The following is a 144,179-nucleotide window of genomic DNA, read 5'->3' as shown; positions in this document are numbered from 1 at the left end:
ATGCTCATGATTGACAAATGACTCATTCTTTCTTAAGTCATACGATTTCTTAGTTCATTTTTGATTAATTTTAGTCTGAAGAATGAAGATGCACCACTACATTTAGTTATCATGAGTGACAATTGTCAAATGTCATACATGAAAAAAATTGACAAATGTTAATGTATGGAAACGTGTCTTCAAGATTGTTGTTTTTTACTATTTTATGCATATTATCTATTCTAAATTTATCTAACATAATCTCCTATGCCAAATCATGCTTGAAATGTTCTAATTATAGAGCTAGTTCTTTTTCATTTATATCATTGGCATAAAATATTTAGAAATTATGACAGTGAAGCGTTAATCCCTTGAAATTTAAAGAATTCAAAATTGACAAAAGAAAATTCAAACAAATCAGTTAATGCGCCATTGAAAGAGATTTTAATTGACTAATTAATGAAAGATAAACTTAAACTTTAAATATTTCGCAATGCCGAACAAAAAATTCTTGGTGAAGTACTCTTCGTATATTCATATTTAAAATTGGAAATATATTCATGAGTAGAGAACTTTTTTCTCTGTCCACTCACAAAAGCAATCAAGGCTTCAATCAATTTTAGACCATTATCGAAAGGAAGACCTTTTATCTGTATGCTGATTGAAGTCTGATTTATTCTTGATAACATATCACCGCAAAATTCTGTCAACACAATATTTTCCAATTTCTTTAGAAGACCACAAGCATCGAGTCCAGTTTATAGAAGCTCTTCTTTATTCGTTTCTAAAATTTGAAGTACGGCCTTAATTGTTCTGTAACTTTTTAGCAGTGCCGTTACTGCGTCGAAATGGGTGGACCACCTAGTATCCGATGGACGCTTTACGACTAGTCCAGATTCTAAGCATTTTGTCAAGATATTCCACCGATGGGTAGAACTGGAGAAAAAATATTGCTAAGTTTCTGTAAAAATTGGAAATAATCCTCTAAGACGCATCTCGCTACTTGTGCACGAATTAAGTTTAAGCTATGTGCTATACATGGAGAGAAAAATTGAGGCGGGACATTTCTCTTTTAACCTTGCTTGTAAACCTGAGTACTTACCTGCCATACTTTGAACGTTATCTCATGTTTGTCCTCGACAATCACTTATATTAATGCCATGGTCATTAGGAAAAGATACAATAGTATCATTAAAATATCAATGATTTAAATTTATGAAGACATTAATTTTTTGAAATGCGTCATTAATGATTTTGCTCAAGAAATTTTCTGGATTTTTAAGTTGGGCTCACAATCACCCGGGTATCTCGTATCTGTAAATGATTAAAACTCGCTGAAATCACCTTTAAATAGTTTTAAGATGTAATTAAAAATAATTTATTGTTATTACAGGGTGTTTCCTAATCACCAGAATCCATGTGAAAAAAGAAATAAGAACATATACTACTAATTAAGGAACAACTTAATATTTAAACAAAAGGAAAACATCTATCAAGAATTAACGAATCACTAATAAGGGGAGTAACGGAAAATAAGTTAAGTAACCTGTAAATTACAGGTAGAAATTTGGTATTTTTAATTATCTTCTTTCAGCTCATACTTGCTTTCCCAGATAATCTTACAGGTTTCGGTGCTTTCATTTCCCTCTTTCTCAGTAGTGATTCTTTGGATTTCATTATCAATTTCTTTTTTTTCCTCATCTTATTTGGTATCCCAAATGTGTACAGTTTTCATGATTTTATTTTTGGCAAGGATCTTAAAAATATTTTAAAGGTGATCGTTATAAAATGCCCTGCATAGTATCGTGTAATTAAATTGACAACGGAATGATTTGCTCGGCAATCAATACTACTCACATAATGAATACTTAAAAATATTTTCGATTTATAACAGTATCGTGTAATTAAGTTTAATGAGGATTAATTTGTACTGTAATTAATTTAGTTTAATCTGTCGCTGATGTTAATGTTATTGTAGAACTTTCTTCAGTATATTTTAACCGTATATAAATTTAGCTAAATTTTTCAATCTAGTTAAAATTAAATAAAAAGAATCAAAACAATCTATGGAATTAATTTATTATTAATATTCATGAATTAAAATAATGGATGCTTGTTTAATCACTTTTTTGCAAAAAAGAAATTAATCTGATATGGATAATGCAACACAGTGTTATGCAGGAAGTACGCCGTCATGTTGAAGTTGCTTCTAGGATCAATCCACTTATGACTTGGGTAATAGCAAGTTTGCTCGTACAGCAGAATTATGTATCTGTGACGATCTATTAAAAAGTAGTATCATTTAGTTTGAAAATATAATTAGACAAATAAAAAATAATTTAACACAAGTTTAATTTATTTTTCTTACTTATTTGGAAGGAAAAAAGTTGGTGGTAAAACTCATGCCCTCCAAGATTAAATGAAACCATGCTAGTTGTAAATGGTTTTAAAAAAAACGTATTGTTTTGTATTCATGGCTTTTTAACCATACTAGTTATAAACGGTTTCAAAACCGTAAAGGTAAAAATTATCTTTACAGTAAATTTCCCGGTTAATCGAATGGATAGACTGCTACTGGTTATTTTATCATAATTTTGGAATGAAAATTCTAACAGTGCAGATCACAGAAATCATGTAGTCCAAAATTTAGAATTCCAAATTATAAATACAAATGAAGATTTCTAAATAAATTTATATAAGATATATTATTTAGTCTGAAAATTGATTCTAAGAAAAATATAAATACAAAGGAAGATTTTTAAGTTTGTGTTTGGAACACACAGTGTAAATATATGCGACCCAAAACTTCACTATGACAAGCAAATGATGGCACGAAATTTAACAATTAAGCTCAAATGATCGTCTGAAATTCGTCCCGGAAAGCGATACTATACTAATCAATGGATAAAGAATGTTCTGAAGTGGCAAGGTGATTCGTCAAAGCTTGGAAAGTAGCGGTACCTAAATGATGACTTTTATGTATAGATTCCCACACATAAAAATTACAAAGGTCTGGAGATCTTTGAAACCACTTAAGATGAAAAAGATCATTTTGCACATCTCTTCCAATCAATCGTTGAATGCATGAAATAGCTTTAAGCAATAAAACTTAGAACTTTCTTCAATCTTTTGTTGTGCTATATGTAATGCCATCTATTATCATTCACTGAAAATAAATATTTAAAATCTGACCATGTCTATCAATATTTAATACAGCCGATAACATTTTGATTGCTGATATGTGTGCTTAAATGGGGAGGAATATTTTCGAAAAGCTTCCATATTGGTGAAGCTCTAACGAGTTTGGGTTACAACAGTAATTCAAACAATTTGCAGTTGTGATTTGATAACAAGCAATTTGAAAAGTACATCAAAACTGAAAAATAGCACAGTCAAACGTGGCAATTCAGGGCTGATTGTGCTCCGGAAAAAATCCGGAATTTTCGCTAATAGTGATCCGGAAGTTTCCGGCGATCGAAGGTCCAGATGTTTCAAAAAATCATTGATCACAAAAGTTTCCGGAAATCAAATTTTTAAAGATGGAACTTAAAAACACAGTTTATTTTATTTGTTTGTAAAGGAGAGCCAGAGAGATACTTTATAAGCTTATATTCATGATTAATATTCACTTTTTATCAGTAAATAGTTCTTATAATTATAAACTCAAGAAAGAAAGACATATTTGTAAATTTTAATTACTTCTCTAGGTCNATAACTTTCTTCAATCCTTTGTTGTGCTATATGTAATGCCATCTATTATCACTCACTGAAAATAAATATTTAAAATCTGACCATGTCTATCAATATTTAATACAGCCGATAACATTTTGATTGCTAATATGTGTGTTTAAATGTGGAGGAATATTTTCGAAAAGTTTCCATATCGAACGAGTTTGGGTTACAACAGTAATTCAAACAATTTGCAGTCGTTTCAGTAGTGATTTGATAACAAGCAATTTGAAAAGTACATCAAAACTTGAAGAATAGCACAGTCAAGCACGGCCTAGGTGGCAATTTAAAAGATTCGTAAGTAATTTCGATCATAACGTCAGAAGTAATTTGTTGCAAATGCAGTATTGTCTATCCAACTAAAGAACTCTAATGAGCAATAGAGCAACACTGAAGAATAGCACAGTCAAGCATGGCCTTGGTGGCAATTTAAAAAATCCGTAAGTAATTTCGATCGTAACGTCAGAAGTAATTTGTTGCAAATGCAGTATTGTCTATCCAACTAAAGAACTCTAGCCAGTTGACTGAAGAACTGTAGTGAGTATGTTTAAGAGGTTAAACTACTTCTAGTAGGAATGTGGATAAATATTTAGTTCAATTATGATTCGAGTTGGCGAGAGAAGTCTCCAAAGTTAGTCTTTTAAAAATTCGCTTTACTTTCATTCCGTAACAGCAGAGAGCACCAAACTTTGTCACGGAAGGAGTTCTTTGGTTAGACAGACAGTAAACTTGATTGACATTATGAGTCAAGGGGTAGTATATTTTTTTTTTCAAAAGAAAAGAAAAAAAAACTTCAACGTTCCACCGTGGAAGCTCTGAAGAATCAAGTTAGGTCTCCTACTCATATGTTTAGAATTTTTACCTTACACATACCTGAATCAGCAGGAGGATCTGGAGCCTCATATTCTAAGAGCTCTCTCCCTCTGTAAATGTCTTTTCCGGGTATGTTGTTAATTAGCCAGTGGAGATAAATAGCGTTTGTAGGTTTGTTGGGATATGGCGCATCAGGATCTAAAAAACAAAGTGACCGTGAATTTAGATATGTGCAAGATTTGTGTTATTAATTAGCCAGTAGAAATAGTATTGACTGCCCAATTAAAGAATTATTCTCGCCAGTTTCCTAAAGAACTGTAGTGAGTATGTTTAAGAGGTTAAACTATTTCTAGTAGAGATGTGGGATAAACATTTTCACTAGAAAACTATCTCTCATCTTCAAATTCAATAGAAATTTTTGATCTATACTGCTATGTCATTAACAGGAATTATATTTTCTACATTTTTAATATCATTTAAATTTAATCCTTTTTTCAATACAAATATTCATATTAAGATATTTTTCTCAGCAGACGCATTGAAATAAAAATTAATTAAATCGTGTACTGAAAATATCGGTGACTATTATCAAAAAACCTGCAAAAATTTAAGGTTAGGCTTTCGAACCATCAAGATTGAACAATAGTACGCGAAAATTCGATCATTAAATTAAAATTTATTCGCGTTGTCTTTAATTTTGCTTACAGTACATATTTATCTATACTCTAAAATATAAAACTTCAACTTTATCAGATAAAGCCAAAGGTCAATGAAAATGCAAAATTTCTTGGTGCCAGGATCAATTTTTAGGATCGAGCATGTTGTGAAAAAATAGCGTAACAGATTTTTGCTTTTATTTTAAACTATATTAACCTGGCTCACGGCATTTATAGATTACTGGCTAAAAGTATTATTTTTTTTTAAATTCTGTTTTTACATTTTTTTTCCTTTTTAATAACAATTTTAAAAAAAAGTACTCATTAAAAATTGTTCTCATTACATTTGTTTCACACGAGCGTCAGTAGATAGAGCGTGTCCCGTAATCGTGTATTTTAAACTCTTAATATGCATTCTCAGAATTTTAATCAAAAATGAAATAAAAAGTATGCACTTTGGGGGTCTGAAATTTATATTAAAGCGAGAGAAAAAGGCATTGAAATTTGACAAATCGCAGAACAGGAAGGCAATAAGGGATCAAAACAAGTTTGATTGCGAGGGGGAAAAAAACATATTACCTACAATTATTAGGAACAGTTTCTTATTTCAACCTTCAATTAACTCTGTGAAGCAGTTTATTACACACGCCATCCAGCACTGCGATTTGTTTGATTTCATTAGCGCCTTTGTTTATCAAATATTAATTTGCAACTCCCAATATATGTAAAAATATTTTTGTTTTTACTTTTGATATGGATTCTAAAAATACATATTAACACGTTGAATGCCCGTCTGGCCAAAATGATTTTCTCAGTATGTATTGCATTAATTTCTTCAAATCATTTTAGAAACGATAATAATATAAGAAAATTAAAAGCATTCAAAATTTACTCGAATTATGTGTTTCTAATAATCTTGGCTTCACCGGTGACCCCCGTGGCTCAACGAACAAACTCAGTGCCGGTCACCGGTGACCCCCATGGCATTCAACGTGTTAAGGGCGGTTTTTGCGGGACAACCTCTATCAGAATGTAACAAACATGTTTAAATTTTTAACTGATTTCGAAGTGCTATTTTTTTAAGCATAATACAGGGTGTTAATAAATTCCCGGACCCATTTTGATGTTTAATAACTCATAAAATAATGAAGATATAAACAAACTTATGGCATTTATTGATGGAATAACTCATATATTTTCCTTTCCAGGTTTGAATATCTTTACTTTCGTAAATATCGTCTGCTCGTGTGGTTAATTTCAGAAAATTTCATTTTCCAGTCTAAATATCTGTACTTTTCTAAATATCGTCTACTTATTAATTGCATTTTTCTCTCTTTTGTTTTTGGCAACTATTGCAATGTTATGTTTACTTTTGATGTGTTTGTTCTATGTAGTACTTTTCTATGTGATGTTTTATTCGAGCGGATATTAAGGAGAATGCATACACCACAAGAGAAAGCACAGATTTTATGGTGGTTCATAGAAATGAAATCGATAGTGCAAGCACAGAGAAATTGCAGAAGAATTTACCAAAAAGATCCTCCATCTAAAAGCAGCATCTTGCGGTGAAAAAAGAATTTTCTAGAAACTGGAAGTATCGCAGATAAGAAACGTTCCGGATGTCCCTGCACAAGTGATTTTGACGTTGAGCGTGTCAGACAGACATTTTTAGACAATCCTAGAAGATCTGTGAGATCAGCGGCAAGAGAATTGGATATGCCAATTTCGACGGTGTACAAGGTTATTAAGAAACAATTAAGACTGCATGCATACAAAGTTCAAATTGTTCAAGGTTTGGAACCGGACGATAGGCCTAGGAGGATGGCGTTTGCAACAGATATGGTAGGAAGGATAGAAGATGCTGCTGATTTTCTGAAGCGCATAATGTTCTCCGACGAAGCATCCTTTCATGTTTCTGGCATTGTTAATCGCCATAATGTGCGCATATGGGGATCTGAAAACCCCCATGAATACCGTGAGACACAAAGGGATTCCCCAAAGGTTAATGTGTGGTGTGGACTAATGCACGACCGAGTCATTGGGCCTTTCTTTTTTACAGAAAAGACGGTCTCATCAGTCGTATACTTAGACATGTTGGAAAACTTCGTATTTCCACAACTAGAAGAGCTTCAGCCACATGTCTTTTTGCAACAAGATGGTGCACCACCTCATTGGGGTATCATCGTTCGTAGTTCTTTGAATGACCATTTTCCAGGAAGATGGATTGGGCGAGGAGGTCCAATTCCTTGGCCACCCAGATCACCTGATATAACGCCGCTGGACTTTTTTCTTTGGGGATTTATAAAGGACAATGTTTACAGGAGGATCGTGTCGAACATTGATGACCTAAAAGCCAGAATTACAACCGCAATAGCCTCTGTGGATGCCGACATGCTTGCCGCTACCTGGCGTGAAATTGACTATCGACTTGATATTCTCCGTGCGACGAAGGGGGCACACGTGGAAGTTCATTGACAAGGGTCATGAAAGTTTTTGAGTCTATCTAACCATTTATGTTATTAATTTTAATCTATCTTTATTATTTTATGAGTTATTAAACATCAAAATGGGTCCAGGACTTTATAAACACCCTGTATATTAAACGCGAGCTTTCGGCAACAGCATTATATATTTCAAAATGTATGCTAAAAGTGTAATTTGACCCATGGTGGCTCAGGGGATTGAGAGTTCTCCTTCCAATGAGATGAACCGGGTTCGAATCCCAGCGACGGCTGATCGAAACGAATTCCGCATCTGGCTTGCACCGATCACAGTGCTGGCGTAATATGTCCTCAGAGGTAGACGTATCATGGGGTAGAGGCCGCTTGGCGTCAGGCTAACCGTTTCATGTAACACAGATGCGGGATAGTTCCGTCAAAAAGTCGTCCAAGAAGGCAAATTTCTCCCAATACTTGATTCAGTAGTTCCCTTGTCTTCTGGATTGTGTTAAAAATTACGTATTTATGTACATGTTTGTAACAAAAAAAGCTTTGAGTGTATGCAAGAATTTAAAAAATATTCACCTATGATAATTAGAGTGTTTAAGATATCATATACACGGGAATAACTGATTGAAGGTGGTGTTCTCGTTGCGGTAAAATCAATTTCATCGCCACAATTTTTTTACAGATCGTTTTTCCAAATTTTTTTGACGTATTGCACAGTCCAAACTACTTTTCTGCCTATATATTATTTACGTATACATTCGTATAAAGGAAAGAAAATGAATATACGCAAGTATTTAAAAAAATATTCACCTATCATAATTAGAGTGTAAAATACATCATCATTTACACGTGTATAACTGATTGAAGGTGGTGCTCTCGTAACATTTAAATCAATTTCATCGCCACAATTTACTTCTGTTTTTCCATATTTCACCTAAGAATAAAAAGAAGGAGTTAATGATACAAGCATATAGTACAAAATGATATTTTTAAAAACTAATAAACAAAAAATTAGAACATTTTCGAACATTCGAAAATAATTACAATTATAAGGATTAATAATAAAATAAAATAACAATTTTAAAAACTGCATTGCTCAAGTAGTCTAAAAAAGACAGAAAACAGGCATAAACATATTGTAAAATAATTTGCTCACCAAACCACCTGATTGCCTCTCATTCACCATTTCCATCAAAAGTCGATATTTTTTTTTTTAATAAAAATAATTTTGTTTATAAAAAAATTTAATCATAACGATAAGCCCTTACGATTTTTTCATTTTCTTCTAATGCGTATTAAATTAAACCTCAAAAAATGAAAATATTCATTTCTTTTTTTTTTAATTAAACTACTCAATAATGGATAAATTCAGATGCAGTTTTACATAAAGAATTGGTTAGTGAAAATGCACAGTAAACAAAATAAAAAACGGACCACCCTAAAAAACTATTTTAAGTTACAAAATCAGTCACAAAAACCTACTTTCTCTGAATAAAGACTTTTTTTTCCGACGGATTCAGATTTCTAAACTCAAAAATATAGGGGGTAGCCGCAATCTGTGAACTTGATCCCAATAGTTTAGTCATGAGAGCGCTCCACAGTTTGGACCCCTTAATGTTAATTTTACTTTTCATGTATTTCGCTATATCTCGAGAACTTGTTAAACGAATTGAAAAAATTTTGCACGCAATTATAAAATTCGTTTATGTACAGATTAATGCAAAAATTACTTTTAGTAAATTTTTTTTTATTTTTTTAATAATGGTTGAAGAATTTTTAAATTGTAAGTTATACGATTTTTTGCATCATTTTGAAGAATATAATTTTACACGGAAAAAAAATTGAGCGAAATCAGTTAAATAGTTCCTGAGAAATCGAATTTTAAATATCTAACTTTTGTGACATTTGATTCCTCAGAAACTATTCAACCGATCTCTCTCAAATTTTGTATTTTGCCATGTAAAATTACATAATTTAAAATGACGTAAAAATTTATACCTTAGATTTGAGATCAACAAATCGAGTCATTGAGGTAAAGAGCTAGAACGTGAAGATCCGATCATTAGATCAAAAGTTATTCAGAGTATTCCGTTTTTTTTTTCGGAGCACAGTACATAAACTATAACATATTGTTACACACATGTTAAAAGTTTCATTAAAACATCCATTTTGGCAAATCAGATGATAGAATAATGATCAGTCTGACTCCGCTATACTGAATCGTCTGCTAACATAGCAATGAATCTAAGATCTTTAAAAAGTATTTTTTGACCCAATGCAGTAGTATTGTTGGAAATAATGATTGAAACAGTACATAATTTGCTTCATGCATTGTTAACTAATTACTTATATAGGGGTTGGACCAATTTATGGAAACACATCTATACTAACTCATTATATCATATTTCTCGAGGAACAGAATTATTTTATAACTTTGGAACTGTTAAGGTCAACCGATTTCTCAAAAATGATTTAGAAGCCTTAGAGGTTTGAGAGACCAGAAATAAATTACTAAAAAGCTTATAACTTGTTAGAATTACTCTGGTTTTCATATGCAATAACGGCACAAAATTTCGTAAGCCTAACTTAAATATTCATGGAAATAAGAACTTTTTAATGAAAAACTAATTTTATTGCCTTACGAGTTTTTACTATAATTGAAAAAAATATTTAAGAAAATTTTTAAAGCTAATTTCAATTAATAGCAGAAATATCATTTTGAAAGAAAAAAGAAAATCAATTGAAATTGCGCAAGATACGAGTTCTTTCAAACTGCGCATGCGCGGAAAAGATATTAAAAATATAATAAAAATAATTTTTTTTCTAAATCGTATTTGGTAACTTATGAAGAAAGTCCGATTTAAATATCGTAAAAACTTGAAAAGTTTCTTGTAATTTTCTAAACAGTTTTTATAAATTTGCGAAGAAAGCTGCGTATAGTAAGGGACTTTTCACAAAAAAATAACACTGTCATTATGTAGGACCACCCCTTATTAAAGTACGTTAATACCATCACATTTTGTTGACCGGACCCTCACTGTAGTATATTATCATATGTTATTAAATTTTATGATAAAATACAAAATGAATTTTGTGAAAAAACCCTTATCACATTCAGAGGTTGTTTTTTTTAATGTACTAAAGCTGATTTGAAAAATACTAGAGGCATTTTAAATTTTCAAGAAATTCAAATATGACTTTTTTCATAGGTTACCACATATGATTCAGAACAAAATTATGGAAAAAAGATTTTAATTCCGTTTTCCGCGCATACACAGTATGAAAGGATTACTTTAAATGCTCATATCTTGCGCAGTTTTCAATGATTTTTTTTTTAAATCTTAAAATAATGTTTTTGTTATTAATTAAAGATTGCCCTAAAAATTATGTTTCGTTTTATTATATATTTCTGCAGTAATAGTAATTTTTAAAAATGTCCACACTTCTAGGAATATGTAAGCTAGGTTTACAGGATTTTGTGCAGTTATTGCATATGTGAACCAAAATAATTTATACAAGTTTATTGCTATATTTTTTGGTGCAGCGTATTCAGAAACACTATTTTTTATTCATAATTTATTACCGATCGCTAAAAGCTATAAACTTAAATTGATATCTATAGAAATCGCATGACCCAAACACCTCTAAAGTAATTCTCTAAGTCTTTTTTGAGAAACATTAAAAAATGAGTTAGTACAAAAGTGTACCCATAATTTTGTTCCAACCCCTGTATCAAGACAGCGGAAGTTCCTTACAGCGAATTTCTTTCTATGACGAAAATTTTAATCCGAACATTAAATGAGGTTTAAAATATTTTCCATATAATGAAGTAGCTCTCCTCTATAAAAATCTGTCCAAGTAATTTCTTTGACGTTTATTTTTTTTTTTCAAACTTCGCCATTTTTAGATATTTAATTTTTTTATTTATTTTTTTAAAAAAAAGAAGTTGTAATTAAAAATTGTAATTTCTGAGCAATTATTCGCTCTTCAATGTGCCCGTTTTTAAAACCATTCAATCCAACGGTCCCGCTGTGGACTGATCATTAAGACTCGGTTCCCAGTACATCACCGAAGTCAAGTTTCACTGACTGCTGTCAGTGAGTGGTTAGATACCCCACTTTGATTAGGCTGCAAAGGGACCGAGCGTGTGCGGTATCTGTCCTCGTAAAACTGTTCTAGAGTTAAGTTCTTGACTTCGCGTGCTGAGGATCAAAAGTGTGATGGCATGTCTTCGGATCATCCTCAGTGATGTTTCTCAGACCTTCGCCAATAGTCCAGTGTGAGCCGCGATGCATCAGGGGATAGAGCGTTTCCCTTCCATTGAGGTGAACCGGGTTCGAATCCCAGCGATGGCTGATCGATACGAATTCCACATCCGGGTTGCACAGACCACAGTACTGACGTAAAAAATCATCAGCGATATACGGATCATGGGTTAGAGTCCCCTTGCAATCAGGCTAACCGTGGGAGGTTTTCGTGGTTTTCCTCTCCATGTAACGGATTAGTTCTATTGAAAGTCTTTCACAGAAGGAAATTTCTCCCAATCCTTGATTCAGAAATTCCCTTGTTTTCAGGAGTGGGTTCAAAATTACAAGGCTTCGGAGTTGAACATTAGTTGTCGAAAACCCAAAAATTGGGTCTGCTGTTCAAAGACACGGTTATAAAATGAAATAAAATAGTCCATTGTGCAGCTCTATTGCGACTTAAATGAACTATTACTAGAATTTTTAATTAAATATCCTAATTATATACTTTTAAACTTATCACATAGATTTGAAACACAATTTTAAAAAAAAAAAAAAAATTATTATCAGCTAAAAGGATATTTGAGTCACTGTGAATAAAAAACTACCCATTTCTCAGCTGTTCGCTATAAGCGTAGCGAATAACAATAGTTAATCAACATTTCGGACAGGACCACTAAAAACGTTCACTATAGCGCGAGTTCATTATAGCGGGGTTAGACTGTAGTAGATAAAAAAAGCAATTAAAATTTCATACCTTCATCACATAGGGTGGGATACCGGGAAGTACACCCGGATAGTTGTTAGCTTTTTGATTTTCCTTACGACAAAGCCAAGCAATTTTTCTTTGGTCTTCTTCGTCTGAAACGACAATTGGTACGCTAAGACAAAACAAAATACAGCAAACTTTAAGGAACGCCATGCTTACTTGATTTTCAACAACACTAGAAAATATTTCAGATTTTTGAGTTTCCCTCAGATCCTAATATATCATTAATATCCTACTAGTATTTTAATCATATTCAAATTGTAGGGATTCATTTATTTTTATATATTATTATGTAAATATTAATAAACATTACTTATTCATAAATACAGCTGGCTTCATTAGTTATAAATCATACCAATCGTTGTAAGAACCATCATTTGACACATATATATTTTTTTTTTCGATTCCATGAAAAAAATAATTTTAATAATTTATGTTCATGGCTTTGTTGGTAGAAGGATAAATAAAAAAATAATATATGCTACATTTGTAAAAAAAAAAATTTAAGAACCTTCTGTCACGCAAAAAGAGACATAACCCTTTCTTTATGTTCGCACATTTATTAAGTTTAAAGAGTATTCTCCATAGAATAACGAAGAAAAATGCTGCATCGCATTTGAAACGTTTTTTTTTTAATTTTTTTTTTTTATAAACAAAATTATTCTCAAATGTGGAAAAAATCCCACGCATAATTAGTTGGCAATTACGTTACCTCATCCTTTGAAGCATGGGTGAGTGATTGTAAAGAAGATAGAAATTTAAAATCGACACTGGATATAATAGTTCTTATAGCTTTTGTACGCAAAAGTTTGGCATTTATAGATTTTTTATTATCAGTCTTCATTTTTTGGAGTTTTTTTTTTTTTTTTTTTTTTTTTTTTTTTTTTTTTTTTTTTTTTTTTTTTTTTTNTTTTTTTTTTTTTTTTTTTTTTTTTTTTTTTTTTTTTTAGTTTGAAAAACAAAATTTAGAGAAAATGCACTGTATACTTTTAATTTAAGCCTAAAATTCTATAGAGATATAAACATTAGTTTTTTTCTAGCTTTGTGCAATAAATATGAAGTTTTTTTTTTCTCTCCTTTAAACCCACAATTTATTACTCTTTCTAGACTTTAAGAGAAAGTGGATTTTTTTCCTTTAGCTGAATTTTACTGTAGGTTTTTTGATTAATAATAAATCAATTTTCATTTTTTTTTCTCTCTCTTGAACACGATTTTAAAAGAAATTTTCAGTCATTGATTTTAGTTAGTCATTAAGTCACATTTTATGGTCAAATGTGATGCATTTTATCTGATGAATCGATGCACGCTTTGATATTGTCGGTTTTGGGAATTATAAGTTGTTGATTTTTAATTTAAATATTATCTTCTTAGACAAGAACCTTCGCTTACTTTAAATTTCAAAAATAATTTTTCTTAATAATTTAAGAAATGTAATAAAATAATTTTAGAAGAGTAGAAAGAAAAAAGACAAATATTTTTTTTTGAGAACAAAGCGAAACCATTTGTTTTAAGTGACTGTCTCTTAGGGAGCCCGTATCCCAACTCGCTCGAATTACTTCATAGATTCTTTAGATAAGTGTGTATTTTAGTCTAGCTTTGTATGCATGGTGATTATGGTATTAAGCTCGATATACTCATTAAATACCATGGTAAAAAAATCCAATGTAATGCATCTGAATGTAATTTTATTTAAGAGCCAATTTTTTAAGAGTCCATGATGCAAAGGTCCACAGTTAAAACAGTTTACAGTTTGTAAAAGTATTGTGTATAAAAAAAAAACAGTTATGAATTTTTTGCCTTACCAACTGGAAACTTTTATGATTTTTAAACTTTTAGTGGATTGTAGTATTCCTATCGATTTCTTTAAGAATACATTAGAATCAAAACGTAATCTAGCATTAGAATCAAAACGTGTCAAACGTATAAATATGTAAGAATCGTAACTCTCTCAATTGCAATATAAAACTCAAATAACTTCTTAACTACTAGATAAATCGACTTGGGTGTGATTTAATCTGATTCAGAGTAAAATTTTATATCGGAATCATTATGTTACTTGCCTCTAGATAGTAACGAGTATGTTTTGATCCCTCTTAATTCTAGATAGATCCCTTAGTAACTTCTAGATCAGGGTTTTCCAACTTACATGAGGTCGGGGGCCACAATTTAAAACACCAGTCAATTGGCGGGCCGCAACTTTATCAAAATTTCATATGGGACTCTTTTATGTTAGAAGGAACATTAAATATTACTGTCTTACATTCGAATGGAAACTTAATAAAATAAGGATTATATTTTAGTTTTAAATATAGTTTTTTTTTTTAATATTAAAAAGCAAAATAACAAGTATTACAAATAATTTTGTTACGTATCATTTTGAATCTTCTCTTAATCAGAAACTTTGTGACAAGATTTTTTTCTTCTTTTAAATTTAATTCTGTGATAAATTAAAAATTTTTCTTGACCTATTAGGATTTAAAGCAGAAAGGAAAAAAACTTCTCGAGCATCTGAAATTAATTTTGTTTTCTTTTCCGCTCAAAGAATTTTCGATTCAAAGAATTTAAATAAATATGATATTCATTACCTCCTTTATGCGTTTTAAAATATACAAATGTAAATAACTTCGTTCAAAATTAGTTGTTTCAAAAAGATAAATCGGAAAATTTCTTCGAGAAAATTTCTGATAAGCACATTCTAAATTATATTCACAAAATACAAAAAAAACGAAATAAAGAAGAGCAACATACACGATTATTNTATATATATATATATCAGGGATGGCACAACCGCTCTTTGGCCCAACTACCTGCACGCGAAGTCGAGCGCTTTACGGTAGAACAGTTAAACGAGGACCATACCTCATACCCTCGGTCTCTGCGCAGACTGATCCAAGTGGTCACCCACCCACACAGTTAACAGCAACTGGCTTTTCCCGTTTTATTTTTGAACGGTGGCAAGATAGCGAGAGTATACATATTTAATTATTATTTATTTCATAAAATTTAACTAATTACACGATCATGTCGATAAATTTGAAATAATAAATAAAATTCCAACAAAAGCTATTGTGGCAGATATAGTGCTACGTACATGAAGAACTACTGCTATATACCATCAAAAATATTATTAAAATTTATATTTTTAATGAAATTTTCGCTTTTTTATAATTTTTTAATCTGTTATATTTTTATAATTAATAATAAGTATTACGACACCGTCATCAATGGAACGTAAGGAGGGGAAAAAAGCTGTTTTTCTTTAAATTTTTGTTATTATTTTCCACTAGATAGAGAGTGCAATATTTATTAATACTATCCTTTTCACATAACTTCAATTACTCAAGTTATTTTAGTTATATTTAAACAATCCACTTTTGTCTTTCTATTTTTCTCCTTCATCTCTTTATTCAAATTTTATTTTAGTGATTTTTTATAGTGTCTTTATATGCTGTTCGATGGCAACACAAGTAAATATCACCAACAAAAAAAAAGAAAACAAATTAGTATATATTCGAAGAAAAGAGATTTAATAACTATATAAAATCAATTTCAGAATTAAAATGTATTTTTTAATTTCAAACGAAAACTTTAGAAACAACATAGTTAAAAAAAAAAAAAAAGAGAAAATAAAAACGATCAAGTTAAAATCCAACGTTTCTTCTAGTGTTATAAAATTCTGTTAGATAGCAGCACTAGTTACTGTGCCAGATAAAACTTCAGAAAAATGAATTAAATTAATGAAATAACAATTTAAAAATAAGGAAGAACAACTGTAGTAAAATAAATTATAAAAAAAAAATTTATAAAAAATTAAAATTTGAATTTTAAAAAGAAAAAATCGAAATTTCATTAAATAAATTAAAGACTAATTAATGACAATAAATAAATATAACCTTCTTCTGATATGCAGTTAATAAAGCTTGAGAACTTTCTTTAAAAGTTCTTTTAAATATTCGATTCTTGCATATTTATTTATTTTCATACATTTAAAGAAATTAAATCACGGCATAAAATTGATTTTATACATGTTTAAAAATATTTTTTTAAGTACTGAACTTATATAAATAATAAAATAATTATTTCTCTAAAAAAAGATCAAATGAAAGATAGAAAAAGATCAATCAAATTAAAATAAAAAATACTACCATTATAAATAAAGTATTGTAAATTTTATTATACTTCATGAGTAGTATATTTCATTTTATTTTAACAATTTTAATTCATGTTTTTTACTTAAATAAATTTTTTATTCTAATTTTGAACTTTATTGCTCTAACCAAAATAAAACAATTCATATTTTAAGAATTCTTATTATTTAATCTATAAATTATCATAGTGCATCTTTACAAAGAACTATATTTTGAGAGGTATAAGCTAAAGCAAAAATTTTTTATTTTAAAAGGTCAAAAAGGAAAAAGTTTTAAAAAAAAAGTAAAAATCGCTATGAATTACCAAAATTCAACAATAAAGGCAAAGACACGTTTCGTTTATAATCTTTTACAACGCTTATAAAATGTCGCATTACAACATTTGTTTTTAGTCGCATTTAGTGATTATGTTGAGGTAACGTGTCTCGTTACAGCAGGGAAGGAGGGAGGGGGTTACCAAACGCCGTTATCTCTAATTACATCACCGTTTTTGATTAAATGATTCAAGAATTACGATTTTGTGACACTTGTGTCGATAACTCTAGAACAAAAGTAGAAGAGTAAAGAAGAAAAAAAACAGTGCAATCACCTTCTTTCACAAAAAAACTCTTAACTGTTTAGTGCGCAAAATAAAAAACGGAATACCCTGAATAACTTTTGATCTAATGATCGGATTTTCATGTACCGGCTCTCAATCTGAATGGTTCGAGAGCCTGACCTCAAATATGCTAAATAATTAGTGCAGCTGATTTTTTTAAATTACAAAATTTGATACAAAAATGTTCCCCCCCCCCTTTTTTTTTTTTCTTTTTGATTGTTACTGATTTTTGACCTTCAAACTTGCCGTAATACGGAAAATGTGGTTCCATTAGTTTGGTCAGGAGAGGTATTAAAAACTATTTTTTTCATGGAATGGAATTATCTTTGGATTAACGAATTTTATAATTGCATGCAAGAAAATTTCATTTCCCTTAAAAAATTTTCGAGATATAGTGGCACAGTAAAATTTATCTTTAAGGGGTCTAAGCTGTCATCCACGTTATCTTTGAGGGGCCTAAACTACACCACGTGTTTTGAGGATCAAGAGAAAAAAAAGGTACATTTATTCAGAACAGGGACTAATAAAGGGCCCTTATATCTATGATTCAGAACGAGAACATGTTTGTGTCTCATTTCGTAACTTAAAATATCATCTGCACTCTGCACTAATTAAGCACATTTGAGGTCAGGCTCCTGTATGATTAAGATTGAGTTCTGGTACTTTAAAACAAGATCATTAGATCAAAAGTTATTCAGGGTGTTTCGTTTTTTATTTTGCGTAAGGCACGTTGTTCTGTTTTGAACGCATCACACTTTAGCATAACTTTATATTCATTCTAAATGCTCTCATAAGAACTTACAAAAAATCAGTGATCTGCAATCAGTTGTTAAATCAGTTATATGCAATCTACATCAGAACACTTCTGCAATCGATTCATTTAAAAAACCTGAATGAAATCAGTATGTCTACACGGGATTTTTCTTATAAAACTTTTGACCTCCATTTTATCATCTTAAATATTTTAGTAAGTCAATTTCGAAGTTCAGGCGCTCTGTTCTAGGTCCGAGAGTTAACATCACTAATTATGACAAATTCATTTTAAAAGCTGTTCAAAATTTTATTTTCATTTTAAACAAATAATTATGACAAATATTTTGCTCCTTACAGCGAATTACTCAGTATAAAAATATTTGTATTATCTCTGTAGATTAAAAAATCGAAATTCGAAAGTTATTGCCATTTTAAGTACTTTTTGCAAAGTTTTCATCCCTCTTTTTTTTTTCCTTTGCTTTTTTTTTTACAATTTTCTTCTTAGATTACAAAACCTATAAGACTTAGAAACTGGAAATTACGAAAGTATGTAGAAAAACGTGCAGGGAGAACGGTGAAATAATAAAATGTGGTGGCATGCGACTCAAAGAATTCTAATCAACGGTGTGATTTAAGAATTTTAATGGGACAAGGGACATAAAATGGTAAGTAACAAGTCACAAAAAAAGCATTAATACAATCAGGGAGAAAACAAAACTTAAGTGGGGGATTTCGAAACATACTTGTTTTCGGTTCGAGAGATGGAGTTAAACTAACTTAGATTCAACAGTAAGTTTGAGAATTATTAACTGTTAAACTAGTTGGGAAAATACACCATGTTTGGTCGATCTGTTGCCATCTGGTGGACAGAACGTTCGCCTTCCAATTAGGTGAACCGGGTTCGAATCCAGGCAATGGCTGGTTGATTCAAATTCCGCACTTGGCTCGCAACGACTACAGTAATGACGTAAAATATCCTCAGTGGTAGACGGATCATGGGTTAGAGTCCCCTTGCTGTCTGGCTAACCGTAGGATGTTTTCCTCTCTATGAAACACAAATGCAGTCCGCCAGGAAGGAAAATTTCTCACAATACTTGATCCAGGAGTTTCCTTATCTTCTGGATTAGGCTCAAAATTACAAGCCTAGGGAGTTGAGCATTAGTAGTTGTAAGCCCAAAATTTGGTCGGCTGTTCAACAACGGTTATAAATTCTGTTGGCCTAGTAACTCGAATCTTGATTTATTCATATGAATGCTGATTTTCTTGTTAACGGCATTAGTTCCTCTCCACTTTTCCATAGGACATGGAAATGCATTTTACCCTGATTTGCGCATCTCGGCCACTAAGATGTTTCTTCTTCTTTTTTTTCTCTTACGTCACCTTTATTTTCTACTTTTTCATTGACAATTTTCTTTTTCTTCTTTTTCAAATCACTTTCGCTTCTTCCCAATCACGCTGGGCCTAACCGGCTGAGAGACATCGCGCAGCCAAAGGTGTGTGAAGCGGGGAGGTGGTGGGTTCGAATCCCACCGTAGACCTGGATGTATCGTCATGATATGTCCTTCTGTAAATTGTTATACCTGTCCTTCTAATTGACAAAGGTTTATAACCTTGAATTGAGCACACAAGCCTGCAAAAGTATGTAATTACAATAAAGCTCATTCACGTCTAACAAATCTTGAAATTGGGTGCCTATTTTTTGAGCGCTTGAAACATGTCGACTGTTGTTTCCAGTTTATAATTTTTTGAGACGAACGCAATCTTTGATCAAGTAATATCTTACCATTTCAGTTTCTTTGGATTTTTTTTATTTAATTAATAACACCCGTATATTTATTATCATTTTGCAGATAATTCGCGAATTTTTTAAGAGGTTTTTGCCCAGTAGATTGTAGAATTTGTTTGAAACTGTTTTCACGTTAAAGAATGCTTGTCATATTTTTCGAAAATGTCAATATGCCTCTGAAATTAATCATAAAATGCGGTATTTTTTTCTTCTTCTTTAATTTGTTCAATAATAGCATCTGATTATTTGATGATATTTGGACGATACTATTTTCTTTATTTTATTGCTCGCGCTGCACAGTCAACCAAATTTTGACCCAAATTATGTCAGCACTGTTTTCGGTGCGTGCCGGGAGCGGAATTCGTATAGACCAGCCAATGGTGGCTCTTATATCGCCAACTATAAATAAGAGGATGGTGGAAAATGTTATATAGAGTAGCAGTACATTAAAAGCAGTCATTACCAAACACCTTACATGACTGAAAACAATGAACATAGCAAATTTTCAAAGACAACTATCAACAAAATGTTGTTTCTCATAAAAAAAAATAAAGAGATTAATTGAATAAAAGAAATAATAACTTGAATTGGATAATAAACTAATTAATTTGTGTTTAGGAACATTCTATTTTAATTAATAAGGTTTTCTCCTCTGTCATAAACTGTTCGAAAAGCAGTAACAGCAAACAATGCATGTAATTTAGGTTGGTATCATTTTCAGTTTTTATCATATCATAATAATGCATGTAGAGATAGCAGAAGAATGATATTGCGATTTCACTTTTGTGACCTTGGCGGCCAGTGGTCCATTGTAAACTACCACTGATGCAGAAAACTAACAGGTGTGACGCTGGCGTAAAAAAAAAGTGTGAACTTGTCCTGACTTGGGTCATATTTTAGATTGCTGAAAGAAAAACAAAGATAAACAAATGCCATTTTCTTAAATATTAGAAAAAATTGCAATTTAACATCCGGGAGTTCTTTTCATTTCGAATAAGGGAGACCACTCTCTATTTTCATCTTTAGAGAGTTTATGCAGGTATTAGTCTTTTCATAGAAAGCCCAGCTGGTAATTGCAACCATTAGGTTTTTCTTTATCAAGGCCGTTGATTGTTAGTTTAAATACCGCACACCGCAAGACAACTCATAACTTCCATTAGACAGAAGTAACACAATAAAGGTAATGATTTTTTTTTTCGGATGATGAACAACGATTGGTAGATATGAGCCTAAACTTAACATTAAAGAGTCTTTGTTTAAATATAACAAGCACGTTTTCCGTAAACATGTATATTTAGAATAAAAAGTTGAAGGTATGATAGAAGAATTTTGTATGGTTAATTGTTTATGAATTATAAAAGAGGGACAGTAACATTTTGAGCTCCACTTAGTTTGCTTTTACTGTCGTATCTACCATTACTGTACTAAGAGCATGTACAGTGCGCCAAAAAAAAAGGACCACCCTGCATAACTTTTGATCTAATGATCGAATTTTCACGCTCTAGAACTTAATCTCAATAGTATAAGGGAATCTCAGGTATGCTAATTAATTAGTGTAGTTGACATTTTAATTTACGAAATCAGAAGCAAAAACGTACTTTCTTTGAATAAACATATTTTTTAATTTTTCATCGGATTCGAATTTTTGACCTTCAGGGCATAGCCGCAATTTGGGAAATACGGTCCCAATAGTTTGGCCAGAAGAGCAGTCCAAAATTTGGACCCCCTATATAATGTTAATTTTACTTGTAACGTACTTCTCTATTTTCTCAATAACTTTCTATGGGAACTGAGAAATTTTTGCACGAAATTATAGAATTCGTTTATCCGAAGATAAATGGTAAAAAATAAGCAAATATTTATTATTTTTTATCATTTTAGTTAATAATGGTAGAAGCATTTTTGAATTGCAAGGTATGCAATTTGTTACATTGTTTTGAAGAATGTAATTCTAAATGGCAAAAAACAAAACTTGAGCGAAATCGGTCGAATAGTTCCTGAGAAATCAGGTTTAGAAAAAATCATATTTTTAAAATTCGATTTCTCAAGATCGATTCGATCGATTTTGACCCTTAAATTCTGGGGATCAAAAATTTTAATCCGCGAGAAAAAATATGTTTATTTAGAGAAAGTACATTTTCGTGCCTAATTTTGTAACTTAAAATACCGTCAGAACTAATGAATTAGACTATTTGAGGCCACTCCCTCGAACCTATAGCAATAATCAAAACGTAAAGATCCGATCTTTAGATAAAAAGTTTTTCAGGGTGGTCCATTTTTTTTTCACGTTGTAGACCTACCCCAAATAAACTGCTGTTTGTAGAAAATGCAACACCATGAAAGAATCATCAGAATCAAATGAAATTTAATGCAGAAACGACTTGTACTGATACAAATAAATGATGAAATTTTCAANTACCCCAAATATGTTTAATTTCTAATACAGAAGCATGCAGAGAAGTTAGGATGCTATTTTGAAACCTAATATACAACTGAAATAAGTTTTTAACCTACAATCAAACCCGAAACCCGCAAAGTAACCCTCATTGTACCAATATTCACGAATCTTGGCTCAATAATTCTAAGAGTCGTTATTTTCCCTATATCGACTCCTATATAGAATTATTCGATTCACCCGATATTTCACAGCCACTTTATACTCAATATCTGCCCTTTATAGAATTATCAGACTCAGTGGCGTAGCGAGGGGGGAGCAAGGGGGGGGGCATAATGCCCCGGGCGCTGCTCACAAAGGGGCGCCAAATGGTCAGCAAAACAAAAAAAATTGTTGGATAATTTTTATTTTTATTATAATTTATTTCTGGAAAATATATTTTAAATTTAGTGCCGGTTAAATATAATAAATGTTAATTCGTATATAAAAAGGAACACTGATCAAACTGTAATAATATATTCATAATAGAAATGACACGTCTTTTCTAATGACAGGGCTGACTCGACCTGTGTCTGTCAGCACTTCCTTATGGCACCTACGCTGTGTGGTTACATATATTATCTCCAAATATTTGCAGTGTACAAAGTACAACCATCAGTGTACAAAGTGTTTGTACAGTGTACAAACATTCTTTCTTTCAGAACACTGTTTATTTTTGTTTCTATAAACGCAATGTAGCTTACGCTTGTTATTTTAAAACGATAACAATAGCACTCTAATGTACTTATATGTACAGTCACGGAAAAAAGTATCCCGAAAATAACAACTANAGGCCGATTATCCTCCCTCGTTCAAACTCCGTAAGTTGCTTGAATTTCTTATTCTTCCGTCGTGGAGGCATACTCAGGTCTCACTAAACGTTTGCCACTAACAAATAATCATAGACTATTTTCAACGTCCCGCTACAGCACTTTATTTATACGCTTTCAGCATCAATTCAGAGGGCGCTGCGCGCGCCACGCACGCGCGATGGCTCTGAAACTTTATTAATTTGCATAATATCCTATAATTGACATTTGCTGCGAATTTCATTTGATTCTGATGATTCCTTCATGGTGTTGCATTTTCTACAAACAGCAGTTTATGTTTAATTTCTAATACAGAAGCATGCAGAGAAGTTAGGATGCTGTTTTGTTACCTAATATACAACTGAAATAAGTTTTTAACCTACAATCAAACCCGAAACCCGTTTTTAACTTCAATCAAAATTCAAAATTGTTCTTACCGTTTCAAAATTGATAAACCATTTAATACCAATTCAATGATTTTTCTTTTTTTCATATTACTAATAAATAAAATGCAGGATGCGTAGATAATGACGTAAGTCATTTAAGAGTTTATTAACACCTTCCTAGCAGCAAAGTAACCCTCATTGAACCACTATTCACGAATCTTGGCTCAATAATTCTAAGAGTCGTTATTTTCCCTACATCGACTCCTATATAGAATTATTCGATTCATCCGATATTTTACAGCCACTTTATACTCAATATCTGCCCTTTATAGAATTATCAGACTCACCCGATATTTTATATTCATTATTCGGCCAATATAGGCCATTCTGGGACCAATTTAAAAAAATCTCAATATGGGTTCTTCGGTGCATTTTCCTATAGGACCCATATTGAGTCGATTTAAGCCTAACTGAGACCAAGGTAAAATTGTTGCTAGGAACCTGAGGTAAAATAAAGAAGAAGAAAAATTCTGTATTCGTTTAGTAATAATGTATATTCGATTGCAAAAATACAAAACGTTACTAGTTAGACGAAAAGTGTATGTGTATAGAGCAGCATTTATTATTTTTTGCTAATGTCGCTAAATTTGACAATCATTCTGATGTTCCATAAATTGCATTTTGCTGAAGTTCGAAAGTTTGTTATACCCTTGGTTACGTTGACTATTTTTTGACGTTATTTTATATGCTGCACTGAAGAGACAGTTCTTATAAAACAACATTTATTTGAAACATCAACCATACAACAACAAAGATAAAATAATTTGAGATTCCCGTAATAGATTGGTATGTGCATTAAAATAAAAAATCGATCCCAACTGTACAATACTGATGTACTTTGTTTTTGTATTAATGGTATTAGCTGGATATACTTAAGACTCTATAATACAAACAAGTGACTCATATTTAACTCATTATACTAATGCGTAGAGGGGAGGAGAGTACAAGGCAGCTTTGCTCTAAACTTCCCACAACATCTTAAGAAATCTTCAGCGGCATTGGTCATGACATTCACGGATTTTGTTTCAGGGAAATCAGTGAGTGTAACATGAAACTGCAAGTCATGTAAGTTAATTAAAGAATACACATCATTTAAGAAAAAAAGAAAGTCGACAATTAGATCCAGCGGATAGCTATAAAGGATTTTTAGAGGTCACGTGACGAATCAAAGGAAGCTCATTCATCAGAGCAACTCATCCACTCCAGATCCTTCCCATCAAAGCACTTCAAATTCAATATCACTTCCTCTCTCTCATCTTCAGAACTCCCATTGAAGCGAGGTTGCATAAATACGCAGAACAATTCTCTCCTCTACTTGAGAGGAGAGGAAAACAAATAGTTTGTATAACAAAAATGATAATAATCCGTCCGTTTAGAAAGAAAGTTACCAAAAGATATTAAGTAGCTTGAAATCTTTAACCATTTTAGAAAGAAAAGTAGAAGTATTTTATTTTATAATCAGCGTTGAACAATCTACCCAATTCTGAGTTTTAAGACTATCAATGCTCAACTCCGTAACCTTGTATTTTTGAACCTTACCCAAAAGACAAGGGAATTCCTCAATGAAGCTGGGGACAAACTGAAGAATATACATAGGGGAAGAGGGCTAGCTTCCGTAGGCATAATGTAAGTCAGTTCCCAAAGGTTTGGTGCTGTCCCTGTGTATAAAGAAAACAACAACATTTAAGAGCACAGCAACAGAGGTTCTTGAAACAGATTTGCCCCCTCCTCTCCCCCTATCCACTACTGGGGTTGAGGAGGAGAAAAAAAGTTATCTTTTTATTTATTGTTGGTTTGTTCTGCATTTTTACTCTATTGATAAACAGTACTGTACTACTAATTAAGATATTTCTTTTAGAATAAATTTATATCAGCTATGTTAATTAAATACGCTAACACATTTTGACATAGAAGGAATAAAATGGCGGGAAGTAGCGTACTCAACCATACAAGTAGAGTTGTCCAACAACTGGTTCACAGGTGACGTACCTCCTCTACTATCACTTTGCTTCTGATGCGCATGCGCTGGATCTTAGTACATATCTTTGCCATCAGAATAAGTATCTATCTGTCTAATCTTTGTATGCCAAGGTACATATAATGTTCAACTAAATCTGAGTGTGTCTCTCACCCTATATGCGGTTGTTTTTTTGGTATGGCACACCGCATCGAACAGCTCCCAGCGTTAGTTATGTATTCGAAAAGCTGGACTTCTCCTTTCTGTATTCTTTGGAACAAACTAGCCTCGTAGAGGATTTTTTGATGGAACTAACCCGCATTTGCATTAAGTGGAGAGGAAAACCTTCCATGGAGATGAAAACCTCCATCTTAGCCGGTTGGTAAGGGTATTTTAACCCATGATCCGTCTACCACTGAGAATATTTTACGTCATGGGATCGGTGAGAGCCGAGCAGAATTCGTATCAAAAAGCCACAGCTGGGATTCTAACATGGGTCAGCTCTTTGGTAGCGAACGCTCTATCCTCTGAGCCACTGCCCATTGTAGCAAACCTGCTACCTGCAATAGAAAAATATATTGTTAAATAGTATATAACAAAGGCGAACAACCATCAGTTACTTTGCAACTTAAACGGAAATAATATTTATTGCAAACCAAAGTATAACACAGCAAATAGAGAAAAAAAAATGCATTTCGCATGGAATAAATAGTAACTAAACATTTCATTCAGTAATAATAAGAAAAAAACTATTATCCTTTATTCGATTTTTTTTTTAAATTTCTTTTGATTATTTTACGATTTTATTGTGCTGGATCACAATTTATGCAGGAGTAATGAAAATGTATGGCCGGATTTTAAATATTTATATTTTTTTTACCTATTATATACGTTATAATTAGTGATACACGGCATTAAAGAAAAATAGGCTAATATTTTTTTTTTTCAGTCATAAATGTTGTAAATATGACCTTTTTGTTACACAGAAAATCGTGTAATCTGTAATCAATTCACTCCACACCATTTTGTAGCTTCACACTAATCAATGAAATGAATCCTAATACTGAAGAAACGAGTCAAGTTTGTGTTTTCGGTACCAGTAATACATAAACAATGTCTAGGGAACCAGAATGCCCAGATGTCACTTGTCATCCACATGACCTAGACTCTAGGGCGTGCATGTGACGAGATAATTACCCTTAATCACTTTAAACAATTAACAAGCTTTGTAACGAACCATGCACCGATGTCAAATATATTGCAAGAACTTAAATAACGCATTTGTTCAGCATTAGGAACCATGGGAAATGCAACCAAAATGTGAGCAGTGAATTTTTACTTGCTTATAAATTAAAATAGGCTTATCTTAACTAGCCGGTCTAAGGTAGCTGTAAGTAAGCAGAATAACAAAATAGCTGGTTTGCACGAAGTTCCACACTTTCTCAAATGATTAATGCAAGAAAAAAATTAAAAAAAAATACAAATGCAACAATACGGAGTCGAGGGGGTAACCTCAAAAAAGTCGTATTTTTAAAATTCGATTTCTCAGGCACTATTCAACCAATTTCGCTCAAATTTTGTATCTTGCCACGTAACGTTAGATTATTTAAAATGATGTAAAAAATTGTCGACCTTACAATTAACAAAAATTTTCGACCATTGTTAAATGAAAAATAATAAATATTTACTAAAAGTTATTTTTTGCATGAAATTATCTTTGGATAAACAAACTTCATTATCCTGTGCAATTTGCCTAAAACGTTTTGGAGCTATGGTGGGTGAAACACGCAAAAAGTGGAATTAACATTACATTAAGGGGGCCAAACTTAGAACCGCTCTTCTGACCAAGCTCTTGGGATCATAATTTCCAGATTGTGGCCATCCTCTATATTTTGGATGTGCATTCATCGAACTTCAGCAACTGACAAAGATTTAAAAAAATAAAAATAAAAATTGGTATAGTTTTCTTTAATTTCATGTATATTTCATTATATGCAATAGTTTTGAAAATATAAATTTCTTAAAACTACTTGTGCTAACCCAGAACTTTATAAAATTATGCGTTTTCGCTAAACGAAACATTGTCGGAAAAAGAAGCTTTGTTCGACACCCGATCGATTCCATTCTCGTGAGAGTTCATTGTATTGTATCATTTTATATATTTTATAGCAAGCTTGGTTAATATCTGTACGTATGACATATGACGTCATTTCATTTATTTTGTGGCTTTCTCATTACCCCCAACAGGGTAATAAACTCCACCTTTAATCAACTTTACCGAGGGCGTTTCCCTATAAGCTTATAAGTAATTCTTACCTTTTTTTTATTTACATGAATTCGAGTGAAAATTGTAAGAACTTCAGTAATATATGGTAGTAGAGGAAAGGTATTATTTTGATTGGGTTGAAAATTATAGTTTTCTACCAGCATATCTCTTGATCTTACCGAAGATCATTTAATTCGAGTAGATTTTTTTTTTAAAAAAAAGGAAGAAAAAATCAACTGTAAAGACCACCCCGAAAGCCTATTATGAAACGCGAGGTAGGATATTTGTTCCTTAGGTAAGTATGCAGAACTGTGAGAAAATATTTTGAAACTGACTCGAATTGAGGTGCCATTCAATAACGATATATATATATTTTTTTTAAATATTTCTGACCCCTTTATCCCACGTGTTACACTTCACCATATCCCCCTACCCCCACTTCTGAAAGGTCACACTATGTGACATAAAAATATACTTACCGTTCTAATACACAGCGCATGTTCCCATAATGCAGTGTTTCCCAAAGTGTGGTGCGCATACCCCCAGGGGTAAGGGAACAGTTAAGCGGGGGTACGCGTTCTTATGCGAATATCTTACAACAAAAGAACATTTCAAAAAATTTTNATGTTATGAAGAATTTCTTAAGGTGATTCATCATGTTTGACAGTCCTATCAAGAGTTCTTTCTATTTGGAGCTTTCAACAAGATTTCTCAAGAATTTCTGTTGAGAAGGGAACGGTGAGGGGAAAATGGAAGATGTCTGGCTTTTAAAGCAAAGCCCAGCGATATAACAGCCGGTTGGTAAGGGTATTTTAACCCATGATCCGTCTACCACTGAGAATATTTTACGTCATGGGATTGGTGCGAGCCGAGCAGAATTCGTATCAAAAAGCCACAGCTGGGATTCTAACATGGGTCACCTCTTTGGTAGCGAACGCTCTATCCTCTGAGCCACCTCCCATTGTAGAACACCTGCAACGTGCAATAGAAAAATATATAGTTAAATAGTATATAACAAAGGCGAACATCCATCAGTTACTTTGCAACTTAAACGGAAAGAATATTTATTGCAAACCAAAGTATAACACAGCAAATAGAGAAAAAAAATGCATTTCGCATGGAATAACTAAACATTTCATTCAGTAATAATAAGAAAAAAATTAATATCCTTTATTCGATTTTTTTTTAAATTTCATGTGATTATTTTACTATTTTATTGCGCTGGATCACAATTTCTACAGGGGTAACGAAAATGTGAGGCCGGATTTTAAATATTTAAATTTTTTTAATCTATTATATGCGTTATAATTATACACGGCATTAAAGAAAAATGGGCTAATTTTTTTTTTCAGTCACAAATGTTGGAAACCTTTTTGTTGCACGACAAATCGTGTTATCTGCAATCAATTCACTCCACACCATTTTGTAGCTTCACACTATCAGCGAAATGAATCCTAATACTGAACAAACGAGTTAAGTTTGAGGTGTTTTCGGCACCAGTAATACATAAACAGTGTCTAGGGACCTAGAATGCCCTAGATATAACACTTGTCACCTACATGTCCTAGACTCTAGGGAGTGTATGCAACGAGTTAATTACCCTTAATCACTTTAGACAATTAAGAAGCTTTTTACGAACCATGCACTGATGCCAAAAACACTGCAAAAACTTAGGCTCATTTTGACGAGCTGGTCTATGATGGTAGTTAAGCAGAATAACAAAATAACCGGTTTGCACGAAGTTCCACACTTTCACGAATGGTTAATGAAGAAAAAAAAATGACTAATGAAAAAATAAGCAAAGTTTGTTAATACGTGGCAGAATGTATTAGTGCTTAAAAAAATCGATTACCTGAATAATTTTTGATCTTATGATCAGATCTTCACTTTCTAGGACTTAATGGGTCGGAGGGGTGCCCTAAAAAAAGTCGTATTTATAAAATTCGATTTCTCAGGCACTATTCAACCAATTTCGATCAAATAAATTTTGTATCTTGCCACGCAACATTAGATTTTTTAAAAAGATGTAAACAATTGTCTACCTGACAATTCAAAATTTTTTCGACTATTGTTAAATGAAAAATAATAAATATTTACTGAAAGTTATTTTTTGTATGGAATTATCTTTGGATAAACGAACTTTATTATCCTGTGCAAAAATGCTTCAATTCGCTTAAAAAGTTCTTGAGATATGGTGAATCACGCAAAAAATAACATTAAGGGGACCAAACTTAGAACCGCTCTTCTGATCAAGCTCTTGGAATCATAATTTCCAGATTGTGGCTATCCTCTATATGTCGGGGGGAATTCATCGAACCGAACTTCAGCAACTGACAAAGATTTAAAAAAAAACTCGGTACAGTTTTCTTTAATTTCATGTACATTGCATTACATGCAATAGTTTTGAAAATATAATTATTTAAAATTACTTGTGCTAACCCAGAACTTTATAAAATTATGCGTTTTTGTTAAACGAAACATTGTCGGAAAAAGAAGCTTTGTTCGACGCCCGATCGATTCCATTCTCGTGAGAGTTCATTGTATTGTATCATTTTATATATTTTATAGCATTAATATCTGTACGTATGACATATGACGTCATTTCGTTTATTTTGTGGCTTTCTCATTACCCCCAACAGGGTAATAAACTCCACCTTTAATCAACTTTACCGAGGGCGTTTCCCCCTAAGCTTATAAGTAATTCTTACCTTTTTTTTTAGTTACATGAATTCGAGTGAAACTTGTTGGAACTTCAGGTAATATATGTTAGTAGAGGAAAGGTATTATTTTGATTGGGCTGAAAATTATAGTTTTCTACCAGCATATTCTCTTGATCTTACCGAAGATCATTTAATTCAAGAAGATTTTTTTTTAAAAAAAGGAAGAAAAAAAATCAACTGTAAAGACCACCCCGAAAGACTATTTGGAAATACGAGGTTGGATTTTTGTTTCTTAGATAAGAGTGCAGAACTGTGAGAAAATATTTTGAAACTGACTCGAATTGAGGTGACGATTCAATGACGATTTTTTTTTTTTTTAATAATATTTCTGACCCCTTTATCCCACGTGTTACACTTCACAATATCCCCCTACTCCCACTTGTGAAATGTCTCACCATGCTATATAAAAATATACTTGCCGTTCTAATACAAAGCACATGTTTCCATAATGTGTTCAGCGTAACCCTAGGGTTCCCTGGAAGGATCACAGGGGTCCCGAGATTTAAGAGACTTCTTTTGAATCAGTAACAATTTTCAAAGCTGGAAATAATATTTATACCCATATTAATTTAATATTTCGGCTATTTGTATTAAATTAGTCAAGCAAAATGTCAGTGAAAAAGCTCTTAATTTTTCAAAAATAACAAATGCGCCAACATTTTCCCTCCAACTTTTTAATACAAAAGAAATAATTAAATTCAAATATAAAAAAAAGTGTTTCTCTAATAGCCATTTTCTATGTTTGCAACAGTTCTTTTTCATTCCAACGAGAACCCTAATTCAGCTTATTTTAATCATTTCATTTCATGCATACGCTAAATACAATTTTAGTGCGACCCATTGAGACCTAGACACATGGAGAACGAAACTAATGTTTCATGTGTAACGCGTAACTAGAGCCGGATTATACCTTTCAAGGCCCTAGGCATAGCCGTTTTTGGGCCCTCCCCTCCCTCCCCCACTCCTCCCCTCTTTTCAAAATATATGCTAAAATTTTCTTGCATATTTTTTTTTAACATTTTTATTAATATGGATTTTAATTTACGAATTTGTTTATCGAACTTTATCTGCAATACCGACATACTGCCGATATTGCAGTTGATATCGATAATACCATTATGATTAGTTCGATCGATAACTATGTAAACACTTCACGTCAACAATACAACAACAAACCAGCAAAGAAAACAGTGAAATTGATAGTGAGATTAATTACAAGAAATATTTATACAGTAGAGAACCAATTATCTGGGATGCTCGGGACCATCGCTATCCCGGATGTCTGAATTTCCCAGTTTTCTGGATCGACCAAAAAGTGTCATTAATCGATGTTTTATCGAACCCGAATTACAAGGAAATTACACAAAAATTTGTCAGAATCTGAGATTAAACTAAAAGCGCAAAATTTGGTGAAAATTTACTCATCCGATTTAGAGAAAAACTTTGTAGATGAATTTTTACTATTTTCAAATTTATATGAACATAAATCTGCACAAGAAATGTTGAAGGCTCAAATTAAAGATAAACTTGTGAATACTTTTCCTAACGTTCACATTGCATTAAGAATATATTTGTCGATTCTTGGATCAAATGCAGAAGGAGAAAGATCTTTCTCCAGATTAAAATTGATAAAAAATTATTTGCGTTCAACAATGAATCAAGATCGTTTGGCATCGCTCGCACTTATGTCTATTGAATACGACATTTTGCGTAGTTTGGAATTCGACAGCATAATACAAGATTTCGTTGAATCCAAAAATCGCAAAAAAGTAATATATTAGATCATAAGATTCTGCAAAATAATTTATTACCGAAAAATATTATATTTTTATTTGTATCTTCATAATTTTGTGCAAAATACACTTGTTTTTTTTTAAGCTAAATTATTTTTGTCAACAAATTTTTTTCTCCCAAGTTTTTTGTAGGCCCCTGAATTTCGTAGGACCTAGGCCTTAGAGCCTCCTCTAAGCCCTAGGCACGTGCCTAGTGTGCCTATGGGTTAATCCGGCCCTGCGCGTTAACACATGAACATAGATATAAATCCCCTATTAATTAGTCCCTGCTGCATGAAGCATAAAATCAAACATTTACAAATTACTTGACTTTATGCTGCCATCTATATTTCATTTTGAGAACTATATATTTCAAACAGAAACACATGTAACGTCAACACTGAACATAATATGTTCAGAGTTGAAGGAAGGTGTAATTAGGTGATATTATCACCTAATTTCATAACTATTATTGTTAAAACGATCAAAAAATTTAATCCCCGCCTTAAGTAATTTCAAAATTATTGGTGATTTATTTACAATTGCTAAAGAACTTTGTTTATTAAATCAGTGTTCCGCAAAAGAATGTAAATTATTTAGGGTATCGAAGACGGAAAAAAATGGAAACCGCTGAAATAGATTACATTTCAAATTTTACCTTTAAACTTTAACTGTGTATTTTTATGTCATTTGTAATAATAATCATTATATGTGCACTGTTTTGATGAAAAAAATATAAAAACCATTTGTATAAAAATGCTTAATGAGTTGATTTTAAATATTTTAATTTCAATCAAAATACATGAAGTCATACTTCTTGTTGCATCATTTCTTCCTTGTCACAAACTATCAAAATAACCCTACGAGCATAATCTCTCCGTGCCCTACGAGCGTGACATCATTAGTAGACGTCTCCAAATTCTGTAATCAGAATTTGTATTATTGATTGAAATAGTTTATTGCAATATCAAATTTATAATTTAAGGATAATTTATGATAAGTTTTTACTTTTAGATCAACGTTTGTAATTTTTTTAAAGGAAACAAATCTATTATATTTTATATAAATCAGATTTATTTACTTATTTATTATTATTTTTTGTCGATAAATCAGGTTTATTAACACATATCTAATGCACGGATTCCGCGATTCAAATTTAAATAAGAATGAAATTAAACTTAAAAAATGTATACTTATTGCCTACATTAAATTTTCATTTTGTTATTAATTAACATTCTAAAAATTCCAATTAATTATAAGATATGCATTCAAAATATTATTTCAAGAGTACTATTAATTTAATACGATAGTATATTCTATGATTCAAATCATTTCATCCGTGGTTTTTTATTAAGTTAAGTGATTATATTTAGTTAATAAACTGACAATTGAGTGTGTGAGTGTGTTTTTAAAAAAGCAAAAACTTAAATTTTTTTTCTTCTTAAAACGGAATTTATCTACCACTTATTAACTATTGATCGATCGCTGTGGCCACTAAATTTACCTAATTTAGAAATGATAAGAAAATTATGTCTTTCACTCTCTTTTTGTGAAACGCGATATTTTGTCTGCTAAGACAAGTCAAAAATTACATTTATTATGTTCAGTTTTACGACTTGCAAATTCTATTACTTTTAAAATAGAGTTAAAACTAAAATTTTAACATTTTCCTATCCTAAAGCATAAGTTTGAAACCCCTTTTTAATTTTTGAGATGATTATTCTTGAAAATTAATTAAGTCTCAGATCATGAAAAAATTTAAAAAATTGCTTTTGTTAAATAAAAAAATATCCAAAACATTTGTTTACATAAATTTTTTGAATCATTTAAAGTAATTGAAGTAATTTTTTTTAATTTTCTTTTTTACATTTGTGCATCCTTTTTTCATTTATTTCTAATTAGTTTCGTAAAAAAATTTTAAAAAAAGGTACCTGAACATTTTATAACTGCAATGGTAAAACAATCCTCTTTAAAAGTTGATGCACGATTAGTTTTAACTCATTAGTGCTTATAATCCTTTTTTGGTGGACGGTTAGAATAATGCATCAAATATTATAATTTTGATTAAAAAAAACTATTTTTTACCATTCTATTCTTTTAAATTAGTTTCAAATGTGTGGATATCAGCTTGGATTTTATACGTTAACAATAGATAACGAAAACGATAACCTTATGTCATTATAACTATTCAAAAATATATGTCATTATAAGAACTCAATTCAATATAACAATTCAATCTCTCTTGAATTCTTGATGGAACTAAGAAGTGTTTTCATATTTTTAAAAATTAATGTTAAGTTAATAAATAAAAATTGTTCTTTTACCATGTCAGAGTTCAAATGTTAAATTGCATTCCTGCAGCGACCAACGGAGTATTTTTTAATTCAAGTTTAACAGTTAATAATTCTAGAATCAATTATTGAATATTTAAATTTTGCTTTCCATCGTATTCACTGTATATTTTTCTACACAACTTCACAAATTCAAATTTTTAAATCTCATACTTTTGGCTCAGCAAAACAAAATGCAAATCCATAACAGCGGCGGCATTAAATAAAGCGAGAAAATTTCAGTAAAAATCTGTAAACGTCGACTACTATGCTTATGCAAATTCGGTGTGTACGTTTTCAAAAGCGAAGGCGTTCGTCTCTTTAAAACGATCTCAGACAACGTGTTTGGGGAAAGCGTGCAGGAAAGATCTTTTTCGTTGAATTAACATTGAAATCGTTGTTGGAATTAGAACGCAGAAGATTCGTTATTAATTGTTGAAAAATAGCAAAAGCAAGATTGAGGATAATAACAAATGATTTTCAATACCTTAGAGCTCAAATGAAATTATACCTTGAGAGCCTTGCTACTTTCTGGATAATAATTTATTTCTTGATTTATTTTGTTAGGTTTGAACACTTACATAAAGTTTTATTTTTAACATTGACTCTCATATAAAATACAATAATACTAAATATGATACTAGTATCACTACCAGTTTATTAAATAGCCTGTTTATAAAATAAGTATACTAGCATCAATTTATTTTATTTTATAACCGTCGTTGAACAGCCGATCCAATTTCGGGATTACGACTACTAATGTTCAACTCCATAACACTGTAATTAATTTTGAACCCAGTTCAGAAGACAAGGAAACTCCTGGATAAAGCGTTGGGAGAATTTCGCCTTCGTGGAGGACTTTTTGATGGAGCTAACCCGCATTTGCGTTACATGGAGAGAAAGACCCCGAAAACGTTCTTCTGTTAGCCTGACGGCAAGGGGACTCTAACCCATGATCTGTGAATATTTTACGTCAGCACTGTGGTTGGTGCGATCCGGGTGTTTAATTCGTATTAACCAGCCATAGTTGGAATTCGAACCCAGTCACAGCATTGGAAGGCGAAAGCTCTATTCCCTGAATCACCACGGCTCATACAAGCATCATTGCGAGTTTATCATACCAATGTTAATGTGAAAAAAATAATATTAAATAAATATGTGCTACAAATACCATCACGAATTTATCACCTATATAAATGCCTACTAGTATTATCTTAATTTAACACTATTAAAAAATAAATAAATACGCTACTGATGGCATCATTTCGGATTTGTCACTACTGATTGAAATTAGTTGAGAACGAGACACTTTTCCACCTTTTCTTTAATTTTTCAAGGACTAAATGAACTCTGTGTACAACAACTAATCCAGTTTCCCAAAATAAAATAAAAAGTGTACATATAAGAATATTAATAATAAAAAAAAAATTGTATAAAGACTTAAAATTAAGAAGGAAAAAGGCAGACGAAGTTCGAAAAGCTTTTGAAAGGTATTTTTTACAACCTTGCTCAACCTTGAGGGAAAAAAACTTGTCGTCTGACTTTAGTTAATAAAGAACAATTTAAGAAAAATAAACGGTGAGGGTGTAGACTGCAGATTGAATGTTCCGTGTGCGTCTTTCATTTAGGAAAGTAGAAATACTCCTTAAATGATAGCTAGAAGAGTAAAAAAAAAAAGCAGAAAGTGTTCTTCGCTATACTGCTGCCAAATTATATTGAATTCGCGGATAAAAGACCTTGAGTCATTCTGGCGCAATAAAAAGAAGAAACAAAAAAAAAACTTTTATGAGTCACACAACTTGACTACGGCAATTAAATCTATTGACTGACCTGTGAGCAAAATATTTTTAATGTTTTGCGATAAAAATCAGGCTATGTTTTTCGAGAGAGAGAGAAATTTCCGCTAAATGAACAAAAACTTTATGAATAGAAATAAAACTATAAATATTTCCAAATCAATAACTGTCTCCCATTATATATCGCGTTTATGTTTATTTTTGAAAGAAAGTTGCCTTATTTAGCTGAAATGCTTATCACACGCATTTAATGCTTTGCTTTATTGATCAGATGTCACTGCACCGGCACTTAATAAACTATAATTTGATCTGATCAATATAGTTAATGCGTTTATAACTCAAATCACATTTCCCAAGGAATGAAACACAACCTAATTGAAATCGATAAAATCGTAGAAATATTTATGTTTTGATGCATAAAAACTGGTTATTTTAAGTTCCATTATATTAAAAAATCGTAGCTGTTTCCTGTGTGCATTAACTTAACGTTATATTTCATTTTGCTACATGAAAATTATAAGACTAGAAACTAGAAATTGCACTAAAGTGTGTTGAGTAGTGCCCCAAAAGGAAAAACGGACCACCCTGAATAGCTTTTAATCTAATGAGCGGATCTTCACGTTCTAAGACTCCTAATGATTCCAGGAGGTGACCTCAAATATGCTAAAAAATTAAAGCAGACGATTTTTAAGTAACGAAATAAGACGCAAAAACGTTCCTTCTCTGAATAAGCATACCTTTTTATCAACGGATTCGGATTTCTGACCCCTCCCCCAAATATAGAGGGTAGCCGCAATCAAACGCGGAAAACGTTTCAAAGTTTGGACCCTTTAACATTACATTTTACTTTTTACGTATTTCGCAAATAAATATTAGCTAAAAGTTATTTTTTTGCGTAGAATTATCTTTGGATAAACGAATTTTATAATTGTGTGCAAAGAATTTTCGATTCGCTTAAAAAGTTCTCGAGATATAGCGAAATACGAAAAAAGTAAAATGAACATTAACAGGTCCAAACTTTGGAGCTCTCTCCTGACCTAACTATTGGGACCATATCTCTCAGTTTGCGACTACAGCTATATTTTGGGAGTCAGAAATCCGATCTACCGCAAAAAGGTATGTTTATTAAGATAAAGTGCGTTTTTGTGTCTGATTTCATAACTTAAAATATAGTTAGCACTAATTAATTAGCTTATTTTACAGCATACCCTGGAGCTGATAAGATTAGTCCCTGAAAGTGAAAATCCGATCATTAGATCAAAAGTTATTCAGGGTGGTCCGTTTTCTTTCTTTCTTTTTGCGAAATATACAAAATGGGTGGTAGAATAAAAAAAAATTATGATTCGATATTTAATTCGAGAATTGTTAAACATATAGTAAAAAAAAACATGTAGGAAGATCTACAGCCCTCTGAATTGCAACATTATATTAGAAACTTGATGTGCGGAAAAGGGCAATTTTCATTTATGAACTTAATGCGAGTTTTCCATTAATGAAAATGGTACAAGTAAAATTTATCTCCTATCGAAATTTCGATGGCTTCCTGACAAAATTTTGCTAACTGCCATAAAACTAGAAATAAAATTTAAGAACAGTTTTAAAGTACACTAAAAAGGGAGAAGATAGTCTCATTTTTGTTATACCTAAATCGAAAAACATTGTGCAGACCACTTTCGAAATGCTTCTAAATGTATTATCACCGAAATTTCCCTCCGCGTGTTGCGTATGTGATGTGCCCTTCGATTTTCGTTACATGTTATTATGAAATTATTTTAAATTTTATATAGTCTACTGTAAAAATATCATTTTAAATTATTTCCTTTTATTTACAGTTTTTACACTTTGTTTCAACAAATTGAAGAAGAATTTTCCGGCTTGGTGTTACTCTATTACCTCACGTTTTTTAGAACAATTGTTCAAAATGATCTAATACCATTTTAAAATGGAAAAGAAATCCTTATTTGGTTTTCCTGTTCACAAAACATTTAATAGCTCATTGAATACTATCCTCTATCTTTTATAGTGACATTACATAGTGTATTTAGTCTTTGAAATAAAATAAACAGAACTATTGTTCCTTTAAGAATGTCCTGCAGAACTTAAAACAGAATCCAACTCTAACCTTTTCTTTTCAAGTGATCATCATTCGGTGATTGACTATTGTAAAATCAGTTATGTCAATCTAAAAATAATAAAATAAAAAGGATGCTTGTCTTTTGTCAGAAAAGGCGTGTAATAGTTCATCGAACTACAATTTTTTTAAAGAAAGAATAAGTCGCCAAATTATGGCGTTATTGGCTAAGACGATATACACGATTTTAAATCCCGATAAAACTCGACTAGGAGAACAAAGGATTTTTTTTTTCTTTCAATTTCCTTGCTCTATTTTATACTCTTATCGTGTTGATTTTGAGTAAATAAGAAATGTTCATTAAATGGGAATGGTGTTTTGTTTGTTATGAAAGACACACCGCTCTAAATTATTTGTCAAGATTATTGATTAATTTGTAGATAAAATTTATAATTGAAAAATATTTCTTTACTTACATTTTATTTTAGGTTCATTAATAACAGTGAATTCATTGTAACCTTGCAAAACCGTTCAGTTTATTTATAGCCATTATAGTCTTAAGAATATCTAAAAAAATATGTAGCTGACCCAAGCATGAATTAAATAAACATATAACGAGATCAAGAAAAAGTAAAAGAACAAGACTATTTTTGGAATTGGGTATAATATGAAAAAAGCACAACTACTTCCACTTACTAGGAATAACATTTACCTTTTAGTTTAATTAATAAACTGAGTTTTAAATATGTTTACTAAATTCATAAACTTCGGTAAAACAACAATATAAATTATTTCCAAAGGAACTAGACTAATACAATTTCAATCTGGCGAGTAGCGACTTATAAACAAGACACTTCGTTTGATGCTTTTACTTGTTGCTAGAAATCAGGTTCGCAGAAAATGCTGTTTACTAGTTAAATTTAGTAGGAATAACACGATCTGTGACGTAGGCTATAGTATACCCAATTAATTTATTAGTTAGGAGAATTAGATTTTTGTTGAGAATAGTTCTTGTTTGTGTTGATTGATTCGTTACAACATACAAAATTAATTTAATTAAACAATTAAGTTTTGGTTACAACAAATTTTTTTATTTATTTATTTTTAATTTTAAAAATTAATGTTCTCTTTTTAATAGTGTAATCAGAATAAAGTTTTTATTCTGATTACAGCAACAAATTTGTGCGATTTTAATTTTGATGCAAAATGACAATGATGAAATTTTATAATATTTAATATCTTCTTTGTCAACTTCTCTCTTTCTCTCTCACTCTCTATTTATTTTTACTTGTTTTGTTTTTAAATTTTTTGAGTATTAAAATGGTATAAAATTTTATACTTTACCATTTTGTTTTTGAATCAATCATCCTAGATTAAATTTAATACATTATAATAAATTTGATTGGTAATGATTTTGAATATCACTGCTCATTAACAATTAAAACAAGCAAATAAGTCCTTGATAATCATTCGACGAAAGTTTTAACGCACTTTGGTTAACTTAACATGCTTACCAGTCCTCACATCTGTGCTCTAAGAATGTGAATAAGTTAATTAAATAATAGCTGGTAAATCAAAAATTATAAAGTGGATGTAATAGCTGGTTAAATTGAAAAACTTAAAAAAAAAAAAAAAAAAAAAATTCGATACGGAAAAGTAGGTATTTTCTTTCTGCTTCACTCCAGTTCCACAGTTCTTGACGAGCCTTGGCCTTATCTACCACTAAGTTCCACTGCGCACTTTCCCCGGCTCTTTTCTTCCAGTTCTTGATTTTGGTTGAACTATCGCAATAGTGATCTAAATAGATTATAAGTAATTGAAAGAAAAGCTAAAGACTAAAGCTATCAAAATTTGAAAAAAGCCAAGGCCCATTCTAGGCTGTCGCATCATTGAGGAAGGAACTAATCAGCTTTTCTCACCCCTCCGGGGGGTTTAACCCTCTCTGTTTTGGTTTACCATTTTTTCTGTCGCTGTTACGTTTTTCTTTCACAATTATATTAGCATAACTGTTTCTTATTTTTTTCTCCGGCAAGTGTTATCGACAAAGTCAACCTTCAACTATAAGGAGATACTCCAACATAAAATCGAGTTAATATATCTTATATACTAGAGAACTGGAATTGAATAATTCTAGCAGTACGCATGCTTCAGTACTCCCCCACCAGAATTTTGTCCGAGATAGAATTTGACGACTGAATATCACTAGTTGATTCATTACTGTTTTATAGGAAGCCGGGCGAGCTGTATTAAGTTCACGATCGTGGTTGCTCCTGTATTGCCATTAGCAGTTGAGTCTACACAGGCCGAAGTTGTGTGTGATTGAGATTGAATGGCAGCAGCGTGATGATGATGATGAGGACAGTGTCGCAAGGAGTGTCCAGATCACATCCGGGTCACCAATGTAAGACGTGTGTTACGCCAACCTTCATCTATGACAAGGGACCCCAACATAGAATCGAGTTAACATGTCTCATATGCAAGTGAATAGGAACTGAATAATTGTAGTGGTAGATGAACTATATTTCTTTCTACATGTCATAAGCATTGAATTCTTTTTTTTGCTTTTATTAATTTTACGACATCTTTTCTCTAAATTAAATTTTCAATGTCATGAATGTAAATTTTCCTCTACTTGCCATTTATCTCTATAGGCCCACAGTTTTTTCTCTGAGTTCAAAATGTCTTAATATATTTCGATAACTATTGGATAAAACTCTTATTTCAGATTCGTTTGATTATTAGTCTTATTAAGGTATTGAAACTTACAAGTCTTGAAGTTAGATTACTTATTTTACATTTTATGCTTGTCATAAAGTTCTTTATTCCTATTTGTCATATATATTCCGCTGTTCTGGTCTCGCCGATTTGGTCCCGTCGTATTGATCTCGTCGTTTAGGTCCCTTTATCATTTCGGTCCCGTAAATGTTCCTTTCCTTGCTATTTCAATTTTTCTCTTTTAGATATTTAATTTTTTTTAAAGAAAAGAAAAAAATTACCAAATATGCAAAACATTCCTTTTAATAATCCTTACTTCTTATTTTATTCTGTTAACATTTAGCCTTTTTTCAAACGTTTTCTTTTCTTTTTTTCAAGGTTGGAATTATTTAAAAAGAATTTCCAGATTACATCGCTAACACAGAAATCGTTATCTATAAATTTAATTATTTTTCCAAACTTTACAATCATAATACATTATTTTATAATAATTAAAACAATTACAAAAATAATGGAATACAACAAAGGACAGTTTTCAATTGAATTCATTCATTATTTTAGGCCATTAGAAAATTGTGAGCAATCCCTCGTAAATATTCGTAATAATTTTAGCATTTTATTTCACTCTTAATAATTTTTGAAAACTTAATAACTATTTAAAATTCCTGATTTTCTGTGACAGAAAATAATAAATAAATGATTTAATAAACTAAACAAAATTACATTTAAGGATATTGAATAATAATTAAAATATTAAAAAATATAATACTTTAATAATTAAAAAAATAATTAATAAATAATAATTAAAAAAAATATTACTGCATAATTTTAATAATTAAAAAAAGGTAAAAATGGGATGGAATGTATATTTTACAATAGACGAGTAGAATTAGTAACGGTACTGAATCGCGAAGGTCCGAAATGGCAAGGGTACCGAAACGGCAATGGTACCGAAATGGTAATGGTACCGAAACGGTAATGGTACCGAAACGGTAATGGTACCGAAACGGTAATGGGATCGGAATGATGGGACTCAAATGGCGGACCGAAATGTCATAAACCGGATAAAAAGTATCTATTTTAGTCTTTGGTATCAAAATTTCATGCATCTTTGCATCTTGTCATGATAATAACCATAAATGCGAAGCATTACCGTTTTTAAGCTTCTTTCAAATTGATACCAATTATTTTTTTAATTAAAGAAAAAATTTCATTTTTAATTTAACCATTTCTTAATATGCTTGATTGCAGTATTTAAAGACATTTTACAACTTTCAGTTATTAAAAGAAATGCTTAGTTCAAGTTCATATGTTTTCTTATTGAATCGTGAAATTGCTTATTTGCACTTGAAATCTTTTGTTGAATTTATCACTTTTGATGGAAAGATTTTCCCAGATTGTTTGGCGAAATCTTTCCTTTTCAAAAACTTTTGGCATTATTCGAATTCTTTTCTTTAAAAATCGCTCTTCTGTCATTGATAAATTGAAATCAGACGTTGACATTGACTTAAAATTCTTATTTATTCATTGCTTATCGAAGTGTTGGATGAATTTTAATGTTTTCTTACGGTATTACTGTAATGCATGAATGGATATTGAACAATCGCAATACGCAGTATATTTCAACGCACGTGAAGTAAGATGAGTAGAAAAAAAATTTATGCATATTGTAGCCTTAAAAGTTATTTTGTTTCTAATACTGAGATAAATTGAGAAGATTGATACTTTTCTATAGATACTGAGAAGATGTAATTTACTACATAAGAACCCGAAACTCTTTCCAACCTTTTCATTGCATATCTTTGTGGAACAAACGGTGATAAAATAAATAGGAAAAATACATAATTATTTTGAAATGTAAATTTTGCAAAAAGCCCTTTTGGTCATGCATAGACAAACTTTATAAAAAATGATTATTTATTTTATTGAAAAAATTACTTAAAATTGTATACTTAATCTTGCTTTTTATTTCTAGACGTTTAAATATTGCGTAAGAGTTTTTTTTTTCTTTTTTTTTGTGGCAATTTTGCGTACCCATTTCCTCGTACTGAGCAAAAATAATCAAATCACTTACCTTTCTTCCATATTTAAGTAAAAAAATCGCAACATCCCTTTTTTATTTATTTTTTTATTTTAATTTACTTTTTTATTCCAATAAATTTTTTTATTTTAATTTATTTTTTATTTTAATTTTTTTTTAATTTTTTTTTATTTTAATTAATTTTTTTATTTTAATTTATTTATTTACTATTATTTTTCTTTTATCAATTTTTTTAAAATTTGGTTTTACCTTAAACACTAGAATAAACTGTTTTTAAGAAATTTATAATTAAATTTAAATGAAAAATAAATCTTTGTATAAATCAAAAAGTACTTTTTAATTCGCTCGATAAAATTTTCAGATTAGCATAGTTTTTATACAAATCGATACGTAAAATTATTTAAATTTAACACACAAACACCTAATTAGATAGTGTTCAAAGTTCTTGCAGTGATTTCGCCTGCCTTTGATAAATTTCTTATTTTCTTCTAATCGGTAAGAAGCTTGTGTCTTTTCTTTTTCGCCTAGCCCCTGAGTATAAACTTTATACCCAGAGGCTTTATATTATAAAGTATAGATAAAGGATTCTGAATGAACCTTGAAACTCATTCAGAAACCTCGATCAATGGATGGCGTTTTCAATATAAATGTAAACAACAACAATCTCGAGCTCTTGACTTGCTCTTCTTCCGGTTGGAAAGGATACAGCTGCTTACTACAGTTTATTCCTCGAGGTGATAGTCTCAAACAGATAATTTTGTTTTTATTGAAATAAATAAATTATATAATTTCTGAGCTCAAATCTGCTGTGTTTCATAAGATATCAATGATATTAAGTAATTCTGGTGAGTTTGAAGTGTAAGTTTGTTTTAGTTATTTATAGATGTACTGTTAAAGGCGACATGGTTGCTGGTTTTAGAATGAAATCGCTTTTTTGGCAGTCCCGATTTGGCCTCTTTTTAATTGTTTATTATTGTTTTTTCATGTTGCAAATCGTGCACCATCATACGTTGGTGTTAACATATCCCAGAAAGCATGCAACCTTACGGCAATCTTGTCTCGGAATTTTTTTTTTTTATTGTCACGAAAATGTTTGTGCTAAAAACCTTTTTTCAATAAAGTAAAATTATTGCAGTTTCAAACCTTTAATCCTAAAAGGATTAAAAATTATTATTTAAATTTTTTTTGAAAGTATTGCCACTTAAGCTTAAAAAGTATTGTCACTTAATTCCATAATGACGTTTTATCTGACGTCACACCAGCGATAGGATCAAATAAGGCTCCGTATACTATCAATTCTAATTCAGGGGCTCTAGGATCAAATTGCATTGTCCATTAAAATTTCGCGCCAAGGCGGATTATACCTGAGCACACAAGTCTTCGCGAAATGAAACCTTATAATTGTCTAGATTTAAGATTATTTTCACCTTGAGACTAGCTTTATGAAAGAATTTTTTCACTCTTGAAAACCCTAAATAAACCTCGAATTAAGGTTTTTCTATAGAAGGTTGTCTTACAAGGTTTTGCAATATGGTAATGTGCGTAGAATAGAGCAGATTGTCACAGATCTCGTTTTAAGGTTAGAAGATTTACACGTAAACCGCATAACAAACCTTTTTTAGGTTTGCATTAAAAGGTTTTGCTGAGTGAAAATAAACCTTATTTTGCTATGTGGGTATTGTTAGCGATGCGAGATTAGTTCATTTTACAAATTATCATTAAGGTTTAAATTTCGAACTTGATACATACATTGTTGACAAAATAAAAAGTGTATCATAACGATTTTTTTTTAATTGACGGATCTTACGTCTTGAAATGACAGGTCTTATAACGATTCTTTTGATTCCTATAACGATTCGATGATGATTCTTATAACGATTCGATGATGATTCTTATAACGATTCGATGATGATTCTTATAACTCTTCTTTTTTTTGATTGACTGTTCTTACGTCTTGAAATGACAGATCTTATAACGATTCGATGATGATTCTTATAACGATTCTTTTTTTTTTAATTGACTGTTCTGACGTCTTGAAATGACAGATCTTATAACGATTCTCTTGATTCTCATAACGATTCGATGATGATTCTTATAACGATTCTTTTTTTTAATTGACTGTTCTTACGTCTTGAAATGACATATCTTATAACGATTCTTTTGATTCTCATAACGATTCGATGATGATTCTTATAACGACTCTTTTTTTTTAAATACAAATAATAAATCAGGTAAGAAATACACGTATACAAGAAATACTACTCAACAGAGTCTCAAAACACAATGATTACGTTGTCAGCAAAATGACTTCAAAATACACCGGAAACAGTAACCCGGAAGTACCCCTTAGGTGCTTACGTAATATTTGAACTATTTTAATTTATTTCGAAACGGGAGAGGAGCTAGTCTGGACAAGAGGCTAGAGTGAAAAATTAGAATATTTTTTTTATTCATCATTCAAAATTTGTCTATAGATTTTAGCAGATAGGCAAAACTGTGTTATTCTTTCATCTGCAGTTGCATGCATAGCTTGAAAGTGTAACGTAAATTATGTATAGCACAAACGAGTCTAGTCACTCGAGAAAAAAAACGACAAAAAAAGATTTCGACTTCATATGTGAGCTTTCTTTCATTGACCTACAAGTAATAACTTACTAAAGTTATGTTTGCCGCATACGGTTTTTTCGCGTGATCTAAATAGCAGCAAGCTCGTGAGATGTAATAATAAATATTAAATGGAATAGAACCGTGTAATTGACAGCACAAAAATAGAGATGTTCAAAACGTTATTTTGACTGAAGGCAAATGTCCCCATAAGTTGCAGCATAGATAAATTTTGCAGTCTTATATTTTCTATTTATACAAGTAGGTAGTATGTTAAAGTTTAACCATCATACATATGTCCTAACATACAAATAACTATTTTAAATTCTTTTCTCTCTCAAACAATGCTTCGACGCATTGTTTGATTTTTATAAAAAACGCATCTGCGCAATGATTTGGGAAGAATTATTTGTTTATTTAGTTATTTATTTTGTTTAGAAAGCACCTTAATACCATAACATGATTTACCTAAAGGTTTATGAGCTGGGAAAATATCTAATACATACAGGATAATTATATTTGAACTTAATGGATGCGTCTTTTGTATTAACTGCCACTCTAGTTAAAAAAAAAAAAAAAAAAAAAAATATTAAAAAAAAATTCTAATTTTAAAGTATTTCAGGCGTTTAGATCATTCCGTCAATTTCCAAAAATTCGAATTCGAGATTTTTGCACGTTGCCAGCTTTAGTACAGTAGATGTAAATAAATGTCTTGTTTTAATAAAATAGTTGCTAAAAATGCGGTCTTCACTTTTTCCGAAAAAATGGACTTGTTCAAGAACTGACCGCTATTTGCTTAATAATAACAGTACTATATTTCAAATAAATGTAAGAGATATTCCTACAATTAAAATTTGAAATTAAATTTATTTGTAATTTTATAACGTGCTTGGAAAGAAAAGAAAACTAATTAAACTGTCTTAGAATCTGAAGGCCCTTATAAATATGTCACGGAGCCTCGTTTGGTCCGTGTGCCCTTTGTTTGACGTGTTTACTTTCAATATATATTGAAAGTTTTTTAAAATCGCTTAGAGGGGATTTGCTTCCAAATCGTACCACCTTTAAAGCGTTGTATACAGAGTGCTCTGGCGAATAAAGTAGGAAACGCTTTTTGACGTCGATAACCATTCAGAAGACACAAGTAGCTGTGTACTTGCGTTAAGTTTTTATGTAAATTAATCGATTTTACAAGCTTTGTGTGTAATTTCTTAGCATCCTGTGTAAGGATATAGCAAAAGTACAGTGATTAATAAATACATTATATAATCGTTAAGCAACTTATTCTGTTATGTACTACTCTTTGCTGGCTATCGATTATTTGAAGTGTGGAATAACACTTTGTTTAAAACGCTACATAGCTGCCTAAATCGTACTTCTGATGCAGTTCTAAATCTTTTCGGTACGATTGATACGTTGCGGATAATCGTACCGGCTTGATACGTTTCTCCTAAATCGTACCTGTACGATTCAGAAGAAACGTATCAAGGTCAACATATGAACCTATAAACTATTAAGCCATTTATTTTACTACACCCAAACTGTCGAAAGTTGCTGGAAACTATTACTTGATTCAAAACTTTTTCGCTTCAAAAATAAAATTGGAAATAACAGTAGATATTTTTCAAGCTCTCAAAAACAGGCGCCCATTTTCAAGATTTGCTAGACGTGAATGAGAAGAAACAAAAGTGATTCTAAACGAGAATATTTTATTTACATGTTTTTGAAGAGAATGAAGTTTATAATCAAGTAATACATTATCGCTTCAGTTTCTTATTTATCAATTATTAATATTTCTGGAGTCCAGCCAATACTTTCCGCCAAATTTTTCGTCTTGTGAGTGAGGTTGCAACTATTGAGAACGTGATATAAAAGGATTTAACTAATCTGGTGCGTCAATTTTTAAATAAACAACTTCTTTATTTTTTTCTAGCAGAAAACTTAAATCTATACGTGAATCTATCAAAAAGAAAGGAATCTATTTCAGTAAATTCAATGAGATTTAATATCTTTATGATGAGATTTATTTTCCTTATTTAATTAAAAGTGAGCAAAAACATCGAATAATGAGTTTTCTGGTTAGTCAAGTAACGATCTACTAGTCAAGTAATGATCACATTACTTATCTTATTGATAAGTAATGTGAGACGATAGACCGTTCTGCGCCCATACTTTCTATATTGAAAGTTTTTTTGCCGTTTCTGAACATAATAAGAAGAACGTTGGCAATGGATCCCAAAAAGATGCAGTCTTAACATGAAATTTTACAACACGTAACATCATGTTACATTAACATTTTATAGGTTTGCAATACTCTTACTATATTTGTAACAATTCAAAAATTTAATTGTTTTGGTTTGCACATGGTCTACTTATTCATTTAATCACATATGCTCAATATTTTTAAAGTTGATATGATTAAAGGAGAGGTGGTACGAATTTAGCAATCGGTTTCCTACTTGTACCACTAGCAAACCTTACAAAAACAATTAATTTTCTATACTTACTGCACAAATATTATAACGAAAAAATAATATAAGTAGTTGAATAACTTTATTTTATTATTTAAATATTTAAAGCGTAATTATCAACGATTTGTGACTGATAAAAATTTAAATGCGAACAACCTTCCTATATACATTAAATCGCTGATAAACTGTTCATTTAGAGAAGGTAAACTAAGGCATCATAACATCCTCATGCTTAAAAGGATTTTCAGGTATAATATTTTAATAAGAACCAAGGAGTTGTTTCACTCTCAAAATGTAAACACGCCTGAGAAAAACCGCAATTCGAACAAGACCGCATTATTACATCAGTGGATGAAGTCATTCTTAATGGTGATTTTGAGAGATTTTTTTCCTTTTAAACCAAACAAAGAGGCATTCAAAAGGGTCAATGTCGACTTTTGAATCTCGCCTTGATTAGGGTTCATTTTTATTCGATAGTAATCCTCGACCTTCCAGAGATAGCGTATAGAAGGATGCAATTTGCATTTCAGACCGACTGACTGACAGTCGACTCGTATTTTTGATAGAGGTCACTTGGAGAAAAAATTTATGCATGTCAACAGAAAACAGAATAATCTTTTAAGCCTGCCTAGAAATTTTAAAAGATACTCCAAAGAAAGCTCCGAGTTTTATCAAATTAAGTCAGGCCCGGAGGAAATTACGGATAATTATTTTATTTATTTAGAAAATACTTTATTAGCGGGCGCCACAACTTCAACCCTGCTTGCTGCGCTCACCAACCACCGAAACTGCTTTTGAGCTTTCTTTAGAATTGCTTCGCTCGCTCATATATAGCGTTTATTAATTGCTCATATATTATATTCTAGCTTTGTATGTATGCCAATACTCTTCTTAAAATGAATTTCTGTTATATTAGGCATAAATATCCCTGGATAGTTTGGATTTATAAAATTTCATTCAACTTATGCACTTTACGATTTAATTTGTAGACATTTTTATGCTACTTGAGAATTGTATTTGAAACAAATAATTTAAAGATACACAATTATAAATTTCGGTGTTTGGAGACAAGACAGTTTAAGTCCTTTATTCTAACACAAACTTGTAAATTGTATAGAAAAAAAAAAGAAAAAGAGAAGAAAATGAAAAATAAAAACAATGTGAGTAAGTATGTAAAAACGTAGGTAATATACCAGAGTTTGGCGGGAAAAAATGATTTATGTGAATCGATGCTCAATGTAATTCTCCATAGTCGATTTCTATTGATAAAATCTCTCTCTCTCTTCTGTGTTAATTATTAAGCATCATTAAAACTAAAATATCGATCTGCATTATTATGTTATCTGTGTAAATAACAGTTTGTTGGCTTATCATCGCACAATTTGTTTCAGCTCTTCGTTGCCAAAGCGAGAGAAAAAATGTAAGTTAAAGATTTTCAACTTTTAATTTGTTTTAGTGATCACAAAAGTTTTGTTTGCCATACAGAAATGTAAATAATGAAATATTTTTCTTTCATTTATTACCTTTTGATACCTAACCTAACGTACCTAACATTTTTCGCATGCGATAAATGCAAACGGGGTAAAGAATATTATTTAAGCAACGTGATTAACTAAACGTGCAAAGTCTATATATTAGTGATGATTAGCGGTTTGTTTTCAAATTGTAGCTTTTTTTAAATTTTTAATCTCGAACTGAATAATCAATATAAATTGAAATAAAAATATGATTAGTAATGAAATGGTCGTAGGTCCTAACCATATCTATAAAGGAAAACTCACTTTATAGATATGGTTAGATTGTATAGATTAGATAAGATTTCAGAAGTATCTTTAATTAAAAAAGATAAATAAATTACGCAACACTATAAACTGAGCTAAAATATTCTTGTAAAAATATAAGGATATGATACATATTCTAAAACAATGCCTGAAACAAAATAAGAACACTTGAAAATAAAGAATATAGGTACGCAAACTTCTTCTAATAACTACTTGTGAGAAACGTTATTATTTTTTAAAAAAAAATCTTCTTTTAATTAATTAATACTTCTGATTCGGTAATTTTTTAATTGTACTGCTAATATTAATTGAAAACACCTACTGACCGATAAATTCATGTTTGAGACTTTTTTTTAGAAATTTTTATGAAAATAGAAGAGTGCGTAAAATTTGTAAGTTAAGTATGACCCAACTTGCAATGTGCAAATCTAAAAAAGACAAATGAAGTCCTATAAGAGATCGTAAGTCTGAGAGCTATTTAAATATAAATAGACTGAACATATGCGTTAACAGGGTGTTCAAAAAGTGTGAATAATCATTGAATAGAAAAGTCATATTTGATATAATGAAACACATAACTAATAACAGCAGATTCGTCCCCACATTCCCTTGGAGATGATCCAAGTGGAGCGGAAGTGGGCTGGGATTTAATATTAAGTTTTTCATGCTATTAACGCAACTCAGGATTTCGCCATTTTTAAAAATTATATCCCATTGCGATTACAGCGCCACCTATAAGCCGAAATGTCACGGCCTGAAGTTGAATTGGAATATTTTTCTTTAGAAATCCAATTTTGCAGCAAAAAATAGAGGCTCCCTTTTAATAATTTGAAACTGTCAAGGGGTGAGGTCGGGGTTAAGTCTGCTACAGTTATCGCATCTTTTGAAAAAATTTTATTTGTTGGTTTTTAGATTTTTGATTCGATACGTATTTCTTGATGTATTTGACCGTTTGACTTCTTTTGGGGCAATTCATTTCGTTTTGTTATAGCAACATTTAATTTCTTGAACGTTGTGGAATTTTTTCAAATTGATGATTTCATCATTTTTCTTAAAATTGAGATGATTATTCGTAATTTTAGTGGTGAAATACTATAGAAAGAGCACTATAAGATATTTATCCATTGATAAACGGATTCGGAATTTCGTTATAGCGTTGATAACAGCAACACTGGAATTCATAATTCAGTGATTCATAGTAACATGTATTTCGATTCCTATACTGGAAGTTTAAAAAGTTGCTTAAAAAATATATTTCACATTGCATCGATCTTATATGTTGTCCATTGACTCTGCGTGTGAGCATTGTTTGTTTTCTAATAAACAGTTAAAATGCATGAAGAAAACGGAAGTTTACCAACAGTGCGTAGCAGTCCCATGCATAAAATAGTTCCAGACCACGATTAAACTTCCTGTCATTCTCTTGTTTGCTTACTAAAGTTCTTCCGATTCGATGACTCATTCTTTACATTAGAACGAATAAGCGTGAATGTGATCACAATGAAACACCGACGTTTTTTAATATTTTTTCGCTTGCTGTAAATCTGTATCAAATAGTAGAGTATTAGGTAATATTGAAAATAAGTGAGTTTGTTTGTTTAAATTCAAAACAGGTCTGAGTTAGTTTACGTGGCCTTTTAACCGGGAGCACTTCAATTTTTGTACCTCAATTATTTAAATATAAATGACGTGATAAGCAAAGGTTTCTTATTTTACTTAGGAATTATTTGATAAAATACTTTTCCAGAGATCCCATCTCTTCTTAGTCTAATCTAAAATTATAATTTGCTTCAAAAATTTATGAAGGTAATAAAAGTTTCAACCGTTCACAAATAGGCTCCCATATTCAAAACTCAGTCGTGAAAATTTGGAACAAAAAACGCTAAATTGCAAACAAAAAAATGGATAATAAATAAAGATGAAAAACAAAACTTGGCAGCCGAGAGTGAAAGAAATATCTTCTGTTTCACTCTCGGCTACTGCGGTTTTACGCTTTGTAACTTTGCGCTTTCTGCTTCAAATCTCTTTTGTTTTCCTCAATCATACCTAGCGAGTTTTGGGAATGGGAGCTTATTTTTGAGTGGTTGAAACTTTTATTGCCTTCATAAGTTTATGAAGCAAATGGAGTTTCAATTTGTCAAGTATATGTTTTCGCTTCAATTTCTTGTGTTATTCATTGAATCATTTGTTCTGTTAGCACAAAATGTCAACATAAAATGCTATGGTCGAGCGTCTTCTTAACGCATAGAAACGTTTAATCAATTTCATAGTAATTTTAACAGATAGAACTATATTTGTGTTTATTTTACCGTAATATATAATTAATATGAACATTTTTATTTAGATATGAGGTTGAAGCGGGGTTCCCATAGACATTTTTTAAAAAGTAATGTTGAAAAATATTTAAATATTCATATTTTTACATTTACAACCACTATTACAAATTGTTCGTTAAATTAAATGCTACTTAATGAAGATTCTGCCCAACGATAACTATAAAACTTAAAATGGTATCTTAAAAAAGGAAATATCTCTTTGTATAAAGCTTGTAGGAACCTTGGGAAGTGTAAGAATTATCCCTTTACTTTAAACCTATACTATACTTAACTAATCTTTTTTTTTTTTTTATCGTGAACGCACTTTTTACATCAGTGCAATGTTTGCAGTTGGGCATTCATAGTTTAACCTATCCATGCTCAAAGTTATGTAAAAATCTTACTTCGAAAATACTTAAAAGATAAATTAGTGGCAATTCATGCATGGCCTACTAATGTCATAAATTGCATTTATCTAGGGCAGTAGTTACAACTTAATTTCGGTTACCTACCCTAAACGGTCATGCTTTTTTTGGCGGAATCCCGACTTTAAAAAAAGCTCATCATCAAGTTAGAAAAAATAAAGAAAAATAGCTAATTTGAAAACATTTATAGTGTGTAATGAAATTTATTAATTGTTTCATCGATAACAGTATTAAAATTTGATTTTATATTCGGCACTTCAATTCATAGTTTTCTAGCAGCTCTTGGCTTACATGTAAATCAAAGTGAATTAAACAAGCTGAATTACCAGGGCTCGAAAAAACTCAGAAATTTTACCCGTCCCCGAGGACGGCTTGTCCAACAATCTACCCGCCCTCCTTTGAAACTAACCCGTAGCTTCTAAATGAATAAAAATATAATTTTGCCTTATTTATTACAAACATTTACATAAATTGCACAATGAATTGTTAGTAGGATTACAAATACTAGGATTACAAATACTAGGATTACATTTAACAGTAATAAAAGAAATACAAGGTTACTAATAGTAACCTAGTATTTCTTTTATGAAATAATTTATTTCTTTTATGAAATAATTTGAATGACAAAGGTCAAGTTATCTAAAATGTCAATTTATCCGAGGGTACTGCCTTTTTTAAATGAATCAAATATGACGTTAGCCAGTTCCTCAATCAAGCCAATGATTTACAGAGGTTTCTGCACAGAAATCTGAAAGGGGTTTTTCGTTTAGGTAGATGTTCATAATTGCGTTTAACGCTTCTTGTTTAAGACCAGTACGTAATGTGTTTTTTTTTGTAAAACTGCAGTACTCCCAGACTGAGAAAACATAAATTCTAATAACAAAAATTGAAAATGTATCACGAACATTAACGGGAAAATGGCCGTCCGCGCGGACGTCGGATTCGAGAAATTCGTTGTCCGCGGGGAATTTTATACCGCTGAGGACGGGCGGATGGGTGGTTTTTATCACTCTTTTAAGTGCAATTTTCATAATTTTAGTTCTATTTTTTATAAAATAACATCTTTTTACAACACTACACACATCACGATTCCAAGCATTAATGACTAAAACTATTTTTAACATAATTTATACATCTTCTCATTATAAATATTTTGTGTTAAATACAATTGTGCTATTAAGTGGATTGCGGATTGAAACTAACTAAATACCAAAAACAAGTGTTGGCACCATTTTTTTTAAAGATTATAAAATTAAAAAAAATAAAATAATTCTCTTAAAAAAAATATTTTAAGAATAAGTCTTCCAGTGCGGAAGCCATGAGAATATTTTAATTTTAAGCCTAAGACGAATTTAAATAAACTGAAGGGAAGAAAATCTGTGCTTTCTTGAGAACAAATACATTGAAGAAAACGAAAGTCCTTAAAGCTTCCTTCTTTTTTTTCAAATGGCTAAACATATGAAGAAGCATGGCATTCATTTATTCACGCGACCACACACAACACAGTTCGCTGAACACGTTGTACTTCACGTGCCACTTCATTCTCGACGCATTCAATGAGCGAGATTATTATCTGTATTAATAATTAGCTTTTTTTCTCCTTTGTTTGCTTTTGCGCAGTACCTTAAAGCGAAGCGAGTGCCATCAGCATCCTTAGTTAACCCATTCGCATCAACGAGCTGATTTTTCACAAATGCATGCATTTTATTCATCTTTAACTTAAAAATCTGAGGCTGTCAGAATGTAGATAAATATTAATTTTTTTTCTTCTCCAATTTGTGACTTATTAGTAACCGTGTAAGTCCATGAAATTAAAAGTAAAGTTAAATTTCATAAATGTAAATAGATCCTTTTTCAATTTCTACTAATTGTTCACACTCTTCCAATATCTTGCTCTAAGTTTCAATTGTTCATAAAATACTTTTTATTTATCCACTCAAGTTCAAATACACTTTTTTCAAACTTGTATAGTGGAAGACACTTGATGCCAATATAGTTTTTTTAAAATATTAATTCATTAATTAAACTTAATTAATTAATTTTGGTTTTATACGGGAGAAGAAATGGTAATTATTGAAGTTATACTTCTTATGCGACTTCCAACAAGGTTGCGTTAAACGTTTAACGCTACATTTTTATTGGCCAGGAAATCACGTGGTAGGATCCAGTTTTCCCTCATTCATTTCCATATTGTTTTGGTTCTGACTAGCATAAAAGTATTGTTTTTCTATAAATATTTTTCTAGTTTGTTTTGATACACATATAATATAATAGGGTAGTATTTTTTATTTTCAAACTTAGTAGATAACAATTGTAAAAAATGAGTTAAAACAATCCCACGGACAATGCGACGGATTTAAGGTCATGTCAAGGTACGTCTCTTGTGAATATCAATTGATTGTTTCTCTTCTGAAATTACATTATGACGCATTCACATACATTATTAATAGATACAAATACATTTTCCAGGACGAGACGATGAGGCAACCACAAGCACTTCCACTTTCTTATATTGATAGTTATGTTTTTAAAGTGTGTTTCTACAAACTTACGGGTCCCGCAGAGGACTGATCGTTAAGACACGGTTCCCAGCAGATCACCGAAGTCAAGCATCACTGGCTGCGGTCAGTGGGCGAGTGGGTGACCACTTGGATTAGTCTGCGTAGGGACCGAAGGTGTGCGGTATTGATCCTCGTTAAACTGTTCTAATGTAAAGTGCTCGACTTCGCGTGCAGGTCGTCGGGCTACCGAAGGGGGGTGCCATCCCCTCTGCAGAGGATCAAAATTGTGATGGCATGTCTTCGGATCAACCTAAGGGATATTTCCCTGACCGTCGCCAATAGCCCATTGTGCAGCTCTAGTGCGACGTAAATGAACTACAACAACAACAAGCTTACGGAAATTCAACTCGAACTAATGAAATATAATTGAGGCTATCTTTTAAGCCATGGAAAAATTCTGAATATCATATATGCATAGTTATGTTTCAGTTAATGTAAGTTAAGTTAGAATTGTCACATATATGTATAGTGAATCTTTCTTTTGATGAGTTGAACTTTCAACTCCTAACATAATAAATTTAGTAGCATGAAGCCAAATCGAAACATACAACAAATAATAATAAATAAATAAAAATTAAAAAATAGAGACAGATTGTGTTTAAGGTGCCATGAGTGTGTAGCATGGTGATATTATTAACTTATCCATTTCGGAAGGTGAATCAAAACCTATTACCACGAGCTATTAAAAAACATATTTCCACTATACCAATATTAGGCACCTTCAAAGGCTTAAAAGGTTCTCTTTATCACTGCACTTATAACGGCAATACCATTATTATTTAACACATTTAATTAAAGATGACCATGGGCGTCTCCGTTCAATTTTCGAGGGGCGAAATTAAAACATGCTGTCACAATAACTCTCAAAATTTCACGTTTTGAGGAAAAGCAATTGAAAAAATTTCAAGGATGAAAATTGAATTTGCCTTAAATATTTAGAGGGGGATAGACACAGGGAATTCCGCTTTCCGCAGACCCCCTAACTGGAGCCTCTGCTCCTGCACCCAGAAAACTGAGATGGACACAGTAAGCCTTGACCCTCTATGGGCTGTCGCGCCACTGAGTTTAGTTTAGAAGGGGAAATATAACCACCATTCCACCATCTTCGAAACAAGCATCGATATTAGTTCTTCCTCAAAAATGATTCTAAATATATTAGTGTCATTACTAATTATTTTTGAGAATTTCTATAAATAAGAGTTAAGTTACATTTCTTTGAAAGATTGCTCTAATTTTGTGAAAATGAAACCCGAGTTATTCTTTTTTAAGAGTGCGAATGCTGAACAATTTTCTTATATTAATTTTAAATGTTTAACTATTATCAAATGTTTAACTAGGTCTGATTTTAAGGTCTAATCGGCATAATAAAATCATCGAGAATACAAAACAAAAACATCAGAAGAATACTTCATTTTTAATCTTTAAAATAAACCTAGTATGAAAATATATTTATATAGATCTGAAAATTTGAATTTTCAGTTAGTAGCCAATGGCCGGTAAATTTTAAGAACTTAGTAGCCACTGTTTCCTCGAACCTAAAGAGTAAGTGACCGATATCGGTAGCACCTTTTCATTTTATAGCTACTTTTTGCAATTTTCTTTACTTAAATGAAATTATATTTTAAAATATATATATATATGTTAGAAATAATCTATGGCTATAAAAAGTTAATTCAATAATGAAAATGATATGTGAAAAAATTTGGTTAAACATACTGATATTTTTTTAAAATATTTGGGGAGCTAAAATACATTTGAAGTTACAACTTTTAAATATAGGAATTGTTCAAGAATTCTTTCTTCATCCACGTGAATCTTTTCCCCACAAATAGATGGATTCTGAAGGAACAAAATTTTCAATGGAGACAATGGATATTTTAATGAAATTTTTATTATCCAGAGTCTCTTTCTGCTTTAATGTACTTTTATCATCAAACAATTAAAAATAAAAAAAACGATGAGAGAAAGTGACCGGTTGTTTATTTAATTTAGGTCACCACTTTCTTTTGCTGACTCGCCATCGTTATTTTCTGGTCTATATTTACATATGAAAATATTTAGTCTTATGATTTTAATATTTTTATTTCATTAAAATGTGTGTTGTCACGTTTCTTGTTACTTCTCTCCTCGTTATAAAACAGATTTTTTTTTACTTTAAAAGTAGGAAAATAAAAATAGATAGTTTTTTTAATCTTCTTTTTATTTTAATTTTAGAACTCGTTGCTATGTATGTTTTTATTTTTAATTGTTTATCTTAGTAGTTTTTTAAAAGTAAACAAATAAAAAATGTTTCTATAGCTTAAAATTTGTGCTTCTCATTACTTATTTCAATAAATTTAGTCGTTAGAATTACATAAAATGAGGCATAGATTACCGAAATACGACATTATGACAAACGTTTTACATTTCTTAGATATTTTTTTAACTACAGAATTCCTGCCATTAAAAACAATGTATATTATGATGGGTCGCCAAATAAATAACAGTAGTCACCAACGAAGACTCTGAAATAACTTAACAACGTGTCATACATTGAAATGAGAAACGAGTAAGAAAAAATTTATATTTAGATTTTATTCGATGATTTATTTTTAATCTTCAATGAAAAGAAAACACTTCCTTAAATGTCACATAGGCTTTAATCCCAATGTTTTGAAGGGATGTAAAATACACTACATGCATATGCGATGTTTTGTACAAATAAACAATTGTAATTAGATCGTTTTTGTTAGAACTTCTAAAAAAAACCAATCTTCTGTTACTAATTACTCTCTCGTTGAAGAACAAAATGGCAGCAGGTGCACAACGGAAGCATTCTATGCACCCGCAGGTAAAAAATTCCTGACCTAAAAAAAGACAGATTGGAATAAATAAGGAATTGTAATCGCTCTTTATATAGCTGTTTTCGACATCTTAAAAGTAACATATTTAGATATCTGGGTTTAAAACAACTTTTAAAATTTTTTTTCTCTTTTGATAAGCATGATATGAAGATCGTCCGTATGTAGAAAAAAAATCTTGAGCTAAACTAGTTTCTTTGCAGTTTATTTTAGTCAATTGCTATCAAACATTGTCGTGTATAACAGAATAAAAATTGTTTGAAAAGCTTGTAGAATTTTATAGAGTTAGACACACATTCTTTTTCTCTTAAAATAAGTGGGTGGATAATTAGTTTTGGATAATTAGTGGGTGGATATTTGAGTTTTGTAGAAGAATAACAAATGGCGCATCATCTACAATCGAGCTATATAAAAATATAAACAACCAGACATAGTTCATGTTATTAAGGCCAATCGCATTCGATGGCTGGGACACCTTTATAGATCTGAAGACCAGAAACGCGCAAAAAAGTAACTTTTTCTAAATCAAGAAAAGGGGGGGGGCAAGAAAAAGGGGACGTCCACCGACTAGGTGGCTGGACGCAGTTAAGAGGGACCTAAAGATAATAGGAATAACTAACTGTAAAGCCATGGCACAGAATAGATCAAGATGGCAAAAACTTATTGGGACGGCATTGGCCTGTCATAGGCTATAGTTCCCAAGAAGAAGAAGAAGTAACATTTTTAAAACACCCAAATTTCAAGTTTTTATTTTTTTCCCCAGAACTTATCATAAAAGAAACAAATATAAACAAATACTTAAATAAATAACGGTATCAGTGGTGATGTTTAACGACGCATCGTCAAAACGCAGGGCATGTCTTAAGGATTAGCTTCGAAGATCTAAGGTAATTGAAATTAAAACAAAGATCACAGAATACAGACATAGTACGCGCATTTCTTTTATGGAGCACTGAGACCTAGAAACATAAAAAAAGCAGAAAAACAAATGCTGAAGAACTTTTAAAATAGGTACACGAATTACATATTTTAAAAAAAAAAATTCTATAAAATAGTGAATAAAAATCTTATAAAAAGAGCCAAAGTTGACAAATTTAATGTCAAATTTTAAAGCGCAAATAGGTCTAGCTTAAGCTCGCATTACGAATACCTACTATCAGTCTGACTTATGGGCTCTCGAAGGAAAAAGATCAAGAAGGAGACCCAAATTGACGGACAGAAGAATAAGTTGCAGCTCTGGTATATGTGGATGGCAGGGAGAAAGATATGTTGCCAAATATACGAGTGTCTAGTGAAATAAGCTCGAAACCTTATATTTCTAAGATCATGAAGAAATTAAGTAAGTACATGCATCTAAGTTGGCAAGTTGGTAATCATTACATGTCCTGAAACCAACGATTTCTCTTCAAGTAATAATTTTGAAAGAATTTTTGGAGAAATTAATTCATCAAAATGTACCATTTGCACACAGCGAACTTTCTTTCCCGCTTTTTTTTTTCTAAACTTATTTAAAGAATAGTTTTTAAAATCGATTTAACATTTTCTGAGAAAGCATACTTTCAAGTGTCTCATAATTACTGCTCAAAATTCCGCTTTTCTCTTCCAGTAATAGTGATATGAATTAAAGTTGGCAGAATATTTAAAATTTTATTAGCTTTTAAAATCATAATCGCTTGATAAGATCACGGGTGTTTTATGTTTATTTTGAATGGGAGTTAAAATTGCTTTAAAACTCAAAAATTTAATATACTTATAAAGAAAGTTTGCTATTGTTAGAAAAACTTTCGTAATAAATAGAAAAGCTATATCAGAAGACTGATTGTATTCTCTAAAAATATGAATTAAAGTAAAAAATTTACAGATTTTTATTAATTTTTATTAATTACAGATTTACAGATTTTTATTAATTACAGATTTTTATTAATTTAGAGATATTTTATTAAATAAATTTATTTACTCAACATTTGCTGCTATTTCAATGGTATCAATTTAATAAATTTTTACATTCGTTATACGTTTCTCGTAATTTATTCCGTTTAAAAAGAAGTTGCAACTTAGAGTTTAAGAACAAATTTTATTCTCTATTAGAGATTAAATTTCACTAAAACATGTAAATAACTTAGAAGATAAAAAATAGAATAAAAGGAAACAGAAAATAAAATAAAAAAAGAAGAAAAAAAAGAAAAGAAATAAAAACAAAATGCAAATTTACAAAATTTTGCATTTCTTGCTTAACCGCAATAAAGCCCAATTTTTTTTTATTACAATGATGTGGAAAGTGTTATTATAAAAAGAGTGGTAGTACCATCAATATTTAAATACAGTGTACATTTTCACATTTTAGCTACTACCTAATTTTTAAACAAATCACAATTCCATGATTACAGAACGAAATATTACAGTCTGTGTCACTACTATATCAAGGTACGTAATGAAGTTTTGTTTCCTCAAGATAAAAACTAATAATGAAATGCTAATTCGAAGAATGATAACTTTGACATTTTATAATATTAGGAATTAAATTTAAAGGCAACTTAGTAAAAAGTGGGATGAAACTCCTAAATTTCCTCGATACTTTAATGAGAATAAATGTTGGGACATTTTTCTTTTACATAATTTTTCAAGGTATGCACTTATGACCTTTTCCAAAAATTATAAGTAACACTTCATTTAAATGAAGAATAAGCAGTGTCATATTGCAATTATGAAATAGGCTTTGAAAATTTAGAGCTGTTTTTAAACTTTTCCCAAATTCTGTCAACATGAATCATACTAATATAGTTTTCTTTGCACATACGAGGTATGTTTATTTGTTTTAGTGATTGTGTAATACATATTCTGCATCATTTTGAATCATATTCATATAAAACCGTGGAAAAAAAACCCGTTTGAAGTCCGCGATAGTTTATTTCATAAATCCCAGAATCGATCCAAAAAGTGCTGTATTTTTCATATTTATATGAATTTTGAAATACATTTTTAGAAATTTTTTTTAAAAGGTAGTGATAACAATTACGTATAAAAATTAATGTGAATGGTATTAGGGTAAATACAAGAAAAACTATATTTTAAACTTGCAATGGAATCGCCCCTTAATACTTTCTATTAAAACGTACAAGGGGAATCAATCACCAGCTACGCTGTTAAAAACTCGGATGAAATTACGTAAAAAGTACCAGCATTTTTTCCCCATAAAGTCCATTCTTACAGAAACATGTTACGGAACAAAAAATCTGGTATACTGTAATTTTTACAGCAATAGTTACCGTAAAATCGCTGAATCACTCTAATTAAATAAATCTTACTGTAAAAAGTGCGGTACATTATTTTAAGGTAAAATGGAATTTACGGATGATGCAACCAAAGTGTCGGCTCTTTACATCGGAATTTGATCCGGAATTTTTTACAGTGTATACATTAAAATCATTAAATCATGCATTAAATCATTCGTTAAATCATTTGTAAATCAGTCATTTTAGCATTCATATGTCATTCATTAAATCGTTAATTTTTTTTTATTAACTTTTATTTCAATGAGGCGAACCTGTTTGTACTGTTTGTTTTTCCGAAGACGCTGTTCTTATAACAGTGTGCCTCCTTGAAGACTCAGGTGATCGTGATTCAAGTGACTCGAGTCATTTTGGGAAAATAAGGAGATTACGTTCTCCCCGTTAGGCCCAGAGGCCCACCCTATGCTTTGATGCCCTTTATAATCATAGAAGCTCGTATAGCTTATTGACAGAAGCTTATTGAAGCTATAGCTTATTGATAGAAGCTCCTAAAGATACCTTTATTTAAAAGCAGGAGATTCAAAAGTTTCCATTTATAGATTTAATCATAATTTAACGTAATAAAACTTGTTTAAGATTTGTTTGTCGCAAAATAAAACTTTTGACACTGTATTGAGGAAGAGTTCACGGAGCTTGAGATAATCAAATACCACACGCAATTCATAAGGTATTTTTTCAAACGAATATATCCTAAAAACAACCGTTATTATTTCAAAGTAAAATTTTTAAAAAAATTTGAAAATTTTAAACTTTTATCGGTTTGAGGAGAAAAGGTTTGAAGTGCTACCACTTTTGATCATATGTAAGAAGGTATAAATGAAGTCGTGAGGTGTCAATTGGTTAAGTGATTAATTCAAATAATAAAATTATTTGAAATAAATAAAAAAATTTAACAAAAATCTGTATTCTATCCATTTTATTTCTAAATAAATATGATCGTATTTAATCGATAATAACTTTGTAAAAACACTTTTTTTTCTCTTATTGCTATCACTTTTTAACAAGTTATATTTTACGAGAAACAACAATCAGTCCAAGAAAGACGAAACCACTAAACGCAGTTGCAATAATAAAATGGTTACTGTAATAACGCTAATAAATTTCGAAAAATATAGCAACTTTTTTACTTTGAAGAATTGCCTTTTTGCGAAAATTGCTGTTCGTAATCAAGAAATAATTTCCTAGAAAAAGTAGATAATTCTGTAAAATGATAATAAAGAGAATACTACTAATGTTAGTTGGGAAGATAGGTAGCTAAAATGAGCTGCCAAAAATTGTAACTCACAATTTCAGACTATTGCGAAATTTATAATTCGAACAGCGTTTTAACAACTATTATCTTTTCACATTTTAGTCATACTACTTTTATCGGATATTGTCATATGAAATATTAACAACCATTTTTGATAATACATTATCGTTCATTCCACCCCCTTCACATCTTATCGCATAGAAGCAATACGATGTAACCAGTTAATGAATTATCAGTTAATAATGAATATGATTTAATACTTTTACTCTAGATAATTTTTTTCGCAGCGTTACGATTTGTTTGTTTTTTTAGTAATTAATGTAAATAATAAACACAACGATAACAGATTATCTTATTGTAAAAAGTAAAGTGTGCATTCATGGGAACCATGTTTAATTGAAATTTTCAAATCAGTTAGGTCTTAAGATTTTTTTAAAAAAAATATATTAATTAAATCATCCTAAAATTTAAAAAAAAATGAATAGAGGGTAAGAGAGAAAAAAAGATAAAATTAAATTTAAAACATGAGGTCGTCTACTGCTATACAACTAGTTACAGTTTTAATTAAATAAAGGTTAAATTTTTTATAAAAGGCTTAATTTTTTTAAAAATTTTTATTTGCAAACTGTTTGTCATATTCAATAATATGTTCATTCTCTGATTCGCTTACTCAGTCATTAGCTTATTTCCTTTACTCCTTTCTTCCTATAATAATATGATTTTGAAATTAAAATTAAACAGTTCTGACAATAGTCACGTTTAAGTTGCAATAACTTATGGAAAAATTATTGACTAGTATAATATAATTTGCAAGAACCTGATTAAATTATGTGAGAACTGGTCCATGGTTAGTTAGTTGTTAGTAGGAAGATTTGAAAAATGCGTTTTCGATATAGTGTTTTTATGAAATTATACTCTTTTGAACTAATATAAAATATAAATATTGTTTTTTTTAAGGTGTTTCTCTAAATGCGTATGAACAGTAACAGCAATGCATTTGTCTTGAATATTTTTTCCTGGAATTTTGTATAGTTCAGTATTCAAAAACTGAACAATTCGAAAAAAAAAAGAAAACTACCCTAATTGAAGAGAGCCTTTCATTTTTTGACATTTTCTTTCTTTTTAATTTCTCTAGGAATCTTTAAAAGATTATTTTATAACTTTGGATGTGTTTAAGATGCGTTTTCTCATTCTTATCATAAAAGTTTAAGGCACTCAGAGGTTTGAAGGATCGACAATAAGTTACGAACAAAAAAGAGTGTTTTTGAACAACAACTACGCAAAACATGAGCATTCGAAGTTGCCTTTACATTCTGCGCATGCGCGGATAACAAACAAGTGGAATTATTATTATTTTTTTTTCAATAATTTTGTGAATCGTATTTTTTAACTTAGGAAAAAAGTCCAATTATAAATATTTTGAAAATTTAGAAAAAAAAATCAGCATTTTTCAAAGTAGTTTTTTTGAAAATAAGCGCGGAATGATGCGGAGTATTCTACAAATTTCATTTTGTACCATGAAACAAGATTTATTAAAAATGATTCCAGCTGTATGGTATAATATTCCGTAAAAAATATGTTTTATTTCCCGCAGTTACTCAAATGTACGTTTTGAAATTCGCTTGTTAATATAATATTAAAAATATCGGGATTTTAAAAACCATCCAAAGTATGCATTTCTTACAAGAAATAAAGTTACAAACCAAAAATCATTATTTATGCACCAAGTATGGTTAATACAAATAATTACAAATTATTACCTATCAATTTTGAAATTTTCTTTGCATAAATTTTTTTAATAGTTAAAAAATAGTTAAAAAATCTGCTCCACTAACTTAAATTACGTTATTCATATTCTTGCCACAGTTTTCGATTAAGTGATTTTAAAATTTATATTGATTGTAATAGTTTCACGATAAGGCTTCTACATTTATCTCCATTTTATTAATTTTTTTACATACAAGTCTGTAAAAATAAATACACAATAATCACTCTTAACAACTTCTACTAACGTAGTCATAAAATGGTTTGAGCAGCATACATTAAAAATGTGAATAGTTGCAGGCAATTGAGAAAGAAATCAAATAAAACTCAAAACATATTTTTTTAACAAAACATTTTTTCTCATTTGTTAAAATTTAAAAAAATAATTACTAACAATTATCACTGTTTTATTATGCAATTTAAAAAGAGTAAAATAAATAAATAATAATTAAACTTTTTGTATCTCGTACAGTTTCCGACTAGAGATTTGAGGAAATTAAAGAACTAATAGAATAAAGTAACCGTGTAAAATAATTCAAAAAAAAATAATTAATAAAACAAAGGGACTTTTTTTTCAGAACTTTTTTTCTAAAAGAGCACAGCGATAATCCCGGAAACGGAAAATAACACGTTGCTTTTAATGGAGGATGTCAAATTACCAGAGTTGTTTTTGAAGTCCGCTGATCAGGATGTTGTAAAAGAAGGAGGGTTATTAGATAAATATTTCCTTCCAATGCTATTAATTACGTCAATTATTACTTACTTTGTTTTGAAGTTTCTAGTTTCAGTGATTGAAAAGTGCTTTACAGGTTTCCTAAAAAAAATATGTATATTTTGTTTTTCTCGTCTAAAATTATCCTTGTTATTATGTAATTGGATAGTTTTACTTCCAAAAATATTCTATCACTACATATCGTAACAACCATTTACCATTTATTAGGAAGTTTAAAATTAATTTTGAATTTAATTAATATAATATCGGTGTTTCCCGATATATCGCGATATTTTGAAAACTTAACAGATTAATATTTTTTTACACTGTGCAATATTTCCATTGCCCAATTAAAGAAAAAAAATTGTTAACATTTTTAACAATCATAATTTTAAAAAATCAATGTTTAATTATAAAAATGTAACAATAGATTTACAAGTTAGTTTAACTCGACTCAATAATCGTAACCAAAAATAAATGCTATATTAACTTTGTCAATAACAATTGCTGTAGATGGATACTAAGATTATCAATTGTGTTCAATAAATATCATTGGCGATAATAACTAGAATATTAATGCACTCCAATAATCATCACTGTCGATAATAGTCAGGAATTTATCGTTGTTGTTAATTATCTTATCCTAGATAATTATAGCGAGACATAGAATTTGCGAAGATAATATATATTTAAAATTTTCACTATCATGACATTTAAAAACTATCGATTAAACACGATGTATCGCTCAGCATTAGTGATTAATTAGAGCAATAAATCAAACTCAGTTCTCCACGAGATCCTAAATAATAACTTTGTTGTTACTAGAAATACAGGTGAAGCAAAAAATAAAAAGTAATTAGCATCAGTGTTAGTTAAAGTAATAATTTTAAAGCAGCATTTAGTTCGATAGCTTGTATTTACTTTTTGTGAAATAGACTATAAAGATTGATAGTTGAAAATATTGATCTTTTGTCTGATTTATTACAATGAAAACTATCGTCGTTGAGTTAAAAAAAAAAAAAAANAAAAAAAAAAAAAATGCTTCTCTTCACTTCGATTTAGTCATTCAAATTTCCATTAAATTTTATATATAATAGAAATATTTTTTTTTATCGTCGTTTTCTTTTCATGCTTTATTTAGATAAGTATCCGTTTATTGTTAACTTTTTTTTAAGTAACTATTACTGCAACATAAAAGAGTTTTTCAAAAGCTCATTATTTACAGAATTCACATAACTTTTTTGTTTATGACTAAATCTTCCAGTTTAATGATTTCTCTCTTGAAAATGATTTATATCAGATTAAGTTTTTGCAGTGAAATATAGAAGGGAACTGATTCCATTGTCTGTTGTTAAAGATAAATAAATAAAAAAAAAGAAAAACGTCAAAGTTAATACTGTGATTCATCTTGCTAGGTCATTGATATTATTTATTAGGTGACCCCATAGATGTTGTGTATATGATCCTGATCTTTTGAAGTGGAGCAAGCAGAATAAAATTGCATGATCTGAAGTGGCCGTATCATAAATAATACTAAAGTCTAGTTTCTGTCATTTTTTCATATATATATATTAAGATTAATGTCTAGACGGAAGTATAGTTTGCTAAAACTACGTAATTGAAAAAAAAAGGTTATGAAATTTTAATTTCAATTGGTTGGAAAATAAATACATAATGTTGAATATGAAAGAGATTCGTTAATATACGAATCCTTCATTTTCTATTACCAAATCGTGTTGATAACAAATTTCGGCTCTAATCAGGATGGCGATAATTTTGTTCAGTTTTGCTGCAATTCCAATTCTGGTAACCATACTATACTTTGCGGTCTTTGCTTTCAATAACCTTTCACCTTCGGGTTACCGCAACTTTTGTTGATAGGTTCTTGGTTTATTTACATATGTGTTCGTTTATTTGCAAAATCGCCAATAATGAGAGGGACTCTCGTTCGCAAATACGAAGAAAATGAGATTTTCACCTGATTTTTTTAAGTACCTGGCTATACTATAAAATATTATTTTTTCCATTTGCCTCAATTAGGCTTTTTTTTGGATATAACTGAAACATTTTATGCTTTTTCGGAAAATTATCCTAGCTGTAGAAATATGATAATTTATTTAATTTAATTTCTTTTCATTTGATAGATACTTGAAAGCCTTATCGCATATTTGACAGAGACAGTGAAAGTGCGCCGAGAAATGTGAAAAGTGGTAACCAATCAATAGAGTTTAAAACTAGCAAACTTTTCCGACTTTTTTTAGTTTATTGTTTATAATGAATGATAATTTTTTTTTTTATCTTGACGCATATCCTAAGGAATTTTAATTTGTAATAAAATATTTATCTTAACGGTTGTGTCTCCAATGACTTGTCTTATTTTGAAAAATGGATATTAAGGAAATGAAATTTTAAAACATTTTAGTTCCTCGGTGAATTTTTGTCCTTGTTATCATGTCTTTTATGCATTTTTTCATTTGATTAAAGTTTTATACACTAGTGTTTAAAATTAGAAGAATTCTCAAATCTGATCACTTAGCACTCTGATGAACGCATGAAAGTGCAAAAAAGTGGCCGAAAAATATTTTCTCTTTACTGTAAAGCTTTAAAAAAAAAAAAAAAAAAAAAAAAAAAAAAATTTCCTNTGGGCGACAGAGCGAGACTCCGTCTCAAAAAAAAAAAAAAAAAAAAAAAACTTTCCTATGTAATAATTTAAAAACTAAAGTCTCTATTAAATCAATTTTAAGTTATTTAATTCCCTTAATACGCTTTTTTTACGTTTTTTGAAAAATTTGCAAAAATTCACGTTTTTTTAAAACTTTTATTGAAAACTTTCTGAGACGGATGTGGCAGTAACTTTTTTATTTGTTGAATATAGAGAGATTCTTCGATGTTACTAACATTACTATTTTTATTATATGGAATTATATAAACTGAGTAAATTTGCTTTCGTAATTGCATAAATTTGTTACAGTTAACTATATTTTATTAAATAAATTAATTTACTCAACATTTGCTGCTATTTCAATGGTATCAATTTAATATATTTTTACATTCGTTATACGTTTCTCGTAATTTATTCCGTTTAAAAAGCAGTTGCAACTTAGAGTTTAAGAACAAATTTTATTCTCTATTAGAGTTTAAATTTCACTAAAACATGTAAATAACTTAGAAGATAAAAAGTAGAATAAAATGAAATACAAAATAAAATAAAGAAGAAAACAAAAGAAAAGAAATAAAAACAGATGAAAAAAAGGATGAGAAATGTGTCTTTAATTTTTTTATTCGTTAACATTATTTATTTTGCTCGTAATATTTAAATGAAGAATTTAACGTAGAAATATTTGTTATATCTATTAGCCAAATATGTAATCGCACTCGAGAAACAATGAGCTCAAATAAAGTTTACGTACAAAAAAAAAAAAAAAAAAAAAAAAAAAAAAAAAAAAAAAAACTAAATGAAAAAATAAAAGATAGTGAAAATATAACATAGAAAAAATATATAAAAGAATGAATAAATAAAGGAGAAAAAGAAATTAAAAAAATTAAACAAGCAATTTGAGAAAAATAATATTAATTTTATTGTAATTATTACTTTTTGAGGTAGTTTTTACATGAAGAATTTAATTCTGAAATTAGTAAAATTTGTTACTTCAGTTAATTTTGCTAAATCAAGTGAAAAAAGAATGATAAATGAGCGCTCATGGTAGGCATTCTTTATATTGGCGAGATCAAGATTATAGTAACCCTATAACCCAAACATAACATTGTTGAGAATGTTTTTCTGCCGGGTTTCGTTTCACTTGACTAAAATCAAGAGCAACGTGAGTCTCTCTCTCCGTGTGGGTTTCTGTTGCTTTATTCTCTCGCTTTTTTAATCAAAAAACCGAGAGAACAATGCTTTGAGAACTTGTGTATCATTGGATTACTTATTGTTCTCCTCATTTTCACTTCATATTTGAATAAAAGTGGAACTTTCTTCTTTTTTAATATCACCTCATTTGGTTTAGAAGCGTTTGGAGAAAGTAAGTGTAATGAAATATTTGTTTGCTTAAAATCTGTTTTTTTCTTCACAATTGCTATAATATTTATAAGATAAGATATTTCGATATATTTTTTTTTCTAATGCTTAAACGTTTTATTATTAGTATTTTCATTCGTGAGCAATTTATTTCACTACGAATTTTTTTTTTTCGTAGAGCATCCACATTTTATATTTTGTTATATAATTAATTTTACAGTGATTTCGCTCGTATCTTAGAAAAAGTAAATTAGTTTATTTTATTTTACTCTCAAACCAATGCTGTTAATGTTGCCAATTTACTACAAGTTTTAATCTTTGCTTTTATTATATTGATAAAAATCTTTTTTCTTTTTTCATTGTCAATGATTAAAGAATCAACTTAAAGTATCTGAGATGCTGTTAATGTTGCTAATTTATAACAAGTTTTAATCTTCGCTTTTATTATATCGATAAAGATCTTTTTTTCATTGTCAATGATTTAAATAATCAACTTAAAGTATCTGAAACTATAGATGTTCATATTTGTAAAGTTTTCAATTCAACTAATTACAATAGAGTTACATATTGAATGAATTGAAAAACACGTGATTTTAAACGTATATTAAACCAATTTGTATTTGGATTCTAATGAGAGGAAAACACGAAATATTTTCTATAACACAAAACGTGAGATCCGTGCATCATTCTTTATGTCTATATTGTGGTTAATAAGCCGGGGAGCAATTTACGAAATCACCAGCAATGGTTTGGATGCGAACCTGTGACGTTTGTGTTCATCTAAGCCCAAGATAAAAAAAATAGAAACGATATTAAATGTGTTATTGTAATCATCTTTCATGTAATTAATATTCTTGCCTACCTCTATGTCCGAATGGATTATTGTTATAAGGAGTATTAATATCCCTAACATTAATTGCTTTTAAAAGTATTCTACTCTTCTCTCGAAAATAATTATTATCTCTTTCATTTGTAGGAAAAGCGCTATGAGATGTAATTTTAAGATAGATATAGTGTAATTCTACATTGGTAATCAATCAATTTAAATCAGATGTAATAGAAATATTACTTACCACTATAAAGTTATGCCTTGTATGTTTCTTTGGAATGATTAAAGATTTAAATTTTGATAGTGTAGTTAAATTTCGTCTTGATAAAGCACTCACCCGAAATTTAGGCTGTAAGGGAGTGATAAAAACAAAATTCTTCAATTTTGATTTAATTTATTTTCATATTATAATTTCGAAGCAAAGGAAGAGTTAAATTTGTAACAATGATACAAATATGCCATATTTTGTTGTATAATCATTATTATATAAGCTGTTAAAAATCGCTTTCATCTTCTTGACGATATGAGAAGCTTTATCGTTTTCTTAATTAAATTAAATCTGACGGTTACGGAAGCAGTTACGGTCTTCTCAAGAATTATTGAAGCAATTTTCCTAACGATCGGAATAGACATAGCTTTTATTGTTATTTTAATTGTCGTCACGTTGCAGTAACTAATAGGATGACTCTTGTTTATTTTGAAAATAAGTTTCGTTGTCGAATGCGTTGCAGAGTTATTGAAGAACTTATGACACAATGAATTACATGTTATATTTTATTAATTTAGAGAATTATAATTAGAAGTCGTGTTTTAACTTCTGTATTACTTGAACGAACTATTGAAAAAGTAAAATAGACAAACCTCATGAAATAAAACCACATAAAATAAACCTTATAAGATAAAACATAAGTCACGTTTTTTCACGTGTCTCTTATCTGAGGAAGAGGAAAAGAAACACTATTTTGATTTCTACAGAATATTTATACCAATAAAAAAATTTCATTGTTATTATTTTTTGAGCTTGTTATTGTTTATCAGTAAATCCTTAAATTCAATTGTTTCTTTTTTTAAAATGATTATTATTGAAGACTTCTGAAAATAACATTGGTATAGACGCTAAAATTCGTCTATAGTATTTTGTCGATGTAATGAATGTTAAAATGTTTCACCTGTTAAAACTTAACAGCCTTGGAAAAAAAAATAAAAAAGAGTGAGAGAGAAATAACAAGTGTAAAACGTGGCTATAAATTGTATTTATTTTTTTATGACTTTCTGGAAGTAAATAATTGCAACTTTTTCTTGTTATCATTATTGAGTTGATAGAAACTTTTGAAATAGGAACTTCTAAACTTGTTAAAGGAAATTCCTTGCTATTTATAGTATATTAACCGGATTACGAATTAAATCTTGAATATTTGATTAAATCTAAACAGGACATTGTTAGAGAAGGAATATAGTTTAGCAGATTGTTTTTAACTATCAATCTATTAATCAAAATCTAAGCTGCTTACTTCATTAGTTTTGTTTAAATGTCCTTTTTGAGGTTGTCATTCTAGGTAGACCATTGTCAAAACTTTATTTTAAATTTGATGTGTTTTCTTACGTCAATGATAAAGTTAAAAGGAGTTTTTTTTAAAAATAAAAATCAATCTCAATATCGTTTTCAGTAATTATAAATTTACTCAAACGTTGTGCGCTCAAAACAATAACGCTTTCTTTTTAAATATAGGTAAATGCTTAAGAAATAGTGCCACAGCATACCTATTGTTATTATAATTGGCAGTTATTGAACTTCACTTACATAAATATTTCAAAACATAGCTAGTGTTTATAATGAAAATAAATTTCAAATTACTATTCTCTTAATGAAAGGTGCCAACTTTGCCAAGTGCAGCTAAGGGGAAACATGATCTAGTTTTAAAATCGATTATTAACTGTCCTCCAAATAACAAAGTGTTCTTTTTGTATTAGATTAATTAGTACGTTAAATTTATCGAGATATTCTATATAGCTTTTGTCTCTCATTAACCTGATGCAAACCTTGTTGTTTACCTCTAAGCTACACGTAAGGCTTTACACACATGTTTTGACGATACAAAATACGTCTTGACGTAAGTTTACAATCACTATTATAAATTTCTAAGACCCGATTGACGATACAAAATACGTCTTGACGTAAGTTTACAATCACTATTATAAATTTCTAAGACCCGATTAACGCCTAGTACAATTAGTGTTCTTCAGATTATATGCAATCAGTATTAGGAATTAAATGCCACTAGATTTTCAAAAGACGTGCATTTCTTTTAATCATTTTACTACATTTTCCACTATTCCACAATTATTTTCCATTACTTATTTGACTTTTGCTGTTCTCAGTAAAATGCAGCCATTTCTTTAATCATAACTTATGTAAAGCCTATTCATATAACACACCTGTCTGTATACAATAACTATTGTACTCATTTCGTCTTATCTGTCAAGTGCAGGCAATTTTTCTGATATTCATATTTCATTTGATGTATTTTGAAGTTAATACAGAGGAGGTTGTGTCAGCAATTCGGGGTGGTCGTAGCAACAAGACAACTTGGGAGGTCATGGATACAAATAGATTTGCAAGCAAGAGAAGTTAATGAATACAAATTCGATGCAGTGAAAGATATCTAAATTCTTCTAATTTTATCTGCTTCATTAAGTACATCTTTTTTTAGCTGTTAACCTATACACTTCCTTAAAAAAAAATTTTCCTAGTGGTAATGAAGAGATTGAACGTGCACCTTAAAATATATAAAAAAGCTACGAATAAAAGGCAAAGAAGGTTTTAGCAAAATTTTCTTACTTATTTTCGGTTTATCATAAAATTTTTGATCTAAATATATATTTCTTTCGATGGTCGTTGCTTATGAATTTGTTCTAAGCTAGGGATTGAAAATTGATGAGATGAATTCTATTATCATTTTATTTTTTTAGTGCATGGTTTATCCCTGGTAATAATATAAAGCATCAGCTTTAACAAATTACGCCAGAGATTAAAAGTGTGACTCAGTGCTTTACTATCAGTATACACATGATGTGTGAGTTCTTACAATGTGATGGGCAGGGTTAAGCAAATTTATAAAAGTCCATCAGTGCCCGATACAAATTTTGCAATGATTTAAAAATTCCTTTTATGAAATATGTGATAGTACATAAAACAAGTGAGTATTTTCTTATCTACCACTTTGACTTTGAAAAACATCAGTGGCAATTCCTCTGGCTTTAAACTGGAGAGCTTTATAATACTGGAAATTTTATTATTAAGAGGTTTCTATTATATTTCTAGAAGTTTTATTATAAATAATTAGCATGAATATTTGTTTATCTGACCATTTGTTATATCAGTTTAAATTATTTACATATAGTGCTGGCTAAAATTCTTTTAATTAATTTACCAGAATACGAATACATTATTCTTACAACTCGGAACAAAAATAATTTTTGAATCTATAGGACTATAAAAGTAATAAGAGTATATGACATAAACTTCTTCAAAGATGGAAGAAGTTAGAATTTTATCATTTATCTATTTGGGTAATTTCTAAGTTCTTAAAGTTTCTACGAAGGATTTTTTAAGATTTACTGATTTAAATTTAGTTATCTAGAGTTAAATAAAATAATAAAATTGGCAAAGCTAATAGTTTTAATGAAACGTAAATTTTTGAGGATAGCACAGAAACGAAATATTATTAATTCGTGTCTTATACGAAAAACTAAATATTTTTTGTTGGAATTGTTATCGTTTAGAAATATATTTAACCGAATTCTTTCAGATTTTGATATATACTTCCAAGGTATGTAGAAAAAAAAGTAATTAAAAAAATTAAATCATTTACTTTTTTCATAATTTCCTTAATAAGAATTCCATGTTTCATTTCTTCTTTTGATTAACGAATTATGCTTCTCTAAGTTCTGGAAAAAAGTAATAGTTAAAGAAAAATTTCCTTTTTTGAACTGTTTTCGTTTGGAAATATATTCTACCAAATTCTTTCAGATTTTGATATACACTAACTAGTATGTAAGGGAAAAAAAGTAATTAAAAAAAAACCGAAATCATTTTGCTTTTGCATCTTTTACTTACCTTAGTAAGAGTTTTAGGTAGAAGTAATTATTTGTCTCTATTTTTTTGATGAGGATTAAATTTTTTATTTTATCTATTTATTATTATTTTTGTTTTAAAGAAACCTAGTTGTTTTTATTTTTTTGTTGATATTTATCGTGGCATGCTTTCATTTAAGTGTTACTATTAAATCATTTATGTTTTTGCAAACTTTCATAGTTTGTTTCACTTAGGCTTTCTAATATTTTTTGTGCCATTTATAACAGAACAAATATACAAATCTACTATATTTTCTTTAAAATTTAAAAATTCTCCCAAAAAGGTAATCTTTGCTCTGAAAAATTCTGTTCAGAGAAAAAAATTCATTTGAGAAAAGCAGTCTATTTGTTAGAGCGTTTCTTATAATCATTTATAATCTATTTAATGTAATTAATTTTAAAAATAAAGTAGGTTTAAATAAAAGCCTTTATTTAATTAATGCATTTCTATTACAAATTTAAAGCTCAGAGAAAATACGGGAACTTTAACACCAGAAAAGTGTTATTTGGAGAGAAAACTGTTCATCCTAGGATGATCAATTATAAGATGTTTTTATTATCTAGTGTTGCTATCTTAATATTAAGGATACATGTTCCAATAAGTTTCAATCACACAAATTTTGTTCATTTTATTTCTTTTTCCTTCTGTAACTTAAACTTTTTGACACAGAACATAGTTTTCATTGTTATGTACTTATTTAGATCAAAATAAGTGAAAAATATTGTATTTACAGGGGTCTGTCCAGACATTTTGTGAAAGGTCCGTTTTTCGTGAAATTGTGAAAAAATTACTCACATTCTTTCAACCAGGGTCCGCTTTTAAGAATTTGTGCAAATAGGGTCCGTTATTGCAAAAAAAAAAACTTTTTCAAGGAGTTTTTAAATTGTAAAGACATACAAGATTATGTTCAACACTGTAAAATTATAATTAAAAAAATTAAATTTTAAAAAATAAACAACAATTGCTGGTTCTAAATTAGAGATGCAACATACAAATATTTGGTATTTAGCCTATACTGCTGAACGCAGAATATTCATTTCGGACGAATAATGGAAGAATCGTCTGCCGAAGACAAAACTTAATTCGTTTACATCCATCTTTCTTGTTTTCTGCCCTGGAAAGGGTTTATTCGATTAACAAAATAATAATGAAGATAAACAAATTTGTGAAGGGTCCTATTAAAAGAAAAATCATTTTGTGAAGGGTCCGTTTTTAAGTTAAAATATTTTGTGAAGGGTCCGTTTTTATGAAAAGATATTTTGTGATTTAACGGACCCAAATTTCTTCTAAACAGACCCCTGATTTAGCATTTTAATAATTTATGATTATTGAACACAGCATGAGACACCGGTGTTTTTTTTTTTCGGTGTTAAAGCTAAAATCTTCCAAAACACGGCTTCTTCTAAACAATAATTTAAGTATACACTTGTTTCTAGTTGTTTTGATTTAAGAGAATCATTCATCAGTGAAAATTCTTTAATTTACAAAATCAAGCCATGATGGTTCAGGGGATAGAGCGTTTTTCTTCCAATTAGGTGAGCTAGGTTCGAATCCCAGTGATGGGTGGTCGATTCGAATACCGTATCCGGCTTGCACCGAACACACTGCTGACGTAAAATATCATCAGTGGTAAACGGGTCATGAGTTAGAGTCCCATTGCCGTCAGGCTAACCGTGGGTGGTTTTCCTCCCCGTGTAACGCAAATGCGGATTAGTTAGTTCTTTCTTCCACTACTGGATCTATGAGTTCCCTTGTCTTCTGGATTGAATTCAAAATTAGAAGGCTACGGAGTTGAACATTAACGCAAAATTAAACACAAGAGTCGTAAACACAAAAAATTGTGTCGGCTGTTCAACGACGGTTATAATATAAAATAAAATTTACAAAATCAATTATTGATAAATTTTTGAATACGAAGGAAATTTTTTTTTTCCAAACTACTTTTTTCTTTCAAACTAAAACTTTTTAGCAACAACAAATAAGGTAACAAATATAATTCCTATAATCAAACAGATTTTTTTAGTAACTATTAGACTGTTATTAATAATTATAAAATACCAAATTGTAAATAAATTTTTAAAATAGTTGTTAGTTAAAAAATATCGAATGTGATAAATATCTTACAATCGAATTCTTAGAAGTGGAAAAATAAGCTCTCATGGTAGGCATTTTTTACATTATCGAGATCAAGATTATAGTAACCCTATAACCCAAGCATAACATTGTTGAGAATGTTTTTCTACCGGGTATTTAATAATATATATCTTTAATAGTAATTAGAGCATCAGAAAAATATATATATATAAGGTCACTGATGCCCAATCTGTGTCAACGTTTTCCCAATTTAAAATAAATATTACCTTTATTTTAATTTGGGAAAACGTTGGCAGCCAAGCTATTGTATCGTGGTACGCAAAATAAAAAACGGACCACCCTGAATAACTTTTGATCTAACGATCGGATCTTCATGTTCTAGGACTCTATCTTAATGGTTTGAGGGGATGACATCAAATATGTTAATTAATTAGTGCAGACAATATTTTAAATTACGAAATCAGCAGCAAAAAACGAATTTTTTTTTAATAAACATCCTTTTTTTTCGACAGATTCGGATTTCTGATAAGATTCGGAATTTATTTTTGGCATGGAAATAAATGTTTCTTTGGCAAGGGAAAAATTTTTTCTTAGGATAAACGAATTTTATAATTGGGTGCAAAATTGTTTTCAATTCGCTCAAAAAGTTCTCGAGATATAGCGAAATAACCCAAACCTGACCAAACTATGAAAATCGTGTTTCCCAGATTGCGGCTACCCCTATATTTTGGGTGTCAGAAATCTGAATCCGTTGAAAAAAAGGTATATTTATTAAAAGGTGTAAAAGTACGTTTTTTAGTCTGATTTTGTAACTTAAAATATCGTCTGCACTTATTAGTTAGCATAATTGAGGTCAATCTCTCCAGCCGTTAAGATGGATGGAGTCCTAGAAAGTGAAGATCCGATCATTAGATCAAAAGTTATTCAGAGAGGTCCGATTTTTATTTTTCAATCTGTACTTGATATTTTATATTGTTATATTTGATATTTTTGGTATTATAATTGATATTTTTTGGACTTCAGTGACAAAATTTCCGATGTTGAGGGAATGAGTTTTTCCCTCCCGCGTATTTTGTACCTAATTTTAAATACTGTAGCCCGAAGTTTATTAAGACGCTTGAATACAATCCCATCTGTGCTATTTCCAGCACTGAATGACGTAGATTATACGAACTACAAAAGATCTCTCCTCGTACCCTGTTTTTTCCCTCCTCCTCAGGGGATATCCTTCCTAAAAGAGTGAATGAAAATAGTTTGAACATGACTAATGCAACATGTGTTGTGTGTGACACGTTCTTTTAATTTAGAATACATGATAAACCCGAAGTAAGACTTGCTATTTTTAATAGAAAACTAGCTTTGGAGTAGAAATTCTTTCTTGAGCTTCCGCAATATCTGTCTGCACTTTTTAGGAAGAGAACTTTGAAAGTGTACGAAGCATTTTTAGCAGCAATAATATCTGACCATTGAAACTTTCTACTCGTTTAGTTATTAACACTTAGTTGACTGTCATCATCGTTTCTTATGTTTGTTTTTGATATAACGATGCAAAATTTCAATAATTTAGAATGTAGTTCCTACTACGTTATAAATGATTTTGAGCGGATAATTGCTCTTTTCAAACGATACTTTAATAATCATGTTTATTTAAATTCGAAAAAATAATTAAATTTAGTTTTTTCTTAATCGGTCTGAGATGTGTTGCAACATAGCTTAAAATAACATAACATGTTAAAAAACGCATAGAAAAGAACCAAAAAAAGGGGGGAAAGTAATTTTAATAAAATTACTGAAAAATTAAAGAAAAAATTTGAACAGTCAACAATAAAAATCCATGGTCTTGTCTCATTAGCTCACGCGATTATGTCAGCAAACATAGTGCTTTCTAACATTGTATTAATATAGCCAAAGCAAAATATATCAATACAACCGTGTGAGAATCACCAAAGAAAAAAAAAAAAAGAAGAGAGACCTATTCGTAAATATAATTTTATCAAGTAAAAATATCATAGAAATTCAAGAAAAAATACGAATTAAAACACGAATAGCAACATATTAAGTGAGAAGGGAAAAAATATAGATAACTATATAGCTATTTTTTTTCTTTTCTTAAAATATTGATGTTTCTAAATTTCATGTGTACCTAGGCAACACATTTTCCGTTGATCCTAATTTTCATATAATTTTATTTATGTACACTTATTTTATTTTATGTTTTCATAACTGGAGAAACCAAATTACTTACTAAATTTTAATAATAATTGCTAGATGCGATTAAAATTATGGGTACGAGAAATATATTAAAATGCTATATATATCAAAATAAAATGTTAACTTTCCCGAAGAAAAAGTTAAAAGGGTAAAAATGTTAAGGAAACTCCCGATTTATGCTTCAAAAATTTGATAAAAAAAATTCTAATTGTAATTTTTAAAATTCATATTTATTATAAAATTGTTTTTCATTTATATTCATTTTTTACGATTTCTAATTTCGATATTAGAAACACCACTGTTTATAGAGTGTGAGTCATATATTTTGATAAGATATTACTTTCTTATCTTTTATAGTTTCTCATTTCTTTGAATGAGCTTATTCATTAAATAATCTTATCCACAATCTCCTTTGCTTACTCCAATTTCGAAACCTTGATAAATAAGATAAACATTTTCTCTTAGAATGACCAAATTTTAGAAAACATAAATTGGACTATTATTTATATTTTTCAAAGTAGAACGTAGTAGCAAATTTAATCAATTTTGAGTTCATTGCTCAATGTGTGTTCATGCTCCGAAATTGTCTATGAGTTCATCTTATAAATGTTAAGCAATTGAGATAGATCCAAAAACAGAAGGTAAGCTATAACTTTTTATTTAATTGCTTCTTTGGAAATCTGTTATGCATTGTGACTATGAATCTTGTTACTTACACTAGGGGGAAAAAAAATTCTGTTGCATAATATGATTTTTTAGCAGATCTTACATACTTTCGTATCTCAGATTTCAAATTTGAAACTAACTATAGTAGAGAGAAACTAACTATAGGAGAGAGAGTAAGTTTCTCTCTGCTATAGCTAGGAGAGAGAAATTAACTAAAATTTTCTCTCACCGATCAAAGATTTTTACTCAATTTTTTGTTGAAATGTTCAAGTTTAAACATGTTTAAGGTTTCGTTTAAAAACAAAGGGTCGTGTAAATGTTGCGACAAACTTCTAGGGGAGTTAGGACACATCATATGGAGTAACATTGCATAGGAAGCCATGCCCACAATTGACGTCATTCGCCGCTTGGGGCTCTTTCCTATTATGAACTGTTTCTTCATATACTTCTGAACATAATAGGCGAAGTGACTATATCTGAGTACGACGACATTACCGGAGATGGGTAATTTTAATTCTGACAATGTGTTCTTATTTCCTATAAGTTTATCGCAACATTTACGCAACTCCCTGCTACATATAACGTTTTTTAAATTTTATATTTCTACAAAAAGTAGACTAAAAATGTCATTTAAAATCAGTAGCTTTAGGGGAGACACTAATTTCAAATTTGTACTCCCTCTATCCGAATTAGGCCAATATTTGTATAAGTGAAACAAAAAATTTGTTCCCCCGTGTTATTTAAATTTTGAAGGCTAGTAATGAATACATTTTTATATTTTCTTCTTTAATCACGTGAACCTTGTTCGAATCTCAGCGATGGCTGGTCGACACGAATTCCGCAACCGTCTAAAATTTTCCGTTTTTATTCTGACTTTTTATTAAAATCAGTTAAAAAATATCTTGACTATTAATAATGAATTACTTGTCTACTACTATTTAAAATTATGAGTTAACAATAAACATAGTAAAAACATATTTCATATCCATTTAATGTCAATCGTTAATTAAAAATATTACAGATCATTTATAAGTTATTGCTGTAATAAGGTTTTTGTATTTTGATGACAATAAAAATCCCTAAAATTCCATTTATATAAAATATTTAGTTTATTACGTGACTGTTATCAAGAAATTTATATTATTTCGCAAAATCTATTGGATTTTTTTTCTATCCATGTTAACAGCTATGAATTTTTAATTTAATGTAATGGTGTTTAGTTTATTTTTCTCCTTCTAATTTTTTCAGAATTTCATTTCCATTTTTTTTTTTTTTCAATTGTGAAGACGAGAAAGAATGGATTCAAATCTAGTTTCAAGAAGTTCTTTCTTTAGCATGGTTCTCACGATCTTGCTCTTCGACTTTTCGTTGACAAACATAAGTGCTAAGATCCGAGGGAAACCCGAAAATAAATATTTACGACTGCACTAGTTTTTCTAGGTAGGTCTATCCTTGAACTTCAACCATTTCAAATGAACCTACCATTTGAAGTTGGCAAGTAGCTGAAGGCAATAAACTTGACCTATTAAAGATCCATTTCAGATAGTCACGTGCTCATTGTGTATCTCTTCTGCTTCTAAATTTTTTTAAACTATGACCTATAATTATATTTTACTTTTTTTTTTCTTTGTCCCCGTCGGATTAATTCCGAATTGAGGGAGGGATGTAGCTGCCAAATTTGTATTTTGCTTTATTTTCGGTCTGCCTGGCTTTGAAATAAAGCCAAATAGACGTACTTGAGATTCCGTGGAGTTTCATTTTACTCAAGTGCGTCGAACTATCTGTCTCTGTTTATTGGTCGCGACCGCAGTCGCGACGTTTACAAATATCGCTAACTTTGCCGGATTGTTTTGGTGACAACTATTTTGACCTTCTCCCCCCATTTAAATTTCAGAAAATAGCCCCGGTGGAATTTGTGTGGAAGGGATATTTTCAGTTTCTTTAGAAATCTCCATGTTTAGTTTGGTGAATACATATCTAATTACCCTCTTTTCTTTTATCTGCACAAATCTACAGGGTTATTCTAGTTATTCATAATTCCCTCCGGGGTTTTGAAGCGTTATAGTAAAAAAACGAAGACGAATATGGCAAAAAAGAACATATGAAATTATTCCGAAAGTATTCAAGTTTTAATTTAAGCAGTTGCCGGTAGATGGCAGTAACATGTANCTTCACAAATCTATTTCTAAATATTTTTTCGATTTTTTTTTCTTGCTGCTTATAAATATTTATTTGGTGTGAAAGCAAATAATTTCGTTTAACAATCACTTAGTTGTTCTTATTTTTAAACTGCCTTTAAAAAAGAAAAACGAAAAATATTGTTCTCCGAATACTCATAAAATAGCTCGATTTTCTCTATATTAGTGCCGTTCTTGTGAGGCGCTAACAATAATTTTCGTTCTAAGGGTGATGTATAGTGTGGCTTTCAGGAGAACTCCTCCAGATACCCGTCTCGCGTCGTGGTGGGTACTATGGTTACGAGGAAAGGTCACTTCGAATAGGGGTGTGGGGTGAAAAGTTTTGTCTTAATCTTAGCGTAGGCCGTAGTGAGTAAACCAATCGACATCTTTTTTCCTCCATTTCACCCCCATTAGAATTGTGCTCTCGTTTGTTACCATAGCAGCAGACAGCCCCTGACTTTCAGTATGGAGGAGTTCTCCTCAAAGCCGCACTGTATCGATCGTGGCGCTATCATAAGGACACAATTCTTGCTAATAATCTCAAGAACGTATGTATCACTATAGGGCGAAATTGACGGTCGCCACCAGCCACAGGGCTTAAAAATTGTCTGCCAATTGTTTTTTTTTTCGTCAAAAATGCTTACCATGTATATCTTTCTTTATTTTTTCAATAAATGTGGAATATTTTATAATATTTCCTAGGAGTCGCTATAGTTAAGAGGAGGCAGGGATCGAGTTTGTTGTTCTAAGTTTGGTTTCTCAAGATACCTAACAAGACATATCTAATTTTTCGATTTAACAAGATTTTATTCGATTTAACGGTTATTTATCAAGATATATCTCTATTTTAAACAATTTTTAAATTAATTCTTTATTTTGTAATAATAGCGTCGCTTATAAACTACAATGCAAAGACCAGCAAGTGAAAGTAGGCTTTTTTTCCCTGGAGAATACAAATCTGCAGTGAAAAATGAAGGGTCCTTATTTAAGATTTCAAAGTAGCCCACATTCTCAAGGATTAAGTTAAGAGTTCAAGTTTTGTATCATTAACTACATCCTTTGAAAACATTTCATAAACGTAATGTTAGAATTTGCGTATTTATCAAGACAATTCAATATCTGACCTTTCCATGTTTTTGGACATCCTGTAATTTTTTTTAAAGAGTGAGCAATTGGAGAATTAAAATCGTCATTTAACATCTTTCTGTTAAAACTGTGTTTAAAGCCTTATGAGGTATTTAAAAGTCATAAAAATGAAAATGTAGGGTGAAGTTAGTAATTAACTGATTGAGTCTCGTTTTGACTATAATTTTTTTTTTAAATTAAGTCAATATAATTTAAAAAATATATTTTTTATTACAATTTTTTATATATTAACATAAATCTTTTTAACTTTGAAAAACTGAAAATGTGAGACTAGAGATCTTAGATTGCAGTAAGAGTTAGTTTTGCTGCTCATGAGGATTTGTGCTTATTTTTTGCTTTTTTTTCTTTCTTTCTTTCCATGTTTTACTCGTGTGTCCATTCCATTTTTTACAAGATGTGTCCACATTAATTTAGGAGTTAAACACTCAGTTTAAACATTTTTTGGAGGGGAAAAAACTGAATGAAATGAAGAGGGAAAAGTCTGACATTAATTTTTTTCCTGCAAAGGAGAATTTTCTTACCGAAACCTCTGTAAGTGGATTCAAAGAATCATCGGGGCGCATAAATTCAACATCTTTGAGTTTATAGTGTTAAGGGTGTGGTTGGTTGCGTTTCACGTTCTACTTGTTCATTGCTCTTTCAACAAAACATAAAAACTCCTTTCAAAAGTTCTTTTTTTTTCTTTTTGTCTTTGACTCCCTCCCCTGCAACTCCCCTAACATAGCCTCTTTAGCTGATTCACTCTATTATTATTTTGTTTTTATAGACATATAGTATATGTTATACAGGCATGCAATGGCCTATATCATCAAAACAAAGCAAATAGGCAATTAGTAACGCTGTGACACTTAAAGTGATGAATTTTTGTTCTTCCCGATATATTTTTTTAAAACTCGGGACATAAAATTGAGAGCTTAAATGAAATCGGTATTTCTCGGTTAGCCGAACAAGCGAAAAGTCACCAAAAAATGCAGACTTCTGACAACTTTTTTTAAAATTTATTTTTTAAACATATAAAAATAAATATGATAAAATATTAAATTAAATAAATTAAATGAAATAAAAAAAAATTAAACTAAATAAAAATTAAATGAAATAAAAAAATTAAATTAAATAAAAATTAAATTAAGTAAAAATTAAATTAAATTAAATTAAATAAAAATTAAATTAAACAAAATAAAAATAAAATAAAATAAAATAAAATAAAAATTAAATTAAATTAAATTAAATAAAAATTAAATTAAATAAAAATTAAATAAATAAAAAAATTAAATTAAATAAAAATTAAATTAAGTAAAAAAAACTGAATAAATAAAAAAAATTAAATTAAGTAAAAAAAATTAAATTAAGTAAAAAAAACTAAATAAATAAAAAAAATTAAATTAAGTAAAAAAAATTAAATTAAGTAAAAAAATTAAATAAAATGAGAAAACTAAAAAAAGTAGTTGAATTTCTTGCTCTCGGCCAATCGAAAAGTACCGTTAATTCCATAGTCGTATACATCTAAATAGTATTGAGGACGTGGTAGCCAGGGGTAAGAGAATCGGATTACGGTCCAGGGAGGCTGAAGTTCGATCCTCGTCTCCACGAAGACACATCGAGTACATGCGATATATACGTGCTCGTAAAATCTGTCCTGTGGTCAGTGGCTGAACTCTACCATGGGTACAGTTGAACTTTTTTTTTCCATTAAGAAATTTTTTTCACTGACCTCTCATAAATCGCTGTTGGTGGAAAGAGTGAACAGAAGGCAAAAAAAATAAATAACCCTGAATACAACTTTAGTTTCTAATGATTGGCTTTTCACTTACCGGAAACCTGTCTAAATGGTTCTAAAAGTTAACCTCAATTAGGTTAATAAATTAATACTTACCTTTAAACTAAGGCACCAAACTCAAAAACATGCTTACTTAAAATATATATAACTTTTTTTCCCCAACGGATTTGGATTTTTGACCGTTAATATATAAAATGTGTGGCTGGGTGGCGCAGTTTGTTTGTCGTCGGTCTTCTGAGCCCAAGTCTGCGGGTTCGATCCCCGGCCCAGACACCGGATTTTCGGGATGCAGAAAATCCTCAGCGGCCATGTCGTATGATTATGCGGCATGTAAAAGTTCCCTGGAGTACCTTATTGACTCTTGGCATTTCCGGCAAAATTAATTTCTTACTGCACTTTAGCATCCAAATAGAGTCTCGGTGCTGTCATCTAGTGTGGCAGGAACAAGACGTCCAAATTAACATGACCAACGGTATCTCACCCATTGTGGTGGTCCTGAAACAGTGGATACCACCTCTGGAGAACGCACTAGGTCTGCTCATCGGCAAGACCGATTGTGCAGCTCATTGGAAATAAAAAAAAAATATAAAATGTATCTGCTGTCTGGGAAATATGGTTCCACTAGCTTAGGCAGGAGATCATTTGAATATTTTCCAATACAGCGATTTCTCAATGAATTTGTACATTAATGCACAGCTTAATTGTTTTTTTAAATTTTAATTACCGTTGACTTTTTATTATTTAGGCTTATAGAAACATGTTCTAAAATCTTAACAAGAAACATTTGGTATCACATAGGCATTGTCCCCACAATCAACGGCATTGTCCCCACGTGTCGTTCGCATTCATTTTACTAATACTTGCATGTCACAATGAATCGAAGATAAATAACTATTAAAGAACGGTCTATAACAGTGGTTACCAACTGGCGGCCCGCGGGCCTCATCCGGTCCGCGAAGACTTTTTTTGTCGCCCGCGAGTCAAATATATTAGTTGTAATTTTTTGCTGTCAATTTTAGTTGAAAAATGGGTTTTAAATACTTTTAAGTTTTATATCTTAACAATTTGATATATGTTGCACATTAATTGTTTAATACATAGGTGCACATTAAAATTATTGTAGCCAGAATTTTTCAATATGCTATTAAATATCTTTAAAAATGTACTTCTTATTTTAATTTGTAATTCAATACTTTTGTTAAATATCTGCCAATACTTGATAAAAATCTGACAGTAATATTTAATGTTCCTCCAAACATAAAATAGTCCTGTATAAATTTTTGCTGAAGTTGCGGCCCACCATTTGACTGGTATTTTTAATTGTGGCCCCCGGCCTCATGTAAGTTGGAAACCCCTGGTCTATAAACTCTCATTCGAACTCGTTTTTAATTAATTATTGACATAAGTTAACAAGCACATTGCTATTGTTTTTTTTAAAAAAATAAATAAAAAGAAAAAAAACTGCAGTTTAAATTCCAACAATGCGTAATGCTAATCCTATTGAAAACTTCAATTGAATCGTTTTTTACCTGAACGGACGAATTGAAATTTTGGATTGGTAGGCAGAGAGAGCCTATAGTTTATGGTGGAAAATATCAGGCTAAAAATAAAATTTCGTAGGCCTTTAATCAGAGATAACGAAAGCTTAATGATCTTTATTATCTTATCCGTAGAACCACTAGCAACAAATTTACCTTGGCCCTAGTTGGGCTGAAAAGTGGCTCAATATTGACATGCTCCTATATGAACATGCACCTAGGGACCAATATCTGAATGTCAATATTTTTTAATATTAGTCCTGTATAAAGCCAATATCGGCCTATATATGGACAATATAGGGCCTATATTGGCCGAATAATGAATATAAAATATCGGATGAATCTGACAGCTCTATATAGGGTCGATATTGGTTGTAAAGTGGCTGTAAAATATCGAGTGAATCAGACTATTCTATATAGAGCCAATATTTCTGCTCTTTGAGCACTTATTGAGTCTAGATTCGTGAATAATTGGTCCAATGAGGGCCCAAGTTATTTCACTGCTAGGGATGTTAGCAACGTTTTAAAAAAGTATTGATGCGAGATTTTATTTATTTAATTAAATTGTGTGAATATGAATCTAAGTGTGTGATTTGTAAATCATGTGAATACGAATCTCGATGTTTGAGTTTAAAATCGCTTGAATACGAATCTGAATGTTTGATTTTAAAATCGCGTGAATACGAAACTCGATGTTTCATTTTAAAATGGCATGAAAACGAATTCCGATGTAAAATTTTTAAGTCACTTGAACCCGGATCTTAATGGTGGTTTTTATATCGCGTGAATACGAAACGCGATATTTGATGTAAAATCGTGAAGAAAAATAAAGATCGCGTGAATAGGAATCGCGATGTGTGATTTTAAATCATGTGAATGTAATTTTTAATCACGTTTGCATTGGTTGGATAAAGCATAAAAACGAAAAAAAAATTTCGCGGTAATTTGAAAAAGACAACTTTTCTTTGAATATACGGATAGATTGTTTTTAATTTTTTAGTAATAGTAAACAATTTTCCGTGAACGGCGTTCGTGTACATTAAACAGGTCTGCTCCATAGAGATATTTTTACAGTTTTAAAATCGCGCAATATTTTGTTCCCAAAATTTAAAACTTATTTTCACAATTTTCTGGCGCAATCAATTTTAAAGAAATAGCAATCTTGATTAATATTGTTATCGTGATCGAAAATGATCGCGATAATTTCCTAGTCGATAATTATCGCACATTTCTTATAGATCCTGAATGAAGATGGTACTCTCCATATATCTTCTGAATCATTTCAAAATATCATTATCGCCATAGCAAAAAAAAAATATCGGTACATCACCGAACGATTGTGGAAAGACATTTAGATTATACTCATGCCTTAAATGTCCTGAGATAATATTTATCTTTTACAACCGCCTCAAATATGCGGAGAAATAGCACATTTTTTGTTTGATTCGTCATAGATTGACAATCAATCAGTCATCAACGAAGAACATAATGTCTGGTCAGCTGACCGACTTATTTAATGTAGCTATCCCTTTCTTATTTATTAGCACAGCTTTGACGCTTGATTGCTATCAATGTAAAAAACTGATTCATTTATTGGGTCAACGGCTCTTGCTGAGTTTGAAAGCTACTATTCTCAAAACAATATAGTTTATTAATTAATTACCCGTTCAACTATCCACTATATCTAGCTCGTAATGAATAAAGCCTTGGATGTGGTTATTCATCCATGCATATTGTTGACAATGTTTAAGGGTTGTAATGGGATTATAATTCGTCAAATTCCTTTCTTTTTGAATACATTAAAGAAGGAAGGTTTGCTTGTACAACTAAGGTGAAAGTAATTCAAGGTATTCGATTCAAGGACATATGTATTATTGTACTGGGAAATACAGATGAATTTTTTGTGTCTGTTTTAACTTTAAAAATGAAAAATATTGTTTTAATTGAAATGAATTTTTTTTAAAAATGNAATAAATAAAATTAAATTAAGTAAAAAAAATTAAATTAAATAAAAAAATTAAATTAAATAAAAAAATTAAATTAAATAAAAAAATTAAATTAAATGAGAAAACTAAAAAAAGTAGTTGAATTTCTTGCTCCCGGCCAATCAAAAGTACCGTTAATTCCATAGTCGTATACATCTAAATAATATTGAAGACGTGGTAGCCCAGTGGTTAGAAAATCGGATTCCGGTCTGGAGAGACTGGGGTTCGATTCTCGTCTCCACTAAGACACAAATCTGTCCTGTGGTCAGTGGCTGAGCTGTACCACGGGTTCAGTTAAACTTTTTTTCTCCATTAAGAATTTTTTTTCACTGACCTCTCATAAATCGCTGTTGGTGGAAAGAGTGAACAGAAAGCAAAAAAAATAAATAACCCTGAATACAACTTTAGTTTCTAATGATTGGCTTTTCACTTACTGGAAACCTGTCTAAATGGTTCTAAAAGTTAACCTCAAACAGGTTAATAAATTAATACTTACCGTTAAATTAAGGCACCAAACTCAAAAACATACTTTATATATGACTTTTTTTCCCAACGGATTTGGATTTTTGACCGTTATTATATAAAATGTATCTGCTGTCTGGGAAATAGGGTTCCATTAGCTTAGGCAGGAGATCATTTGATTGTTTTCCTATACAGCGATTTCTCAATGAATTTGCACATTAGTGCACAGCTTAATTGTTTTTTTAAATTTTTATTACTCTTGACTTTTTATTATTTAGGCTTATAGAAACATGTTCCAAAATCTTATCAAGAAACATTTGGTATCACATAGTTTCATAATACTAATTCGTTCGTAGATATGTTCTCCCCATATGTCGTACGCATTCATTTTACTTATACTTGCATGTCATAATGAATCGAAGATAAATAACTATTAAAGTACGTTCTATGAACTTTCATTTGAACTCATTTTTGATTAAATATTGCCATAAGCACATTACTATTGTTTTTTGTTTTTAAATAAATCAAAAGAAAAAAAAACTGCAGTTTAAATTCCAACAATGCGTAATGCTAATCCCATTGAAAACTCCTATTGAATCATTTTTTAACTGAACGGACGAAGTAGAATTTTGGATTGGTGGGTGCGCAGGGAGAGCCTATAGTTTACGGTGGGAAATATCAGGCTAAAAATAAAATTTCTTAAACGTTTCTTCAGAGATAACGAAAGATTAATGATCTTTATTACCTTATCCATAGTATCACTAGCAACAAATTATCCTTGGGCCTAGTTGGGCTGAAAATTGACTCAATATGGGTCCTATATCTGAGTGTCTAGATTTTTTAAATATTAGTCCCGTATAAAGCCAATATCGGCCTATATATGGACAATATTGGGCCTATATTGGCCGAATAATAATTGTGTGAATATGAATCTAAATGTGTGATTTGTAAATCACGTGAATACGAATCTCGATGTTTGAGTTTAAAATCGCTTGAATAAGAATCTGAATGTTTGGTTTTAAAACGGAATGAAAACGAATTCCGATGTAAAATTTTTAAGTCACTTGCACACGAATCGTAATAGTGGTTTTTAATATCGTGTGAATACGAAACGCGATATTTGATGTAAAATCGTGAAAAAAAAGATCGAGTGATTTTAAGTCATGTGAATGTAATTTTTAATCGCGTTTGCTTTGGTAGGATAAAGCGTAAAAACGATTTTTTTTCCTCGGTAAAAGACAAACTTTCTTTGAAGATACGGATAAATAGTTTTTAATTTTTTAGTAATAGTAAAAAAATTTCCGCGAACTGCGGAAATTAAACAGGTCTGCTCTTCTGATGCTTTTTTCTTCTTTTCTGGTTGCATTTTTTCCTTGAAATATTGTACAATTTTAAAATTGCACAATATTTCGTTCCGAATGAATTAAAGCTTATTTTCCCAATTGTCTGACACAATTTTATTTTATTTTATAACCGTCGTTGAACAGCCGACCCAATTTCATGGGTTTACGACTACTTACGTTCAACTCCGTAGCCTTGTAATTTTGAACCAATCCAGAAGACAAGGAAACTCCTGGATCAGTACCCCCAGAGGTATTGATTTGTTGTGGGAACATGGAGGACTTTGAGACTCGACAGATTTAACGTGCATCAGTCACCATTAACTACACGGGGAATCTTCGGCCGGCGAGGATCGAACCCACGACCTCTTGGATATGGGCTCAGCGCCCTACCGACCAGGCTATCCCGGCCCTCTGACACAATTTTAAAGATATTAAGGAAATAGCAATCTTGACAAATAATTTTATCATGATCGAAAATGATCGCGATAATTTCCTAGTCAATAATTATCGCACATTTCTTATAGATCCTGTATGAAGATGGTACTCTCCATATATCTTCTGAATCATTTCAAAATATCATTATCGCCATAGCAAAAAAAAAATATCGGTACATCACCGAACGATTGTGGAAAGACATTTAGATTATACTCATGCCTTAAATGTCCTGAGATAATATTTATCTTTTACAACCGCCTCAAATATGCGGAGAAATAGCACATTTTTTGTTTGATTCGTCATAGATTGACAATCAATCAGTCATCAACGAAGAACATAATGTCTGGTCAGCTGACCGACTTATTTAATGTAGCTATCCCTTTCTTATTTATTAGCACAGCTTTGACGCTTGATTGCCATCAATGTAGAAAACTGATTCATTTATTGGGTCAACGGCTCTTGCTGAGTTTGAAAGCTACTATTCTCAAAACAATATAGTTTATTAATTAATTACCCGTTCAACTATACACTATATCTAGCTCTTAATGAATAAAGCCTTGGATGTGGTTATTCATCCATGCATATTGTTGACAATGTTTAAGGGTTGTAATGGGATTATAATTCGTCAAATTCCTTTCTTTTTGAATACATTAAAGAAGGAAGGTTTGCTTGTACAACTAAGGTGAAAGTAATTCAAGGTATTCGATTCAAGGACATATGTATTATTGTACTGGGAAATACAGATGCATTTTTTGTGTCTGTTTTAACTTTAAAAATGAAAAATATTGTTTTAATTGAAATGAATTTTTTTTTAAAATGAAATTTTGTTTAAAAATATACAACCCAAATGAATTTGAATACTCCCAAATATATTGATTTTGGTGTATGAATGCACCCATGATTTTGAATAAACCCAATTAAGAATTATTTAATATATTGTTTAAAACTAATCAAAGTGTTAGGATTGAAGAATTAAAATATTTAAATACAGTTGTGCTGTGCATTCTGGTTGGTTATCAATAAAGTCCGGATATTTGTAAAAGGTGATCAAGCCGTTCGCCAAAGGCGGCTATAAAAATTACAAAAATTTTTTTAAAATTTTTCTGTTTACTTTTCCAATAATTAAGAAATATTTCACTTAAATAAATTAATATTAAATAAAATTTTCAATAAAACGTTGGTACAAAAACGCTGTGTTGAGTCATAATTTAAGTCATTGTTATAATACTTTTTCAAATAATTTTTTTGTTTTCTGAATAATAAGTACTGGTCTAAATACTTTTATAATATGAAAAGCTTTTCTTCTTAACTCTTGTATCTAACTTTTACCAACCGGAGTCGAAATTTTTTCGAATCCGACTCCTGCAAAATTTTCAATTCCGACTCTACAGTCCTGACTTGAATTCTCATGCAAGTTATCATTTATTTAGACAGTCAAACTGGCTTTTAATAAGGATGAAAGAACCGCAATATTTATTCGTTATAACCAAGTACTCGCCAAAAACAAGTTCGTTAAAAAAAATCATATAAGCTTTATATACTCTAAATTATAAATATAGTACTTACTTTATTTTTTTCTGAACAAAACAAAATAAATTTGTTAATTTTCATTGAACAGTCTTATTGTCGCTTTGCTATGGTATTATTGTCTCACACCGACATCAAAAAGAAATTTTTCTAAGTATGGATTAGTTTGGCTGGAGATTTTGATCACAAAAATATTTCTCCCTAAAACTGTGATTCGCTCGTTAAAAGCGATTCAAACTCCAATCGACTTAAAATTGCACCAACTTAGGATCTCCGTTTTTTTCGTTAAATCCGGGTTCGTTATAAGCAAGTTCGATTGTATTAAAAAAATTCAAGTAAATAATATGAGTTTTGTAAGTCTTATGTAGGTCATACTATGTTTCTTTTATTCAAAAGTTACTTTAAATAGACTAATATGTATACATATGTGTGCCCATAAACTAATGAATAATACCAGACAAGACATATCTGAATAAATATGTTCCAGAAGTGTTGGCGCCCTTTTCTATTGACACAAGAGAAACTCAGATGTTTTCCTCTTGGATAAATATTTTTTTTATACACTCTTTTCTATTGAAACGATGACGAGATAGTGATAAATAGCTCATCAGATTTCTTTCCGAACTAATTCAGGATCTTGTGCTGATAATTAATTTTAAGTAACTAAATAAAATCTAAGACGTCAGAGAACAGAACATCGAGCTTTCATTTGGAGATTAAATATAAAAGTAACCATTTATTTCATCTTTGTATGTTTTTTTTAGTTAAATTTATTTAAATTAATAGATACCAAATGTATTGATCACGAAATTCATTTTCATGTAAACTATATTTAAGTACTATAGTCCTTAATATTGATTAAATAGTATTAATATAGTATTGCTATATCTATAAGTAAATACTATTATCTATATTAGCTAAATTTTGTTTGAAAATGATATATTTGTTACTATGAATGACCGAAATTTGTGGTTGTTGACTTTGGTTGTNTAAAATTCGATTGTTTGCTACTAAGTTCGAGGTAAGACTACTATTTTTACAATAAATTGCTAAAAATTGACAATTTTCAGAAAGATGGCAACTTTGTAAAAAGATTAATTTAAAAACTTTAAATAGCTGCTCGCCAGATTTTATTGCATTATAAAGAAAAGTTATTGAAACTAAATAAACAACAACAACTAAAACACGTTATAACCCAAGAAGTTTCTGTGTACAAAATAAACAACAACTAAATTCCATTCGTTTAGCATTGCGTCATATGTTGTTCCTACTAAATCGAAGTAGTTGTGTTTTTTTCATATTATACCCAATAGTAATAGATGAGTGATGAGATGTAATGAGCATAGTAATAGATTTAAAGTTTTAGTGTCTTCTTGAGTCGTTGATTAGATGCCCTCTTTAGCTAGTTTTCGAAGGTAATGTCGTCGCATGAAATGATGCTTTTTTTTGGGGAATAATATTACTTTTTATAACTGCTGTAGGTTTACAGTAGTTACTAATAACTCTTAGGTCAAGTATAGCCGGCGCCCTCTATATTCATTCTGAAATTGGTGCTAAACGTCAATAGGGAGAAAGTCACAGTTAAAATGAAAAGATTTGTGGTTTATTTTTTATATTTAAAAATTTGATGCAATGCTGCTTTGTCTGGGCTCTTAAAAATTTGCAAAAAAAGGAGAATAAGGCATAGATTTTTTATAATTTTCATCTAGATTTTAAAAAAATGACAAATTGGGTATACTATAGCCTACGTCACAGGTTGTGTTATTCCTACTAAATTTAACCCATGAACGGCATTTTCTGCGAGCCTAACTTCAAGCCACAAATAAACAAACGAAGTGTTTGATCGTTTAAATAGCTGCTCGCCAGATTTTATTGCATTATAAAGAAAAGTAATTGATATTCGATTTTTGATTAATAATTGATTAATGTGGATAGTGGCATAGAATTTAGCATTGCGTCATGGTAAATGTTATTCCTACTAAGTGGAAGTAGTTGTGTTTTTTTATATTATACCCAATTGGCGATTTTTCAAAATATTTAATAACTTTTAAAATATTTAAATTATTTGTCCTTTTCGAAGCACAGATAATTCTTGCGACAAGATGGTATATACAGTTTAAAATTATAGCTTTGATTTAAGTGTAACTTAACACTTAAACAGCTGGCTTATTTATTTTCCTTTGACAAAGAGCTATAAAAAGCATGTTAAAACGAAGAAAAGAATCTGTAAAATTATTATATGAGCAATTTATATATCCAGTTCGGTTAACGTACGTTTGAAATTATTAATTCTTGAGCGTGTAAAGAAAGAAAAAAATCAAAATCACAATTTTTATTTATTTATTTTTGTTATGGTAAAATTTTAATATTTTTTAACGTAATTTATCAATCAATCGTTTAGCAGTCAAAATAGAATTATCATTTCCCATTAGCTATGTCAATAACGATAGAGCGATGATCTCGTTTTTCGTTTATTTATAAACAAAATGAGCAAATGCAGCGAAAAAATATCTGGTGCGATTCTTTTTTTAAAAATGCTTTCAAATGGAAAATTCGACGACCCGTGCGAAGCGAAAGAAAAAACAGCGCTTAGTATCTGGTTTTCCTCCTCTCGGGCACAACCGCTATGATTCACAAACCGCAGATTCTTCTTCAGAATTCTAATTCTAATTGGCAAATGGTTCTAGAACTTAATACTTTACTAAGAAAGTAACCCGTTTTTTAATGTTTTTTCCCCCTTTCCATCTATGCTATTATCTTACTGAGACAGGTGATGTTAAGCAAAGCAGATGTCTTAAGAACTGGACATCTGCTAAGTTTAGCATTGCTTTCTTTTTTCTATTTTTTTTAAAATTCCAATCTTCTTGTAACTTGTGCTGGATTTCGAAACAAATCATTATGTTTGCTTAAACCATTTGGGTGTGTGTAACGAATGAAATACAAGTTTTATTGAAAGAAGTAAATAAATAAAAAAATAGAGTGGCAAAAGAAGCAAAAGAAAATTTTTTTTTCTTCCTAATCCTTTTTTCTTCTTTTTTCGTCAGATTTTTCAAGAAATGTTTGCCCGATTCACCCATTTTTTGTATTACCAATTTCGTTTGGTGCAGTGTAACATATTCCTACTCTTCTGCCATTAACCTTACTTTCAACTGTACATGTATGTACAACTATGTATTAGGATTTTATGTGATTTTTCTATTAAATTAAGATTTTTCTGTTATATTTTTTTCTATTAAATGTGGTTTTATCTAATAAGCTCCATGGGTTATTTGTTTGGTTTATATTTAAATTTAGTACTAGTTTTCTTTATATTTGCGTTTACTTTTATATTTTTTATTATTTGCCCAGATATCCCAATACACCCAGATATCCTATGAAATCAAATATTAATAGAAATAAATTGGAAGAATAATGCGTTATTTTCTGTAAAATAATGAAATGGACATAATAATGATGGAAACAGATTTAGACTTAACCCGTTCTAAACGGATTTTTAAAAGTCATATTTATGTACTGTTTCCAGATGCTAGTCTAACGAAAGTAAATTTTGCACATAGTTTCGTTTTTCCTCAATAAAAAAATTTATTGCCTCTACATATTAATTGATCAAATTTCGTGAAGCTAATATTATTGCAGTTCAATTTTCAAAAAATCACAATGAAAAAAATTGAAAATACATCTAAAAAAATTTGCAGTTTTACTCAACAAAATACGAAACATCTCTTACCAAGTAAAGATTGAAGTTCTGTTTTCGAGAGTTTTCTTTGAATAAACATTACTATTCTCGTATTATTCTGAATGTTCGTGAGGGTTTCTTTCAAAATCATGAAGTTTATATTCTAAGCTAACTTTAGAAAGTTGTTTAGTTAAAATCGATCAGTTCCTTTGAAAATTCTTTTTTTTTTTCTCATCTTTAGTCTTAGATTTTCTTTGAATTGTTTATTATTACTTAAAAAAATTCATTTCAATTGTTCAAAATATTTATTCTGTTTATTTCTTGTTTTATTTTTTTTTTTCAAATGAACGACAAACAAATTTTTTGAGTTCTAAATTGCTTTGATATTTCAAAGAAACTCTTTTTGAATCTAATCGATCCCTAAATTAACTTATTTATTTTTGTTTCTGTTATTAATCTTCGATGCTCGGGTAATTTAGTTACAAAAAGGCTTAACGCTATTAATATTGAGAAAAAAAGTTTAAGAAATTTTAATTATGTAATTTTAAATTGTAAAGTTATTTCTTGTCTAATATGAAACTAACGAATCCCTTCTTTTTTATTTCGTGAAAAATATTTATTATAATATCGTTTAAAGAGAGGAGTTTAACTAAATGACTTCGAAGTTTCCCTTACTTTCGTTTAAATCTTTCTGTCAGTTAACCACCCAGTTATGTACCACATCACTAAAATAATTATTAAAAAAAATTCATTTGATTAGAAAAAAATTCACTAGATAAGAATTTAAAAAGAATGCTTCAGGAAAAATATCTATAATTTATGATTATGTAAAGTATACTGATAATTTCATAATTATCTACAAATAATTTAATAGCAATTTTTGCTAATTTTTTATGTTCTAAAATAGTGCTTTGCTGAGCTCACTTCTTTCCTCTTCCGCAGTCAATAGTGAAATATAAATTAAGCTTGTTACATTTTTTTTTTTTTTAAGTGAAAACTAAAATTTTGAACTCTGTTAAAATGAAATAACCCAGTATATACTAGTATTAACTTTAGCAAAAAGAGTATTTTAATTTACTTTTTAACCGTCGTTTTGAACAGCCGACCAATTTAGGGTTTACGACTACCAATGTTCACCTCCGTAGTCTTGTAATTTTGAACCCAATCCAGAAGACAAAGGAACTACTGGATCAAGTAATGGGCGAAATCTGCTTTCGTGGAGGACGTTTTGGTGAAACTAACCCGCATTTGCGTTACATGGAGTGACAAACCTCGAAAACCTCCCACGGTTAGTCTGACGACAAGAGGACTCAAACCCATGATCCGTCTACCACCGAGGATATTTTAAGTCAGCACTGTGGTCGGTTCCAGACGGGTGCAGAATTCGTATCGACTAGCCATCTCGGGGATTTGCCTCAAAGAGTATTTAAAAAAGGTATTTAAAATTAGTATATTAATCCGTTAAAATTTTTTTATTTTCATAATTTCTAGTTGGATATGAAGCTACAGTACTTTGATAAATCCAACGCACTCGGGCTCCCAGGCGTCATAGGCCCTAGGCAATTGTTCCCTTAACTTTTCAACCATTTTTTTATGCCTTTTTGAAATGTATTGGTACCTATTAGAATATTCGAAAGGTTACAAAACTAAAAATATCGGAAAAACATATTCGTTGAAAAGGTTCTTTATTAATCATTTATTGGTTGTATTTGTAAAAATTTAAATTTTTATATAACGGAAAGCGAGGCACTTTTTTAAAACCCTTTTTAAATACTTTCTTAAATTTCTAAATTAATTTAATTTTATTTTCTGTTGTCAAACGATCTTCAAAAGAAAAATAAATTCTAAAATGCATTTTGATGCAAGTAATAATTTGCATTCCAACACGTCAACCTGCGTTCAACTTCCGTATTCATCTTTTTCCGATACAAAATGTAAATAAATCCAATATTTCACTTTTTATTATGGTTTCACCAGAGAATTCTGAACTCTATTCCAGGAAATTATTCTCCTTTTTTCTCTTTCGCAAGCTATGAAATACATATAAATTTAGCTGGCGGATAAAACGATTTCGGATCTGAGCTTTTATTCTTTTCTAAGTTGTGTGTTAACTTCAATAAATACTTAAAGATATGCAATCCTTCTTATCTATGCAGATATTATATCATTTGTCTTTCTGACATGTAAATTGAAAAGATTCCGTTACGCAAGACTGCATAAAAATAAACTTCATTTTAACTGTGATCTTGAGAGGAAATTTCATTTTATGTGAAATGCAAAGCTATTTAAAATAGTAAGCAACCAAACTTGAAGTTCTTTTGGAAAATATCTTGATTGTGTTTTTGTTCATTGATTATCTTGATTGTGCTATCTTTGTTTCTATCTACTTATCTGGATTATGTTACAGAAATTGCTGAACTGGTATGTATGTGTATTACCAGGCAGGGCGTTAGCAAAGAAATTTTCATAGGTGTAGTCCCAAATTACTTAGTGTCATAAAAATTGCGTTATAAGCATATTTTTTTCAGTTAAAAAAAACTGCGCAAAGCGACGCCCCCTTACTACATCCGTATCATATCGTTGATATACAATAGCTGTGAGAATCAAAAAATTCTGTTACTTAATGCAACGGAATCGAAGAACGTTGAACAATTAATTAAATAGATGATGCCACTTAAAATTTATAAGTAATAAGAGGCTGAAGTCGTATTCTTGACCATAGATGGCGCCACTGAAAACCAATAACGCACCCTCTGCCCTAAATTTGCTTGGTTTCACCAAGCAGGCTTGCTGGTTGGCAAGTCGCATTAGAAACAGCAACTACAACAGTAATATTTCTCTGTTTACTGTCCATTAGTTGAACAGAGTGCCGATTATCTTAACCAAACACGATCCGGATAACTGAAAATCCGCATTTCCAGGCTTAGGATTGACAATTGTAGTAAGTGCCTATTACAAATGGCTTGTTTGAAAGCTTTAGTTTTTTATAATTTTATTAGAAACCCTTATAAGAAACTACTTGTCACTCATCTTGAAAAAGGGCGGTCACCGAGGGGCAAAAGAAGCTTTTTTTTTTTACCCCTTTCAGATATTCTGAAAATAAATAAACATTTTCCGCGATTATTATTATTTGGGGGGCACATGGTTCTTGGACGATCCGGATAATCTGGTAAATCGGCACTTTACTGTATTGTAAGATAAACTCACGTTCTCACTGACAGCAATCTCATTTAGAGAACATGTGTTTGCCAGATATTAATGGCTCAGGGATAGAGCGTTTGTCTGCTAATGAGGTGAATCAGGTTCGAATCCCAGTGGTGGCTCGTGATACGAATTCTGCTTCCAGTTCACAACGACCACAGTGCTGACGTAAAATATCCTCATTGGTAGACAGATCATGGGTTAGAATCTCCTTGGCATGGGGCTAACCGTATAAGGTTTTCTTGATTTTCCTCTCTATGTAACGTAAATGCTGGTTTCTTCCATCAAAAAGTCATCCACGACGGCAAAATTTCTCCCAATGCTTGTTCCACTGTCTTCTGGATTAGGTTCAAAATTACAAGGCTACGCAAGGAGTTGAACATTGGTAGTCCCAAACCCAAAATTGGGTCGGCTGCTCAACGCCGGTTATAAAGCAAAAATAAAATTGCACGGCATCATAAACTTTGTTATTTTTAATAAATAGGAGACCCTGTTCGGCATTCTTATTTTTATTTGTGCTAATCAAAGTGGAAAAAAAATCACATTTCCTTGTTAGGAATGAAGCGAATATAAAATAAAAGTCAAATGTATTTTATAACTATGGTATCGGTGGATTATTTTGACTTTATACCCGTTATGAAGAGATGAATGATGTGTTGTTCAAACAATTTGCTGTAATTTCCTGCACACGTGAATGCGATTGAAAATCATAAATCTCGAAGGAAATTTCTTTCTTCATTCAAATGCTACTTCTTTGATCCACCGCGAATAACAAATAAAAGATTTAAGTGGTTAACTGATTTGACTATGGGCTCAGCTGCGCTTGGAGTTATTTTATTTTAGAGGAAGTTATAATGTTTTAACTTTCTCTGTGGATAACTCATAAAATGAGCTTCACGTCTTGCTTAGGGGGTAATGAACTGGAAGACTCCTTAAGTCGCTAAAAAATTGCTCAATTGATAGTTAATAATCAAAAGTTTATTCCTCCTTCTTTTGTCAAAAAATATTAAATAAAAAAAAAGAGGAAAAAAAGGGATACTACCATTCCGAAGAGGCATAAAAGTTACCAATGTATACAGTATACATGTTTCTTCCTCCATTAACACTAAACATACCATGTCGGGTCAAAAGACCCGTTTTTGTATGTTGTATTGTATTGTATTGAAAAGTGTTGGTATGTTTAGTGTTAAATGTACAATGCTATACATATATATAACAATGTTACCAAAAGAAAGTTATTAATGATTAAACATGAAAGTTAGATGTATTCTTTTAGTGATATCCTTTATTATATAAATAAACATTAAAAAATAAATATTAAAAATTATATTAATTCAATATTAAGAAAAATTCTCCCTAGTATGTAACTTATTTCTCATATTTTTCATATTTTATTTACAAGTTAATCAAGTTAATCTTTATTAAATTTATTATTATCAATTATTGACAATTGGGTATAATATGGAAAAAGCACAACTACTTCCACTTACTAGGAATAACATTTACCTTTTAGTTTAATTAATAAACTGAGTTTTAAATATGCTTACTAAATTCATAAACTTTGGTAAAACAACAATAGAAATTATTTCCAAAGGAACTAGACTAATACAATTCCAACCTGGCGAGTAGCGACTTATAACAAGACACTTCGTTTAATGCTTTTACTTGTTGCTTAAAATCAGGTTCGCAGAAAATGCTGTTTACTAGTTAAATTTAGTAGGAATAACACGATCTGTAACGTAGGCTATAGTATACCCAATTGATATTTGTCAATAATTAGTTAATCAATTCTTGACAATTTGTAGTTTCATGTATTATTTTTCGTACTTAAAACTCCTTGTTACTTGTCAGGAAGTAACTTTTCAAATATAGTTAAGATTGGTAGATATATTAGTGGTTGGTCGACATAATAATTATTAATAACAATAGTATTGACATAATAAAATAATAACAATAAAATAATAATAATAGCATAATAACAATAAAATGATATAAATAATTATTGGTAGACATAATAGTTGTTGCACTTCAGAGGGTTCAGCCATAAAAAATGTTTGCTAAAATCTTTACAAAATAATGTGCAAGTAAATTTTTTTTTTCTGTATTTCTGAGGAATAATTTTTCTGTACAAGCATCGAAAATTTTTCTGAAAATCTTCGGTAACTAAATTAAAACTGTTCAGTGAAGAATTTTTGAGAAAATTGACTTCTTTAACAACATTCGGGTTTCGAAACAGAAAAAAAAAATAATCAAAATCATGATTTTATTCAATTGGTTTCAATTAAATATTGTATGATCCCCACTACAAAAATCCATAAGCTCTAGAGTTTTATAATTATTTAATTTACAGAATTATTATTATTTATTTATTTTTGCTAAATTTGTGTAATGAAAAGTGTATTAGTTAAAATAAATATAATGTTAATTTCGCACTCAGTTTCTGCATCGGTTAGAAATCAACATTAAACATAGTAAAAATTGTTTGTGATTATTTAAAACAAAAATTTGAATAACATTTAAAATCAAAGTATAATTTTTAATGTATTTGAATTCCAACGGACAGCGACTGACTTCTTGAAGGAAGTGCTGAGAATTTTGGAGATGTCCGCTCACGTTTTAATTTTTTTTTTTTAAAACCTAAAATGGCTCAAGCTATTGTATGATTAAAATCTATCAATCAATCAACAAAATGGTTCAAGCTATAGTGTAACTAAAATCAATAAATAAAAAATTAAGCAAAATGATAGCTTATATAACGAAGTTAACTTTAAATTTAAAAAAAAAAAAAAGAAAAAATGCTATTATTTTGCTGTTACTAAAAATTTTTGTCGTCTACACTTTCCACTCTCATAACTCAGAAACAATTGAATGAAAAAAAATTTAGAGAGATGGTTACGAAATTTTATGGTATAAAAGTGTTATTGATGCGGGTGATTAGTTTTTTTTTTTATTTATTTTGTTTCAAAGTTATTATATTTTGGGGTGGATTGATTGCGAACGGCAGTGGTTATATTGTTACTATGGATATTTGCTATTCGGAAAGCAAAAAACTGATTACAAAACTATTTAGTTCTAGCTGGTTTTTAGAAAGCAATGTATCCGTGATTACTAACTATAGTTTATATATTTACATGCGTATAATCTCTTACAGTTGAAGAGATTATTGTGAAGCCCTTATTGTTATTAATTATAACTTTCCACGACTAGTTACTTTTTCTCGAATAAAAACAGTATTTTACATGCTATAAAAGCTAATTAGTCTTGATAATTAGGGATATTTATGTTATGTTACGAAATTATGATTGATATTAGATGATTTTTTTTAGCAATTCAGTTATTTCTCATTTTAGTGAGAAATAACAATTTAGAAAAATGTAAATTATAATAGAATAACAATTAAAAAAAGATCACATATGTGCTCTATCAAACACTGAATCTCTTTTCTTTCTTTCAATTCCAGCTACTGCAATGTTTAGTCCTTAATGCTTTTTATCGAATAAAATTTAAAAAATTTATTTAATTTCCAGCTGGTTTTTAAAAAGCAATGTATCCATGGTTACTAAAGCTTATTAACATTTATACTTTATATATTTACATCCCTGATTATTAAAAATTTACTGAGAAGCTGTAATTGTGAAGCTTTAATGAATTGTAACTTTTATACCACTATTTCTATTTATCTTTTTTTTTATAAATAAAAACAGTCCTTTACATGTTATAAAAGTTAATTAGTCTTATTAGTTAGGCTGGCGGATATTTTACACCGTTCGCATTCGCACTTGATATTAGATACTTTTTTTACCAGTTATTTCTCACTTCCTAGTGAACAGCTCAGAAAAATGGAATAACAATTAAAAAAAAAAAAAAAGATTATGTGCTATCAATCACAGCATATCTTTTCTTTCTTTCTATATATTTGAGCTTATTGTTTCTTCTCGAATAAAATAAAATAAAATTGGACGAAATCTTTTATTAAAAGTTCTAATTATATTAAAATTACTAGTAATTTCTAAATCAATATTCTCAACACATTTCCTTTGTTTAATGTTATATTATAGGAAGGCTACCGTGTAGTTATTTTCTCTTTTCATTAAAAACCTCAGCTGCTCATCACGTTTACCTCATTAATTTTTATACCAACACATAAGTACACGCGAACTAGGAAATCGAATTTCATTCAAACTGATTTCTACAGCGTTCTTAACAACTTCTCAACAGGTGCGTTTTTTTTTTCCAGCCGTCATCAATGGCTGTCTGTTCGGACTGCGGTGGTTTTAAAAGTTCATTCGCTTTTTTATAAAATCGATGCTGGAAGGAGGCATTTGTACACAATGAAGGCGTAAAAGATGCCCCTTTTTCATTTTCTGATTTATTTTCGTTTCTTCTTTCGTTACATTACGTTTCGTTTTTTTTAGGCCACTTAAGATAATTTTTCCACACTAACTATCTGAAGAACAATGCGCAAAATAATTAACGGAACTAAATAATTTTTTATCTTTTTAATCTTAATTTGATTTCATATCTTCTTGTTTGTTGGCATCACTTAAATTAATTTTTGCACACAAACGATCTGAAGAACATTGCTCAAAATAATAAAAGGAACTTAATTTTTGATCTTTTCAATCTTAATCTAATTTCCTTTCTTCTTTCGTTTCTTTTCACTTTTTTCAAAAACTCTTTTTTCTGTTTGCAACACTGAAAATTAATATTTTAACCAACACAATCTGAAGAACAGTGCGCAAAATAATAAACTGAACTAAATAACTTTTAGACTTTTCAATCTTTAAGTTCGAAGGGATAAATTTAAATATGCTAATTAGCCAGTCCAGACGATATTTTGAATTATGACACACACACGCAAAATAAATAACCATACAAAAGCATACTTTCTCTGAAAATTTTTTTCCGACTGATTCTGATTCTTGATTCTCAAAATATTAAATTAGCCGCAAATANTGGTAGACATAATAGTTGTTGCACTTCCGAGGGTTCAGCCATAGAAAATGTTTACTAAACTCTTTACAAAATAATGTGCAAGTAAATTTTTTTTCTGTATTTCTGAGTAATAATTTTTATGTACATGCATCGAAAATTTTTCTAAAATTCTTCGGTAATCAGCTTAAAGCTGTTTAATGAAAAATTTTTGACAAAATGGATATCTTTAACAACATTCAGATTTCGAAACAGAAAAAAAAATTTAATCAAAATCATGCTTTTATTTAATTGATTTCAATTAAATATCGTGTGATCCGAAATCAATAAGCTCTTAAGTTTCAGAATTATTTAATTTTCTGAATTTTTTTTTGTTGCTAAATTTGTGTAAAAAAAGTGCATTAGTTATAATAAATAAAATGCTAATTTTGCACTCAGTTTCTGTATCGATTAGAAATCAACGTAAAACATAGCAAAAATTCTTTGTAATTATTTAAAACAAAAATTTGAAAAACATTTAAAATCACAGTATATTTTTAATGTATTTGGATTCCAACGAACAGCGACGGACTTCTTGAAAGACGGGCTGAGAATTTTGGAGATGTCTGCTCACGTTTAATTTTTTTTTAAAGCCTAAAATGGCCCAAGCTATTGTATGATTAAAATCTATCAATCAATCAACAAAATGGTTCAAGCTATAGTGTAACTAAAATCAATCAATAAAAAATTAAGCAAAATGATAAGTTATATAACGAAGTTAACTCTAAATTTTTAAAAAAAAGAAGAAAAAATGCTATTATTTTGCTGTTACTAAAGATTTTTGTCGTCTGCACTTCCCACTCTCATAACTCAAAAACAATTGAATGAAAAAAAATTTAGAGAGATGGTTACGAAACTTTATGGTATAAAAGTGTTATTGATGCGGGTGATTAGTTTTTTTTAAAAATTTATTTTGTTTCAAAGTTATTATTTTTTGGGGTGGATTGATTGCGAACGGCAGTGGTTATATTGTTACTATGGATATTTGTTATTAGGAGAAAGCAAAAAACTGATTACAAAACTATTTAATTCTAGCTGGTTTTTAGAAAGCAATGTATCCGTGATTGCTAACTAAAGTTTATAAATTTACATGCGTATAATCTCTTATAGTTGAAGATATTATTGCGAAGCCCTTATTGTTATTAATTATAACTTTCCACGACTAATTACTTCTTCTCGAAAAAAAAACAGTATTTTACATGCTATAAAACTAATCAGTCTTGATAGTTAGGGATATTTATGTTATGTTACGAAATTATGATTGATATTAGATGATTTTTTTTTAGCAATTCAGTTATTTCTCATTTTAGTGAGAAATAACTATTTAGAAAAATGTAAATTATAATAGAATAACAATTAAAAAAAAGATCACATATATGCTCTATCAAACACTGTATCTCTTTTCTTTCTTTCTTTAAATTCCAGCTACTGCAATGTTTAGTCCTTAATGCTTTTTATCGAATAAAATTTTAAAAAATTATTTAATTTCTAGCTGGTTTTTAAAAAGCAGTGTATCCATGGTTGCTAAAGCTTATTAACATTTATACTTCATATATTTACAGCCCTGATTTATTAAAAATTTACCGAGAAGCTGTAATTGTGAAGCTTTAATGAATTGTAACTTTTATACCACTATTTCTTTTTATCTTTTTTTTATAAATGAAAACAGTCCTTTACATGTTATAAAAGTTAATTAGTCTTAGTAGTTAGGCTGGCGGATATTTTACACCTTTCGAATTCGCACTTGATGTTAGATACTTTTTTTACCAGTTATTTCTCACTTCCTAGTGAGAAGTAACAGTTCAGAAAAATGGAATAACAATTTGAAAAAAAATAAAAGATTATGTGCTATCAATCACAGCATTTCTTTTCTTTCTTTCTATATATTTGAACTTAAATTGTTTCTTCTGGAATAAAATAAAATAAAATTGGACGAAATCTTTTATTAAAAGTTCTAATTATATTAAAAGTAGTAATTTCTAAATCAATATTCTCAACACATTTCCTTTGTTTAGTGTTTTGTTATAGGCAGACTACCGTGTAGTTGTTTTCTCTTTTCATTAAAAACCTCAGCTGCTCATCACGTTTACCTCATTAATTTTTATACCAACACATAAGTACACGCGAACTAGGAAATCGAATTTCATTCAAACTGATTTCTACAGCGTTCTTAACAACTTCTCAACAGGTGCGTTTTTTTTTTCCAGCCGTCATCAATGGCTGTCTGTTCGGACTGCGGTGGTTTTAAAAGTTCATTCGCTTTTTTATAAAATCGATGCTGGAAGGAGGCATTTGTACACAATGAAGGCGTAAAAGATGCCCCTTTTTCATTTTCTGATTTATTTTCGTTTCTTCTTTCGTTACATTACGTTTCGTTTTTTTTAGGCCACTTAAGATAATTTTTCCACACTAACTATCTGAAGAACAATGCGCAAAATAATTAACGGAACTAAATAATTTTTTATCTTTTTAATCTTAATTTGATTTCATATCTTCTTGTTTGTTGGCATCACTTAAATTAATTTTTGCACACAAACGATCTGAAGAACATTGCTCAAAATAATAAAAGGAACTTAATTTTTGATCTTTTCAATCTTAATCTAATTTCCTTTCTTCTTTCGTTTCTTTTCACTTTTTTCAAAAACTCTTTTTTCTGTTTGCAACACTGAAAATTAATATTTTAACCAACACAATCTGAAGAACAGTGCGCAAAATAATAAACTGAACTAAATAACTTTTAGACTTTTCAATCTTTAAGTTCGAAGGGATAAATTTAAATATGCTAATTAGCCAGTCCAGACGATATTTTGAATTATGACACACACACGCAAAATAAATAACCATACAAAAGCATACTTTCTCTGAAAATTTTTTTCCGACTGATTCTGATTCTCAAAATATTAAATTAGCCGCAAATATTAAACTAGTAAAACTAGCCTCCAAATATTAGACTAGCTGGAAAATATGTTCCCTAAAAATCTGTTCAAGAAGAGCGAACGAAAAATTTTAACCCTTAATGTTTTGCTTTTTTTCCCCTATTTTTTGCTTTTTTGATATCGATAGAACAATTTTAAATAAAACAAGAAATTTGCACGCAGCTATTAAACTCGTTTATCTTAAAATAATTCGTTTTAAAATTTAAGTGCTTTCTTTTACATTATTATTTTTTACATTATTATTTTTTACATTATTAGATTAGATTATTTTATTATTCGAATTATTTTACTATTATTTTATATACTTTATTTTACAACGACAAAAAACAAACAAGCATATTATGGGTATAATATAAAAAAAACACAACTACTTCCACTTAGTAGGAATAACACTTACCATGACGCAATGCGAAATTCTATGCCACTATCCACATAAATAAATTATTAATCAAAAATCGAATATCAATTACTTTTCTTTATAATGCAATAAAATCTGGCGAGCAGCTATTTAAACGATCAAACACTTCGTTTGTTTATTTGTGGCTTGAAATTAGGCTCGCAGAAAATGCCGTTCATGGGTTAAATTTAGTAGGAATAACACAACCTGTGACGTAGGCTATAGTATACCCAATTGTAAAGTATTCGCGAACGCACCGACCTATAGGGTGTTGTTATTTGAGACGAATGACTGCGTATTCAAATGTTGCGATTGCGAACATTAATTTTAACATCATTTTAAATTACTATTTTAAATGACAAAATCCAGAAATTTTAAAAATAAAAATTTCAAAAAAGTTTTTCTTTTTAATTATTTAAAAAAAATTTTTTTTTTCTTTCTCAATTCGAACGGTTCTGCTCAAACAATTTCACCTTTAAAATTGTAAGGCACTCCGTTTTTTATTTTAGACATTTTACATAAAAATTTGGAGGAAATTATTAAAGCATTTGAAAAATATAAAATAGTAAGAAATTGGAATTAAAGAAAATTAAAATTATTTTTTTCTTTCTTAAGTCGAACGGTTCTGTTTAAAAAATGTCACCTTTAAAATGGTAAGGCACTCTGTTTTTTATTTTAGACATTGTACATAAAAATTTGGAGGAAATTATTAAAGCATTTGAAAAATATAAAATAGTACGAAATTAGAATTAAAAAAAATTAATCCTAATTAATCGAATTTTATAATTAAATTTAAATTGTTATGGTATTTACAGCCCAAGTACCTCACCTCGTAAAAAAATATTTTGTTCGTATAGTATTAAAATTCTATTCCATAACCACAGCATACATTATACATATAAAAAAGCTTTGAATGTATAAATTAATTTTTATTTATTTTAAGTTACTTCATGTTTTACCAGTTTTTTCCATTAATTATAAAATAATTTTGTAATGTGAAGTTCTTGTTGAAAATTTAGTGAAACAACTTTACGGACCATAATTCCTTCTGATAGTTTACTTATTGTTATTAAATTTAAAAGTAAGTTTACATCAAAGGAATAATATCTCAGATTGATAATTAAAATCAGATTAATAATTTCTTTCTTTCTTTTTATTTGTTTTTATTTAAAGTTACTTTTTATCCCAATGCTTACCCATTGTCTTTAATTGCTAACAAAAAAACACAAATTAATCTTTTAATACATAAGTACCAAATCATCTTTCAATGAAGCGCTGCAATATCTTTTTATTTTCAAATCTGAATAAAATTATTTTTATTTTTCTATTTCCATGAATAAGATGATATAAGGGTTATTTGTTATCATTGACATTGAATCATTGATTGTTTAAGAAGGATAATGAAAGACAAATAGAAAAAAGCATAAAAGCACGCAACTGAAGCTTTGGCGTAGTTTGGCATCGCTTTAGGAAAAATTGGCATGATTTTTTTAACGGTAACCTCCATCTGCGGCGTAACGCTTGGCGAAAGAGAAAAAAGAATTGTTCTCTGCTAAGCTTGGTACTTCCTTTGTAGCGATTACGCAAAATAAAAATGTATTTTAGATTACTCGTGAAACACCCACTCTATGGAATGTTATGATCTTCTAATAAGCATTACATCAGAGAAAGTGAGTGTATACCTTGAGAAAATTGAAGATTTTTGTCTCCTAAATAAAGTGCGAGCGAAACTATTATCTCCGTCGCCGGAAAGGCTGATGTCAGATCTGTCTTGTCATGTGGATGTAAATAGAAATTAATACTAAATACCAAATGTCAAATATTCGTTTTTTTGGACTAGAAAATAAGGAATATTTGTGAACTACTATTTTACGTTGTGATTTTTTATATATTTTCTTCACTCTTACTAATCAATTATGTAAGTATTTTTAATGTATTTATATCTATCAATTTTGATTAGCTCTTGAAATCAGTAGATCGACTTTTTTAAATTTTCTAAGTATTGTAATAGAATCTCTTTACTAGCTGTAAGCAATTTTAATATTTTTATGGTTTTTATAAAAAAAAGAAAAAAAAGTCGTACAGAGGATTTACCTTAATTGTACAGAGGATTTATTATTTCCTTGGGTAAGTCAGTCCGTTAGAATTATTAAATTTATGTTATTTATATTTTGCTGAGTATACTAATGTTTATCTAAGTGTGGAAAATTTTATACATTTTAGATTGATCTTTACCCGAGGTTAATTTAGAATATTCTGAACTTTTGATCTACTTGTGTGTTGTTACTTACTTTTCGTCGCAAACTGTTTACAATTATGTTAACTTAAATATTAAGTTTTATTAATTTTATCTTAATCTTCAGTTTTGGAATGATTTGAATTAATATTTGTGTTGTTCAAATTTTGATTATCTCAATGAGTATGACTATAAAAAGGTAATCATGTGTTATATAATGCTCAAAATGAGTTTAATGAATCTTTTTGTCAATATATTCGTTTGAAAATGTTGATATGTTCTAAAAGATTTTGTGATGCTAATTTTTAAAGTTATAAGTACCTGCACCAAGATTTTTATGACAAAGTGTCAGTAGCACTTAAAAACATTATAGTGGGTAAACTTGAAATATGAAGCATTTTACCTTCAGCCATTGTATAGTATTTATGTTTTTTAATTTAATTTGTTTTTACAAGAACCATGTCATTGCATTTTGGTGATTACAGACTGTTTGTCATAAACCTTAAAATTCATGTGTTTCTTTAATACATACTAAAGATGAGTTATTTAACTTTTTAAATAAATATCTGTATAATGATTTGACTAGTCTCACAAGCATTGCTTTGGATACAGAGATATAACAGATTTTATTATGATATAATATTTGCCGCAATTTTATAATGATTTTCACTGCGAAACATAATAAAGATGTTTTTATTTGTTTATATTTAATCAGTAATCCAGATATATTCTGTATTATTACTTTTTTGTATCAACTACTATCTCCAAGATGGTAAGCTATTGTATTTATCTTGGAGTGGCATGAAGTTATACCTTTCTAGTTAGTCTTTTCCTGTGATGTTTTTTTATTAGTTTCCGACATGCCACCGCTCAGCTATCACTTTTTTTAGTGCAAGCACCAATACGATAATAAAGGTAGCAGAAATCTTAATGTAAAAATTGTCATGGTACCAGATACAGTTTGTAGTTATTCTTATATATGTATTAAGCTTTTCAACGGTGGTTCCCACTGCACAACAATTTGAAAATACTATTTATTTATTTTATTAGCTGTAGTTTCAAGGTTAAAATATGAAATTTTGAGAATAAGGGGAAATTGGGTAAGTTGGGACTTTGAACCATGTTAGAATGGGTTCAATTATTTTAATGCTATAAATATTTTTTTCTCTCCATTAACATGCTGTGCGTCTAACACAATTCATATGAAGGAATTGGATGGGTCAGTTAAAGTGTGCCGTTTTCGTTTCAACAAGTTGTATTTGAGCATACCTAAGTAATGTCTTGAACTATACTACTTTTACCTTTTAAAATTTTTTTCTAAAACAATAGAACAATAAATTGCAATTATTTGACAAGGTTAGGTCTTTATTTTATTAATTACTTGCAACTATTTTAATTTCCATTATAGAAAAGAAATTATTGTGATCTTTTGTCAAACCCAGAGCATGGGGTTCGTTGGTTCACTAAAAACTGAGACATATTAAGTTATGTGTTCCCATTAATGTTTATTCAAATGTATTTACATTTTCTTAAAAGTAGAAAAGTCTTAAAAATATACTTTCACTATTCATGTTATATAGATGCACTAAAAATTACTTTAAATTCATCTTGTCTGCAAATATGTATTTTATTGATTTTCTTTACAAAGTTACATTAAACTAGTTTTATTCAATTTAGAATAAAATTTGTCAGAAGTGTTGCTTTTCACCTTTTGTCAATGTAATTCCAATGCTGATAAAAATATTTTTTATGTCCAGCAAATCCTTTGATAAATAATAGTGCATGACGTTGATATAATTCAAATTTTTTTCTTGAATCCCTTTAAGTAAATATCAGGTTTTTCATTACAACGCTATTGTTTGAAATGTGTTTTGGTTGCTTTAATTTGCTATAAAATATTTTGATCTATTATGTTTTATTTCATTATTTTTGTGGTCCAATGTACCCCATGAGATGTCTCAATCTCAGGGCACGCTGGTCCTTTCTTAAAGATCTGTTTTTAAAAAATTACAAATTACCAAATGAGTCTTTTGAAAAGAATCATAAATGGGAGAAAATAAGTGATTTCTCTAATTGAAAAAAAATATCAAATTATATGTTCAATTTTTATTTTATTTTTAGAGGGAAGAAATAAAAACAGAAAAGTCAAACAACTAACCCCAGCTCCTCTATGTTTTAGAGCAGTGTTCCCCAACCTTTTGATCACCACGGACCAATCAACATTTGATAATTTTATTGCGGCCTGCTGGGGAGGGGACGTTGATTTTTCATATTTTAGATTATTTTGATTTATTAATTTTAATTTAATTGTATTTAAACATGCCTTCAAAATAAAATACAATTACACCAAAAATTAAATATTTAGTGATTTAACAATTCAACTTACTAAAACGTTAAATCAATGAGCATCCTGAGCTTGTTCCTTTGCAATGAGATGGTTCCATCTGGGGGTAATCGGAGACAATGATACATTACAAACATTAAAAAAAATTATGTCACTACCTTCGGGGGCCTTTTTTTTTTAAATAATTTTTTTTTAATAGAACGCAGATATTTTTAATTTGGAGTATAAACCTAGGAATTTAAATTCAGTTTCAATGAAATGTGCGGCCCGGTACCATTTGATCCACGTACAGGTACGCGGACCGCGGGTTGGGGAACACTGTTATAGAGCAACTACAGCTCTTCCTTTCATTTTTACTATTACTAAGTCAAAATTCTCAACAGAATTAGTGTAAAAAAATATTTTTATAAGTATCTTGTTTCAGGTTTTATTGCTGCAATTTTAAAATTAAATCATAATTTTATAATTATGTGTTATCAATCAATATTTCTAATTAAAATTTTTTTTTTTGCAATACAACTTTTTCTTTCTTTCAGGCTTTGTGAAATTTGTGTAGCTGCTCTTAGCACTAGGATCTTCACAATTGTCACAAGATGAAGTACTGTGAAATGGTTACAGATATTTCCTCTTCCAAAATGAATTCACATAGTAAAAATGAGGTAAGTAAATTTAATATTTTTGATTAATATTTTTATTTTGATATTTTGGAATTATATCTATGGTGTTTTCAATACAAATGTAAACCTGAATCTCCAAATACTCTACTTCAAATAAAAGCTGTCTTGCTTCATCCTGTTTATTGTGAGAAAATAAAGTTTTTTGTGTAAGCACCTCCTCCAAAATAATTGCAGGTTTTAGAGACTTCTGTATTGTAGCTTACAAGAAATTAAAAAGAAATATAGGGCAAACTCTAAAGGTAAAACTTGTAACCACCTCTCTCTCTCTTTTCTGGGTAATCTATAGTTTGTCTATGGTAAGAACTTCCCCCGCCAAAAAGTCTGAGGCCGTCTGCTTCTATGGAAACAAGAATAGTGCATTTCAGGGAGGGTAGCTTCTCTCCACTCTAGGGCTAACACAATAGACTGAAGAAAGTGATTCCCTTTCTCTCGCTGATCCGAGCCAAAACATGTCCTAAACAGTGACCCACACCCCTACTTGAAAAAGTTATACCTCGTTGCCATACTAACCGCCACGGGTCCGTAGGATTGGCTAGGGGAGTTCTCTCTTTAGACAAACTATATAATGCTTTTTCTCCAATTTATTACTTGTCAAACAACTAGGTAATTTCATTTGGCGTGAATATATATCCATATTGAGATGCCAATATGGAAACATACATTTGAGAAGCGATATATTCTCCCATCTACTTTTTTTCAACAAAGGAAATAAATATGTGTGTCATCAAATCCTATGAATCTCCCCATATATTAATAGTATCAAATTACTCTGTTGATTTTGAAGTGAATATTTGTTTCAGTTTTTTGTCTACAGATTATCAAAATTTGAGATAGTCTAAATTTGAGATTGCTTTATTCGTAAAGGAAAAGCTTGTTTAAGTTCTCATGTTGCACCTTTCCATTCGTTTACTTCTCATGTTGTACATGAAAGTACTGGAACTATTGATACCATAAAAACTTCATGTTCTCATTAACGTTGTATTTAAAATATTAGAGATTCTTTTATCTAGTTAATTATCTGTGAGTTACGTTTCTGTTAGAAATAAAAATGTGAAAATATTTTTATTTTTACTATTGAGATTTTCTTTTGTCATACCTATGATATGCGTATTATTTTTATTGTTTTATTTGTAGCTAAATTAATCTTTCATTTGGATTTTTGTCAAAATTGTTACTATTTTATTTTCCTAATAAACCTTTTGTATCTGCTATAAAGTATCGCTAAAAAGGTTTAGAAGAATAGTACCTAACATATAGGTAGACAGTCAACTCTATTATTTTTATTGAATCTTATCACTATTTCCTAGATTGTAATGGTTGGAAGTAGATTTTAATTTTTCACTCAAAAATTTTACTAAAAAAAGTGTAAACTTACTTCAAAAATGTTTAGAAATATTATTCGCATAGCATATCATATCTTTGTTTTAAGATAAATTTCTTTTATGTTCTTTTTTTCCTTGTAAATAATAAGTAATTGTGTTTACTAGTTAATTTAAGTAGTATGTAAAATTTGAGTAGTATGTAATTTGAGTAGTATGTAAAATTCTAATTTATTACTGTGCTTTGTCTTCTAGGGCTTTAGTTGCATTTCTAATTCACACGATGCACTAGATACACGATGGAATGGCGACAGTACCCATCAGAAGTGTTACGATGCTGTAGTTTTCTCAGTGCTTAGAGTAGCTCCTGAAGACTTTGCTGTAGGAGTTATTCGTCCTCCTATTAATTCATTTGTTCAATTTCTAAAGTTGGATTTTTTTTAATCTTCTTTCAATTTCTTTTACAGAGTCAATTATGTTTAATGGACATTGCAGTATTCAGAGAAATTCAGCCTGAGGTAAAAATATCTATTTTTTCTTCTGTTTTTTGTTTTTATTTTATAATTTTATAACAGCCGTTGACCGAATTTAGGGTTTACAACTACTAATGTTCAACTCTGTAGCCTTGTAATTTTGAACCCAATACAGAAAAGGGAGCTCCTGGATAAAGTATTGCTAGTAATTTGCCTTCGTGGAGAACTCTTTGATGGATTTAACCTGCATTTGCATTACATGGGGGAGAAAATCGTGAAAACCTTCCACGGTTAGCTCGACATCAAGGGGACTCCAACCCATGATCCTTCTACCACCGAGGATATTTTACGTCAGCTCATTTGTTGGTGCACACCGTGTGCAGAATTCGTATGGGCCAGCCACCGCTGGGATTCGAACCATGTTCACCTCATTGGAAGGTGAATGCTCTATTCCCTGAGCATTCACCTATCCCTCTTTTTGTTTTTATTTGTAGTTTTTTTTAATTATTAAACATCCATGTTAAAATGGTTTGTCTTATTTTCAATGTTAATACATTAGTGACCTTTCAAGTCACTTGTTGTCACCCTTCCCTTCATTGGAGAATTCTAAAATGTAATAATTCAGTTAAAATTTTGAAAGTGAAAATAATCCTTATCATTTTAGAGCTGTATGCTTGTTTTAATTATTGTATTATCTTAAAATATTGTAATTGAAACATTGCTTTTATGTTTAAAAATAGAGCCAGTCTTTCAACTTTTTCAATTCATGTATGGCTAGTTTTTATAGTTGTAGTCAGCACCATTTCTTAGTACTTTGATCAATATTTTTCAAAATTAGTGAACAGTTTTAGTTTTTTAAGTATTTCAAAACAATTGCAATGAGAGAAAGTTATATTTCTATAGAGGTATGGGCTGTTGTCTTAGCTTTTTAACAATTAGTCTTTACTTTTTCTTTTCAATATATTTAAAAATGTGGATATTATGATGCCTATTATTAAGATTTCAATAACTATAAATCTTGATCCTAAACATTCAATGACAAATAAATGAAACAAAAACCACTTAAATGTGGCGCATGTTTCCTGAGCATTACGCCAAGCAATCTTTTTGTTTTAGGTGTTCTGTGATACTTTAAAATACTTTCAATTTTTCTTTCAATTTTATTATTTAAGAAAGTTTTCATGTCTCAACTACAGTTTTCTTTAAGACATACTGTGTTTTATTTGGTGAGAATTGTCAAAATATTTTTGTTAAAAAAAATATATATCCTATTTCAACTATTTAATTTTTGCAGGAATTGTCCAGTTGCAGTTGGAACAAAAAAGAAAAAATGACCTATGCTCCAAATGTTGTGGCATTCACACAGCGTTTTAATCATGTAAATATAAATAAACATTCATAATGTTTTTGGATTAGAAAGAGAAAATTTTTTTAATATAGTTTTTATATGTTTTTAGGTCAGCCTGTGGGCTGTCAAAGAGATACTTTCTGGACAAACAGCAAAATCCAGAGCTGAAATAATTGCTCATTTTATCAAAATAGCTAAAAGACTTCACGAATTCAACAACTTGCATTCAGAATATGCAGTTATTTCAGCTTTACAGAGTGCATCTGTTTTCAGACTGGAAAATACATGGACAGTATGTGTGTTCTGAATTAAAATATTTCTAAAATCATTATTTCATAAGTTAGAGCTAATTCCATTTTATTTGACGACTATCACATACTTATATTTGTTAAATATCTTAATATCCATATGTGTATTTGTGTATTATGCATTGTGTACATTTGCATTATGTATTTGGTGCGGTATTGCAAAATTCATGTGGTGTTTAATGCATTTAAAATTAATTAATATATTTTAAAGTCTTATTTTTATGCATGTTGAAAAAATTGGTTTTTTAATTTAATTTGTATGTCACTTGTATAATTCACTTAATTTTTCATTTCCATTAAATTATGGAATTATTCAAGTGTGAGTGGGTAATAGTTTTTTAAGTTCTGGAATTATATTTAATGTAAATATTTTAAAAACTATTTCCTAGTAATAATTTTTTTTTCCTCACTGCATTATTATTATTTTAATGATTAAAAATTTTTTTCTTCCTCTTTAAGCAATGTTTCAGTTAAGTGCTGTGTAAATACTATGTTAAATTAAACTATTAATAAGCTAGTCTCATAATTTATTGCTGATAGCTTATAACTGAAAGGGTCTAAAAATTGCATGTTTATAAAATAAATTTTTAAAAATTTTAAAAAAAATGTATCTTTTATAGATTTTTTTCTACATTTCCTGTCTCAAGTAATGTTTTGTGATTATTAATAACTAGATTTTTAATTTACATCATGATGCATAGCGAAAAAAAAAAGAGGCTTAATTGTGTTTTTTTTTTTTGTATTTTAAAAGCTCTTAAAGGTGCTTTTTTTATTGGATGTTTTAAGAGTCCTCACTTTTTGGTACGTTTTATTTGTGCCGATTTCAACAAAACTACAAATGCTTTTCGATTTAATTTTTTTTTTTTTTTTTGCAGTTAGCGCCTTGCATTTCCACATGGTATAAAAATTCCCGATCTTTTCATGAGATCCTGATTTTTTAACTGTTTATTGTTTGTAACTGTTTTTAATTTTTTGTAACTTTATTTTTAATCTTTTTTTTAATAGAAAAAAAACATTTAATTTTGCTATTATATTAAAACATCTTTTAATTCACTAAATATAAATATCCTAAAATTGAAGTATATTCATAACTATAAGTTTAGTCTTATTGTGCTTTATAATTTTGTTTTTATTTAAACTTCATGAACTTTTTTTTAATTATATCTAATTTGCATTTATATTACCCAATAGAGTATTTCATATTTATTTTTACTTTAATTCTACGAAAATTACAGTTCTTTATTGTTATAATTTATTTTAAAATGGAGTTCTATATTATGCAACATCGTAAAAAAACAATTACTTTTTCCCATGGTTTATATTTATTCTGAGTATATTAAATTTTTTTTTTAAATAACAAACAAAAAAATTTTTATTAAATTATAAGTTTTGATTCTACTATTTCAAAGGACTTCAAATATTTTAAAGCATTTAATCTCATGCAAATATATTAATAAGTTAACTTTAAAAAAGATTTAGAGCCTAGAACACTGCGTATATAAAAGTTACTGTAATTGCTGTCAACATGCTTAAATATTTGAACATACCACCGTTCATTAGTCAATCTGTTGTGCAAATGACCCTTCTCTTGAAAAGATTGTGCACCTCTAATATAGTTTATAGATTTTACTGATTTTTATAAATCTAACACAATATTTTCAGCAACTATCCAAAAGAGACAAGAGCACATTTGACAAGTTAACAGAATTATTTTCGGATACAAATAACTTTGAAAAGCTTCGTGATCACATGTCAAACATCAAGCTTCCCTGTATTCCTTATTTGGGTAAGTAGTTTGATCTATTGCTTTAATTTATTATTTGCTTTATTCTGATATTCAATAAAATGCTATAGGTTATTTATCTATGACTTAAAGAAGATGTATATTAAACGTTTTCATGATTGACATTCTTTATATGATTCACTCAACTAACAATCTAAAAAAAAAATTAAAATTAAAGATTCTAAAACTTAAAATACTAATTAAAAAATAAAAATAATTTTATACTACTTATATTGAACTAGATTCATGTAAATAGATTGTAAAACGAAGATCTGCACTGCACAATATGCCAATAACTTTCAAAATATCTGTACATTTCGTCATCAAGTTTTACATTTTATGTTATACAGTTATGCTTTGTACATAATTTATCCCAGTATCAATTCGCTGTTTATTCAATCTGTATAATATTTTTACTAGACTTTTTTGTTAATTTGTTGTGCCTCTGCTTATTTTTGTTCTGTATTCTATGTAGTTTTAAATTCTAAAAAAAACAAGATGAAAGAATAAAAAATCCAATGTTTATCACAAAAAACTTAGCTAATCATTAACATTGCTTTATAAATTTTTTAAACAATTGTTTTAAAGCATTCAATACTGTGTTAAGTACAATAAAATATGTAAATAAAGTTTCTTAGGTCTTTGATGAATACTGCCTGAAATGAAAGGGAAGGGGGAAAAAAGTTTATAAGCATATGAATAGTGATAAATTTTTTGATATGTATATGCGATGTTCAAGAACAGTGTTAAATTTAATGTCTATGGATTCTGAAGCTAACACATGTCCAAATGAAGTATCATGAGCTTTATAACGTAATGAAAAACGAAGTTTAGTAAAATAAAAAGAAATGGTATGACTATTATTATGTTACAGACTAAATCTTTAAAATATGTTTAAACTTTTTAGAGCTTAAGGGATAAACTCTGCCCCATTCATTTTTGGCTGTATTAGAGACCATTTAAATTGTAGAATTAAATTTTAAGAATAATTTTTTTTCACTTCTATTTAAGTATCATAGAGCTGAAGTAAAACTCTTTTAAATTGCTGACATTGACCGCATTTTCTATGTCTTATCAGCTGCAAGTAAAATTTTCTGACCATTCTCAAAGGATTTTAAATAGTTAAATATGCTTTTTAGTTTAGTAGGGAACCGATTATCCGGAACGGTCAGGACCATCGCATTCCGCATAACTGATTTTTCCGGTTTTCTGAATCCCTACAAAAAGCAGTTTTTTTTATTGTTAAACCCAACTAAAAAAAAATGGAAATAGTCTTAAAAATAAGAAAAAACGATGAAGTAACACACTAATGATGGTAAACATCTTTAAAAAAAGAAAGAAAAATCGTAAAATCTTAGGGAATTTTGTTTTGTTTTTTTTTAAAATTGGCGAGAAAATTTATCGAATTTTGTTCCGGTTTTTTGGTTTTCTGATTTCCGGATAACGGAAATCAGTTCTGTACTGTACTTTAAATTCTCTGAACTAGAATTTACTGGCTAAGAATTATTCAAAAATTCAAGGGGTATTTAATGAACTTAATTCTAAAAATATTTCAAAATAACGCTTTGTTTTAAATTGTTAGTGAGATGTATGATTTTTTTATGTAAATATTTTAAAAAGAAAGAAAAAAGTTGCTGAAAATTTTTTTTACTATCCAGAGTTTTAGACTGACTTACAACTCATAAATTTAAATTTTTTTAGGTTTGTTCTTAAAAGATCTAGTATTCATTGACATTGCTCATCCTCCTACTCAAGGTTTAGATAATCATCATCGCCAAATGAAGATGAATAATATTCTTCGAATAATTGCTGATTATCAACAGTCAAATTATGGTTTGTATTTTAAATTGATTATACATTTCTCTGTTAATTTCTTATATTATGTGTTCTAAATAAATAAAAAAAATCCATCCTTTTTCTCTTTTCTAGATCATCTTCCAGTATTACCTCACATTCAGAATTATTTAAAATCTGTAAGATACATTGATGAACTACAAAAATTTGTTGAAGATGAAAATTATAAGTTAGTGTTGTATTTTTTTTAATAATATTTATTTCATTTTAAAACATATTTAACCTTCATTTTATAACATTTGAAACATATTTAACTTTAAATATATTTCATCTATTACGTTTAATTACTATTTTATTTAATTTTGCCGTGTTATTAATAATTGTTAAAAAAGTTTTTTTTATTAAGTTTGACATGAGTTTCTTTTTTCATTTCTATTAAAAAAGAATTTACATTTCTTTGAATTTTCTTGTAAAAATAGCACAGCAAAGACAACACTTAATGGGCATAATTTATATTCAGTAAATTCCTGCTTATCTGTGGGGTGATTTTATATAAAAATCAAGTCATCATATGGCAGTAAATTATAATTTTTAAATAAGTATTTTTTTGTATGTAAGTATTTGTTACCTTTTCAAAATTTCATATCACTCTCACAATTTGCTTATACAAAATATTGAGTCCAAATTTATTGATTATAAAGCATGGACTATTTCACTACATTTTTTCAACCCCAATTAAAAATAAAGAATGTTTTTCTAACAATAATATACATGTACAGTAACATACAAAGAGCAATATAACTAAAACCAGAATACGAACTAAGATATTGAACCATCTACATTTTAGTTCAGATCTGACCTTGAAAGACATCTGTTTCTTAGGGAAGTTAAATAAGAGGTGCACAACTGGTTCAAAAAGCAACAAAAAAAAATCTAATGTGCCCGACTTCACGATAAAATCAATTCCTTAACAATTGTAGACAATACCATTAAGTTTCAATAAACTTTTAGTATTATATTGCTGGTGTACAATATTTAGCAATCGCCACGCCACCATCATGCTTAAATTTCTCATTAATCCCTGATTTTTAATAATATACCAATAAAAAAATTTTAATAATTTATTTAAGGCATATTGCAACCCTTCATCATGATTAGATTGGTACTTTGTATCTTGCTGGTTATTATTTTCTATCATTTAAATTTATTTATATTTCATTTTGTTCATCTCATTATCTTAAAAATCTCGTGCTATTTGGATTTCTATATTGTTTTTAGTTCATATTTTTTCTTCATATTCTAATAATTATTGTTAATATTTTTTTTTTAGGTTGTCATTAGAACTCGAACCCTTAAAAACTTCACCAAACTTGAGAGAAAACAACTGCCGCAGACATTTAGTGACTGAAGATTTAAAACTCTCAGGTCGAAACAATTTAGGAATTCCAGGCTCGTTTGAAGCTCGTTCCTCTAGGTCTATGCCAGGACATGGCTCTCGATTTGTTCCAACTCACAGGAAAGCATGGAGCTTAGGAGCAAAGTAATTATGTTTGTTTTTGTACATTTGGAGTAATTCTTCTGTTGCTTGCTCACTCAATATAAACTGTTTACAAAAGTAACATAACTCTGTAAAACTTTTTAGTAATATGTTTCTTTATTTACATTTTCAGTGTTCTTTCATCACTGTCAGTGGACACATTAAGGTAGAATTATTTTTCATGTATTATAAGTAGAGCCTAAATGTTCAGCACTTAATAACACTGGAAATGCAAGTCAAAAAGTTTCTAATCTATTATAAAGTAAATGACTTCATGAAAAAATTCTTATTCCTGTTTAACCATGTAGTTGGACTACTTGAAATGGGACTGCATTATTTGCACCCTTCATATGATTTGCTACTTAGGCTAATGTATGCAAAAATTTCTCAATTGAGCGTACTATGTGGAAAAACCTGTTTTCTGGAAACAAATAGATAGCACCCCAACTTGATTTGGCGAGAACGGTTAAAAAATTAATTTTCATCCGTTCATCGAAATCGAAGAAAAAATCAGCCTAATTGTAGAGTAGGTTAAAGTAAAGTGTTTATTTTAATAGTAGTCCAAGTAGCATTGGTACCCGACTACCTTTAAAAGCCAATTTCGACAAAATTACCAATTTTGACATACTTTGGTCCCAACCTGTGCCAAATCAACCAGAATTTATCCCTATCTATTCAGAAATATTGAATTCTTTGTGAAAATTTTAATATTTTTTTAAATCAGATAATTACTTAGAACATTAAAATACGATTAAATGTCTATATCAGCAAAAACATCCTGTACGAAATTATAAATGTTGAGTAATAGTAGAAATTATTAAGCATGCAAATTTTAGAAATCTAAACTCGGTATGTTTTTGCTAATCAAACACCTTCAGAATATTCCTAGTGTTTTGTAGCTGATTACATAAAATTAGAAAAACTAAGTACAAAAGGGCTTGAAGATAGATATAATAAAGATAATAATAGATAAATTTGGGAGTTTGGTGAGGAATAGAAAAAAATAACATAACCAAAAAATTTTTTTCTTCGAATTTTACATCCAAAATACATTGTTTATTTTTAATGATTCTATTTCCAAGCAAGATAGCAAAACATTAAATCTGAAAATATCTAACAAATTTTCAAATGGTTTCAAAATTCAATTTTCCTTTTATTAACTTTAGAGGTCCCTTGCTGGACTCTAAGAAATCTTTGGGCATGGAGTTACAGTTCTAGTAACCCATCAAAAGTTGGCATCAGAATGTAAATGGGTGTCTTAAAAAAATGGAGTTAGTTTTACTTTTACATACTCTCAAGTCATATCTATCTTATTTAACATGATAGTTCCTTTTTACTACATTCAGTTTCATAATGAAAATGAAGGATGAAAGCATTTTTGAACTTTAAACCATTTGCAAATATAAATATCTATGTATGGTAAATTTGTTTTAACAATAAATAAACAAAATGAGGTAAATAGGCAAAACTTTAAATGTTTTCAATGCAGGGGGGGGGATTTTGGAGAGAGGTTGAAATAAAAATATATTCATGCATTTTGTCTGAAAATTTGGGCTCTATGTAGTCTAAAAATTATATTTAAATTAACTGTGTGTTCATTATACATAATTTTGTTCTTTTTAGCTCATGTTCTACATTTTCATCTGAAAGGCATCTACTAGATGACAGTATAATGGAGCATGCTCCAATTGTCACTAGAAAAAGATCGCTTGGAAGTATAGAAGGTAATTAAACTTCTTTTTCTCTTTAAAAAAATATCTATTTTGGTCTTTATTGGTATTTGTTTGATAGTCTGGTATTTTTTCATTGAAATGAATGATATCATTAAAAGAAAATACATATCTTTATACTTATATGTATGCTATGTCCAGGAATAAAAAGCATGTTTGCTTAAAGTTGTATATTTTTCACGTTTAGAATTGTTTTTAAAATGTCAAAATTATGGGAAATCAACTACTTACAATAATTTTTTGTTCATTGTGCTTGTTAACAAAATAATTTGTAATGTATTTGCTTAGTAAAAACTTCTTATACATTTAGAAAATTCATAAAATTATATGAATTTACTTATAAATTAACAATAACACCAAACAATTAACGTATGATAGTTTACTAAATTTTCATATCAGGTTACTACTAGTTCAGGTGAAAAATACAATAATTAAGGAAATACACTTTACCGAAGAAAATTATAAGTCCGGAGTAACTAGTCATTTTCTTTGGATCGAACTGATCATGGCACTATTGTTTTGCTCTTGATTTTGAACTAATTAAAAATCCATTATAAAATATTAACCTAACATATTTTACTTCCACTCTGTTAATGTTGTCCAGTGGAAAGGGAACATATTTTTAAGGTGTTATTTTGAAAGTACAGTGAGACTTTACGTTATGGACACTCCTTCAAAATAGACGCCTCACATGGTGGAAAGTTCTTTTAATTCTTGAATCTTCTATGAATTAACTACTATATACTTTTTCTCGTGAAGCAGACACACCCATAGTTGGATACGGATGGTCCATTAGTATCTTTCATTTCAAATTATGTGCCAATATCTACTATGATTTGTAACAGTTTTATAATGTTTTTATTTTTCCTGAAAATGGAAGTTTTTGATATAATAAAAATTCCATTTAAAATGTTTGCCAAAAGTGAAAAGTATTAAAAATGGCCTTCCTAATTTTTGTTTAATGATATATAATCAAATATTTAATATCCAACCTAGGGAGATAAAAATGACAGTCATTCTAAATCGGTTAAGCTATTTCCATACTAATAAATCAGTCATATCTGCCACTATCTTTATCTTCTTTTTATCTTTTCAAAGAAAAATGATACTGCTCAAGTGAAATATTTCGGACAGCAGCATTTTTTGGTCTTTTCATCTGAACGATGCAGGTTATGAGACCCTAAGAGTTCTTCTTCTAATAAATTCAGACCCTAAACTTACGTACTTGACACAGCTGGGTTATAAAAAGAAAGAAAAATATTTCAAAACAATGTGTGTTAGTTGTTTTTATGCCCTACTGTCAATAAAAATATATTAAGTGATTTCTATAACTTTTTATTATTTTAAAAAAAAAGGATATTGTAAGTGCTTTTCTTAATGTGTATAAACTTTCCATAGCGTGAAAAATGTGTGCAATAGAAAACTTTAAATTAAAATGCAATGCCATAAAATTTGTAGTTTTTTTTTTTGTGTGTTTAATTACCACAATGCGTTTTGATGACATCAATGTGAAATACAATTGTGTAAATTTGTTTCCATCTTTTCCATATTTAGATATTCATGATCATTTCGATACTTGGATGGAACATCTTCCCCTTAACTGCAGGTGATTATACTTAGATTTTATTTCACAATTATTTTGATTTTAACATATTTATTTTACAAATACATGGTTTTAAAGGCATAAGTCCTAATATTGTTAAAAATCTGTTTTCATTTGCCTAATTTTGAAATTGGTCCATTCTCTCATAAAAAATTTTTTCTCCAAACTGTTAGTTTAAAATTTTTTCATGAGAGAATTTCTCAATTATGCAATAGTAGTTTATTAGAATTTAATGTTAATGAAAATGATTTTCTTTGAGTTCTTGCCATATTTCATAAGTATTATTCCCATTAAAGTGAGTATTATGCCAACTATTTAACACAATTACAGCTGCTATTGATTCTCAGATTAAATCAAACTCTTTCAATACATCTGCATTAATTTTTTTCACATTTTTTTTTTTTCAAAATTAAAGATGGGCTCTTTTAATTAAAACTATTTTATTATTATAGTGAAAGTAATGAAATCAACTTAAAACATGTTGATGCAGTTGCCACTTTCCAAGGATATGTTAGAAGAAAGACTGTTTTAAAAGAAGGAAAGAAACCAGCTGTAAGTTGATTAACCTTGTGTGTGGATATAGTTTATTTTTCATTTAATTTTTCTTTCATTTTTTATATATCTTAAGATATCAATCACAACTTTAATAAAAACTAATACAGTATTTAGCAACCTACAGTCAAGTCCCGTTTAAGCAAATTCCAAAAGACTCAATATTAAAATTTGAAGTTAAATCCTTCCCCAATGAGAGCTTCAGCCTCTACCTAGAATTAATTAAGAAGGAGGGTGCAAAACATATTCATAGCTATAACAAGTAATAATAGCATAGGCAAGTAATAAGTTTCTGGTGTCATTTTTGACTCCGAATCGAATAAAATCGCATCAAAAATCAATATATTAAGTATTCAGGTTTTGTATTAAGTTTTATCTAGGGCAAGTTCTGACTTGTAACTATTTCTTAGCCTGACATTGCTATCCAGGCAATTGAAATACTAATTCCAATACTAAGCAAGCAATGGATAGGCGGACTTTTATTTACTAACAGTTTATAAATTACAAAATATTTGTGTCTAAAAATTACAGTTTTGTATTTCTTTGCACTTATCCACTTAAAACTTTTATTACTGACTCCTTTCACAAGATATATTACCACTCATGAATTAATGTGTTTTTCTCAAATATAGTTAAGATTTTCAGTTTTAAACTCCCAAAACATTGAGAGAGAAAAACTCGACAAAACTAAAAAATAAAAAAATTTGTATAATAGTTTTCCATAAAGAATATATCCAGAAAATTAACAAACAATTAAAATAAAATTCAAGTATCCAACCTTGCCTGATTCTGTGTAAAACTGGCTCTTTATAGCAATTTATTTTACAAATAAATGTGCAACATTTAAAGGCTAGTTTTAAGATAAATAAAAATGGAATGTAGAGTTTCAAAGTAAGGGAAAATAGCTTTGAACAATAATTATTGTTATTTATTTAACAATTTTCTCAACTACAGTGTGGTTATTAAATAACAATGGTATCATCTAGAAAGTTTTGTTTCTTTTTTTTTCTTCAAAATTTTGTTTCATATGTATTTTAACATACCCAACTAGTTTCGTAGTATTTATATGATATTCAATGATGTATATTTTAGATGTCACCATGGATGAGGTATTGGCTTGTTCTTAAAAACACTACTCTAATTTATTTCCCACCCAAATCTCTGAGAGGTACTGAAAAGTCTGATGTAAGTCGTTTTCAAGTGTTATTTTTATTTACAAATATTCACAACTTAAATGGATTATTCTCTTTATTTCTCTCTTTTTTCTTATTCTTGAAGGGGGGTTTAATTATGTGGGCGACACTGCTTTTCTGCCAACTACATTTTTCATTAGTTCCTATGCACTCAAGTGTGTGTTGAAAAGTTTAAAGTGAAAAAATTTTTTAGCTTGGTAAATTTGTTTGGCTTATGTAAAACTCTGAAAAAGTCTTCTAAACTAGAGATGAAAGTACCTTTTTTATGGCAGAAATAGAGAAGGGATAAAAAGGTGAATGGGATTAAAGTTCAATCAAAATTAAATTAATTTCTAGTCAAAATTGTCCTAAACATAAACTTTAGTCAAATTTTTAATCTTACTTGATTGTAGTTTTATGCTTAGTTTTTCCATTACTTTAAAGAGAGTTTTTCCATTACTTTAAGAAGGAAAATTGATTTTTTTTAATATAAAATTTTAACATAGTTTGCATGAGAAAAAGCAGACAATGTATTTTCTCTGCTTGCAATGAAATTTTAATCATACATTTGGGTCTAAGTATAAATATGTAAAATATAATAAGTAAAAATCTCTTGTGTGGAATTTTTTTATTAGAAAAACCAATTAGGTGGTAAGTAAAATTTAAATATTGTACAGAGTTCTACCTAGGAATAAAAAAGGGCAGGGCAATAGCTTAGCTCCGTAAAAAAAAGAAAAATTTAGATTACTTGATTATACTATTTTATGTGTATATTTCAAAAAATAATTTTTTCTCTCAATATCCAAATAAGAGAAAATTTATAGTCTATAAAAATAATTAAAGGCATACCAATAGACCAATATCTCTGCATAAATTTTTTTCTGAAAAAGTACACTAAAACAACCATGAATCAATTAACACGAAAGCTTCATCTATAATTTAAACTGAAAAATATGATGAAATAAACATTTAAAGGTGTTTTTTTTTAAAAAAACAAAGGTATTTATTTAAAAAATAAATTTCAAACCACTTAAAAAAATTACTAATATACCAAGCCCCGAAAAAAGAGATGCTTATAAATTTTTAACCAGTTGAGAATAATCTTAACAAAGTAAATATTTGTAATAAAACCTATCAAGACAGATAATTTTACCAGTGTGTCATTATTATTTAAACAATGAAAATATTCTTTTCTAAATGGAATATGAATTTAAAAAAATGCAGTGTTTTTAAGGGATGGCAGCATATTTTTGCAAAAAGGGCACATTTATAGGAACCAAGTAGCAGTCTAGGCAGGCCGCCTTTTTAAAAACGCTTAGGGAAAACACTGTATGTAGCAATGTATGTTCCTTAGGTTATGTCATGCTTCGTTATGCTATGTTTAATGCATTGTCCTAAGAGTGTCCAAAAATAAAGAAAAACATTTTTTTACCCTGATAAATTTTTCACAATTCTATTTCTATTTTCATAAATTTGTATCTACAATAATGTTAATTTTCAGTTCAAGAGCCTGCCATCCAAGTCCATTGATATTTCTGGGTGCTTAGTCGTTTGTTCAGGAAATCAATCTGATGCATTCCAACTGACTGATCCCTTGAGAGGAAATGTTTACAAGTTCCGTACTGGCTCTCCTTTAAAGGCTGTTCATTGGTTTAACTGCCTAAGAAAAGCCACCAATCAGTATGATGAATGTACTGTAAGTTTACTGCTTTACTATTATTTTCTCAACATTAATAAACTTAGGTATTCTGTGGAAGTACATAATTGCATTGGGCTAGCATCTCCTTAGAAAACTTAAATGCTAAAAATGTTTTGTCTTTTCTATTTTAATCACATACGGCAGTGTTCCCTAACCTTTTTATCACCGTGGACCTGTCAATGTTTGATAATTTTACCGCGACCCACTGAGGGGGTGTGTGGATTGTTTATATTTTAGATTAATTTGATTTATTAATTTTAATTTAATTGTATTTAAACATGCCTTCAAAATAAAATACAGTACTTCAAAGTAAAATACATACACCAAAAAAATAAATATAAAGTGATTTAACATTTTAACTTACTGGAACGTTAAATCAATGAGAACCCTGAGCTTGTTTCTTTGCAATGAGACGGATCCATCTGGGGTAATCGGAGACAATGATACATTACAAGCATTAAAAAATGTATTTCACTACCTTCGGGGGCAATTCAACAGTCAATTAAATAAATAAAATTTTTATGGAACACAGATATCTTTAATTTGGGGTATAAACCTAGCAATTTAAATTCAATTTCAATGAAATGGGCGGCCCGGAACCATTTGATCCACGGACCGGGGGTTGGGAAACACTAACATAAGGTATTTGTAATAGAGACTTTTTACAAACATGTGCTTCCTTTTCGCACATTGTAGCATTTTTTGATAGCTTTAATTGACTCTAGTTTAATGATCAAATTGTCACAGTCCTTACTTTCACATTTTTCATAAGAGTTAGATGGTGTTTTTTTTTTTTTTTTTCATTTAAAAGTCAGTTTATTTAACTAAACGTCATAAAATTGTGAAACACTAAATAGTGATGTGACATGAATGTCAAGAAGAAAATTATTATATAATTACTTCAAAAAATGCTTTTTCTTACCGTGATATAATTTTTTTTTTTTTTTAGCACTTAGAAAATCTGATGACCTTTGAATAACAACTGAGTGATTTAGTTAAGATGGTTTTTTAATTTGCTGCAGAGTTGGGAAGATGCCAAGTGCCTCTAGACCATGTGCCATAAACTTTTTATCACTTTCATTTTTATTATGTTATGTATTTGTTATGAACTACTTTACCTAGCCAAAGAAATTTCTTTGAATTGGCAAATGTCTACGTCCAAATTACATTGAAAGAAGAAAAAAATGCAAGTAGTTTTATTGTTGGTCTTCAAATAAGACGTTTTTAACTTCTTGTGTATTTAAAATCCATTTTTGCTGTAAAAATTTTAGTATTTTCTGACTGACCATTTTTATTTATTATAGTTGTTTTGAACAGCTTTATAAAATTCATTCTTATTTTTACTATTAAAAGTTGATGACCTATGTTAGGTGACAGAAAAATTTAAACATGAAATATGCAAAAATTTCTTTACAAGTCATACACTTGCCTAAGTGAACCGACAAGTTGGTTCACTTTGAGTGGAAAACATACACATGTTTCAATGTTACTTCTTGTTGAAACCTTGATACACATGAAGCAAATTTTGTTTGATTTACATTTTTTAAACCAGAATAAGATAGGAGCTTAGTTTATTCATACAATGCACAAAGATATAATAGCAAAAAATTACCCTAGGTATTTTTTTTTTTAAATTTGAAATAGTTTTAAACTTAATAGCAAAAGAAATTTTTTATTTATTTATAAATTTTTAATGAATTTCTTGCTAAAATTGTAGTTTAGATTCAATTCTTATTTGTACAGTGATTTCATCATATTTAATGATTCAACAGCGCTTCAGCTTTAAACACTAACTTTTTGTAAGCCAACAAAAGCACCTCTTTTGAAAATTTATCTTCCATTCAACAAATCAGGTTTCCAGGATTCGATAATTATAAAAGCTTATTAACTCTGGCAAGAATACTGAACCGTTGATAAAATGATGTACTACTTTCTCTTGTTTAATTCATTATTTGTTAAGAAAAGAAATGAATTGAAAGAATTTTTTTAATTTCAAATGATAATATTTAGATGAATTTGACATTTTTTGTACTTTGTTGAAATTTTAATAACTTTTCATTCAAAGACTCTATTTTTTAGTAGCAACTTTAGTTTCTTTACTAAAATGAAATAAATGTAATCTTTGTTTGGAAGATTACAGAAGTCTCAACTGAAAGTACTAAGATAATAATTTATTGTAACAATATTCATACCTATTTTAGCTCAATATAATGATTTACAAATGACAAATTTACGATAGCTATATTCAGAAATATTTTATTTAAAATTTTCGACTTTTGAAATGGCAAGTTTCGAAATGTATTGAAAAATTTGCTCTTTTTTTCTAAAATAATTTTAAACTTTTTTTAGTGACTGTGGAGTTGAACTATTATTTTTAGTTTAATCTCCATAAAAGTAACCAAAACTTTTTTTTCTACTTATTTGCTGCTCAGTTTTATACATTATATAATGTATCCATTGAAGAAATTGATTATTTCACAAAATTTCCTACTTTAGTTTTTTGATTCAAGCGTTATAAAGAAAAAATACTACCTTGTTTTGATTTGTATTTAAATGTAAATATTTATTCATTTTTGTCTTTAAATTTATTCATTATTTATAGATAAAGTTGTTTTGAGGTAAGTTAATTCAGTAGAACCTCGATTTATCAATAAATCTCATTCGATTTCTCAAAGAACCACTCATTAAAAACGTTACGGGAAAATGATGAATGTCAATCAACTTTAAATATTAAATATTGGTTTGAAAATGTATGAAAAGTAATAAAGAAGTTAATAAATTACAAATTAGGTCTTTTCAAATCAAAAATTAATAAATTTACGATGTGTAAAAAAAGATTGTGTTAAAATTTTTATAATTTATGCGAAAAAGGGATAAATAAACATTTATTTATTTAAATTACTTGGAAAGTTTAGTTTGAACACACCCTTTTCTTGGACATTTGTAACAGATTACTGTTCATTTTCTGCAAGTTCGTATGAATACTGAAAGTTTTTCTGAGAGTTTACTGAAAGTTTGAAGACCTTCCAGGATGGTTGCGGATAAGTTCGCTATTTCATTGGTATCACTTTGCACTTAAGCTTCTGCAACCATTTCTTGAGACAACTCCAAGTTTCAACATTTTTATCAGCTGATGCATAAACAACAAACTTAACCCTCCAAGCTGTAATAAATCCTTATTTTTTTTTTCTTTATTATTATCATTAGCATCTAGAGTTACTGTTTTTCTTATCAAAACTAATTAATTTCAGTATTTTTGTTAAATGTCAATAAAATTTCTGAACCTATTTAACTATAAAACTAACTAAGAAGTATTATTAACATTATGAGAATAGCATTTGTAATGGGACCATTAAAACAAAATGATGCATACAAGGAAGCAAAAGATGTTGGGATCCAGGTTCCACTAAATGTATTATCTTAAATAAGACATAACATATTAAGTCTGTTTTTTTTTTTTTTTTAATTTTTTTTATAGAAAATAATTTAAATTTTTTCTAATTAATAAATATGTTCTATAGAGTGTGATGCCAAAGATTCTTTTCCCATTATGTCAAAATCAGCTAGCAAAAATAAATTTGCTTTGTGATAGTATTTTATTTGTCACTATGATGCAACAGCTCAAGGTAAATAAATAATGTATATAATCATCTTGTGAATTGCTTAGGGTGGAATGCCGCTGTGAAATTTTATAAAAGTAATTTTTATAAAATTTTAAATCATTTTTCCAAAGGTACTCATATATTTAATTTATTTTTTTTTGTACTTGGTATAATTTGAAGGAAATTTTGGACATTAACTCTTTCAAATTTTAAATGGCATTTTTTTTAACCATATTATTTGTATTCCAATGTTATTATATTATCAATGCTAGACACAATAACTTCTGTAATTTCCCATTGATTTGTCAAAAATTAAATACCGTGTACAGTGTATCTCCAAATTCACATAATTTATGATTTATATAAAAAAACTCAGGTTTTTAATTACTAATTAAGATCTTTTTTATTCACTTATAAAGTATATCAGTTAACAGTGAAGAGGAGCTGGCTGTCACACTCACTCTTTTGCAGAAATTTTCAATAATCATTTTGTTGAAATTTCATTCTTCAATGCATGCATGATTATAGTCTTATTGACCTAAAACCTAGGTGTCAAAAGACCCTAAAGTTAATCAGATGATCTGAGTAGTCAGTTGTGATCATCATCAAAACAACCAGAATGGACGCAACAATGCTCAAAATATTGCTCAATTATGAAAACACTTTGTCCTTTCATATATCACACCATTTTTAATAGACCCGACTGTCACTAATTCTTTTTTTTTTCTGCAGTACATTTTAGAGCAAAAAAAGATAAATACATTTTTTGTAATAATTTTGAGACAAACTTTAAATAGTTCAGTTTAGTACACTCATTTAGTTTATTATTTATTTATAAAATCAGACATTTGAAAAAATACCTTACAAATTTTAATTTATTTTATCAATCGAAAAATATAAATATAGTCGAAAAATTTGTGTTAAATGAAGCCACATTAGTAAAATGTGTTCTGTTAAATTTTTATTGAAATATTTTTTTAATTTTTTACTTATTCGGTCAAAAGTTATTGTGTCTGCTAACACATCTATTTGAGAAAATACCATTTAAAGTTAACAAAAGCTTGCTTCAACCATACATGCTGAATCTTTCTCTATGAGTTAAACAAATGAGTCTCATTTTATGAGTTATGAACTTGTACTTTTAGGAATACCTTTGCAAATGTGCATTCTGTGAATTATTTAAAAATTAAACCAATTTTTTAAAATTCTTTAATGTTTGCCTTTAAATTTGTTGGTCCTGTTTCCTTCCACAATTTTTTTATTTTATTGTTTGAATATTGTAATTATTTTAAAATTGTGAGTTAAAACTGATATAACATTATGTGCTTGTAATGTTAATTGTTCGAAACATATGTAAGTAAAGCACGATTGCCTAGTTAGTAGTTCATAAGTTGCTTAAATACAGATAAATGTGATGTAGGTAAAAGTTGTTTGTAAACATTGTAAAAAAATTTCTTTTTCTTTATATTCCCATTGTATTTAGTCATTATGATATACAACATATCTGAAATGCTTTATTTCTGACTGTGATTAAGCTTTCATACTGCATCATTGCCTTAATATTTTTTTAAGATTTTAGAAAGTGCCTTTTGTTGCATATTAGATTCAGTGTTTGTGATGTACTTGTAAACTAATAAAAATCATTTCTAGCATAGTTAAGTATAACCATTTCTTGCACGGAGTTGGAAATTTAAAAACATGCTCATCACATAAAAATTAAGTGTTATGGAACAACATTTAATTAGCTTATATCTTTTAAATTTTTATTATTTAATCTAGACAGTACATTAACTTCGCAAAAATACTAAATACAGCTATAATATCTAGTACATTAAATGTTAAATTTTCACACAAAACCATTTTTATCATTTATAAATTTAAAAATAATTGAATTTTAACAAAAAAAATATTTGCTTAAAATAAATCACATAGTTATCTTTAATGATTAATGAATTAATATTCTTATTATCTGCTTTAATTACCATATTAAAGATTAAACTACTACATTTATTTAAAATTTTATTTGATATTTAAAAAGTCGAAATTTTCAAATAATCTGCTTAATGCTAATAAAGTTTGTATAAAATAGTTTCCTACTTTTTCCCTTTAAATTACATGAGGCAAAACTGATTTAGGAAAGCAACCATTAAAATAAAAGGGGTATATTGTCTTAGGATTTTTTATTTTGTTTCAAAAGTAAGAAACTTTTAGAAGACATAAAGCAGCATAATCCAAAATATTTTTGTAGTTGCAAACTAATCTTGATCTCATTCTGTTAAAGTTGATCATCCCACTTTTAAAACTCATTTCAGCTCTCAAAAATTAGAAGAAAAAATTTCTAAATATTTTTTGCCACTTACTCTTTTACAATTTTGTTGTAATATTGGCTTATTTTTTGCAAGTTTAAATTTTATCAAGTATCAAAAGTTCATAAATCATTAAATTTTTAATTACTCATCATAAGATCATATCAAAACAGTTAAAAAATTTTAATTTATTGGGGAAAAAAATTCTAATGGCAGGTACTGAACTTTTATGTTCTTCACCTGGGAAAATGCTGGAAATGTTGCTCATTTAACGTTACCCAGTGGGCACCTGTGAATGTAAGTCACTGAAGCGAGCAACAATTCACACTGCCACACGTAGAGTGGGCCAAATTCACACACAGCAGAGGACATCACATAGAGAGAAACATACACGCCCAGACCGGGATCCGAACCCGCAGCTATTGGCTTTACAGTCAGGCACGCTAACCGCTCGGCCACCTGGCTGGCTAATTTATAGAGATAAATTATATGACAAATTTTGTTGTAGAGTTTTGCGATTCCGTTTAAAAATTGTTTACGCCTAAAATTTTTGGCCATTTTCTTATATTTTAAAGATTTTGCAGGTTCGGATTAAAGTTAATGTATGCTTTGCTTTCCTTCGAAATTTAAAGTGTATATATAAAGTTATAGATTGTTAGAAGGAGGATAAAAACAAATTGATAACAAAAAAGAATATAAATCTTTGACTTTACTTTTTACATCTTAAAAGAGTTAATGCTTCAATGAGTTTTGGTTGAAATATGACATCCTAATCGATTCTCTATATAGGTTAAATTATATAAACCTTAGCATATGCGTTGTTTCAATAGACTTTTCATTTGATATTAAATATTTATACTATCATATTCAGGTGGTTGCTAAAATTCCCTTTAATACCCAAATGAAATACATTTTCATTAAAAAAAATACATTACTCGACGTATTTATCATTTTCTATATCTGCCCATCTACATTTTACAAATAGAGTGTTGTATAAAAAAAAGTATGAACTGTTATATATCTCGAATAATATACACGTGATCAACAAAAGGCCCGCAGTGGACTGATTGTAAAGACACAGTAAAACACCCACCCCAATAGAACTGCTGTCAGTAATCGGTTGGGTGACAACTTGGATCTACTGTTTAGTACTCGACTTCGCGCACAGGTCGAAGGGCTACCGAAGCAGGGGAGTTATCCCCTCTGCAGAGGAACAAAATTGCTATGGCATGTTATCGAATCATCCTCGGGGACGTTTCCCAGACCGTCGCCAATAGCCTATTGTGCAGCATTTGTGAGACGTAAATAGAATACCTACCTACGTGATCAACAAAATTCCAAAATACACTCTTGAAAAATTTTCAAGAGAAATATTAAATGATACCTGACTCAAATCCTTCGGGAGTTTCACAGTTGATCACCGAAGTCATGCATCACTAGCTGTGGAAGGGTGACTACTTTGATCAGCCTGCAATAGACCAAGGGTGGCGGTGTTAGACTTCATTAAACTGTTCTACTGTCAAGTGCTNACCGCACACCCTCGGTCCCTACGCAGGCTAATCCAAGTGGTCACCACCTGCACACTGACCGCAGCCAGGGATGCTTGACTTTCGGTGATCTGCTGGGAACCGTGTCTTAACGATCACTCCACTTCGGGATAATAATAGCCTGAAAATTTTTGAATCGTAAAGCATATAATTTGCTTTGCGTATCATTTTAAAGTATCTAATTCCACATGGAAAACACAAATTTGAGCGAAATTGGTTGATTAGTTCCTGAGAAATCGAGTCTTACAAGTACGACTTTTTTGAAATTTAATTTCTCAGGATTAATCGATTTCGCTGAAATTTTGCATTTTGTCATGTTTAAAACTTACAATGTTCTGTAATCCAATTTATATGCGAACAAATAACTTGTTTTCATAAATATATTCACTAACATAATACATAAATAGCTAAAATGACAGTTAGAGATGGAGTACTGAAAGTTTTTGAAAGGGCCCCCTCCAAAAATGTTTGCCACAGGGCCCCGAGGAGTGAAGTTACGGCACTGGTTAGAATCCCCTTCCCGTCAGACTAACCGTCGATGTTTTCTTCTCCATGTAACTAAAATGCTGGTTAATTCCATCGAAAAGTCCTCCATAAAGGAAAATTTCCCCCAATACTTGATCCAGGAGTTCCCTTGTCATCTGGATTGAATTCAAAATTACAAGGCAATAGAGTTGAACATTGGTAGTCGCATATCCAAAATTTGATCAGCTGCTAAATTACGGTTATCAAATAAAATAGCTCATTATGCAGCTCTAGTGCTACTACAAAACCCCCTGGAGGCGGGATACTCATTAAGGCGCACAGCATTTAGCGCTAATTATAAAATTAATATTGCTTTCATTTTAATAAAAATTTCCCAAATTTACATCAAGTAAATTTACGACATCTATATTTAAATAATGGATTCAATCTTACCACTATTTAAATGAAAAATATTATTTAAAAAGCAAAAATGAAAAAAAATTCAGAAACTTGTAAAAGAAATTTGTCGAGACATGGACGTTTTAAAATCTACAATTTTTCTATGACATATTTTCAAAAACAAAAATTATTGGGTATTCTCAATAAAATTCGGATAATTAAGAAGACACAAAAACCAAGATACTTCATACAATAAAATAAAGAATTAAAATTATGATTCTAGTTACTTGAATCAGGAAGAATAACTTATTCTTTTAAAAGGTAAGTAGGATATTATTTGAAACATCACATAACTAATGGTACAATCAAATTAAAAACAGGTATTTACATGAAACTAAAAATTAATGCTAGTTATATTCTTTCGAACTGGATTTCGAAAATAGTTACATCTAAAACTTAATGTTCACTATAAAAAATGGCGGCAAAAAATTTATAAATTCGATTGATATATTAAATTTTGCCGTAATAACTCTTCGCCGTTTCTGGTAGCGAGTTGAAGATGTTTAGGGATGATCTTATCTTCTTGTTGTCTCTGGCAGCATTACCAGCGAACCAGTGGCGTAACGAGCTTAACTCGCTCCCGGGGCACAATACCTTTTTAGCGCCCCCTCCCCCCATTCGAGAACCATACAATATAATATGTAAAATATACTCGCAAATTAATAAATAAACAAATAAAGTAAAATAAATGAAGTCACAGGCTCAAGCTAGGCTTTAAATTTGAGACAAAAAATGTAATTGAGAAAACAAGACTAGATTTTGAAATGTATATGGTCATCTAGAATTAGTTCAAAAGGTACCTATTATTTATTTTTCATATTTATAAAGAAATATTTTAAAAACACGCAGTTTTAAAACAATAAAAAAAGTAAATATTTATTATCTCTAAGGAGATACAAATACACTCTATAACAAAAAAATCGTAGCACCAAGAAGGAGTTGTCCGATTGAAACAAAAATTGGTGAATAGGAACACAATGTACAGAATAGTAAATGATTAAAATTTCAGAACAATTGAATAATTTATTGCAGAGTTACAGTAACANAGCAGCATGAAAAACAAAATACAGAGCATTTGGAAGGCGAATACAGCAACCATTTTCTTTCGACGCTTTCATTGTTCTTTAATTTGCGAATAAATAATGCTTTGTTGAAATATCTCGTTACTAATTTATTACCATCTTTGTATGTTCTGGATGCCTCGGAAAAGTCAGAATCTTTATTTTGAAAATATACTGGTCCCTTACGAATTAAAATTTCGCGATTTATTTCAACAAACTTTTCGTGAAAATAATCGGCGGGATCGTGCGATATTAATTCTTCTGTGTTGGAAAACTGCTGTTCAATTGACACAGTTGGAGTTGTCGGTTTTAGTGAAGTCACTGAAGTCGTTGCACTTTCGTCGTAGGAATAGTCGCTTTCTGATTCAATCTCTTTTTCAAAATTGGAACATGAAGGTTTAGAAATTCCCGCAATTTGTAATTGAGCTGAGTCATCATGTGGAACATTTATGAGTTGATTGCTACTTACAGAAGTTTCTCCAGTAGTAGTAGTAAAATATGATGTTAATTTTGGTAACTTTTCAATTACTTCTTTCTGATGTAGAGCTTTTTTCCTTTTTTCAGATCCACTAGGATATGACCGTTTCGACATTTTATATTATAATTCACTATTTAATTAATTTTATAACGAAAATATTCGCTAACACAAAACAGACAAAACGACGATTTAATCAAACAATACTATTTTTTTTATCAGAGCTCGAGCACAGTCAGTAACAAACTAACAACTACAAACAAAACAAACGCCACAACATCGCAGACAAATACTTGAAGGGAATTCCCGTTCGTCAAGTCAAACGACGATCGGGAATCGGGAATTCCCCTTTTTTGTCTTTGGTATTACGAATGACGTTCGAATAGGTTTCTTTAAGACATAAACCACACCGCATCAAATAATTCTTTTTTTAATTTAATAATTTTTTTTTAAATTGTATTCTTATACTTACATATAGGTATTTAAATTAACCTAAACATACTAATATCGGAAAAACTCATTTTTGAGAGAGAGTGGAGTATTATACCCTGTTTATTTATTAGTTTGATCTTTCTTTTTGACAGATGTCAAATCTGAAATCGATATAACTTTGCAACGACGAACAATATCTTCTTATTTTAATAATATTAAAAATTGATAATAATCATAAGAATAGACACACAACATAAAAGTACCTGTTAAGGACTCAAGCATTTTCCGAAAGTCTTAAGTGGTTTTTATTGCTTCGAGGTAAAATTTAAATAGAAAAACTGAAAACAATGGTTTCTTACCTACCCAATGTTTTTATGTCTAGTGCAATAAAATTGATTGACGAATGAATTTATTTATTTTGAATAGTTTAAAACATACATACAGCCACATATTTAGCCAACACATTTTTTACACCAATAGATATTTTCTGTTTCCCATCACTGACCCATCTGTCAAAAAGTTCAAGCTATGTTGTACAAGGTATAGCTATCCGCATGCGGCAAACTAAAGCTAATATAATAAGCGTAGGTATTGTAGTAAGTCATTATCATCAGATTTTTCAAAATAAATGTTTTTCGGTAATAATGTATCGGTTATCATTTGGTAATCTGGCAGGAACTAGATCGCGGGGCCCTGGGCACGTGCCCATAGTGCCCAGTGGGGAAGAGGGGCCTGGTAGCGAGTTGAAGATCTGAAGATGTTTAGGGATGATCCTATCTTCTTGCTGTCTCTGGCAGCATTACCAGCGAACTATTTGAGAACTGGATAACTGCGGCTAGGTATACTGGAGCACCAGCTCCTACTCTTCAATTGCATCTTTAATTCTAGTTTTGCTGCCAACTCAGTCTTAATCCTTAAATTTGTAATTTCGTATGCCTCACGTTTTATTATTCCGAAAAGGTCTATCTTCTGAGCGGTTGAATATAATATACAAAATCACTCAAAAAGAAAGCCCCATTCAGCAAGTGAGATATTAAATTTATCTCGGTGTTTATTTTCAAGAAAACAAAAATTACTGAATAGTATACTATCAATTCAGAAAATAAAAGAGGCATTATTTCATAAGATTTTATAAACACTTCAAAAGATACAGAAACAAATATACGATACTAACACTAAATTATATTATGGTTTCTCAATAATATGCACGTAGTATTTATATTTTAAAACTGATAAAGCAATACAGAACTAAACATCTACGAAAACGAGATTGACGTTCTCTGATTGTAAGCAGACGATCGTGGTTTAAAACTCGTCTGCCTGGTTTAAACCTACCTCAGACTAGGTTTAACTTAGACAAGTCTGAACTAGATCTTAGAACCGCGTTTTTCCTTAAACTTCGTTCCTGCAGTGCAGTTTGGTTTAACTTCGCGGTTTAGACCAGGTTTAAAGTTGAACCTCGTCCTGACAATTCAGCCATAATGTCGCATGGCGACCCGACGAGCTCGATTCCATCGTAAATCACTGCTGTTTTCAACAAGAATTTCCGAATCCGATTTTTTTTTTCTCCGACAATTATTTGTTTTTCAGGAGCCATTCCTTGACTATTTTAGATTCGATATTTTCAATACTTATAACGACAAATGTGAATTCTGGATTACTTTCTGAACGGCTTCATTCCATCGTTTATTTGGTTCTTTCCACACTGTCCGATTTTTTTTTTTTTTTTTTTTCTTTCTCCCTNTTTTTTTTTTTTACTCAATACGTTATTGCGAAACTGAATAACTTTTTGACTAGCTCGATTCCTGACGTTGAAAATTTTCTGATCTCTCCCCTCCCCCTACCATTTCCAAATAGCCTTTAATTAAAGTACTCGAGATTTCGAATCGGTTATTTGAAAAATAAATTTTTGACACACTCGATTCCAACTAAATCCGCGACGTTTGTATAATACTATAGATTTTAACATGGTTTCTAAAAAATCAAAGATTTTTTAATATAATATTATTACATGCAAAATTGGAAGTTCGATTTATTGAGTGGAAGACAAATTTGATCAAATGATGGAGTTATGTCCTATTGACAATATTGAAACTGCTTGTGATAATTCTCTTAAAATACTGGAACTTTAGAATAAAATAACACATTACAAAGCTTTACTGTTATAAAATTAAAATAATACGCTTATCTGACATATTAGTGAATTTAGTTTAAAATTAATTAAAAAATTCGGTAAGCAGGTTTTGTATCCCTTCTTTTGATATGAAGCTTCATAGTTCCATAAAGCAAAACACTTGTAGTTATAATTTATTTTTAAAACTCATAATTTTTAAACTGGTTTTCTTTTATTTTTTTTTTAGGGGTTCTGGTTTTAAACTCTGCTAGTATCTTTTCCAAAATTTTGTATAAGTTTTCTTTTAAAAATGCTAATAATTTTGTCACCTAAAATTTGTAACTTAAATAACAGAAAGAAAAAATACTGTTCAGATCATTTCTCAATTATTAAGAAATTATAAAAGTACTTTTGTACCAACACTGTTTTGAATAAAGTGTGAAAGGAGAACAACCAATTAATAAGTAAAATATATTTATTGAAACTATTTTATTGGTTGGGCTGAAGGTGCAAAAATATTTCCACTTTGTTTGTTAGCAGTCCTAGAAGGAGCGAATCCAAGCATCTTCTGAATATTCTGAAAAATAAAATACTTAATTAAAAAGTGGATACTAAAAAAAAAAAAAAAAAAAAAAAAAAAAAAAAAAAAAAAAAAAAAAAAAAAANAAAACATTTTTGCAGTAGAAATCAGTACTGCTCTTTCAATTAATATTTATTTAAAATTTCACTTAAATTATTTGACAAACACCAAAGTTTAAATGGACTAAGGCAAACATAGTTAAAAAGATTATCTAACTTAAGGAAAATTATCAAATGATATCCAATAAAAGAAACAAATAGAAATTTTTAAAAGAAAACAATGAAAAATATAATAATGACAACCGAAGCTGACGTCAACAGGGGGTACCGAGGCTGGTACCTCCTGACGACATCAGCTTCGGTTGTCTTTATTATATTTTCCATTACTTTCGTTTTTAAAATTTTCTATTGGTTAAAATTTTCTAGTGGAATTTCTGCTGCATTGTGCAACTTACCTTTGGAATTATAGTTTTTAACTGCTTTTTGCATGATTTTTTTTCTCTTTTTATTACAATAAAAGAAAATAGTACATCTGTTTGATATTTTAATCTCAATTAGATTTATCCTCAATAATGTTACATTTGCACAAGCAAATCAATCAAATAGTAATTTTTGTAACATTCATAATTGATACAGAATTATATATATCAACAAAATTATTATACATTATCAACTATTATGTATATATGATAACTACAATTCAACTAACTGAAAAATTAACGGGAAAATTGTAATTCATAACTTAATGAATGAAGTAAGAATCAGTTATACATTAATTTACATGGAGGATACATAAAAACACACAGAAATTGTATACAAAACAAATATTCGAATCCATGTTAAAAACTAAATTTAAAAAAGTATTAAAATCAAATAGAATGCATTTCTTATTGAAAAACTTGATTGTGCAAATTTGCATTCCAAAACCAAACAAAATTTACATTTAATATTATTTTCCTCTAAATTCCTTGCCAAGAGATAGCTTTCACGGAGTTCGTGGGGCTGAAAAAAATTTCTGTTCGACTGTGATGTCATTCATAGAAGTGCATGGTTGGTTACCGTGATGAAGAATTTGTTGAGAAGTTAAAAAATTGCCCAGAAATATTAATGCTGATGATGATGTTAAACGCATTATTTCATATGACTACAGAAACTTTGTAGAAAAGTGTTAAAGTTTGCATTTAACATTCTTGGAATTCAAAATTGCTTACTTTTTAAACGTAATAAACATTAATAGTTTGTTTATTGTTGTTACTTAACAGTGGAAAAAATATAACAAAAATGAAAGGTACAAGATAATATAGGAATAGAACTCAGACATATAAGATCTATAAAAGGGAATTTTAAACAGTTAACATAATATTTAAAAAGAATTACTTGTCTAATGGACATGGTGCATAGGATGTATAAAAAAATGAATGAACAATCGCTAAAATCATCGCCAATTAGATTTCTATGAGATAATCCTTGAATCCATCCAATAGGGATGAAAGGTAGTTTGGCCACTACACGTCCATCAAATCTGAAAATTTAAACCACAGGTTATATTGCAAAGAAAACAAATCAATCTGAATAATGATAATCTTAATGATAATAATTCTATTTTATACAGTACAATGTAACTACAATCTAAAATCAATTCTTCATTTACTGATTTTGAAAGGAATTTTTATCCTGCCGATACTAAAAAAAATTATAATTAACCTCCGTAGGCCTATTTTCCTATGCTCTGCTTCGTAGACTGGACATCTAACATGCAAAATTCTTATGATAAATACTATCATAAATTATAAAAGAGCAGCTTTTGGGGCTTCAGGGCTCTACATACCAATGCACCCTATTTAAGCACTAAGCAAAGTGTTTTAGGGCTTTATGTATTAATGACTATTGTAAGAATACCATGTAAATTTGACTCTTAACGAACAACGTGGACAGTGCCCAAACTGGTATCCTTCTTTAAAAATTCCACAAGACAATTTTTCAACAAGATAACCTTCACTCATGACTGATTTAACACGCACTTTACTGCACATAGCAGTGCTAGCTAGTTCCCCCACTGAGGGCTTAGAGATAAATTTGGCAATTTCAGCATTCCATCTTGACAATTTCTCAGTAACAATACCACTAAACACTATCGCTCACATTTATTATTAAGCATTGTTTAAATAAAATGTAAACAATATTGTGTTCATTTATTGTAAATTTTTTCTTCTTCATTTTACGAATATGTCTATAAAATTCATAAAAACTGGAACTTCAAAACCATCCTTCATTAGGAATTGTGTGATTTATATGATCACTTACTCCACTAAATATTCTAGAAAAGTCACCTTTGTAAGCAAATATCTGGATCAAGCGGAATTTAACTCAAATATTCAAGAAAATGTTCACTGTTCAGAAAACAATAATATTAGTAAGCATTCAAAGGAAAAAATATTTAATACATTTACTCACATTGAGTTAAACATACTGAGTAGAGCAGTAAATGCAAATCCTATAGCAAACATAGATTTCATTTTGACCTATAAAGCATACAATAAATATTTACTGACAAAATAAAATAATAAAAGAACACGCATACATCAATATTGTTTTTAGTTTAGTTTTAAATTTTAGAGCTTAAGTTAATCACATTAAAAAAATGTAATTATATCTATGAGATTTAATGTGTATTGATTAAGATTGATGACAAAGGTTTAGAGAATATATGAAACCTTTATTGCTTTTGATTTATCTTAAGAAGCTTTTTAACTCGCAATCAAACTCAACTGCAGAGAGGTGTAGAAGGAGGAAAATATTTAATATACTTTTAATCGTCCTTTATTTTATTTCTTTATTTTTAAAAAAAAAAATGAATATTTGTCACTGGACATCACCAGATCAATTTTGAGGATTTTTGGCAAAACTATTGCAATACAAATCTGTAATCAGATTTTACAAAATATTAATTTAGTATTATGCATTTAGGTGGTTTTAGATTTGAGGAAAATATACATTATTGTGCAGTTTAAACGACAATAAAAATGAATTTTGAAGATAAAAAAGCAGACAAATGTACAGTATTAAATAACTTATCTATAATTACTAATCACTAAACATTTTTATACTTAAGCTTTTCATTTTTAAAAAAATAAAAATAAATTTAAAAGTTATTCAACTGAATTTTTCTTTCTATTCTAACAAAGTGACGACTTTACTTCCAATGTTTTATAAGTATTGTGTTGTAGAATCATCAAAAGCTTGTTAAAAATATAAAGTGAGAAAACATATTTATTTATGATTTTCATATGACTTTTTACATTTGCAATATATCTTTGAAAAATGTACACATAATTAATAAAATTTTGAATAGATATTTTCTTATAACATTAGCTAAATTTGAGTTAATTTTATAGGGAATTTAGTAGTATTTCTTTATTTCAGAATTGCAAAAACCAATATGGAAATTTTATTTCCCTCAGAATTGCAGAAATAAAGAGATATTTTCACTCTTCCCAATTATTTCAATTATTATTATAAGTAATTATTTGAAATGCTTAAAAGATTAACAATATTTCATTCTGAATAGTATTACAATTTTAAAAGACTTATAACACTTAACAGTAATTAAGCTATATCTTTTTCTGAGGAGGGAGGTCTAGTGCATTTAGTTTAAAATATTTTATTATTTTGGAAAATTGAAACAGTCAAACAGTGCAGAAAAATAATTGCAGAAATGCAAAGTAAGAAAATAGTATTAACATAACG

General features: G+C 29.6%; 3 protein-coding genes across 8 annotated transcripts in view; 1 reads left to right on the top strand and 2 right to left on the bottom strand.

The window, feature by feature from the left end:
- Positions 1–2,091: 2,091 nt before the first annotated feature.
- LOC107445107 (protein D2-like) lies at positions 2,092–17,171 on the bottom strand. The gene is made up of 5 exons (XM_043052260.2): positions 17,090–17,171; positions 12,626–12,729; positions 8,435–8,558; positions 4,582–4,719; positions 2,092–2,261 (listed from the first exon to the last, which is right to left on the bottom strand). Exons 1-5 carry the CDS (start codon positions 17,157–17,159, stop codon positions 2,101–2,103), a joined length of 597 nt encoding a protein of 198 aa, XP_042908194.2. The 5' UTR covers positions 17,160–17,171; the 3' UTR covers positions 2,092–2,100.
- A 51,883-nt stretch (positions 17,172–69,054) lies between these two features.
- LOC107445112 (ras-specific guanine nucleotide-releasing factor RalGPS1) lies at positions 69,055–129,061 on the top strand. 5 transcript variants are annotated; one of them, XM_016059449.3, is made up of 17 exons: positions 69,055–69,313; positions 111,935–112,057; positions 113,650–113,775; positions 113,862–113,912; positions 115,162–115,245; positions 115,325–115,507; positions 117,186–117,309; positions 119,008–119,139; positions 119,236–119,329; positions 120,431–120,640; positions 120,771–120,803; positions 122,261–122,361; positions 123,922–123,973; positions 124,423–124,522; positions 125,615–125,707; positions 127,196–127,390; positions 128,343–129,061. In XM_016059449.3, exons 2-17 carry the CDS (start codon positions 111,992–111,994, stop codon positions 128,370–128,372), a joined length of 1,674 nt encoding a protein of 557 aa, XP_015914935.1. In that variant the 5' UTR covers positions 69,055–69,313; positions 111,935–111,991; the 3' UTR covers positions 128,373–129,061. The 5 variants fall into 5 exon arrangements, with proteins under 5 accessions (XP_015914935.1, XP_071036149.1, XP_015914934.1 ...); XM_016059448.3 differs by lacking the exon at positions 69,055–69,313 and adding an exon at positions 79,058–79,219; XM_016059447.3 differs by lacking the exon at positions 69,055–69,313 and adding an exon at positions 108,321–108,736.
- Positions 129,062–140,310: 11,249 nt separating this feature from the next.
- LOC107445099 (calcium load-activated calcium channel) overlaps positions 140,311–144,179 on the bottom strand; it is a 9,361-nt gene continuing 5,492 nt past the window's right edge. For both annotated transcript variants that reach the window (XM_071180047.1, XM_016059433.3), the window contains exons 5-7: positions 142,887–142,954; positions 141,810–141,954; positions 140,311–140,430 (exon numbers count right to left, since the gene is read on the bottom strand). In XM_071180047.1, the coding sequence (XP_071036148.1) occupies positions 140,338–140,430; positions 141,810–141,954; positions 142,887–142,954 (306 nt within the window). In that variant the 3' untranslated portion in view covers positions 140,311–140,337. The remainder of the gene's footprint in view (positions 140,431–141,809; positions 141,955–142,886; positions 142,955–144,179) is intronic.

Source organism: Parasteatoda tepidariorum, chromosome 4 (genome assembly GCF_043381705.1).
Source record: "Parasteatoda tepidariorum isolate YZ-2023 chromosome 4, CAS_Ptep_4.0, whole genome shotgun sequence".
In the NCBI taxonomy this organism is placed as follows: Eukaryota; Metazoa; Arthropoda; class Arachnida; order Araneae; family Theridiidae; genus Parasteatoda; species Parasteatoda tepidariorum.
This window is presented reverse-complemented; position numbering and strand designations above follow the sequence as displayed.

What these genes read in the sequence shown, in the direction of transcription:
- LOC107445107 (XM_043052260.2), bottom strand. Translation starts at nt 17,159, where the DNA reads ATGCGACATTTTATAAGCGTTGTAAAAGATTATAAACGAAACGTGTCT. An exon ending in GCCTTTATTGTTGAATTTTG is followed by an intron (nt 12,730 to 17,089) that starts GTAATTCATAGC and finishes TTGTCGTTTCAG; the next exon opens with ACGAAGAAGACCAAAGAAAA. An exon ending in AGATCCTCCTGCTGATTCAG is followed by an intron (nt 2,262 to 4,581) that starts GTATGTGTAAGG and finishes ACTTTTTAATAG; the next exon opens with ATCGTCACAGATACATAATT.
- LOC107445112 (XM_016059449.3), top strand. Translation starts at nt 111,992, where the DNA reads ATGAAGTACTGTGAAATGGTTACAGATATTTCCTCTTCCAAAATGAAT. An exon ending in TTATCAACAGTCAAATTATG is followed by an intron (nt 119,140 to 119,235) that starts GTTTGTATTTTA and finishes TCTCTTTTCTAG; the next exon opens with ATCATCTTCCAGTATTACCT. An exon ending in GAGGTACTGAAAAGTCTGAT is followed by an intron (nt 125,708 to 127,195) that starts GTAAGTCGTTTT and finishes GTTAATTTTCAG; the next exon opens with TTCAAGAGCCTGCCATCCAA.